This window comes from Thermobia domestica, chromosome 7 (genome assembly GCF_964235325.1).
Source record: "Thermobia domestica chromosome 7, izTheDome1.hap1.1, whole genome shotgun sequence".
Lineage (NCBI taxonomy): Eukaryota > Metazoa > Arthropoda > Insecta > Zygentoma > Lepismatidae > Thermobia > Thermobia domestica.
Window position 1 is genome coordinate 111,663,445 of NC_137460.1, and position 144,179 is coordinate 111,807,623.

General features: G+C 35.4%; 3 protein-coding genes across 6 annotated transcripts in view; 2 read left to right on the forward strand and 1 right to left on the reverse strand.

The window, feature by feature from the left end:
* Window positions 1-894: 894 nt before the first annotated feature.
* LOC145690347 (DNA replication complex GINS protein PSF1-like) lies at window positions 895-29,850 on the reverse strand. The gene is made up of 6 exons (XM_081765155.1): window positions 29,693-29,850; window positions 19,754-19,818; window positions 13,976-14,071; window positions 9,869-9,959; window positions 7,167-7,283; window positions 895-2,273 (listed from the first exon to the last, which is right to left on the reverse strand). Exons 1-6 carry the CDS (start codon window positions 29,762-29,764, stop codon window positions 2,130-2,132), a joined length of 585 nt encoding a protein of 194 aa, XP_081621281.1. The 5' UTR covers window positions 29,765-29,850; the 3' UTR covers window positions 895-2,129.
* Window positions 29,851-29,857: 7 nt separating this feature from the next.
* Window positions 29,858-79,239, forward strand: mRpL4 (mitochondrial ribosomal protein L4). Of its 2 annotated transcripts, none has more exons than XM_081765154.1 (7): window positions 29,858-30,352; window positions 43,622-43,670; window positions 46,710-46,939; window positions 60,548-60,772; window positions 69,196-69,305; window positions 74,141-74,214; window positions 78,990-79,239. In XM_081765154.1, the coding sequence occupies exons 1-7, from the start codon at window positions 30,299-30,301 to the stop codon at window positions 79,133-79,135; spliced, it is 888 nt and encodes a 295-aa protein (XP_081621280.1). In that variant the 5' UTR covers window positions 29,858-30,298; the 3' UTR covers window positions 79,136-79,239. The 2 variants fall into 2 exon arrangements, with proteins under 2 accessions (XP_081621280.1, XP_081621279.1); XM_081765153.1 differs by having other exon boundaries at window positions 29,861-30,352; window positions 43,619-43,670.
* Window positions 79,240-97,151: 17,912 nt separating this feature from the next.
* Hyls1 (Hyls1 centriolar and ciliogenesis associated) overlaps window positions 97,152-144,179 on the forward strand; it is a 63,340-nt gene continuing 16,312 nt past the window's right edge. The window contains exons 1-3 of one of the 3 annotated variants that reach the window (XM_081765156.1): window positions 97,152-97,300; window positions 111,734-111,848; window positions 134,939-135,134. In XM_081765156.1, the coding sequence (XP_081621282.1) occupies window positions 97,271-97,300; window positions 111,734-111,848; window positions 134,939-135,134 (341 nt within the window). In that variant the 5' untranslated portion in view covers window positions 97,152-97,270. Of the gene's footprint in view, window positions 97,322-97,514; window positions 97,664-111,733; window positions 111,849-134,938; window positions 135,135-144,179 lie in introns of those variants that run through there. The other 2 variants (XM_081765159.1, XM_081765158.1) reach the window with 2 other exon arrangements.

Genomic DNA, 144,179 nt, shown 5'->3' on the forward strand with positions numbered 1-144,179 from the left:
GTTACCAAACTAAACCCGGGCTTCGTCCGTTTGCATTAAGTAAATTACGCTGAGTCCCGGTCGGCCTAGGATTGAAAGTGTGTTAACGTAGGAAATGGAATTGATTCCAAAAGACTGTTCTTGCGCTCTTACCGCTTTTGCTCTGTGACGATCAACGCTGAAACCGAAAGTGGTTAATTTTTAGATTATAGAGTTAACGGAGCAGATGGAACTTATTGTTGGAATGCTGAATAGATTCCCCAAAACTGCTTGTCGCCATCTCTTATCGCATGTTGTTCCATTGGGATCGGTATTGAAACTGGAATAGCAGCAAATTTCTACAACTTCCGGTTTCAACACAAAGATGCGGGTGAAGATGGTATCTTTTCTTCAGACGTTAGACCGCTTGTCGTTATCTGTTACTATTTTTGTTCTATGGCGATCAACGTTGAAATCGGAAATGATTACTTTCTACTATTTACGGTTTGAATAGAAGATCAACTGACGAGATAGAACCTATTTTCCGGACGCTGAATCAATTCTAAGAAGCTGCTTCTTCTGGTATCTCTTACCTGTTGACAGACGGATTCAATTCTGTAAGACTTCTGATACTTTTGCACAGCATAGTTTGGAAGTCTTAAATAAAAATAATTACATACGCGTAATTTAAATCACAACTAACACTAACATTCGAGTGTGAAATTATCGTCAGAAGATTTTTATTAAAGTATCCGCTATGCAGAACCTAAAATGAACAGATTCTGTTTCATTTCAATAGTTAATATTGTTGAAAATTTATTTGTAAGGTCTATTTCAATTCAGTTTTCTCATTTATTGTTTAGAATGCAGATGAGAGAAAGAATAAATGCAAGGAAACTTATATATAAATTAAAAATACGAATAATAGCAAAAATAAACAGTTGAAACAAATAATATTTGGACTGAAACCATATTACAATTAAATTTTCCTAAACAACGACTATATACAATTGAAAATATGCTCTTTTTTATTATCCAAATTTTTTTTTATTTCCTTCTTTTGGGGTTTGTCCAACGGAAGATTAGCGCCTACTATTGGAACTGAAGCTTTATGGCCTTTAACTAGAAGTGTAGCATTTAATTCAATACAAGTTCCTGTATTAAATACAACAAACTCTTTTAGGATCACGTTTAGTCGCATGCGGTACACTGCAAGTAGGATTCTTTTTTTTTTTAAGTGTTGACTATACTTTATGTATTCTTAAATATACATGGAAAACATTATTCAGGCTTGTATTCCTGTTAAGCGGAATTAAAAATTATATAAACAAAAAGTTTAACATTGTAACAAAATTAATGAATTTACATAATTTGAAATATACCTACATTTGAAACTATTTTCCGCAAGAAAGAGCTGATTTTGAAGTATCTATTAGCTGCTTTGAAGGTAAAATTGTGAGTGTGGCGTAATAGGTGAACGGTTAAAAATGTAGAGCTGATGATGGCGTGGTTAAAACAGAAAATGACGTAATGTAAGAAAAGTGAGTATCTATTTTTAAAAAGCGTTTTTAAAATTAGTTGAACTCAAAAGTTTACATGTAGAACAATGTTATTACTTAAAGATAGTTGAAATTTTATGTCCGCAAAACTCTAAAACTGAAAAAAAAAAAAAAAAAAAAAAGCACACACACAGGTTACAGCAGCATCAGTTGTTGGTAATTTCAACTTATTAAAATAAAGGTACAATCTTGTTAAAAAAAAAAAAAAAAATGTAGGCCACCTCTCCCTAGTTTAGAGAGCGATATTTTAGCAACTATACGTAGGAAATTTTCATATTTTACTTCTAAATAAAATTTCAATTAAATAAAATCGCTTTAATTCTAACCTATAGGGTAACCAGTTGTTTTTAACACGATTGTACATCATATTTACCAACTACAGGAGAGGAATATATTGATAAATGGATAATGACAAATGTAAGCAGACTCAATGCAAGAGAGAAGAAAAAAATCACGGAAACACTAAAAACTTGCAATGCCTACCACACTTAAGATTATCCCTTGCAAAATTGTGATACGTAAAAAGTTTATAAAATATAAAAATATAAAATTATGCACTGGATGTAGATATCGTTTCTTAAAGATCTTAATAAATCAGTTCAATCTTTCTATTCACGTCACAATGTGTTCCAATATTCCTTGTCGAATGAGAGGTTCACACTGAGAGCGAGGTAATAAGTGTTGACTATTTTTCTTTAGTAATATCACTTCTCCATCCTCCAGTTCAAACTTTCCATAGTCAACAAGACATCGCACCTGAAACAGAAATAATGTAATATAAGTGTAATAAGTTAGAGAATGCACTTGACAAATGTAGCATTTTACATATGCTAATTATTATGAAAATAAAAATCCTTACGCAACACATCACTATGTAATGCGCCCCTCTTTTATACCTGCGCCGCATTACATGATAGTATATTTTGGATGGTAGCAATTTGCATTCTTGTCTGTATCCGATGGTTTAAATTTAAATCAAGATAATTTTTCGAATCGAAAAAAAATGTTTTAAGAATATAGAGTATATAAAATGGAAGAATCAACCCTGCGAATTATTTTATGGATTTAATATTATTGTGACGAGGGTTTGGAAAGTGCAAAACAATTGTGCTAAATTTTAATTAACTTTCCAATAAATGTTGAGAATTATTTTACAGTAAGTCTTGAATAAAATATAATGGATTTCTGAAGCTATTATTTAGCCAGGGGATTCTATCCCCTCTCCAAATTCTACACACCATCACGTCTAAACTTTCGACATGAATTATGAGTAGTTATATTACAAAATAAAATGTCTCATCAAAATTTTCTGTGGTGCTGTATAATTTGTAGACTTAAAACAGATGGTGTTTGTAGCAAATCGTAGTAGTAGTGATCTTTCTTGCTGCTTAATTTGTATAGATTCAATGATATATTAATATGGTGTCATAAGATGTTATATTGAAGTTGGTTACAGACTGAAGATTCTGAAAAAGCTCACTAAAAATACGTTAATTGTATTTAAAAAAAAGTTAAAAATGTAGATATTATTATATAAATAAATAAATACATAAATGAAAATAAATATATAACAAAGATAATTAAGTTAATATGAAAGTTGCCTATACGTGCACAGGATATGATAAAGTAAACTTCGTATAATTGATGTACGTGAGCGTAGGAACGTCAGATAGTACCATTCAATGTTTGAACGAGAAAATAGAAATGAAATGAATTACTGCAAGATATGCACACGCAAGACACTAAAGCGAGCTACATATACTTAAATAAATATAAAACGAGCTACATACAAACAGAACTACAGTTATAATCATAGTACATGCAAGCACGCGCAAACTACTACTAAATTACTTAACAAATTTCAATGGTATGGAATTATTCATGATGTGAGTATTACTGAGTTTACTTTTCATTTTCACAATATAGATTTCAACACGAACCAGTTCAATTTGATTACGTTCTGGAACATTTAAATACATTTGCCAGACGTTATGAATTTTAGATTCCCGGTACGTAACATCCATCTCTACCACGAACCTATAATTTTCCTCGGATAAAGAAGGGAAACATCGGCGATTCCGTTACTGGGCCACAGGCTCAGGTCTTCTCGTAGAAGATTCTGCGCCTTTATTATCTTATGATAACGCCTAACTCATTGGAAGTCAGATACTGTTTTGTGTTATCTGTCTTGTTGAAGTAGTAAAGGATCCTGAAACGACATCCGTAAAATCAACCACGGCAAGATAACACTGGAATAGTTAATGACGTCTAGGCATGGAGGGCGTTAGTGAGAGTTAGCGCATTACAACTATCCGAATCAATTTCGAAGCAGTTTCGACTGTGCCTTCCGTATTTTTCGGTCAGCCAATCTCCGTGCTTATACATCCCTATATATGTAGTATCAGCATCTCCCCTACATGTTGATCTTTTCACTTCTATTTATAAAATAAACAGAACCTTGTTTCTGATCTGTAACACACATATAGGATTAAATATTGCGGTCCCAGTTCGTTTAAAATTACTTTAGTATCCATCAAAACTTACCACGATAATTATTTCAATAAATTAAACTATTTTTATTCCTTTTAAACTTTGTATTTCCTTAATACTTATCATTCACTTCGCAGAAATTAAAAATACACTTCAATCAACTATGGCTTCCTCACTTATTAAATCTTAACAGCATAAATAAAACAAGTTTAAACAAGTTGGTCACAAGCTTTGTTATGATAAGGTACCGGACTATTGTCCTTGTTGTCCTATAACTAAATATATATAAACGTTATCGTTGCAGGTCGCATCACGGAAAAACGGCTGAACCACTTGAAATAAATTTTTGAACATAGTACATACTTTGAACTGACTTTTATCATGTCACCTTGACTAATATGGGTATTCTAATGAAGGTACAGGGAAAGTTTCAAAATTTATGCCAAAAATCTCACGAGCCTATCAAGTTAGTAAGATGTGACTCGATACATAATCTCCTCATTAAAAAATAAGCGAAAATATGTGTCAGCGTTTTCAAAAATTCCGCTTCTAAACAGAGGGATTTTATATTCTAATTTTCCACTTTTTAATCATAAAATAGCGAATATGAAGAACAGTTGAACAGTTTAAAATTATTTTTGGACGTAGTTAGTCATGACTTTGGTCAAGCTTTTATCACCTCATTGTCATTCAAATTCAAATGCTACGGGGGAGGAAGCAAGTTCAAATATCTATCTATCTATCTATCTATCTATCTATCTATCTATCTATCTATCTATCTATCTATCTATATATATATATATATATATATATATAGATAGATAGATAGATAGATAGATATAGATATATATATTCCAAATATTTTTCATGAACTTATTCTTTTTGTGGGAAGAATGGGCACTTCAGCTAGTACATACGTAATACACAATGGAAATTAAATAATACAAATTAGACCTAAAAATACAGATATTCACCTTTTACATGTCATTAATTTTATGGATACAAGGCGAGTGTCTATTTTTTAGTTACAGATATGTATTCTATAGCACCCATTAGCAAATAAAAATTATATATACGCAAAAAAAAAAAAAAAAAAAAGTTTCGTTGTTATAATTCTCTGAATCTGTGGTACTTATAACTACCGCGGACCCAACATTCAGGAATAATTTAACATAGTCAATAGAAATAGAAGGGACGCAGAGGGATGTGAATACTACACAAAGATTTACCGATTGAAAAACACGGAAGGGACCATGAAACTGTGTCGGAACAGATTAACGTCACTGACGTATTAGGTAAGTTAGTCTTTATTCTAGCAAGATATATAAATGCAAATTACCAGATTAATATGGCGTTGGACCATCTTTTGCTCTTAGAAAAACTTTGATGTGAAGTGGGATAGTAACACAGAGGTTGCGAATGGTAGCCAAGTAGAATATTACATCGTTTCGTATGCAGCGATGAGAGGATGAAGGTGGATATTTACACCAGATTCGTATCTCCAAATTCGAACCACAGATGTTCAATTATGTTCGGGTCCGTGGATTGAATGGATCAAGGAAAGTGTTCAACTTCACCTCGATGTTATTCAAACCACATCGCAACAGCTGCAGCTGTCTGAATGGGCGCAGTATCATCCTGGAATATAGCGCCATTGCTTGGATACATCTGGTTTTCAGATTGCACATAGTCTCCTAAAATGGGGACCAATAAGTGTCTGTAGAGGACCCACTAAAAATAGAGGGTATTGAGGCCCACTACCGCAGCCCCATGTTTCACGGTTGGGCAAATATAGTGCAGATCATACGCTTCTTTGGGCGTTCGCTACACACAAATACGGCATGTTGTTTGAAATCACTCATGCGACCATATCACACGGTTCCTGTTATCAACGGTCCATATTACACATTTGCAGCAGTATTGACGTTGTGCTAAAGCGTTATGGCCCCTTATCAGTGGTTTCGCTCATGCAATCCGACCTCATATGTCCGTATTATGTAACTCGCGCCTGACTCATTGTCGATACAGATTGTGAGAGGTGTTGTTTGAGTTCCTCCATCGCTTGTACCCCAGTCGCACAACGGTTCAGCATAACAATCTGCGTCACTGAGGGTCCTCTTCGCCGATATGGTTTTGTCGAGTTTTGTAGGTCATGATCACCTTGGAAACTGTCCCTCGCTACATACCTAATAGATTTGCCACATTCATCACGCTCGCACAACATAACCGAGCGCCAATAATTTGCCTTCTTCAGAAACCAGAGAGGTCACCATTTTACACTATCATCGCCTGCTCAGTTCACTGCACACTCCAAAAATGAAAAAAAATTAAATCTTTGTTTTACGTCCCACGGTTATGCCAGTTAGGCTAAAGGAGACGGTGATGATGAGAAATGAATGAAGTGGTGGAATGAAGAAAGTGGGAGGAAACGGGAGAACCCCGAGAAAACCCACGAGCACGGTGTTTGTCCACCACACAGTCCACACGGCGCGAGCTGGGATGGAACCAGAGACCCCAAGGACCGACGGTGAACGCTCTACCCCTGAGCCACCGCGCCCCCTGCACACTCCAGTTCTACTACTGCTCCTCACGAAGTACGGAGTTTGTCTTGTCACACCACTACCAACAGCCTGGCGCTGGGTCGCCGCCTGACTGTTGCCTACCCAGACATCTGACGTGTTTCGAACTTCGTGTGTTTCGATTAAAAATGAAATGAAATCTTTCAGTTTAATGTCCTTCGATTATGCCTGTTAGGCTACGGGAGATGGAAGATTAAAGCAAGTGAATGATTATGAAATAATTAGTGGAATGGTAATGTGAGAGGAAGTGGGAGTACGGACGGACAAGATGTTGTCTACCACAAACTTACTTGATCGGGGATCGAATTAGAGACCCCACGTACCAGTGGTAAGCGCTCTACCACTGAGCCACTGTGCCTCCTTTTCTTTAATAAGTATGCAAATCACTCAACAAAAATCTTACACTGGTTGGTTAACATTATAGGAATTTAGATTTTCATTCAGTTAACAATCACATCAGTATGAAAGTTATATTCGGTTTCTCATTACTATAGTTACATAGCCTTTTTCAATGATAATTATGATAATAACATAAAGATTATTTTTATTTCTGAAGAAAAGTTAGTATTGATATACCTACCTCAACGTACAAAGACTTTGGAGGTTTTGTATCTTGAGTAAGATCCAAGCCATAATTGTCACCAATTGATCTCATATACGTTGCAAGAGCTTTGCTGTAACTGTTGAACCACTGAACCTAAAAGCGCACCATAGAATTTACTAAGTATATTTACATACGAAATTCAAGTGTTAACATACTTGTGTTTGAATTAGCAGAACTTAATTATTACTATAAATTCTTGTTAACTTTAAATAACTATATTTTTTTAAATAAATAAATAAAAACCTTCCAGCAGCAGGAAACAAGTAGTGTTTTATTTTATCTATGCGGAAGTTTGATCGATGGATAGTGAAAAGGTTAAAACAACGTGCTCTTATTATGGCATTTATTGTTATGACAATAACGACATACTTAAATTTAAATCTTTCTTCTTCTACTTCTTAAAGACCTAAAATATGCATGCATTCCTTACATCTTGCTCGGAACATCTGAAGACACTTGTTGCTACATAAAAGATATGATGTACACACACGAAATTCTTTGTCCATCTTGTAATTTAAAAGTGATAGGGTGGGTTTAAAATTTGATAATATTTTCTTTTTCGATTTTATGTGCAATGAAAATTCTTGGTATGTATTTGCATGTAAGATCACAAACAGCAAACACTCAATAAACAATCCTGAACAGCAAATCAGTCAGTAAACTAATGATACTGAAATTACTTGAAGCATTTAAACCCTCAAGGGGTATTTGCTATGTAATACGAATTTGTAAATAGAAACAGAACGAACTAACTTATCACTGTCCTGCAGAGTTCAATTTTCATATATAATGTATAGTTTGAATCCGTTAGAATTATTTCTATTTCCCGGCCCATCATAGATGACGTTTATTAATACCAACGTCGGCATATTTCATGTCTGGAATGACAAGATAGTTACTGACACGAATGACTCTGGAAGAAAGGCCATTCTGGTTCTTTTCTTCTAATGTTTATGTTGTTATTTAGTGCACAATAATACTGAAGCATTGTACAAATTATAAAATAGTGACTTAAAATTATTTTGTTATTTTAAATAACTGGTAGATATAGTCGACAGTTGCGTAAATAGAAACATTTGGAAACGTAATTTAAGTTAGTTCGATGGAATATAAAGATATTAGTTATTTGGTGAAAGAAAGTAATATAAAGATGAATATGCATCTCGATCCCTGAATCAGGATCAAGGATAACTCCGTTACTAATCCTTCGAGCTAATGTCAGCTTAATCTAGCGTATCAGGAATTATGACAGTAATCATGTATTGTACATATGCGTAATTAACTGCACCAGCATCAAAAGTTACTGCCGTCAATATGTTAAATAGGTCAACTGATGTACCCTCTTTTGACAATAACAGTCAGCTATATAATTTGTCATAAAGTATACTTCGAATATTGTCAGATATGCTGTGCACGAGAAATGAATATAAGAAATTCTGTAATTTTTAAATAACTTGAATCATTAATATTTGCACTATGAAGCAAATTCTGTAATTTTTAAATAACTTGAATCATTAATATTTGCACTATGAAGCAACTAATAAGTAAATGTATTATGTGATTGCTCTCCTGTTGAATTTGCATTGCTGGTACGATCGTTTTCGTGTTGATTTGATTACTTGACGAAAACAATATTGAATATTAGATGTCATGTGCAACAGAAGTTCTACGTACATGATTCACTGAATTTAAGGATGTATTTCTCATAATTACATAGTCGATCTAATAAAGAATTCGAATGGTTTTCTCAGTAATTTAGTATTACTATCTCTTCTATGGGCGCTTGCCTGAAACCGTCTTTATCAGGGTGTCTACTAAAATTCCAAAATGAAATTTCGTGACTTTTTCTTTACCAAATCATAAAATTTTCTAACATTTTCAAGAGCGAATTTGGGTGCGAATTAAGTCGAATTTTCATCCATGTGATAGAAACGTACTTTGTTTGCGATTTGGTAGCGTCTATACCCGACCATAGATATTTTTGGTGGTGAATTTTGACGTTTTATAGAACAAAATTTTCTAATCTGTACTTACATTTGTACAGTTTTAAAAAAATCGTGACCCAAAAGTTAAATTTCGTGACTTTTTCGTGACTTTCATGACCGTTTTCTGATTTAGTGAATTATTCGTGACTTTCGTAACCGATAGACACCCTGTTTATCCTTAAGCTCAGGGGGTAAAAGTGTGGGGGAACGCAGGTCCCCCACCTTCAAAAATATGTACGGCGTCTCCTGTTGCTAAAAAAAAAAAAGAAAAAAAAGAAAAATACAATGAGCAAAGATAGGCAGGGGGACGACGTGACGTCATTTCGCTACCTACCGTCCCCAATCTTTTTAGATCTACTTTTACCCCTGCTTAAGCTGACATCTGCCGAGTGTGTGTTTGGTGATCGGCCTATGAGATGACATTTATAAGCTAGCGCCCTACATCCATGAAAGTATAGCGAAGATGTGTCTCAAGTTCAGCTTGACGTAACAGATGGAACACAAAAATATTTTACAATGTATTTTATATAGGAGCAACTTTTTCACATAACCCGAGAAAAAGGAGAAGAATATCTAGAGAATGTACACAGAATTTATGTGTTTTGAATGTTTTAAGGTATGGGAATTTTTTCTGTACACAGTACATATACATCCCATTCAATTAGAATTTATGGAAAGTAATACTCTTCATACCTCAGGTTCGCAAAGATTGCTTTTGATCTCTGGCGGTAAAATACTTCCGAACTCCCATCTCATCTGTCGAATTCTTAGAAGGCGATTATACCTAAGAAATACAAAAAATAATAAAAATGTAAATTTAAGTTGTCAATATTTATATTCAGCAATGCACCGGGATATTCAATTGCATAACAAAAATGATATTACTCTCATTTATTGAGCTTAAACCCAGAGATATTCCATTGTGCTTTTACCTACAAAAACAAGCACTCAAGCTCAAGTAGATAATTTAAAAGATACCTAAGTCGCAGCAAATGAAAGAATGCCTTAGCAAAAACACTTAAAACCTGGCTACTTGTTGCAATAAGGATTGAGGTACTGAGATCTAAATGTTCATTTGCGCTATTATCTAGAAAGGCATTCAAATTTAAACAGATTATTTTAAAGATATGCAGGGTGGCCTATTTTAACCTTTTCACGGAAATATCTCGAAAACGGTTGAACATAAATGAACTGAACAAAAACTCAAATAGGAAATACCATGGGGCAAATCGAATGATGTCGCGGTGTCCCCTAGGGCCACTCTTCAATAGGGCACGGGGCCCAACTTTAAAATTTTAAATGGAAACATGGGGCGAGTGACACCTCGTTCGATAGATTTTAAACTAAAAAGCAATGTGGTAAAAGATCTTTCATATCGGTCACCGTATTCAAAATGGACGCCAAGATATGTTACCTGTATCAGATAAACGTCCAGTACCACTAATACGAAAACGGTTGAACATAAATGAACCAAACAAAAACTCAAATAGGAAAGCCATGGGGCAAATCGAATTATGCTGTCGCGGTGCCTCCCACGGTCGCCTTTCATGGGGGTCCAGGCCCAACTTAGAAATTTTAAACGAAAATATGGGTCAAGTGATACCTTGTTCGATAGATCTTCGTACACTAAACAGCGTTGTAGCAAAATATTGTTAACATGGGTCATCGTTTTCAAAATGGCCACCAAGACATGGTGCATATATCAGATAAAACGTCCAGTGCCACTCATATGAAAACGGTTGGAGATAAATGAACAGGATAAAATTCGTATAGGAAATCACAGAGGGCATTTATCATTCCACGCCTCGAGAATAATCCAATGGAGAAAAAGATTATTAAAGTATAATTGACATAATGCTAAAGAGGAAATCTAATTCTTAAAATATTATCTTTCCGATTTCTATCCGTAAGTGAGTGAAGCGGGAATGAATGGTAAAATCTCAAATGAGAACCCCACTTTCACTTGCAATAGGTATGGTTTGTCTGAAACACTTAGGTGTACAAGTGACTGGTACTGTAATGAACCAATATTGTGCAGACGACTTTTGAGCAAAAGTAGCGTTTGTACACATTGTTCTAAAATTGGTTTCGCATTTCAGTTGATTCATTTTTGCACAAATCATTGCCTGCAATCAAAATGGAAGTTACCATTTAACAAGAATTTTATCTACTTTTTTCCATTACAGACATTTATCTGTTATAAAAACACATTTAAGATAATTTTTGTTGTGTAGGTACAATTTGTAAAAACTAAGGTTCTCATTTGGAATTTCACCCTTCCTTCCCGTTCCGCTTCACCCACTTCGGGAGGACGTTGGAACGATGATTTTCTAGGAATTAGATTTCTTCCTTTGTAATCTGGCACTTTTACTCTAATCATCTTTTCCTCTGTTGCAACATTTTCGAGCCGTGGAATGATAAATATCCTCTGTGATTTCCTATAGGAGTTTCATTCTGTTCATCAGTTATTATCTTCAACCGTTTTCATATTAGTGGTACTGGACATTTTATCTGATACAGGCACCATGTCTTGGCGGCTATTTAGAAAACGGTGACCCATATGAACAATCTTTCGCCACAACGCTGTTTAGTGTATGAAGTTCTATCGAACGAGGTATCACTTGACCCATATTTTCGTTAAAAATTTCTAAGTTGGCCCTGGCCCCCCATGAAAGGCAGTCCTGGGGGGCAGGGGGCCTTGTAGAGCGGCCCTGGGGAAACCGCAACATAACCATTCGATTTGCCCCATGGTATTTCCTATTTGAATTTTTGTTCAGTTCATTTATGTTCAACCGTTTTCGAGATATTTCCGTGGTAAGATTAAAATGGGCCACCCTGTATAAATCATCGCAAATAGAAGAACATCTTACGAAAAAGGCTTAAAAGCTGACTATACGTTGCAATAAGGATTAAGGTACTAAAGCCGAAAACATATACACTTACGCATGTTCATAGTTACGAAATATCGCATTAGATTTGGTGCCTACCTCAAAAATCTAGTAACAATTACATCCTGAATAGTTTCATTTTCATACAAATCTCAGTTGCTCGTCATGGTCTGCGTTGTATTATTCAACTGATTTACACAAGTAGAAGAGTAATAGTTTACATCATGATGCATTGATATCACTATACAGGGCGGCATGGTTTAAACCAGCTGTTAAAAAAAAAAAAAAAAAAAAAAAAAAAAAAAAAAAAAAGAACGAAAAATGCTTTAAATCGTGTGAACTTCATGGTGACGTCTCCACATATGAAACAATCTGCATTACGTTTATGTACTTTTCACCTTTTAATCAAGGGGTCCGTGTTCAATTTTCGGTCGACCACAACCCATCTTGCAAATGTAAACCAAGTAGCGATTCGAGGTGTTACTTTAAGCGAAAGTCTTCTCCGTAGTAACCTTGGTATTTCATAAGGATGTTAAGCCTAAACATACGAAACGAAACCAATTATATATTTCTACTTGCCTGAATGCCTGTTGTTTTATAAAGAAGCCAAGGTTGCTTAAATACATTGATAGAAATTGGCAAAAATTAACAACTGTTTACGCAGCTTCCAACATGAGCTTAGATTTGACTTTGTTTTAATTTTATTGAATGATATCTACATACCAAATTTGTAATTTAATACCTCAGTTTTAGCGTAGTGATTGTGATACGTTGACCTTAAAATTTTATATACAAATACATTTAAAGTAACAGGATTTTCCCAATGGCTAAGGCGGGAGTTTCCCGATTTATATATAATTGTATAATGTTTTCACTTGTGTAACTGTTTATCTTTGTCCTTCTGAAATGACTCTTGACAATTATATTAACAACTAGGCGTATGTAAAGATCAGTACAACGTATTTTTATCAGGAGTCCTTCGTGAGTGAGTTGGCAATCGCATTTGTGACCAATTAATCCCGGTTTCGTGTCGAAATGGACAATTTTTCTTGGATGAAGCCGAGAAGCGGTTTGGATTCCGCTTTAAGCTTATGTGACCCCTTCCAGCATAACCTTGTTGTTGCATAATAACACCAAGGCGAAACAAACTAATTTCTGTCTATATCTAATATAAATACATAGAGTAAATTATTATTTAAAAAAAAATGGTTTAAACAAAAAAAAAAAAAAAAAGGGTTTAAACCAAAGAAACTGGTTTTTTGGTTTTTTCAATAAAAACCATGGTTTTTGCCAACCCTACAGGGTGGCCCAAAAGCAGGTATACACCCCTGCATTGATCAAATATAACATTCTAGCTTATGGGTTTATTTGCCACGGCTGTTCCGAGCTTAAGATATAAGTAAAAAGGCTTTAAGAACAAATAATATAGAAACTAAGTCTATCTGATGGATAACAATAAAAAATATATATAAAAAGCAATGAGTTGATCAGTACCGGGCTGTATATCTACTTTTGGTATTTATACCGGGCTGTATTTATAAGTAGTCCTTCTAGCACCGCCCGAAGGGATACCAGGTCAATTAGTTCGTTAAATTTTATATTGCTGTAAGCCTTTACATACAGAGATTTTTATCTTGAAGAGAGGAGTTTCTTCATCTCTTACCTCTGACTAATTTCAACAATGTACGACAATATATTATATAAAGAAAAGAAAATGATGAAATACTTACTAGTTATGTTAAACACACCATTACTGTACACATTTAGAAAGATATTCAATAATGGAACAGAAACATTTACTTATCATAATTTTTTGATAACCTTCAAAAACTTATTTCTATCGAAATTATTACTACAAACATTCCAATTTTGACAAGTATATGATGAATTACTAAAGTACTTCATTACTTACAAATATGCTAGCAAGCACCTCTTGTTCCTTTCCAAAGCAGTGTGCCGCAACTGCACACCGGCAAAGTAACTCTGATCTCCAGAAATTGTTGCATTTCTGCAAAAGCACAAACATCGAATTGACTTAAAATATCGTAACAGATTTCTAATAGAAAACATTTTTTAACAAATCCAATCTACGGCAATGGTTAAGTAGTGATACGTTGTTGTAATTATAAATAATAATAATTATCTAGGGAGTACGTAACGAAGAGGTTCGCGCCAGAAAATAGCATTTCTTTTCTTTCAGGGAAAGACAAATACAAAAGTAAATGAGAAAAGGGCATCTTCATACCATGGTATTTTGTACCTGCTGACCCGAAATCACACTAGGCATTAAATCCAAAAATGGATAAATTTTACATAGCAGAGCAAGTAATATCGATGTGCTACAGTGTGCATGCATATATTTGTGTGAGTTTAAGGCGGTGTGAACAACGTATGCAAGTGTCGGCGTGTATACCTATACACATATTGAGTTTCTTTAATTAAAAGAAAATTAATTGCTAGCACCTTTTTACGAAACCATGCATATATATATTTCGTAATTATCGTATTTACGTAAGTTTTACCTAGATTAAAAGTGGTTCATAGATGCAAGATATGTATTATACACGTTCTTCACGTACTTGTATAGAAAAAAAAATCAACGAAAATCGAAGTGTTAAAAACAAAATAATTTCTTTGAAGAGTTTTTGACAACGCTGTCGATCTGACTAAAAGTTCAAACAACAGAATATTGTTTATCAGACCTTCAGTCTACAAATACCAAAACAATTGTTGATTTTCATAAAATACAACTACATTTTTTTTTTTTCATTTACTGCTAAATGATACAAAAGCCTAAGTTGAGTATTCACAAAATGGTTTCTGTTTGAATTTTAAGCTTCATTGACTTTACTTACTACATATGAAGCATGAGGAACATGGGTAATATAATTGTGAATCAATGACCAGTAAACCTTTAAACAAAATTATAACTAATTTTTATACGACAATTTTCGTACGTATGGAATTATGCTAAAAATAATCAGGGACTTTTCTTAATATGTTACTTACCAAAATAAATAAATAAATAAATAAATAAAAATAAAAAAATAAATAAAATAAAAAACTTAATTTCTCAGGAACTCAGCATTTTAAGACACTTTTGACATAATTTATTTTCTTATTTACAGGTCAGAAATTCATTCTTGATTTGTTTTTCTTATGAATTTTTTAAAAGACCCTATGTACAGATGTGATGTATCTACATTATTATCTACATGTATAATGAATAAAATAGAATTAATTTTTACCTTTCCAGCATACTTTATTGTAATTTTAACCTTAAAATGCATTTTGATGCCAACTGGCATCATAATGAATCAATAACAATAATAATGATATTCTTAAAATATGTATATTAGCGAATATCGCACGCCAATGCTAGTGGCACCAATGGAGTTAAGCTTTCTACCACACAGTTTTCGTCTAGTGGCATAGGTCGGACAGAGAGTGTCAGAGAGCGTCAGAAAGCATATAGAAAGAACAAAACATGCACGTTTGTTACTTGTAAATTTTTCACAAAACCTTTCTTTGTTCTCTTAACATTAAAATAATAATAATAATAATAATAATAATCATTGTTTCACAATCTTCCGTATCACATGGTTTCTACTGATATTGACACTAAACTCTGTTTTCACTAATGTAATACAAACATGACATCTATCCTGTAATTTGACACCCCAGAAGTAAAAACATAAAAAAAAAATATGTTATTGGGTATTATTTACATTTATCTACGTAATGCATAAAGAAAAAAGAAGAAAAATAATTTCAACACGACCAAAATTAATTCTTGCAATAAAGGGTTAAGTCAATATTTAGGCATCACCAATTTTTGATGCCCTCCTCTGGACTAAAGAAGATAGAAGATACTAACCAAGTTGCTGCGTGGAATTATATTACCAATTTCTTCTTAATTTCAATTTTGACTTGAACCTTAACTGCTGTTACAGCAACATAAAAACTTTAACTCTTGAGACTTATATCGCAGTAAACATGTGGATACATTAACGCATATAGGCTTGTATAAATTGAATTGACACTGAAACTGGGATAAATCAAAATTTGCACTAAAATACAAATTTTGAGCAAAGCAACGTTTATTATAACGTTTATCATGTGCTCAGTAATTTGTATTTAGTGCAAGTTATTCAATATAGCAAAGCTAGTATGAATCAGTTAGTTATCAAAATTTGGTTAAACCCATTTTCCATAAGGTTATTATGCAGGATCGTTTTGCATATTTCCGACTTCATGTCTTTTATATGAATTTTAAAGACTGTTCTATGTTAATGTACTCATAGCTGTCAGAATCAATTTTTTTTAAAATTAATAGTTTTATATATAATTTACAAAATATTTTTCGTATTACCAATTCTTATGTAATCAGTGGAAATTACCAGTGGTTGTACAAAAATCCTTGTCCAGACTTAATTTTGCTTCATTAAAATTAAAAACGAAATCTTTAGGTTTTACGTCCCACGGTTATGCCGGTTAGGCTAAAGGAGATGGTGATGATGAGAAATGAATGAAATGGTGGAATGAATAAAGTGGGAGGAAACGGGAGAACCCCGAGAAAACCCCACGAGCACGGTGTTTGTCCACCACAAAGTCCATACGGCGCAAGCTGGGATCGAACCAGGGACCCCAAGCACCGGAGGTGAACGCTCTACCACTGAGCCACCGCGCCCCCTTCATTAAAATTAAGGAGTATACGAGTATAAAATATATGAACTGTTTCAGTTTGCTACAAAACGTACAGCTACACCTATACAGATTAATTACCTTATTTTATAGTATCTTATACGTGAATCAAATTTGCTGGATTTTCGATAAGATAGCAGAAATCATCACCACCTGCTACTACTAATAGGTCATAAGCTGGGAACCGAGAAGCTTCCATGCATGCACTACTGTTTTCTTTACGCATTTTTTTTTTAAATCATCTCTCTCCATCCATCAAAAGTAGTCTCTTTCACTCCATCCTTCCTTTTCCTGCCATCGCACTTTCTATCACGTTTTTCGAGGTATAGTTCCTGTTCATCCAATGCTTCTCTTTATAATTACATCCAAACCTGTTTTCTTCTTCCCTACACTTTCTCATACATTGATTTCTATCCAGCTATTTTTTCATGGTTTTGTTTCTTTTTTGTAGTGTACATGTTTCTGCCCATAGAGTATAATACTACACATGAAACAACTTATAGTCTTTTCTTTTAACTTTTAATTTCAAGGCCCCACATAATATTCTTTTCTTCTTTCTACATGGTAGCAAGAACTAATCGAAAATTCAATAGATTTGATTCGCACACAGAAAAAAAAAAAAAAAAAAAAAAAAAAAAAGCATATGAACCACATGAGCTCACTTAAGAAACCATATGAACCCAACGGTAAGTCAGTACAGAAAAGGAAGTGGTAGAGGCGTTGTCTTTCTCCAACATTATTAAATATTTACTTAGAAAAAATAGTATACGAAACGTATGCATAGAGAGACGTACATCGGTACGAGGTAGAAGAAGAGTTGCGTATATTCGCCTTGCAGATGATTAGGCAACTATAGCGGAGTTTGAAAAGGAAATTAACAGAATATTTGAAAATCTATGCAAAAGTTTTTGAGAGGTTGACCACAGTTTAATGAAGACGTCAGCACCAAACCTATTTGTCTCCATCACGATATGGCCAATGGAGGACACAAGATCATGAGACGAATATTCGGACCCAAGAGAAATGGGAATGGGGAATGGTGGAAACTTCATAACGAGGAACTACATAATTTATACGATTTACCAAACATTGTTAGGATCATCAAGTCTAGGAGGCTCAGGTGAGCAGGTCATGTAGCCAAGATGGAAGAAAGTAGAAACGCTTTCAAAGTCTTAACTGGAAAACCAATCGGAAAACGACCATTAGGAAAACCTAGGCGCAGATGGGAGGACAATATTAAGATGGATCTCGCAGAAATAGGAATACAAAGTAGAAACTGGATTCAGTTGGCTAAGGATAGAAGTCAATGAAGAGCTTTTGTGAACGCGGCATTGAACCTCCGGGTTCCATAGGTCATAGAATTAGTTCGAAAAGAATGTATATAAAATGAAAGTCACTATGCTACTGACTTCGTACCTTTTGAACCACCCGACCAATCTCGATCAAATTTTGAACAGAGATGAGGTTCGGGCCTCTGATGGTTTTTATCATTTCACTTTGACGGTGCAGCTTAGGGAAGGGGAAAGGGGGAGATGTATAAAATATATAAAAATGAAAGTGACTATGTTTGTGACTTAATAACTCTTGAACCACACAACTGATCTTGATCAAATTTTCAACATAGATGAGGTTTGGGCCTGGAATCATTTTTATCATTTCACTTTGACGGCACAATTTAGGAGAGGGGCGGATATTTAAAAATGATCGAAAATGGCCTATATTAGTGTCAAATCCATAGTTTTCGGGGTCGCTGAGACGAACAGTAATACTTCCGATGCCGTTTAAATCCAAATTCAGCCCTTTATGTCCAAACGTATTCTCCCCGTGCGAAGAACGAGTATTCTGATATATATATATATATATATATATTAAAACATAAGTCATAAAAAAATTAAAATAATAAAGAACAAAATATATAACACGAAAATAACTTAAAAGAATAAGCAAAATAGCAATCTAAAAAGAGAAATCTTAGAGAAAGTTTACTATTACGATCATAAAAATAAAAGAAGAATAAAAGTGAACATATTGTGAATAAACACCGCATTATCTTAAGAAAAAGTGAGAAGAATGCTGGAGTGTGAAGCTGGACGATAGCAAATGTTGCAACGATGACTGGAAGGGTGACAAAGTGCGAACTATAAAAGCTAGAGGTAAAATATTAAATATATGAATAGTTACTGGCAATAGTTACGATTTGAGATGTGAACGGGATATTAAGGGAAGGATAACAATGGGAATATTTAGAAAGAAGTAAAGATGATTCCATAAATAAAATAAGTAGCAGTGTTAGAATACCCCAAGTGAAGAGTATGGCGTGATATTTTTTAAATTAATATTGAAAACGGAAGTGGTCGAGAAATTAAAATTAAATGAAATGAAATCTTTGAATTTTACATCCCACGGTTATGCCGGCTAGGCTAAAGGAGACGGTAATAATGAGAAATGAATGAAATGGTGGAATGAAGAAAGTAGGAGAAAACAGGAGAACTCCGAGGAAACCCACGCACACAGTGTTTGTTCACTACAAAGTTCACTTGGTGCCAGCTGGGATCGAACCACGAACCCCATGCAGAAGAGGTGAATACTCTACCACTAAGCCACTGCGGCTCATAGAAAAATTTAAATGGAGGTGCAATAGGTATTTTTGTGATGCTTACTTGAATACAGAAGAAAGCTTTTCGGTGTATATTGCGGTTTTTACTCTACAGCAATCAACGTTAAAACCGGAATTGGTTGATTCATATCAGTTCCGGTTTGAATATCACCTCATCAAGGAACCCGATACCTAAATTTTGATCCTCTAGATCCTAGCCAAAGTTGGTGGTGATCCATCAAGTGGTACATTAAATAACGGAGATGAAGAAAGACTCTCCCATAACGCCGATATGCACAAAAATGAGCTGAATGAAATTTTGAATGAATAAATTCATTATTAAATTAGCAATTTCGGCATAACAACGACGACTTAAAATAAAGTACTTACACATCCTTCTGGTTCTGTTCAAATAATGCCTTCATTTCATCCAAGACCTGCCGCACCAAATCCTCCTGGAAAATAAACAATCAAACATTTAATTGAAGTTCTGCTGGAAACAATACATCCATTACTCATACTCTTGAAATTATTTTATAGCTAGTTTTACATCAGTTTAAATTTCGTTAGGTACTTATTAATTGATACGATGGGGATGCAGATCTAATAACAGTAAATAAACACCATAATTTAAAATATCCAAAAGTCTCCGTACAGTTTCGAGTCACTCCTCATCTCTTCCGCAGCTCATCTACAGAAGAACTAGCTGCTAGATAAAATACAAGATATGTGAAATTCCTTGCTTGTTCATCCCGTAAAATAAAACTGAAAGAATGTCTGAAGTTCCATTTCCTTCTCTTCCTAACACATCCTTGGTGTATATTGTAATATCCCATGTGATGTTGTAAACAAACAATTCTACATGTCAGTGTTTACAAACACCACCACGTGGTTCGGCAAGAAGACTTCACACCAGAGGGACCTACAATCACTTGCAGACGACGGCTTCTAGCCCTTCCCTCGGAGCAGCAGCGCGACCGCCACCCAAGGAACGCTATAAACTGGACGGACAAAGGCAATTCAGTACCAGTTTTCTAGTGACCCTCCTCTAGTCTGCTTCGGGACTACGTCTATCCTTTCTCTTGGCTTAGCCTGCTCGGGGCTCTGACTGGGAATCCCAACCTCAGCCGCTTAGCCTGCTTCGGGGCTCTGTTGGCCAGTTAACCTACCCACTGCTTGCTTTGGAGCTTTGGGCACCTTATTCCACTCCGCTTAGCCTGCACGGGGCTCTGCAGAGATTCTGTCTGTGACCTTACGGTGACCACCTATAATTAACTTTTGATATTAGAGAGATTAATTTGTACAGTATTTTGTGAAAATACTTTTATAGAGAAATTTTATAATAAAATTGGTAGTGAGAGATCGATTCCGGACACTCTCTTTATTAACGCTCTACCTATACCTATATGGGACAAAGTTTTACATGGTAGAGGCTTTGACCGGCTTACTATCGATCTGAATACTCCCCTACCAGACAGTATTTTTATTAACTTGACAGTGAACTCTTTTTTAAGGTATGTGATTTTCTTAAGTGTACAATTAGTGAAATTAGTAACTCGTATTTGAGTTTATTTTAGTGCATGCCTGATACTAGAACAGGAAAGAACACTTTTCCGGAGGACGGTGCAAATATGGAGCAGAATTTGCGTCCTTCTTTTAATATACCGCACCTCACTAAATATTCGGGACACGTTACGGAGGATCCCGATAGATTCTTTATGCTTTTTGACCATCTTGCGTTATTATATTCTTGAAATGCTGAGAAAAAAAAGAACTGTTACCAATGTATTTACAAGACATGGCGCTCGATTTAGTACGAACAATTAAAGGATAAATTAGTTGACTTAGTAGACCAAAATTACCGGCATATCCGGCGGAATTTGAAATTTTTCAAGTCCAACAAGGTGAAAACGAGCCAATAGATGGGTATTTTCTCAGAAAATTGAGGGTCATTAGACAAGTTGTGCCTCAGGCAACTGAAGAACAGAAAATAAATTATTTATCACTAGGGCTAAAGAAAAACTTTTCGCAAAAGATTGCGTTAGAAACATTTACAACTGTTCAGGCCTTACAAACACATTTACATAATCTGGAAAACGCAAATGATCTAATGAAGAAGCGTGATTACGTGGAGTTACGACAGGCAATATATTCACTGTGATCATAATTCACCAGTCAGCAATTTAAGTTCATCAGCAATCACTGGCGCTTCCTTCCCTGTGCATCAACAACAACTGACTTATCCATTATGTAACCCAACACCTAATTGCAATCACTACCAACAACCGAACCCAGTCTTTTCTACACCTTCAGCACCACAGCTACAGGGTGCATCACAAAATCAGTTACCTCCAAATCCTCCCTTCCACGTTGCCAATCAGAATCCCCCTCCCGAATCCTCCGCGCCTAGCACATCTAGTAATTCTAGTGCAAATAATTCCTTAGACTTCACTAAATTAGCAAATCAAATGGCTGAACTATCTCTTCTTGTAGCTCAAAATGCTATAGAGAACTCGCAATTTAGGAGAGATGGTCGTAACAATTATAAGTCGAAAAATGCAAATAATGGTAATCAAAATCGGCAGAAAAACGGAAAGAACAACAACAATAATAATAATAATAATAATAATAATAATAATAATAATAATAATAATAATAATAATAATCCTAGGTCACAAACCGTCACAGTGTGCTAAAAAGAAAAAGGTCATTCTTCCAGCACATGTTATAAGAATACTAAGCAGGGAAACGTCTAGAGGGGCCCCAGGACCACTCAAGAACATGTTTTGAGGGCTGAAAGTCAGGAATTTAATGAACAACAAAAACTTGCAAGTACATCACTTTATACGGTGGCTCCGTTATCAGATAGGAGAGAGAGAATTAAAATGCTAAATCAGGAAAATAAATTATTAATTAATGTAACAATTAATAAAGAAAAATATCGTGTAATCATTGACACTGGCAGTTTATTGAGTCTATGGCCTAAAAATTGGCTTCCTCCAAATACAAAATTGATTCCTTTTAGCACTAATCTACGAGGAATTGAGAATTCCGTCGTACATTTATGCTATATAGCTTTGATTAAGTTCAGGATTGGCTCAAGAAATTTTTCTCATTATTTTCGAATTTTAAAGCATGGAGATTTTTTTTGCCTTTATTTGGTGAAGATATTTTAAATCGTTTATAGGCCAAAATTGACTTGCAAAATAACATTCTATAGGTATATAAGAAAGCACGGCCTCCGCCGTATCCAATTGAAGTTGACACTCAAGAAAAATTATCTGCTAGCGCTATGCATACAATAAAGCAGTACAAATCGGCTGACGTACTTACTACTCGGAAAGTTACTATACCAGCTAGGTCACATTTCTTTTTACAAATTAATGTTAAGAAGCGGCAAATGGGTAATAATAATATATATATTTTTTTATCTCCCCACTAGAAAACTTGCTGGACAAATACGGACTACAAACGTTGCCTACCAAAGTACCTAAGAATAATTTCCCGCTATTAATATCAAATCCGACTAATAGGCAGGTAACGTTAGTAAAAAAACACCCCAATTGCATATGTTGAAGAGAATATTCAAGAAGTGGATTTACAGGGTGATTGCCAAAAAGATGAACAAAATGAGGAAACATTTTTTCGAACTGAACAAGAAATTCAGAATAGGCTAGAGGAGACCAAGTCACTTTTTGATGTTAAGTTATTCGACATCAATCCAAATTTAACAAATCAACAGAAAAAGGCTGTACATGATCTACTTTTTAGATACAGAGATGTCTTTTCTTATACACCAACCGACATTGGCTACTTTCGTGGTTATGTACATAAGATAAGGTTAGATAAAGGAGCCTCTTTCCACCAGAGGTCACCACCCATTCCATTGGCAGTAAGACCGCAAATTGATTTGCAAATTAAACAACTTTTAGAGGCCAATATTATTAAAGAGATTAGTGACAGTTCCTATTCCTCGCCACTTCTCATAGTGAAGAAGCGAAATACTTCAGAGTTCCGCCTAGTTTTGAATCTACAGGCTTGCAATAAATTTACACAATATTTGAGCAATCCATTCCAGTCCACAGAAGAAATTTTACATGTACTTAGAGCAGGGCCATGCTGGGATACTAATGAGGGCGGTGGACAAGTCTACTAAAAGGGCGCCCCTACAAACGGGAATATACATACATACATATATATATGTAGAGAGAGAGAGAGAGAGAGACTTTGAAAGAAAGTATGGGTGCCATTTTATATCAAAATCATCACCAAATTTGTTTTAGAATTAACGTAAATAGCTAACCTCGAATCGAAATCCTCTTTACTAGAGAAAACTTTTTAGTTCTTGTAATAAAATTTCTTCAAATAAAAAGAAGCTAAATGTATCAACAACTTAATATAGCTCTATGGCCTATGGACGCAGGAGGTTCAGTGCCACGTTTACAAAAGATCTACATTGATTTCTATCCTTAGCCAACTGGACCCAGTTTCTACTTTATATTCCAATCTCAGCGAGTTTACATATATCAATTTTAATATTGACCTTCCATCTGCGCCTCAGTCATCCTAATTTGATTTCCTATTTGGATTTCCAATTACAACTTTGAAAGCGTTTCTAATTTCTTCCATTCTGGCTACATAACCTGCCCATTTGAGCCTCCTAGATTTGATGACCATAACACTGTTTGGTAAACGGTATAAAATTATGCAGTTCCTCCTTATGAAGTTTCCGCCTTTCCCCATTCCTCTTGGAGTTCGAATATTGGTTTAAGAATCTGTTTTCAAATACTTTCAGTCTACGATTTTCCCTCAGAGTCAGTTACTATGTTTCGCAACCATACAGCACAACAGGCATGATTATCGTTTTATATTTTGAGCTACAAATTCCTCAACAAAATTAGCGACAACAAAAGATTTTTAACTGAATAATAACACGAAATCCCTACTTCTAGTTAACATAAATTTTTTTAGTGATTATGGTTTTGGTCTGTTAATAATGATCCTAGATATTTGAATGTATCCACTTTGTCGAAAGAAAATATTATTTGGTATTTTAACGCATCCGTAAAATGCAGTAAATGCATCCCGACAAACTTCCATTTACTTAGTTTTCTCTGCATTTACTTTTAAGCTTATATCACTGCAAGCGTTAATTAAGATTTCTGCATTCCTTTCTATTGATCTATCATTCCTGTTAAATTTACATCATCAGCATACGCCATAACCTGGCAAATACAATTCAGCTCTAGCACCTGATTGTCATCTTTGATTTTCATTATAGTGTTCTCCTGAATAATGGCGACAACGCATCTCCTTGTTTCAGGTCATTCTCAACGTGAAAGCTCGTGAACAAGAATTTCTCTCCTCAAACCTTACTTTGGGATTCATTTAAACATATCTTAATTAATCTACCTTTTTCGGTGTTGAAAATTCTGTAAGCATGTTGTACAATGTTTCCATCCTACCCGGGTCTAAAGTCAATAATTGATGTGCCAGAATATTGTATTCTCATTTCTTTTCAAGTATTACTCGAATGGTAAATATCTGGTCGATAGTTGATCGATTTTACCTACATCCGCTCTGATAATCTCCAATAATTTCATCTGCGTATGGAGTCAATCATGCTAATAGAATGTTTAAGAGAATTTATTGGATGTTGACAGAAGAGAAATGCCTCAATAAGTATTAAATCTGTTTTGTTGCTTTTCTTCTGAACTGGAACAATGATTTATTCTTTTCACTCTTGTGGTAATTCCTCCTTGTTCCAGATAAGGAGAATGAGTTTGTGTATCTTGCTCCACATTTTTCCCCTCCAGCTAAAATTAACTCAACCAGAATTTCGTCTGCACCCGGGGATGTATGTTTCTTTAATTTTTTTGAATTTTTTCTTTAATTTCTGTCTAGTTAGGTTCTGGAATATACGGTTATGCTGTATGCATTTCACTTTCTCCACGCGCATTAGTTTTTGGCTATGTGTTAAGCAAATCATCAAAGAAATCTTTAAATTTATTTAAGATGCTATCCTGATCAGTGAGAACTGTTTCGTAGCTTTCTTTAATATATAAGCACGAGATTGATAGCCTTTCTTAAGTTCGTTGATGCATTTATACATGTCCCGGATGTTTTTGTTTTCACTATTCACAACACTGGCAACCGAATTGCAACGCATGTAAAAATCATCATATTGATACAAATCAACTTTCTGAACTTTATCAAAGCTTTACCACACAGTTTCTGATGTAACGCGAACGTATTTTATTTTCTATAGTCCCGAACCGATTTTGGGTCCAGAGTTGGAAACCCTGTAACTCGAAAACGAAGCGGAATTCGACTCATGTTTATAGGAACTTTTCTACTGGATTTGATGCCAGGATTCATCTCTCAAAATTTTCATACTTCCTTTCCAATCGCCTTGTGTATAGGACCTAAATGCCCATAGGAAATATTTACATTGCAAATACAAAAATCGAAATTTCAATAATTAATTGCGAAAGTTAGGGGCTGCAGCCGCATGAACGGTTAACGGATATTAAATACTTAGTACTTCTCCAATACATGTAAAAAATTCAGTATTTTAAAAGGTAGAGTTTTTGAGAAAATGGCGTCCAAACATGGCGTCTTAATGAAATTTTCAGCTTTTCATCATGCTATAACGTTGGATGTAATAATCAGAAACGTAAGTCCTTTACATTTTCAAGAGACCTTATGGAGTAGATTTCGATGCTTGAAGCAGATGGTTGATATTGCTCGTGAGGACAGAGAAAAAAATGTTTGAAGTTAGCAAAAATTTCACCAAAGTTGGCAACATTGAGAGTGAATTGTGCGATTTCTATTGGACCAATCGACGAATTTTGGCCCTCCACCGAAACATACAACTTTATACTCTTCCTGCTATTGTGATTATGTTACTAAGTACACTCGTTTCTCAACAACAAAACTTTTAATTTGACATGTTTTTCAGTTTTTCGAGCAATCCGGGAGGAGGGCAGCCATTTTGGAAGGCTGGATATCGAAGGAAAAATTTTTTTCAGCAAAAAGAAAAAGTATGGGTCTAATAATATTGCATGTAGATCCCATATAAAAAAAAATTAAATAAAATCTGAGACTATGATGGGGACCAATTGTGGTTTGCCTGGACGATTTGAAATGGAATCGGTCTAGCCCACATTCCACAACATATCTTCGGTATGATATTAATTACTCGTCCGCACTGATGAACCACTCGCCTCGGGCGAGTGGTTATTTGCATCCCTGATTTAATGCTACGAGAAATTCACATTTAATGAATATAAGTATGCCCCATAAAATAGGTACGGTAGTACGATATCTAGACATATCTTCACTGCTTACGTATTGGTGTTCTAAAACACCATGATATACTACAAGTAATATGCACAAATATATAGATCTCTTAACGCTCTGACACTTCTATGCTTGCGCATTATGAGTTGAGCTGATTTTGAGTTTAATGTCCCTTTCAGCAGCGAGGCTACATAAGGCGAAACCTACTGATTAACGGGTATCCGAACATGAGCTCCTGCCGGGAATCAAACCCGGGTCGCCCACGCTGAAAGCGAGTAGGATAACCGCTTAGCCACGAAGGAGCTACATTGCGCATGATAAGTTTACATACTGTCTTACATACTTTTCACTCACTTTGTATACTGTGATTAATGGCTAGCTTATGTACGAGTCCGTGCTTAACAGGTTAAACTTGAATGAATTTTACAGATCTCACAGGTAAGGGGTTAAGTTTAGAGTTGCCCTCCGTTTTTTATAAAAATTAGGAAAACTTACAGGAAAAATGAGGTAAGAAATAATGATTTGGGGTTCTTATGTGATGTTTAGATGTGTAAGTTTGGTAGTAAATATATGTTTAATATGAGAAAAGTTATGTAGAAGTGGGTACTATTTGCAACACGCGGAAAGTTTCGGTGATTCAGCAGCATAGTAGTAGTATAGGACGGCGAATCGGTGCGTTGAATAAGATATTTCTGCATTGTGTCTTATAGAATTATATAAGAATAACGCAGATAGTCTATTAAAGCTTTATGAGAACCACAGATTACTGAATCTAAGTAAAAATTGAAGCCTCTATGAGAACTGGGTCTAGTCACTGTTCTAGTCTGACTAAAGTCTTACCAGCTAACCTAACTTAAACTAACCAAACCTAACCTAAACTAATCTAACCTATTCTAAACTAACATAACCTAACAATGTTTAATGTTTTAATTGCTTTATTGTAGATTTGAAACTGGAGGGGTAATTTTAAACTTAAGTCCAGGTAAGAATACAAATTACTGTATTTCGATTATTTACACAATGGTCTGTTAAAAGATTGCGCGAGTTAATTCTGGCTAAGCGGTTAGCGTACGCACCTTTGGCGTGAGAGAACTTGGTTCGTTTCACGGCGGGAGCTCATGTGGTTCGGATTCCACGTTAATCAGTAGGTCCACGTATCGGCAAGGTTCTAGATTGCTGGTCCCCTTTCCCATTGAGCGGCAATAAAGACAGAAAACAACGTGCCCTGCGAGGCTCTAACCTGCCTTCACTCGCTCACGCTCACTCGGCAATACTGTGTCAATTAAATGTATATACTTCAATACAGAAAGAAACCAACCCAGCTTCTAACCTACATGGGGGACCAGTAATCTAGAACCTCCCCCCACGTTTCATATAGCCTTGCCACTAAACGGGACAAATTCAAAATCATCTCGACTCAAAATATTACAAATATGTTCTGTAAATTTTATAAATGCGTGGATCCGTAAAATAAGTTGGCACCTGTACATATATATTATAGATATATATTACACTAGTCTACATCAAATTTGCTGACTGGATGCTACCAGCAGTTCTTTAATAATTCGAGTGTGCTTAATCCAAAAATGAAATCCGGTTTTGTCTATCATGTATGCTTTAGAACCATTAATCGTAACGTAGTTCTAAAAGATGTCATAAGATAGCAGCTACACTACCAAACATTGAAAATGCTCTTTGAGAAGATAAATTTTGAGAATGATAGATGGCTTGCGTGTGGGGACCTCAAGATAATTTCAGTGTTACTGGGCCAACAAGCAGGGTTTACGAAATATCCTTGCTTTATTTGTTTATGGGACAGCCATGCAAGGAATGAACACTGGTTACGAAGATTGTGGCCTGCCAGAGTAGACTTTGAAGTGGGAGAGAAAAACATTCAGAACGAACCGCTTGTTGACCTAAGAAAGTGTTACTGCCTCCACTACACATAAAGCTGGGATTAATGAAACAGTATGTAAAAACTTTGAATCAGGATGGTTATTGCCTCAAATACATTTGCTCGAAATTTCCTGCATTGACACAGGAGAGTGTGAAAGCTGGTATTGTTGACGGCCCCCTAGATAGGGTGGCTAATGAAAGATAAAGAGTTCTTACAAACCATGAACCCCACAGAAAGAGATACATGGGATGCTTTTTGTGCCGTTGTTACAAATTTTCTTGGAAACTTTAAAGCGGACGACTACGAGGAACTTGTTGACAATTTGTTGGCCACATTTCAGAAGTTAGGACTAAATATGAGTGTGAACCTTCACTTCCTACACAGCCATCTAGATTATTTCCCTTCCTATCTTGGTGCCCTTAGTGAAGAAGAGGGTGAACGTTTTCACTTGGATATCAAAACCATGGAGAACTGGTACCGGGGAAGGTGGAACGAAAACATGATGGCGGACTATTGCTAGTGCTTGCAGGGTGACGTTCCGGAGGCTACTTACTCCAGAAAATCAGAAGAAACGAAGACTTTGGCTAAGTAGGTAAGCACGTTGGGTTATTTTGTTGTGTGCATTTATCAGCTTGAGGTCGTAAATGAAATTAAAAAATGTATTTGACTTGCTTAACTTTCTATCAAGTCTGAATTCATTACCGCTACTGACAAATAGGTTCGTAAAACTACTCCGTATGTAATATTCTGAAACCGTAAACATCATGTTGCACATCACATCGTATACTATATATATATATATATATATATATATATATATATATATATATATATATATAATGTGTCGGTGGGTGTCAGTAACTTTATCGTAACTTGTTCTCTATTTATAGTAATATTAAGGCAATAGTACAATATTTAATGTAAGTTTCTTACTAAGATATATGGAACAAATAAGAAACTTCTGTCAGTGTAAGTATGATCCGATTGTGTAAAATTCTGACGTGATAGGCAAAACCTAAGTACACCACTGGAATCAGCGACTTCGATTTTTTTAAAAAAACATGTCAAATATCTGTCAGCAGAAAAAAAAAACATATGTAGACCAGTGTTATTATTATTATTATACTTACATTGAATCCAGGCATACTATCTGGTGATCTTTCTAGTTCTTTTATTAATTCCAATGCCTTTTCACAAAACATCGCTTGTTATTGTGCTTTGTTCTTACCGCAATCAAATTCACGGATTCCCAGCTGAACGCAAACACGCACTTCAACTGTTGACCAGAATTGTTGATCTAGCCTGTCACTAAGTTTTAAGCATTAAGAATTTTTAAATATTTTTGCTGTTGAATGAAATATATATATATATTTTTGGTACAATATCACGAATTTAACATTGAAAAAATTACCGTGTTTATTACCCAAGATAAGATCTGATATTTTAAAGGAAACATTATTATTAAATTTCTAGTGAGTCTGCAAAGCAAGAGGTTTATAAGAAGTTTGAAAAGAAAAGAATAGCAGATCGCGAATGCAAACCTGATTGGAACAATTACTATAAAATAGTGATATTCATGTGAATATCGTAATATATATATCTATATGTAGTGAAGTAAGATATTCAATAAGAATTATCGATCGAGCATGAGTCAGTTCGAAAAATATTCAGAGATCATGAGTTACTGAAAGATTATTACGTACTTGGAATATTTCTCCTGATTACAGGTTGGCACGATGATTCGGACTGTCGCATTAGTGAAGAATGCAAGAATTTCGTCTAATATTCTGGTTGGTATTTGTGTTTATGTTTACAATATTTTAAATATTTTGTCGAGTATATATATTTAATTACCCGGTGGGAGTATGTTTAGTACAAGGGGTCCAGAAGGACGTAAAAAAAAAAAATACAGGAGAAATGATGCTAGTACTTAGACGTTAGATAACGTAACCAAATCTAACCTAACCTAACGAACTAACGTAAACTTACCTAATATTATAGAAATAAGCGAAATTCTATATTTTTTTTGAAAATTATGCGGGACCCGTACATTAATTTAACAAACTAACCTAACCTACTCTAAACTAACCGAATGTGACCAGAAATTACCAAAATTGTAACATTTTTTAGAGAAGAGATGAACCCCTTCTGCTAAACAAGGCCTTCAATTAATTTAATTTAATCTAATATTTATATCCTAGCAATAAATAATATAACTGTCTAATCTTCCGCAGATGGTCACCCCGGCTTACATCCACATTAACGTGTTTTGAATATTATATTACTATTTATTTATTTATTGTTATTTTGATATACCTTACCAAGAATTACTCCGCTTTCATTTTCGTCGTTCACTCTCAACTGTTACAGTAATCTCAAATATGTCTTTTACTTCCATGATTTCATTTCTCTTCACAAGATACATATTCATATGTATTTTATTACTGCGCAAAATTAGCACCATTGAACTGTGAAGTGTTGCAAGATATGCACAGAAATAACAAATACAACGAATCCTTACCTTCTCATGTTTTCAAACAGTACTATAAACAACACCCTTCTACGGCATTATGTAAATAAAATTTTAGATGGTTATTTTGGTGCGGCGGAAGCCCCTATCAAATACATGTCCGTGGGACGCAGAAAGTTAGAAGACTCATACTTCTTTCCTATAGTAGGGTGCTAGAGAAGTGAATACTTGTTTTCAGGAAATATGAACTTAGCTGGGAATACACTTTTACTCCCTTAGAATGTGTTTCTTACGGAAGGATGGTTGCAGATTGACTTTAGGAGAGACTGAGTACCACTACAGCGTGTGGACATATAGCATAAAAACTACAGTGTATAAAAGGCGAATTAACTTTAAATCTTTTATGGACGATATCATGCACAGTCGAATGCGGGATTCGCAGTTATGTACCCACACGCCTTGTCGATTTGCGTGGACTCGAACCGTCTCCACTTCTTCTTCATCCACGGTTTTTCCCCAATGGTGTATCTTCCTCAACACAGAGCCAACTTCCAGCAATTGTTTTTGCCATCTAACAATGCAATGATTATCCGATGTCTTGCCCATATTGCTGTCCGTGCACGGTTACAAGGGACTTGAATTCTGCGAACCAAAACCATTTCATTTTCTGACGAACAGTAAAGCAGCCATTTTGCTCACGAGTAATGTGCATGTGTTGCGTTCAGTTGTCTGCTGGGCATTACATTTTTCTTTCATTTAACCGGAAATCAAAACCGTACGATTCCATAACATTGGTTCTCGAGTTATTCAAATTTCTTACTGGTATATTTTCATCCGAAAATACAGCATTTTGATTACATATACGATCCTATTGTAAAAGTATATAACACATTTCTTCCGTGGGTTTTATAATTTTATTACACCATAAAATGGGATAACACCCAAAATTTTGCCCTATTTCACCACATTTGATCCAGACGCTATTTCCCTCTTATTAGCTTCCGCTCTACATTTCTCAATTTCCCTCCATTACTAAAATATTCATGACCTAGGTTAGTTAATAAGGCAGTGAGTTTGAAAATCTGCTATATTAGGCTTTATTGGCTAATTAGCTAATATCTCATCAGTACGCGACCTCATATAGTTCAGAGTTTAACTACGTTTTTCTCCCTAATTAATCACTGTACACTGGAGTCCTTTTTACGTTTTTTGATGCTGCTCTCATTCTGACATTTTGTCTGATTTTGTTCCTTTCTCTGTAAATTTTGTATTTCGGACAGCCATCTGCGGCAGTTAACCCATTTAACTTCCCTACCCTCAGGAAAGTTACCGTATGTGCCTTTGCACTTGCAAGGTAGAATTCTAATAACTCAGGCGAAATAAATATGCTAGACTGTGAAATATTGCTAAGTTTGAGGTGTTTATTCCTTTAAAACCTGTCAGCTTTGCAATATCATAATATACTTATAAATAGGGTAGGTAAGGATTAGTTTATTTTATTTAGTACACAGGTTTGGCTAGGCGGGGCTTATCAGAACTTAACTCAAATCTGACGTTAATAAACCCACAGCAGTGCTTTGAGTTCAAGAATCATTTTGTGGCTTCTTTTATATGAGATTCCGTTTATCGCTAGCAATTCAAATAAAAATTGATAAGAATTGATTCCTATAATATATTGTGAACAAATCTAAAAGAATTGCCCTTCATCTAAATCTTCTGTTTACCGTGTTATGGAAATTTCTGTATGGAATCCAGAACGTATGTCTATCTTCTCAAAATTTCTTGATCTCCATTAATTACAATCACTTCGCAGAAAGGTAGATGAAGGTTTACAGTGGAAATTCATACATAAATCCATTGCATTTATACTTGTTTTTCATTAAAATCGATTGTTTGTACCTTCAATCAATCATTTTTGGATTGTTGATTTGCATTCTTCAGTGCAGATTTACTTCAGGTGAGCTTGTCGTTTATCATAAAAATTATTGTGCAAAAGAAACTAACTTGTGATAGCTTGCCACTAAAGAGCACAAATGCTACCTAAACAAGCCAGAGCAAAAACACAATAGAGGGATCCGCAGGAAGGAGGCGCGTCGGCGACGGTAGGTATTCGCATATACGAGGGTAACGGAAAAGCACTATATATGGCATAGAACTATTTACTTTTACGTGTTGGTATTAAGTATTTGTACCTTATTATGGACGTTAGAAGTAAGATCCCCTTATGTTTTCGCTACTTACACATTGGTATTCTAAAATAACACATTATTCACGTGTACAAATATGTGGATTTTAACTCTGGGATTTTAATGGTTGCGTATCATAAGTAAGTAAACTGCCTTCAAGTAGTTCACTTAATTTTACTTTGAAAACTGTTCTTAATGGCTACCTCATGGAAGAATCTGTGCTTAACAGGTTAGACTTTCATTAATGTATTACCACGTTCCAGTGGAGAAAAGGGACGATATCCATAAAAATTTATTTTTTCTTTTATTCAAAAACTTTTAATAAGGGGGGCTTGGTGGCTCAGTGGTGGAGCGTTCACCTGCGGTGCATGGGGTCACTGGTTCGATCCCAGCTCGCGTTGTGTGGACTTTGTGGTGAACAAATACCGTGCTCGTGGGTTTTCTTGGGCTTCTCTTGTTTCCACCCACCTTCTTCATTTCACTCATCTCTCATCATCACCGTCTCCTTTAGCCTAATCGGCATAAACATGGGATGTAAAACTGAAAGATTTCATTTCATTTCAAAAACTTTTAAAACAGAGGCATTAAAACGTTAGTGGAAAATAGAAAGGAGTAACTTCATACAAAGCAAAAACAATAACTGTTCTTAACACGGAAGAGAATTCTTCGCAAAACTATTAACAGCCACTGTACAGAAACCTAACAGACTTCGTGTGACGTCACAGTCAAAAGAAACAGAAGAAATAAGTTCTTTGATGGAAATACATCTAAGCGTCATCATTACAAGACGGAAGGAAAGCAGAGACCAACTTTAGAAATAACAAAAATAATATCTTGGCCAAAGTGGAATAGGATACAGGCTATGACGTAGTTGGGTCAAAGTTTGGACAGCACGATTCTCGAACCCAAGATCTTCGATACTTTATACTACCATTGTAATAACTTTGTAATTAGCTCAGAAAAGAACAGTAATTTACTACAATAAAAGGTATCGGAAGTTCCAATTAATTTGCTTTTATTTAAATGACTATTTGGTAACAATGAATACCTGTAGTATAAATAATCTTACTAGTGTGTTAAATCGTAACAACTTCAAACGAATCATAACATTTCTAATATTTCAATTATTTCTAAACTATGTTCTAAATGTATTTAAAATGACTAAGATCATTTCTAAACATTCCTAAATGTCAAAATGTATGTAGAAGTATTTCAAGTAAGATCACAACAAATATTGATTATTTACACACTGGCTTATTAAAATATCAGATTTCTTCTTTAAACTGTACAAATGTATGTTGTCCTATTGTAAATCGTTACCGAAAGGTAATCTAGGACTATATATACAATTATAGGATACACTTTAGAAAATGCTGACGCTCAGCTGGAGGCTTGACTAAGTTTCGTAATGTAAATACAAATGGTGATATATACATTAGGATGGAGCGAAAAAATTTTTTTTTCGAAATGCGAATTTGGATAGGGGGCAAAAGTTGCATCATATCATAATACTTTACCATATAAAATTTCAGCTCTCTGAAATAATTTTTAGCCGGGGCGCAAGGGCCCTTAAGTTTGCGATTTTGTAAATCAATTTCCATTTACCATGTAACTATTTGGCAGATCTTCGCTGGAAGCAGACTGTAAGTTTTAGTGTAGATAGGGTGCAAAAGATGCATCCTGTATCAGTAGATAACAACAATAACTTTTAATTCACTAAAATTATTTTTAGCCGGGGCGCAATGGCTCTGAAATTTGGGAATAATTAGACGAAAAGTGATCAACTATAAGCAGTTTGCTAGTTTATCATAAAGAAGTTTTTTTGCTATTTAGTAACAGTCTTTTTCTGGTAAAATGAACTTGTTGGCAGTACTAAGTCATTAGTATAATAGTTTGGTGGGTGGAGATAAGAGGATACAGAACGAAATCAGGGCGCGCGCTCGTGCAGGTGCTAAAGTCTTGTGCGACTGTTTGGCAGTTTGACGATTGTTATTAGTGTGTTGTACCTGTGCTCGGGGTACGTGTCTGGTTAGCGGCCGTGTTGCTACGTTAGTGATTTGATTAGTTTTGCGCTTTTGTAGTTACTGATGGATTTATTATCTACCACTGTATTACAGCCTAACATCTGGTGTTTTTGTTTTGTGCTATAAAGAAGAAAGATGGTAAAATCAACCAGGTAGAATATGTCAAGAGCACAAGAGATGTTTCGTAGTGCCAAAGGTCGCGACAGGAGAACGCTTCCAACTTACGAAGACGTTATGGCATGTTATTTATTTACGCGTGAGCACCTGAAAGGGGCGGAAATAAAGAACCAGCAGAGAATTTGGTTTCCACGAAGGTAGCAGAAAATGTGGAAGACATTTGGTAACGTGTTTCAATTCCTGTTGTTTCGCTCGGCTGTGTATCAATAGTGATCAACAGTTACCACAGGAAACTGAAAATATTTTTAAAATTGGCAGTAAGAGGGAGCATGAAATAAGAGATAAATTACAAGAATTGAAGAAACAGGGCAATAAACCATTTGATATAGCAGCTTGCAAGTGTTTAGATTTGACGGTGTGTCGTTGCACAGGACACTCAAAATGCCTGAATCGGAGAGAGTGTTTTATCAGACCAAAGGATAAGTAGAGAAATGGTAATCGGTGGTATTGATGTTACTTGGACAAAGAAAAGAGAAGAAAAGAAAGCCAAAAAGCAACTAGCGGTAAAACTTTCAACCAAAACAGTACCAGTTACATTATTGAATCTTTAGACTCCTCGTCATCTTTGGAAACAAAAAACGAAGGCAACAAAGAACACGCTAAAGCTGGAGGAGATCCTGATTTTAGTTGGAAGTATCCTTTAAAGACAAGAAAGCAATCACAGATTAGATGCATAGAAGTGAGAAAATTCCTCCCAACATTAGCAAAAGTAAAGGAGAAAACCGGCGTGACTGGAAGAAAAATTGCAGCTATTGCTACTGAAGCTTTGGAAGATTTTAATATTGTAAGTCCAGAGCAGCTGCAAAACATAATTGATAGAAATAAAATACAAAGAGAGGTTGCGAAAAATCGTAAAAGTGTAAGAACTGAAGTGACTGTTAATAAAGATAAACCTTGTACCATCTATTTTGATGGGAAGAAAGACCAAACACTCGCAATGTCCGGCTCCGGAAGTCATAGAGATATGAAGAGAAAAGAACATTATTGTGTCCTTGAAGAATCGGGTAATAAATTTCTCAGCCATGCTTCTTTGAGCGTTTCAGCATTAGCAAAGAATACTGCTAGTTCCATCTGCCGGGAATTACAAGAAAATAATGTGGACCTATGAAATATGGTAGCTATCGGCTGCGATGGTACTAATACTAATCTTGGGACACAAGGATGATGATGATTAGAGTACTCGAAAACCATTTAGGGAGGTCCTTGCAGTGATGCATACGTTTATTGCACATCATTGAACTACTACTTCATCATTTACTGAAAGAAATCGATGATGTGACTACTGGTACTTTGTCTGGTCCTATTGAATTGTGAGACGAATTCAGTGTGCAGATTCGGAAAGATTTCTTCTGAACTTCCTACATACCTAAACGTGCGTCATCTCAGTTATGATCAAAGATATTTGTATGAAATATGTCAATCTGTCGTAAGAGGAGGCTGTGATAAAAACCTAGTAGATAAGAAATCTAAAAACTTGCGCATACTCGCTGGTTAATAATGGCTTGTAGACTTTCGCGTCTATATATTTCAATGCCAAATTCTTCAGAGAAGCTCTAAACTCTCGTTAAATTCGTAGTAAAAGTATATGTACCAGTGTGGTTCAGCATAAAACTGGAACCTCTTGCCAAATACGGAGCTAAACATTAGTTTTTGACCATAAGACTTTCGAGATGTTTACAAGAACCATACAAGACTTTTGTCAATAAAGTAATTTCCAGAGATGCATTCTATGCGAATTCTGAAAATATTCTTATTGCCATGATTGGTGACTAGCCTCAGATCAGCTACGCGAATCCTTGCTAACGATAAAATCCTCCAATCCAGAAAACAATGTAAACGTGGAGCTCGTTCCTTCCAAGTGCCAGTGTTAAGCTTCGAGGCTAGTAATTACACAGAAATGATAAACTAAAATGGGTGTAACAACAGAACCGCCAATACTGACTCATATCACAGATGACAAATTGCGAAAATTTGACCTTGAGAAAGTACAAATATTGATATCCCTGAGTTTCCATGTTATACGCAAGCAGTGGAAAGATTAGTGAAAATACTTAGTGAAGGTTCTTCGTCAGTATGTGAGCCAGGAGAGATTTCCTTATTCGTTCCAAATTTGACTTAAGAAAATACATGACTACTTTTCGGATAAAGTCGCAGTATTTTGCTTGAAGACGTGAATGAAATTTATGAAACATTCAATCTAATACTGGTGGGTAAGTGGGATGGAACTCGACGGTAGCCACCTCCATGTGGTGAGTTCTGGGTTGATGTAGCCTGTAACATAGAATATGAACTTCGATAGCTTTAGAAATCTACCTGGACACGACAACAAATCATAATACCTTCAAATTACAGTCTCCTTCAAGCGAAGAGCTGCCTAATAATTATACAAATGAACAATAAACGTGTATTTATTTACAAAACCTATCAACTTAAAGCCCATTGCACTCCTCCTAAAGACTATTTTAGAGAATTGAAATTTCCGGTGGTAAAGTGCTACAATATGGTGCAACTTTTGCCCTATATCCGAATTCGGATTTTAAAAAATAAAAATTTCAGCTCTTTTCACTCATTTATAAACTCTATCAAACTTAAGGCCCATTGCGCCCCGGCTAAAAATTATTTTAGAGAATTGAAATTTTGCATGGTAAAGTACTACGATATGATGCAACTTTTGCCCCCTATCCAAAATCGAATTTCGAAAAAAATTTTTTTTGGTCTCTTTTCACTCCACCCTAATATACGTATATATATATATATATATATATATATATATATATATAGGATTGCCAGATTCAGTAAACGAAAAACCGAGACACGAATCTCAAGCAATATACATGGTGTTTGAAAAAAAAAAAACATACCGACAACCTTTGGGAGGTGATTCCTGACACCAGGATAAGACAAAAAGTATAAACCAACCTGGATACACAAATGCTTCATCTCGGAGTTACAGGTTGCCGAAAACACACACACATACACACACACACACACACACACACACACACACACATATATATATATATATATATATATATATATATATATATATATATATATATATATATATATATATATATATATAACTAAAAGTTCATAGCTCCAAAACTATGGGACCTACCGTAGTCGGGTCAAGACTTCACTTAGGAACTAATATATGCGCATTCCAAAAGTACATGTTTCAGAATTCTAAGGTATTCACGCAACAACTTGGCTTCGGGCATATAATTTGAAGTACTCACCAACTACCTCTATAAAAATTGTTGCAAAAGTATCGCAAGATTCTGAAACTTGAATATTTGGATAGGGCACGTACTAGTTCCTAAGTGAAGTCTTGCCCCGATTACGGTGGTTCCACAGTTTTGTAGCTATGAACCTTTAAAGTTCATGTTTTCGGCAGCCAATATCTCCGAAAGTAAGCATTTGTGCACCTAGGTTAGTGTATACTTTTTGTCTTCTTTTGGTGTCAGGAATTACCTCCCATACGTTGTCGTTGTTGTTTTGAAACACCCTGTATAAGGTAAGGGTTCCTACTCATTTGGTCATAATTAATTACCTGTCTTTCCCACAATTTTCTACCGGATTTCTTCCCACCAATCACAATTTTCTACTTCATTCTAGGGGAGCGCGGTGGCTCAGTGGTAGAGCGTTCACCTCCGGTGTTTGGGGTCCCTGGTTCGATCCCAGCTCGCGCCGTGTGGACTTTGTGGTGTACAAACACCGTGCTCGTGTGTTTTCTCGGGGTTCTCCTAAATTTAGCGTTTCCTCCCACTTTCTTCATTCCACCATTTCACTCATCTCTCATTATCACTGTTCTCCTTTAGCCTAACCGGCATAACCGTGGGACGTTAAACTTAAAGATTTCATTTCATTTTCTAGTTCATTCTACACACAGTTAACACAAATGGAGCCCCACAATGGATGTGTAAAGAATGTGAAAATGCACACATTATGTCTGACGTCCCTTATTCCGAACTCCAATTTCTTCTGTTTAACAGGTCCTAAATATTGTGCAAATTACGACACACCCTCCCATTTATGATTGAAGAGATACTTTTTTCTTTGTTGTATCATCACCTGAGTCAGAAACACTATTCTAAAAGAAATAGAAATTTAGCAACAAAAAATACATTTACGCTAAATTTAGGACATAAACAAAAAGGAAATATCTTTAAAGATTTACGCAGGCTGTCCAAACGTTTGGCAGAAAAGAAATCCAATATCAAAATTAAACATACCATTATATGTTTAACTGCTACTTCTCGTGCTAGACTAAGTTGTTATGGAATTTTAACCCGAAAAATACTGAAAATTTGATTTCACTATAGACCAACAAAGACAACTTCACTCTACACCCACTGGACTGGATAAAACGCTTGATTGCAAAATTGTTCGTCCGAAGACGGCAGACACGATGAAATAGTTTAAACGCGGTTAACATGCAGCGACAACTGAAGGCAGTACCACCATTGTCGATTAAAATTTCAACACTGAAGCATTCCTACGTTGCTGATTGAAGTATACAATAACTAGTAGATAGTCATCCGGGGGAAAACGTTCTTTTCCAATGAAAGTGATATTCAAGAAATTATTGCCATAATAAATGTTCCCTCTTGAATATTTTTAATTTTCTTTTGTCCCCCTGGAAGCTAAATAACCAATAGAACGAAAGAATGGATGTGATTTCCAAACTTGAAGTTGTTTGTTTAGTAAAATTAATTGGATACACAAATATTCTGAAAACCTTTCGTTTTTAAGTGAGACATATTAGCTCTTTCAGATTGATTATTTTCCAATCTTAAGAACGAAAACCGGGACAAAAGGCGTCCCGAAAGCCTTCTTCAGGACAGTCAATTCTTTCATTGAAAACCGGGACGTCTGACAACCCTATATATATATATATATATATATATATATATATATATATATATATATATACACATAGTAAACTCGCTGTTGACCGATCACCACGGGCTCTCGTGGTATTTTGGGTGGTACTCGTGGGAGCTTGCACCAGAATACATTTAGGGCAGTACGAATACAATTGTTGCATATAATTACTGTAAGTACGTTGTATTCCTTGAAGAGATCGAAATTACATGTTATATATTTCGTAGTAAAGATTTAGCTTAGACTGCATAGGAGTAATGGCTATAAGTACAGTTTTCTTTGCCTAAATCGTTTTATGCTGCTTAAACTCTTATTCAGCTTTATAATATGCTTGCATGAATGGATTTATATTGTGATCATGTTTAAGTGTAGGAGCCTGGACGCGAAGGCAGTTGAATAGTACAAAAGATTAGGGTGGAAGGTACTAGGTCAAGCTATTTACAGTTACTGTTACTTATAATACAGTATGTTCGGTTACATATGGGTTGTTTATTACACATCGTATTAAGTAATAACATAGAGTATGTTTACAAGTTATTGCTTTTGTAAAGTGCGTTTATCTATTTCCTTTTACGATTACCAATCATCATTTTCATGATGTGAAAGGATTTCAACAAAAGAATTGTCGTACATCATAAAAGTCATATAAACTTTAGATATGGACTTTGTTTTATCTTTCGTTGAAATTTACTTACGACATTTGACATTGACAACTCTCCTGTTTATGCTGTGTGTACAGTGTAACCCTATTCTACTTTACACATTTCAGAGGTATTGTACGAAGAAATGCGCATTCTGTCGTGTAGTGTGTATACTGTTCTTACCTTTTCTTCAAAGTGATGAATGCACGTTTCATCTCCAGTAATGATTCGCCTTCGTTAGCATAACAATCGAGAAGGTGCTGACAGATTATCACACGGTTTCGCTTATGCTCCGAGTTTTCTTTCGGAACCCATCTCGCACAGACTTCGAGAAAGTTGAGCCTATTATGCATGATGCCATTCACAGAACCATGACTAATCTGCATATTGGTTTCCATTTCATCAACAGTCACTAGTTTTATTCAGAATCAAAGCACGGACTTGTTCAATAATGTCATCAGTTGTTACTGTAGCTGGACGCCCTGCTCTTTCCTCATCCTTTACACTCGTTGAACCACTTCTGAACTGTTAAGACCTTTGGTAAACACTTCGCTGTGGCAAGACATTAATTCCGTATTGTGCTGAAAATTTTCTATGGATTTCCGCTCCGGGTACACCTTCAGACCACAAAAAAGAAAGAAAAAAAAAAAAAAAAAGATGCAGAACGCTGTTCTTTGTTGCACACAGAGAGTGGCGCGACTATCTTTGCTTCGTAACATCGCAAAGCGGACTGATGTGATAACGCTGCAACCTACGGTGACACCTAGCGTCTGGTGAGCCAACCTGAAAAGAAATTATATATATATATATATATATATATATATATATATATATGCAGTTATTTATTGACTTACTCTCGTAAGTGATTTCTCCTCAGTCAATGGGAATAATAATAGATAGATTTTTTGCTCTGGATATCAAATATACCTTATTGTAGATGGTGTTGGATGACCATGGAGTGGTTCTTTTTCTGATACTTGAAGTTCGAACTCTGATTGTTAACTCTTAGAGCTTCCTCCGTATCTTCACCGTAGGTTCTGGGTCTTTGCTGAGTGCTTTTTCTTGCCTCATTGCTCGGTGTATGATTGGTTTTTGTTTTGACTGAGAATCTAGCCTTCTATAGAAGTTCTTGTTTGTGTGGCCCAATTGTGTTTTCTAAAATTGTCATTATTATTATTATTATTATTATTATTATTATTATTATTATTATTATTATTATTATTATTATTATTATTATTATTATTATTATTATTATTTTGTTACAAATTGTAGATAAGGTTAATGGCATTTACTGGAAAACGTTTAATGTTTAACTTCTGACATAAACAATGAGAATTCCTTGCCTTGTTTTAAATAATAATTTAAAGAAATTGTTATTGTACACAATATATCACAGGGTGTGTATTGTAATAAGGACAAAAACAAGACTATTTTTTACTTCTGGGAAAATCCACTGTTTATCGTTTGCTCTGTTTGTTGCCAGAAATGGATTTTTAAGAAAGAACTATGTTTGCTTCTTGGAAATAAAACAGTTAATTATGAAATAAATATTGGTATTCCTTTAATTTTTAAAGTTTTGCTTCAATTGCAGAATTAACCCTTAATTGTTATGGATAATAATTAATGATTTTTGTTATTCATTTTCCATGGTTTCATCACGGTAAATCTCACCGTAAATGTTTCAGCAAAGAGTTACTGTCTTCTTTAACACGGTTCTTTCTAGAAATTTATGTTGCTAGAAAAGACGTTCACGGTGAGATTTACATTCTGAGTGTTTTTTGTAAGTACAACTTAGTGTTTAATATTACTAAGTATTTGATATTACTATAAGTACAAGTTAGTATTTAATATTACATCCTATCAAAATATTAAGTGAAATACAGTATACTTATTTAACTGCATATTTAGACCGGCATTTAGGGTCAAAATGCTCCTGTAAATAGATCGGTTGATCTCTATGTAAAAGCGTTGCGAAATGAAAGGAAAATTTTCCGCGAAATGGTTATTCTACGTTTAAAGTCAAAATATTAAGCCAAGTTGATTGTTATCCTGGTTATCCGTGCCTTAGGCTATATGACTATCATCGTTTTTTGTACAGGTAAAAGGTTAAAACTTGGGTTTTGTATGATTTCCAGGGAAGAGCATCGAAAGTGTTAAAGTGATTCAGATCCCACTTCAAACATTTTGGCTTTTGTCCAATATAACCTCGCTGAAACAAATTTTTTCAATCTAAAAGGAAAAATCAGGGAGTTTTATTTTTAGGTGATTTCAGAGTCGAGTTGAAGAGATATGATCGAAATTTAGACAAGAGGGTTCAGGTAACAAAATTATAAATCATCCAGATTAGCTATAATATATAAATAGAAAGAAGATAAATTTATTTGATTGTGATTGTGTTCTACGATAGTCGGATGTTTGATGCGCTTAGCCATTAGCGATCTATTCTGTAATATTTTAAATTGTTTTCGCTGCCATTCAATTAAAGACATCGCTGTCATTCGTTGTTTAATACACAGAATTTTCGTTTCGCAGCAGGTTTTTAATATATTTTTATTGATTGTTTCTTCTTGCACTGATTTCAAAAAGATGTACATTTTAAATCAAACTATCGATATCGTACAAAATTACAGAAATAATGCAATTCAAGTTTGAACATTTTATTTTCTTTCAGAAGCAGTTTCTAAGTACAGCAGCAGTAAGTGATGCTTCGGATCTTGTCCCAAGTATGTATATTTGAAGTTTATTATTATTATAGTATAATTTATTATAACCCTTTAAAAGGCAACTTTCTGTAGAAAATTGTATATAAGACTTACATTAATAAGGGGGCGGCTGTGGCTGAGTAGAGCGTTCACCTTTGATGTATAAGATTTCTGATTCGACCCCAGCTTGCGCCAGGTGGGTTTTGTGGTAGATAGCTACTACTGTGTGCGTTGGATTTCCTGGGCTCTCGTACTTTCTTCATTGTATCATTTTGTACACTAGCATCATCATCGTCGTCTCTCTTAGCCTCAGTGCATCCTCATGGAACGTAGAACTAAAATGTTCAACTTTCTTTATATTAATAGGGTAAAAGAAAAAAAAAAAAGTGTTTCTAGATACTTCCTGGCAGACTTCAAAACAAATCTGAGAATTCATATACTATTGTAATGAAACTATGACATGAGTTAAAAAAAAAAAAAAAAAAAGTTAGCTCAACTGTTTTCAAAAAGAAATATATCAAACAAGATTTTTTTAACATTGTTTTCTAGTGATAAAAAAATATATGTGTATTTAAGTTAAAACTACAAAAGAATTTTGAATAAACAGTTACACTTATTTTGGACTAATGAGGTTCTCCGGCAGTCACGTAACAAGAAGTAATTAAGAGAACAAACAAGGCTGTTATGGAGAACCTCAGGGTCAGGCTGACGAAATTTATACAATATAAAAAGGTAAGGGAGAGGTCCAAGGTTCATCTCAGCAACCAACCACAATCTGCATAACATGGGTGGAATATCAGCATTCATAACGTAAGTTGTATTTTTCATTTGTATCAACTCGCTGTCATTTATATAAGGTTCCAAGCTGGACGAATGGTCTTCTGCGAGAGAGCATAAGCTAAATTTGTATTTTTTATCTTTAATTCATGTAAAATAAAGTCTTGCTTGTTAAAAAAGAAAATTATTAATCTGTTAATTAAAATCTAACAGGCAAGAGATCCCTAACTACCTCATTATTTAAACACTATATATCGACGATTGCTCTGTTACTACTCCACAAAAACTGGGAAACGATTTCTAATATTCTAAGTTAGGTTGATTTACAAGTAGTCATACATAAAGAACACATATTATTCAAAGTGAAATTAATATTAACTTTGCAGTGTTCAATGCAATAGAAATTTACGAAATTATACAATATATTAGTAGAACGGGTCTCGTAACTATTTTTTCCATATGTGAAGTAGAATTTACAAGAAACATCAAAGTTTGGTTATGGTAGTTCTTTGTCTCAGTATTGGCTAGTTTAGTAACTAATCATTTTCTATATTATTATTATTATTATTATTATTATTATTATTATTATTAAGTGGATGAATTTAAATTCATCAAATATTTCATGTGTTAGATGATGGAATAGTGATACGTAAAAGTTATAAATAATTAATTTCTTTTCTCTTTGAAGACTGTATTCAGAACAGAATTAGAAAATGTTCGTCCCTTAAATTAGTTACACTTAACCATCGATGGAAGGAAGGAGAAATTTGTCATTACGGTCTGCAGAAAACTAACATACAGCAATTTCATGTTTATTTATTTATTTGACTATTTATTTATATATAAACAATCAAATGGGTGGATCAACTTCTTCATTAGAGTGTACAGAGCTGATTTAGAAAGCAAGATCAGCATTTTAAACCTTCACGAAAACTTTCCAGTATGTAGTAGATAACGTGGGATTATCAAAAATGTTACGTTGCTCGTGAATGCAATTAATATTCAAGTTAGGTTCATGTATGTGGGGGATATGAGCCTCGATTCCATTGTTTTTGACCATAAACTGTACCCAAGTTTTATTAAGAAAATAAAACATTTCCATATTTGAAGTAGATGAAATATTAATCCTCTTGTACTGCTATCTGAAAATCCGTTTTCCAATTTGGATGTATGGATAGGGGAAATATTCCTCCTTGAAATCTTATCATTTAAAAAAAAAAAAAAAAAAAAAAAAAAAAAAAAACTATTTTTGAAACAAGAGAAACAAAAGAGAAGATTCGTACAGAATTCTTGCCCATACGGCTGGCTCTCTACGATGTTTTTAATTAGTGAAGGTTCTCTAGTATTCCCATCAGAAAGTCATTTATTTTGGACAGAGGAGAAGAGAATTACAAGTCAGCTTACTGTTATATGTGGCGATTCAGTAGGCCATTGAATTATGACAAAGGCATTTTATGGGGAAGGGATTTTCTATCTATTGTACTGTATCTCTGTAAATCTGCAAATTGTACAGGGAAATGGGACACTTGAAAGTGGCAACACTGCCAAACTTAAGCACATGGTGGCGCTAGTTGCCATGCCGTCTACATCACAGAGATCTGCTATTTAGTTTACCATGAGTCGTTGGCCAGTGCACGTGCGTGTTCAGGTATTACTGTATTTTTGAAGTAAACTAAATTTTTGACCATTGCCAGAGGTCCATATTATTATTTCTTTCTCTCAATCGTTAGTAGTGTTATGATGGACGGACCTATGAATTAACGTGAGGTCTTAGTTAATGATAAGATTTGTATGAGAGTTTTGGAGCCCTCAATAGGACTAAGACACACACACACACAAGTAACAAAAGTATCCACGCAAACTTTTCACCTTCGAAGGAAGATCGTACATATATCAGGATGAACTAACGATTTGAATGCAATAAATTGTAATAATCAGTTCAATATTTACATCGTATATTTATACTACAATTAACATTGTGAAAATTCTTAAATTACTACAACCTACTGCTGAATAAAAATCTCTTTAGTTCTCCACAACCACTTGTCTTGAAATTCGACATATTAGATTTTGTCTGAAATCCTCCGTCGTTTTATGTTACTGAGACCCTATTGGCATTTTATACTATCTTGTAGCAAACTTTATGGTTTTAAATATAACGAAAGATAAGAACATGTTCCATGTAAAATTCAATGTTAGTGTCCTATGTTAGAGCAAATATATCACGTATAACAAGCTGTGCGTATATTAGTCTTTCAAACAATCGTTTTCTTCCTTTTCTAGCACAGGAAAAATCGGAAGTTAAGAAGCGAGATGTTCCTATAATTTTATCTCGAACTTTGCCGTATCTGACAAATTACCAGAAACCTAGACAAGTATGGGTGGAGAACCTAGATACTCTAGAAGAACAGAAGCTGGGCTTTGTGGATTTACATCCAGCCATTTTTGCTGCGATGCCAAGATTAGACATAATTCACCATAATGTTGTATGGCAACAAAAATATAAGTTTGTTGTAAGTATAACACTTATTGTTAATTAATTCTTATGTTTGTATTTGCTGAACATGAGTACTAAAGTAATTACAAGGTTGGTGTGAGTGAAAAGTCCGCGAGAGGATATGTAAATTTCAGTGTACATGTTAAGAAAGTATTTTACGTTACATCGTCAGTGCGTCATTTCGAAAAGACCACGAGAAAAAAAAATCGAAAACTACAATATCTGGTTAATGAAATTAGTCAGCATCTTCAACCACATGCTTTTGTCATCGCTTAGCCACCGATTGGATTTTCAGACATAAGAAGTCTGGACTCAGCAATGTGAAGAAATCCGCGATCGCACATTGCACTCCATCATTAGGAAAGTCTTCCGTTGCAGGAAGTGGTAGTTAGTAAAAGAGATATCTGTAAAATATAGTTGGTGAGGAAGGGTTTCACACTGCAGTTCATGAAGAGCCAGTACCGTCCTTTTCGCTGTTTCGTAACTTTAAAATAAATAGTGTTTTGCTATTTCTTTTAATGTATATATAGTGATTAAATGATAAATGGTGAAAGAAAGTTACGTTTTGATTGATCATTAATTAAAAGATTTATAATCATTGTTATCGGAGAATTTTTGTGTTTGTTGATTCATTTCTGATTTAGCTAGTATAAAGAAGACAACTAAGAGTTACACATTTTGGATAAATATTAGTATTTCATTAATGATATGAAAGACAACATGAAGCTTTAAATGAAAACTCAAATTAATTAAGAAGTATGAAATTGTTAGCGGAAGACCTCCGTATTTTCTGAACTTCTTGTTTCACGTTTTAACATAACAACATAAAAGGTGTAACTTACAGGATAAAGAATGCTGGTCCTTGCGTGTGATAATGATTATGCTCACTTCCAATCTGTAGGTGCTTTCGACGTCTTTTAGACTAACTGGATGGCAAAACCAATTGATTCAGTGCGACCAAAGTGACCAGTGTCCAAAGAGAACCGAATCACCAGAATTGCCACTGTTTATTTTGAAGACAGTTTATCAGTTTATATTTTCACCTGTGTGTTTTTCCGTTTTCATTTCCTGTTTCAATACTTTCACTCTTGTATGTTTTAAATCTCTGTCTTTCTAGGAAGTGAGTTTATCTATTTTTCCTTTAGATACTAACTATTACTTTTACAACAAATATTACGAATTTATAAAATTTAATATACATAAGTTTGAATATATATATATATATATATATATATATATATATATATATATAACAGCGTGATATGTGGTCGAGCATTCGTGCAGCATGAACAAACCATCTCTATTGACTATTGCTGGATGTCTATGGACAACTTTGCGGTGTATTTCATGGAGTTCAGCCCTTGTAATGGTCTGCATTGTTGGTTTCATCTTTTCAGAGAATGACATGATTGATCACTCCCATCATAGATTACCATACCAGCAAAACACCTGTGGGTGGAAAAATATTTAGGAAACTGACCTGGACGTTGATCACGGTTCAACCATTGTTGTAGCAACTTACAAGGAGTGAAAAAGTGGCCTGACTTGACCGCGACTCGAACCCGGGATCTCCAGCATACTGTGCCGATGCGTTAACCACTACGCCACCCAGTCCGCTTCCCAGAACAGCCAAACACTCTCCCACTCCTGCAGTCGGTGCTTTCTACTCAATGGCTTGTACCACAGCCTAAGCTGCTGTGCTTGGACAATCCAGTGTCCATATACTGAGAACACCTTTAACGGTTTGAAACGACCGATTTATTTTACACACCACAATCCCCTGTAGGTGCGAATTAAACAACTCACAAAAAGTGAAAAAATGGCTCGACTGCACCGACTTCAGGAGGGAGAGAGTGTTTAGCTGTTTTGGGAGGCGGACTGGGTGGCCTAGTGGTTAACGCATCGGTACGGTATGCTGGAGATTCCGGGTTGGAGTCCCGGTCCAGTCAAGCTACTTTTTCACTCTTCGTAAGTTGTTTAATTCGCACCTACAGAGGATTGTGGTGTGTAAAATAAACCGGTTGTTTCCTCCTTCCATTAATATATATTGTCGTAGCAAATTCGTTTTTCATCTGAAGTGGCAATCCAATGCAGAAAATTTTCCCAGGTGTTCTTTACACTCAGAAAACTAGACATACGGCGTTTTTATTATTGACTGGTGTCAGCTCATGTTGGTATCCTTGATAGCAACATTTTCAGCTTACTGATTGCAGGAAGCCGCCGATGGCGGCACTTTATTCGCCATTCCTAGCCCAAATGCACTATTAATGTTTTTCGTAGCTTGTTATGCAAAATGTACCGATTTGAACTTGTGAAATAAATACTAATTGTGTTCTCCATGGAGCACTTTCATGCGACCCTGTTCAGCAAGGTACACTGCCTCCTGACTGTCTGGGTACCCCTGTCTGTGATATTAGGTGTCTGACCCTATTTCATCTCTTTGTTGTTTTGGTGAGATGAGATCCCACCAGACGTCAAATTGGTCATTTCATTCGCACCAAACTGATGCGATGGATTTACTTCCGCATATGAAAACGTTCCTTGAGAAGTTATCTCTATGTAGCCGTGTTAAGGTGATACATGTTTCGTGGCAGTTGTTATTAAGTTAATTGTGTGTAGGTTCCAGTTTGGTGTTTAGGTTACTCATTTATTTGACAAACTTATTTATGTATTCCAAATACAGCCTGCGAAGCTAATGTATATTGGGAGAATCAACAACCAAGTTGATTAACAACAATGGGAAATTCAGTCGGCCAGGGCTTACTTTTCAAGGTATTATCTCATTCGCGTGGTAGAACTGAGGAAAACCCATGAAGGAATCCCTTGAGAAAGTATGTAACTTCGGTTTATTTATTGAAGTGAGAGAATGTGTAAACTTTAGTGTACATGTTAAGAAAATATCTGACGTAACATCGAATATGTAGTATTATATTAACATTAAATACAGCGTGTAAGAAGTAAGACTATGTAGGAAGAAAATGAAGGAATTTTATTATATATAATGATCTTATCTTAAAATCTAAATTTTTGTACAAATAGTAATAAAACAAGCATTTTAGAGATTTGTTGAAGTGCAAATGGCAATAAAGTATAAGAAAGAGATAAAGAACAGATAGAATGTCACATATCATGGAAGACAAGGCAGCTTCCAAGCTAGAAAATAAGAAAGCCAAAAGAGCTGTGGCAGTAGCAAAAGCAAAGGCCATAGACGATGCTTATGCAGAGCTGGAAAAGAAAGGTGAATACAGACGAATAATGTGTGTAGCCAAAGCAAGAGATAGAGTATCCAAGGACATCACATCAATCAAGCAGATAAAAGACGACAAGGGTAAATTGCTGCAGGTTTAGAAATTGATCCAGGACAGGGGAGAAACTATTTTAAGGTACTAAGTGAGGAGAACCAGAGAGAAATGTATGAGGATGGGATGGCAACAGAAAGAGAGGTTGAAGAAATAAGCAGGATAGAATTGGAAAACGCAGTTAGGAAAATGAAAAACAAGAAATCAGTGAGTGCTGATCAAATACTGGTAGAGGTTTGAAAAAGCCTTGCTAAAAAAGGAATAGATATCTTATAGAATCTTACGAAAAAATTGTGGAAGCAGAAGAAGATAACGGATGAGTGGAGGGAAAGTATATTATCAGCAATTTATAAAGGTAAAGATGATGCGCAAGACCGTGGAAATTACAAGGGAATTAAATTGATGTCTCATACTATGGAAATATGAGAAAGGTTAGTTGAAGAAAGGATACGACAAGAGGAGACTTGGAGAGGATCAGTTTTGTTTCATGTTAGGAAGAGTAACAACTAATGTGATCTTCGCGCTGAGGCAGTTGGTGGAACAATATAAGAAAATACAAGCAGAGTTGTACCTCGTTTTCATAAATTTGGAAAAGGTATAGGACAGAATGGCCAAATAAGAACTATAGCAATGCATGAAAGAGGAGTAGATTTTTGAAAAATGTGTATAGCTAGTAAGGGACATGTACGAAGGAGCAGAGATCCAAGTGAAAAATAGTGTGAATATGGCCTGAAGGTTTCTCTGTGGAAGTTGGTCTACATCAGGAATCCGTTCTCAGCCCGTATTTGCTCAATTTAATAATGGATGTGTTGGCGATGAATGTAAAAAGTAGAGCACCATGTAGTATGTTGTTCGCGGATGATGATGTTATATGCAATGCATCCAAAGAAAAGGCAGGAAAGAAACTGGAAGAATGAAGAAGAGTGCTTGAAGAGAGAGGCATCAGAATAGATAGAACAAACACAGACTATATTGTTATTTACCGCTTGTATGCGTGTCATAACAAGTGTATGAACAACTTTACAAGTTGTATGTTAATTATTTTTTAATGGTTATCTTTTGTGTTCAGTTTATTGTCTGTCATTTTGATTTCCAATTGCTTGTTTTTGTTTATCATTTTCGTTTTTCATTTGTTTATTTTCCGTTTTCGTCGTTATTAATGATTTGTCAACAACTCTAAGGCAATAAATAGCACCAAGTGCTAAGTGAGGACGGTGGATTCTTCCAGACTGTTCCAGAACAATCAAATATCGGTGAGATTGTTCCTTTATTTTATTTATTAAGTGTTTGCACCAACTGATATTATTAATATTCAATTGTATTCGTTCTTTAAATGTGTTTACATTATGATAAGTATTATGTTAATGGAATAATTCAAAATTCTCAATGAGATTGAAATAGAGTCCACGAATCCACTCTCCAATTTCATAATCATATAATGGATACGGAACAAATTAGTAATACTAAATCAGATAATATAAATTTACAGACGGTCAATTCGATGTCATCTTCAGAAAGTGGCATCCAAACTCCAGTTGATAATGTAACAGGAACTATTAAAGATCCCAACACCATCACGCAAATAGTTAAAACAAAATACTTATCGCATCATCTAGCTCCATATTTTCTATTTGTCAAATCATCCACAGAAGAACTTGCGAAAAAGCATATAATGTCAGTCAGTAGGAAACTGTTTCTTGCGGAAATCCCATTTATAGAAAACGTTAAAATAGGAAGAAACCTATTATGAGCGTGTGGCCCCCCTCACTCCCATTCCATTTTAATTTTTCCCAGTTACTCTTGTCTGAAGTGGAATAAGGCTCCATGGATTATACGTTGACGCAAACTTTATGGTACGGTTTTATCTTTCTCAACGAGTTTGCAACGCTGTGCTGTGGTGATTTGCATTTCCTGTGGAAGGTGGACAGGGAAGTAAAACGGCAGAAACACTATAAAGAAATAGTTCGACAAGCTCTAGCATCATCTATGTTTATATTTATCATTTCTAGTATTTTGATTATATAACTTTCGTAGCGTATAAAAGTGACATACGACGATATGAATATTGTCTGTGAAATGGTGCCTTACAATAATTAGCGTGGTTAGCATCAAGCGTAAGAACACAAACGCCTAATGCAAAACGCGCGAACTCTACTCTGTGCGGCCATGAATGATTGTATGATCTAAGAAGTGTAGTCAGTGCTACAAAATCGTTTTATTTAACGAATCATCTTTTGAAATCTTTATAGGTTAATAGTACACAAGTGAAGAACAATGATTGCATTAACGTGAATGTGAAATTTTGATAGAATTATGGATCGTATTCCAGAGAAACGTCAATCATTCGAAATCGCTTGCAAACACGCCGTAAAACTTAAGAATGTGTAACTTTTCATCAAGAAAGAATTTTTAAGTCTTGTAATCATGTTTCCCTTCAATCACGGTAATATTGTATGAATTACTGGTAAGCACAGTTATGTCTGAAGTACTATTAGCTCAGTCAATATTAAGTGGATTGTTACGAATTTCTTGATGAGCCAAGGTGAGTTCTGATAACTGGGAGAAAGCCAGAAACTACCAGATAAGGGAGAAGGCGAGATCAGAAGGAATTAACTTCAATCCCTCCTTTTATTTTCATTTTAATCCCCTGTTGGTGAAGTGAAGTGAAAATAGTGAATTAACGTGTGTTAGATGGTCATGCGCAACCAAGCCGGCAATTCATAATGAAAAATCTATTATCTCTATTGAAAATTCATTTCTCATTATTTTTTTTATTTTTTATTAACATCGATAATGGGCTATAAGTATTCAATACGTACAAAGAAAGTCATTACTAGAATTTTATTGAAAAGGGTGCGTGTGTAAGTAATTTGATATGTGAATTGTTTTAATCAAATAAATTTCATTATATGTATTTCCTTGTTGTCTATTGTTGTTTCAGCATGAATCGCTACCATACGAATTGCTATCAAGATTGTGGGTATTACGTCCAGGTACTAGCGTTGGTTTTGTAAATGTTATGAGGCGTACCGAAGACAGTGGGTACGCGCAAGCGCAACTTTGATCTTAGTCCGTATTGGTTCGTGATCCAATTGGAGGTTTGCATGTCTTTTATTCTAGTGATTATTAATAACGGAGACAATTGCGTGTTACTTCTACCCACTATAAGAAAAGGCGTACCGGACAAGATACGAACCCAGAAGGGTGATAAAAATGACTTCCAAAATAGGGACAAACAGGAATCAAACCCCTTCCGGTCATAAGAATGGCTTTCCCTCACAGGGACAAACGAGAATCGAACCCAATCATGTCATAAGAATGGCATTCTCGAACAAATCAACCCTTTCGGTCATACTATTAAAAATTAAATTCAAATCGGGAGAAGAAGCTAACAAATCCTTGAACACCCAATTCTTCTTCAAAATAAATGGGAAGCATATATACCCCATCATTTAATCTATACTACCGGAATAGTATATGGAATCGAAACAGAAATAACAATGACTAATCTTTTAAATGACATAAAATGCGATTTTCCTGGTACCTCTGCTCGAAGAATACAGCGAAAAAACGAAAAATGAAATCCAACCAACTTCTACGGTAATATTAACTTTTGATTCTCAGCATCTCCCAACAGATATTAAACGAACTGTACGTACATATATACCTGCCATACGACAGTGCATTTTGGGTTGCAACAAATTCGGCCATAGAAAGCATAATTGTCGCTTAAATAAAGTGTTATGTGTAAAATATGGATCAACACATCCAGCAAACACATGTACAAACCCACTTCATTGCATCAATTATGGAGGGAAGCACTCAGGGAACTATCCACAGTGCCCAGAAAGAATTAGACAAGGTAAACTGATGGAACTCGTAGTTAGGGAAAAAATATCATTTAATGGAACTAATGCCATTTTCAAAAAACTTACTAGTGCTACAAACAAATCATATCCTGGTATTGGTTCATAGAGTTATAATTTAATCTCTGAGAATAACTTATCTACTACTCAGCACAAATCTTACGTGGAAGCACTTAATTATAATATGCCACCATTGTTAAAACATTATCCTTCATTAATGAATCATGTGCCTCCTTTGGGTCATTCTATGAAAGATACACCAGGCTCACCACCGGAAAAAAGACGTAGAGGTCACCTGGAAATTTTTCCCATGGAAATGACCTAATGATTCTACACCTCGAGAAAACAACAAAAACAATAAATATGCCCAATCATCACCATCTTTTGAATTTACCCCCAAAGTCAAGCAATACTCAATGAAATATTAATCGGCACAAAATAATAATAAAACTCAAAATAAAGAAGACTCAAATTCATTCTAAAGAAAAACCTACTTGTCTCAACATGATTCTCAAAATAGAATTGAATCTCTAAATTTAAATCCGAAGGGATCACCTAATATGTTTTCTCCAACTTCTATAAACCAATCAGATTGGAAACATACAACACAAAATCAAGATCAATGGATGGATACTGCTTCATCTTCTAATTCGAATCTAAATACACACAATGAACAAAAATCTCGAGAAGCTATTAGAAAACTTATTTCTTAATTTATCACGTCATGTGTGGGAAACTACTCAAAAACACAATTTGAATCGATGTTGAATAGCTTATATTCATTATTAAAATTATAAAGTATAATTTTATATAGCCAGTTGTACAAAGGAAAGACTTACCATTATGCAATGGAATTCACAAAGCATATATGGAAAATTGCAATATCTCAAAACATTAGTTTCTATTTTCTGGCCAGATGTTATATTAATACAAGAAACTTGATGCATTCCAAAAATTACCTTGAAACTTAAAAGATATCAATGTGTTAATCTGATTCGTCATGATGCTCATGAAGGAATCGCCATTTGTGTCAAAAATAATTTGAGTTTCAAAGCTTTTCATATTAATTTACAATATACACATCCGCATATCCAATTAATTGGCATTAAAATCTGGAGCTTAAAAACACTTAACATTTATATTCCTCCCAAAATGCATGTGGATCACACTTTCTGGCGATAATTATTCTCTAAAAATGATATCGGTTACATAGGCGAAGATTCTAATATTCATTCAGAATTATGGGGCTCAAATAGAACTGATTCTGCAGGTCGGAGCTTTCTTAAGGAACTCTTAGACTCCTCGTACCTGTACCTTAATGATGGCTCTCCTACACGAATACCAAATAGTACATTAAGTGCTCCAGATCTCACACTAACGAAAAGCGATCACGTAGAAACAGAATGGAAAACATATTTTCGTACTTGCTCAAACGATCATTTCCCCAATATTTTTAAAACACACTTCATATTATCTGGAAACAATTATAATTATATCAAAGATTTTACCTTTGAGTCAAAATTACAACATGTGTACACAAAAATTCCATGGGCAGAATATCAAAATATAATACAAAATCGAATTACTCAGTATAATAACTCTTCTAAAATTTTTAAACTGAGTAAAACCACGGTTTCATCTTTAAATAAAGAAATTAAATATACTGAATCAGATTTTAGATATTCATCTGCTTGCCAACACCGTAGACCTATATGGTGGAATACACTTTGTCAAAAACATGTGAATAATACTATTCATGCCTTTAAAATTTTTATATGGATACGCACACACAAAACTTTTTATAACTATGAACAACAACGAGCTAAACGCTTAAGGTGGCAAGAGTTCTGCAATACTGTATCAGATCGTACTCCGACCTATAAAATCGGGAATTTTTGGAAAAAACTTCAACAATAGCATTTCACACACAACACACAAATTCATTTATACAATCTAGAACGGATACCTTGCACTATCAATACTGATCACAGATTACTATCGCAGTTTTTATTAAATAATCCGAATATAGAACTTGACAAAAATTTTACAATGTCTAAATTAGAAACATTACTTAAATATATACATAAAAATACTACACCGGGCATGAATGGAATTAGTTATTTACAGCATTAAAAAACCACAGGTCTGCAGATGTTGCTGAATTTTTATAATCATATTTGGAATACAGGTCAAATACCATTAAACGGGAAAAAAAAGTTCTAATATTACCTATTCCAAAAAATAATAAAGATCCAAATACGTTAAATAACTTTCGATCAATAGCCCTTATTATCCTGTTCATATAAATTTTTCGAAAATTTAATATTAAACAGACTAAATTGTTTTTTAGAGACAAATTTTCTCATTTCATATTACTGGTCTTAAAAAAAATCAACTTGTGATGCATTAACGTTTTTATTACTAGATATTTATAAAGCATTCATCACAAGAGGAGCCCTTTTGGTTACTTCATTTAACATAAAAGGAGCTTATGATCATGTGATATTAGACATTCTAGTGTAGAAAATGTTTAAACTCCAAATTCCTGGAAAGATGATTAGAATTATACATAACACTTTAATAAACAGACAAGTGTGTATAAAAGTGAAAAACTCATATTCTACACCACGCGTAACATCTTTAGGCTTATTGCAAGGAAGTAAATTAAGCCCGATTTTATTTAACATATATGTAGCTGATTTAATAACTTCACCATGGGAAAATAGTACCATTACCTCTTTCATCTATGATCTACTAATAAGTTCTTGTACAACTCATATTAAACGTCTAATACCATGTATGGAGCATAACTTACGTATTATCAATATATGGATGAACAACAAGGCATCAGAACTTAAATGGAACAAAACAAAATTTATTATCTTTACTAGAAAAAGAAATTTACAAAAGTATCAGTTGCAATATCATAATAATAAATTAAAATCTATCAAATATCTTGGATTAATATTAGATCGTAAGTTAAATTGGAAAGCACAAATACAATTTCGTACTCAAGAAAATATAAAATACATTAATTTATTTAAATGTCTTTCTTCCAAAAGATGGGACATTAATCCGTTTACTTTAGTATCAATATTACATCAAGGCTGTATATCGAAAATGTCATATGGTAGTATATTCTATAACAAATCCGGCCAATACTACAACTAGTTAAAACAATCAATATATAATCTATCTAAAATATTTTTTTCTCAACCATCTTTCTGTCCAAACAAGGCTTTATTAAAGGAATCAGACTATACACCCTTACCAATACTATTCTCCAAATTGGCCTCTAAATTTTTAATAAAAGCGTTCGGCAAATTTAACTCTCCAATTCTTCTCAAACTCCAACAGATAGAACTGCTTCTAAAATAAAAGAACGCTCCTTATACCCGTAACTGTCCTTGGATAGTCCAGGCATTCTTCAATTTTAAATCACTAAAGACAGCGATACATAAAGTTCCATCGCTTCCATATTTTGTCTGGAACTATAAGGTTAATTTGATATAAATAGAAGTGATGAAACCTGTATACATACCAGTTACAAAAGAAGAGCTCGAACAAAAACGTTATCAATATTTGTGGAAGGACTTTAGGCAACAATTTGATGAAGATGCCATACTTATTCATACAGATGCATCAAAATTTAACAATATCAACGTAGGATCAGCAGTATATATACCGTCTAGAACAACAACGCTTCAATATAAATTACCTATAAAAACCACAATTTTTGAAGGAGAAGCATTTGCCATCCGACAGGCATTATTATATATCAAAAAACAAAATTACTAAATCTTTTATATGTACAGACTCATTAAGTGTGTTAACAGCTTTAAATTCTCTACATTGGAACAATTCTACAACATGGACTCTTCCAAATACCAACCATCTTTATCTTACAATGACGAAGAACAATTATGAAATATATTTCACTTTCATTAAAGCTGATGTCAACATCGAAACGAATAGCAATATTATAGACAACGCAACAAAAACTTCATGTCTTGACGGAAAACCAACGATTATCAAATTATCGCCAAGGAATTATATAATTGTATTAAAGAGTTTCGTAAGGAAGAGTTAATCACCTGGTATAACAAGCAACAATCACTACCTGGAAAATTTTACTACACATTTTTACTTCCCTGCAAGACCAAATGAAAAAATATATATATTTAAACCTGGATTAATCGGGAAATCATAATTTATTACCAACTTATTTTTGAAACAACGCTAACACCTATAAAATTATTCCAAATACGTAAAAAACCTACGTATCATTGCTGGTGCGATAAAGGAATAGGAACACTTAATCATATTATTTTTGAATGTGAATTGTTTCAACCTCTACGCTTACAGTTATTAACACAGTTACATAAACACCTAGGATATGCACCATTTTCTTATATATTGGCATCCAACAACTGGCCATCAATTAAAGCTTTTATACATTTAACATAAAAAAAAATATTCTTTCTTTTTTGCATTTCTAGCACATACTGATGGATACCTGGTGCGCCTATTGAACACTATTAATAGTGCAGAAGACAAGACAGAAGATCAAGAATTAGTATACATCGCTGTAAATGTGAATTTCAATTTAAAATAATTATACGTATAACAATTATATATGTAATTTTAGAAAACCAGTAAGGCATGAATTAATCTGATAATCGTCTGTTTCCTACATATTTATTCGATACGATATGACTTAACATCAGCATGAAGTTCTAAATAGTACCGGACCCAAACGGGTCCTTGTCTATCTTCCTCGACTCGATGTCTTGTCTTTAACAGTAGTTATGTAATAATCTAAAATACGCAAAATTCAACAAAATTCCAGTAAAATTGAACAAGATTGATTTTAACCCTAACTCTGGTATCATTTTAGTTTAAACGTAGGCTACGCCAAGCTTTTATGCCAATGTTCTTTTGTTGCGGTCCGTAGTTTGTGGACACATCTCTATATTAATCTATGGAGAAAAGAAGAAATACATATGATATGAATAAACGTAATTATGCAAAATAAGCAGTTAAAATGAGATAATGTTGTATTAAGTAAGAATTATATAATAGAAACATAAGAAGTAATTAATAAAGTAAATGATAAAATTGAATTATAATATATGGAGATAAGTTATAATACCTAAAGTTATGTATTACATGGAGGTGCTCACAATCTATTTCCCCGAAGGCTCATAAAAGTAAATCAATTGAAGCTAATTATATGGCGTTTTAACATACCTAACCTAACATCCAACCTAACCTAGTGGAAAGTCTTAGCTAGCTATGAAGAAAGAACTACTTACTTATGTATACTTGAAGACCAGGAACCTGGTCTGTATACCGGAGTTATGGTGTACGTCAATGTAATTAATACTGACCTTTGTTTTGTGAATAATAATCTTTTGACTTTAAATCAGAAATATTTTGATCTGTGTTATTGTGTATTTAATCTTTGAACTGTTTTCTTTCATTCTGTAACCATATGATATTCTGAACATTATTCATTTGCGTTGTGTGTGTCGATTTGCCTGAAACACTGTAAATTTTACCGTATTTATTTGTTATTCGGCTCGGGGTAACAACGTCTGTGGCAAGAACTTGGAGCTCGTTATGCGTAGCTCAATTCATTAACTTTCCAGAATACTATTCTGGTGGCGACCTAGGTATAGTTGTCTGTGTCGCCTCGCGTTTGTCCTACAGGCTACAACCTTCGGATCACGTGGGGACCCATAATAATCAACTATTGACATTGGGCCAAAGTTTCCAACCATCATAGGACGAGGACGAGGACTGTTCGTCGCGACGAGCTGCAGACGTCATGGAGATATTGAATTGTCGTCATGGTGAAGAAAGTAGTGAGATATTACAATATGGCACTCAACAAAGAAGGCGGGAACTCCCTACGTGGAGAAAGGCGACTACCTATCTCAAAATTGAAGTATTTTGAATCGTACCTCGACCAGAATGAAGGATTAAATATAGAAACCCAACACAGAATACAATCTGGCTGGGTGAACTGGAGAAAGATGAGCGGGGTGCTGTGTGACAAAAATGCAAGTTCTGGGTTAAAAGGCCATATAAAATGGTAATAAGACCAGCCATAATCTAGAGTAATGATACATGGGCAGGGAAATTTTTATAAGAAAGTTCTAAGTCACATGTATTATTTTTGAACACTTTTGTTACGGATAAAAATGTCATAGATTCCATTGAAATCGAACCAAGAACAGTTACATAAAAGGGGAATGCGAAACTATTCTTTTGGTAGCCCACCTTAGTTAAATAGAAAATGAACAAATCACTTGGCTCTAAATTTGAACAAAGACAAGGGCATCGCTCAGCAAAAATTAGTGCCTTTTTAACAAATTTATTTTTCATGTTTTTTGTTTTGTTTTGAAAACGCTATTTTGAATCGCAACTAATATTATTCTGTTTTGTCTTTTATAGTGTTACGCCCATACCAAAGTTCGTTCAGAAGTCCGAGGAGGCGGAAGGAAGCCATGGCCGCAGAAGGGATTAGGCAAGGCTCGTCATGGAAGTATTCGTTCTCCTCTTTGGAAAGGTGGAGGAGTAGCTCATGGACCCCGGTCACCAACACCACATTTTTTTATGTTGCCTTTCTATTATCGTGTGAATGGCCTTACATCAACTCTTTCCGTCAAGTTGGCACAGGTACTATATATTGAAACTATCAATGCTTCCAAATATAAAGGATCTATTTTCTTTGTGTATGCATTTATAGGTTTTTTCAAGTAAGAGACAGCTAGTGTTTGTTTGGTGGTTATTCGGTATTTATCTTCTAGTGAAGCGTTTCTTAAATATCTTCACCCTTATAACCACTTTAAATGCAATTTCGAATCAGGAAATTGTTTGCAGAAAATTATTTATTGAATTTTGAGGGCGCTTCAATTCAAAGGTGATTTCTAATTTCTCATGAGCATACAGATCCTTACGCGTACATGTATTATATTTCACCAAAGACATGCGTCTACTATTATATGTGCTGCACAAAGATCATAATACTGTGCGAGTAACTTGTTAAACCTGGGAGTGGATGTTGTGATTAGATGTTTTATAAATAAAAGCGTAAGACGAGTGAAATTTACAGAAAACATCTAGCACGTTATGATAATGGTACTCTTAAAAGCAGAAAAATATTTGATTCGTGCAAATGGTTTAATGACGGTCGTTATTATTACATGACATTCCTGGCCGAAGTGGATCAGAGCTCACTTCAGAAGTTTCTGTAAACATCCTAAAAATAGGATAATGTTCTTGAAAGTTGATACAGGGTGTTTCAAACCAACACCGACAACGTTTGGCAGGTGATTCCTGACACCAAGTTAAGATAAAAAGTATAGACCAACCTGGGTGCACAAATGCTTCCTTTCAGAGTTGTTAAAGGTTGCCGAAAACATGCAAAAATAAACTTCAGAGGTCCATAGCTCCAAAACTATGAAATCTAGCGTAGTCGGGTCAAGACTTCACTTAGGAACTAGTATGTGCCCTATCCAGATATCTATGTTTCAGAATCCTTCGGTAGTTTCACAACAATTTGTATAGAGGTAGTTGGTGAGTATTTCAAATTATATGCCCGTAGAAAAACTCCCTGTATAAAAATTGTCGCGTGGGTATTTTTGGATAGGGCCTATATTAGTTCCTAAATGAAGTCTTGACCCGACTATGGTAGATCCCATAGTTTTGGAGCTATGGACCTATAAATTTCATTTTTTCATGTTTTCGGCAGCAATTAACTCTGAAAGGAAGCATTTGTGCATCCAGGTTGGTTTATACTTTTTGCCTTGTCTTGGTGTGAGGAATCACCTCCCAAACGTTGTTGATGTTGTTTTGAAACAACCTGTATAAATTATCCCAAGTTAAAATTAGATGCATCATTGGATCAATATAGTCATAGATGTTTCAGTTAACTCATTTGAAAGAATTTTGTACCCTGTAATAAACAATATTGTCATAGGAGAAAAGAGTTGAGTTGAGTTGATTCTGAGTTTAACGTCCCGTTCAGCAGCGAGGTTATATGAGACGTGGACCTACTGATTAACGTGGAATCCGAACCACATGAGCTCCCGCCGGGAATCGACCCCGTAGGAGGAAAGAAAAGTGACTTTCATCATTGATAATGATTTATCCTGTTTATTTCGGAGAGTGCAAAATATGATTAATTAAAAATTAATTGGTCATTTAAAAAAAAAAAGTTATCTATCTTATATATGCTCTCATTCTTTGTGTAGTAGAGCTCAAATAAAAATTTAAAGCATGAGAAGAAATTTTAGAAGGAACTCGACCGAGGTGTATACAGTGGTGGCAGAAGAAATAGAAACACCTTACGAAAGTTCATTTTTTAAGACCAAAATTTAATGGACAGGGTTTAGGGTTAGGGATATTATCAGTACGTCGTTGGTTCACTACTATTGAAAATGAACTTCATTTCAGATTTTACTTTTCAAAACAACACAAATTGGTTTGTTGCCATAAACAACTGGCAAACAAAATAACATTTGAATATAAATATGCGCATCACTAAAGAAAATGACTAAATATTTACATAGTATTTTGATTTCTTAACATGTTAACATTAGTATTTAGTAGCATGAACTTTATTTTTCATAATTGTCATGCAACGTTTGTTCATAGAGTCGATTAATTTCTCACACGTTGCTTTTGGAATAAAGTTGCAAGCTTTCTTCACTTCCTCCATAATACATATTTGTGAATTTTTCCCTGTGGTATAGTCGCCTTAATGATTTTCCATAAGCTGTAGTATATTTCGGGTTAAATTCGTTTTTGATAGGCCTTCGAACAGTTGTCTTGCAGTCGGACCTAAACGAATTGATCTTTGTTTCGTCATCCCACAACACATTCCGCCATTGATTTTCCTTAGCTTCTCCGACCACGTCGGATGCCCTGTCACGAACGCCTTATAATCTCGAATGTTCTTCGTAGATAGCAATGACACTTTCGTTGAAGCTCTAACACGTTAATTAGTATCTAACAGTCGTTGGCGTATTGTTGTTCTGCTGATTGGTGCATTTGCCACGGCATGCAGTTCGGAGGACATCGCGAAAGAGTCGGTTTTGCTTGTGCAGACCAACAAACGATCAAATGCAACCCTTGTTTTTCGCGGTCTACCCCTTCTATCAGTCGTGCAAGCATATTGTAGAGCTGATTGATCATCCTGTCAATTTTGCAGTAGATCCCATTATTTGCATTCCTGGCTAGTGTTGTGAAGGCCTGGAAAAATCCGGGAATTTTGAGTTTAAAAAAAAGACAGTCTTTTACGGTTTTCCCCGAGCCTGGAAAAAAAAAACGGAAAATTGGGATAAATTGAAATGTTCGAATATTTTACTATATTATGTTTTTAAAATGAAAACTATTTTATATTTAATAGTTTAGAGTGAAGATAATTGAGTACTTATGTTTCTTGTATTAGAATAGGGAAATTTTGTGTCAACAAATATATGTGGACCACTCATCCAAACACTTTAAAGTTATCATTGTGATAGAATACAGTTGTGGCTACAAAAGAAACTAAAATATAATCCTAGTTAGCTTAATTAATATAGACGCATTTAAATTATCTTAAAGAATCTTATGAAGTTCCCGCTTAGTGGCAGGGAAGTGTTTAAATAACGGAACCAGAATCAATTTAGTTAATGTGTTAAATCAAACATATATTTTATAGTGATATCTTTCTTGTGCTATGTAAAATTTCCGGAAATTTTGAACCCATTAGAAAAAATAATTTGTACGTAAATATTGACAAAAACCGGAAAATATAATTTGAAAACTGTTTCTTCGTCTGATGTTAAGAGGCTTTCTATTTCAAATGTGCCCCTGCTGGCCCTGCTGTCAAAAGAGGAGGGACAAATTGCTGTGGCCAAGTTCTGTCAGTAGTTGGATGCGGACAGAGTTCTTTCCCCAAAGTAAAGGGAAAGTTTCCTCCGACTTGAGACCGAAGAATGTTTCACGTTTTTCCGAGGGCACACTTGAAACAGAAGGACTCTAATCTTATTTGCTGTAACATGTCTGCAGCATATATACAATGTATTTCGCTAACCGAAAAATACTTAAAGCAACAGATTTTAATTTTACTTTTGAGTTGAGTTGATTTTGAGTTTAACGTCCCTTTCTGGAGCGAGGCTATACGAGATGGGGCCTACTGATTAACGTGGAATCCGTACCACATAAGGTCCCGCCGGGAATCGAAACCGTGCCTCCCACGACAAAGGCGCGTATGCTAACCGCTTGTCCACGAAGGATCTCTAATTTTACTTTTTAGTTTTCTGATTTCTGGTCAAATCCCTCTTTATTATTTGTATATTTTTCGAATAATTCAAAAAGAGAGATGATCTTGTTTTCACATACACTCATACACCGCACAAGTGAGTATATTTGAGTATCGAGAAATATATTAAAGAGTTGAATATGTGAAACTTTCATTCGTTATTATTACAAACTAGCAGAATACCCGTTCTTCGTACGGGGAGAATACGTTTCATTTTAGACATAAAGGGCACCAAAATTGTCATCAATCAACTAATGGATCCCCCAAGACTTGAATTCGACACTAATATTGGTCATTTTCAATTATCTTTACATGTCACCATCCCTCTTTAGGAGTACTAATGGGACTGAATTTGGATTTAAACGGCATCGGCTGTTCATCTCAGCGATCCCGAAAACTATGTATTCGACACTAATAACGGCCATTTTCGATTATTTATATATATATATATATATATATATATATATATATATATATATCCCCTTCCCCTCCCCCAAGTTGCGGGGCTCGATTTGCATTTAAATAGCCGGAAGTATCACTTCAGCGACCCCGAAAACTATGGATTCAACACTAATATCGGTCACTTTCAGTAATTTTATATATCTATCCCTCCTCCAAGTTGCGAGGATGAATTTAGATTTAAACGGCATCGGAAGTGTCATTGTTCATCTCAGCGACCCCGAAAATTATGGATTCGACACTAGTATCGGTCATTTTTGATATATTCCCCTCCCCCTCATTCAAGTTGCACCTTCAAAGAGAAATGATTAAAAAAAAAAATCCCGAACCTCATCTATGTTGAAAATTTTATCGGGAATGGTTCAAGAGTTATTAAGCTACAAACATAGTCACTTTCATTTTGATATATATAGATAATTTGTCGCAGTAGAAAATAGATGTTTGTTTACATACGGGATTTTGTACACAAAGTTTAAATAAAAGTCTATATTAGGATATTAAATAACAGTGATTATATGTTTTAGTGCACGAGTATTAGTGGAATTTGCCTACTGCTCTTTCTGTTAAGAAGTAATTTGGTTAAAATTAACAAAACTTCACCAGATCAAAGAACATATTAAGAACTCAGTTTCATTCAAGAGGCCTATTTGTTACAAGAGAAACGCTTCATGATGGTAGGCTTGTATGTATCTGTAAAAGTTCTGTTGTTAATGCAGTTCCTCAAATAAACAACTAAAACGCATATAACGGAAATAAGTGCAGACTATTAATTTTCAAGAATAATTGCAACAGTTTTATTTTTGAGTGCTTTCTTTCTTGAAAAAAATATTCGCAATATTGAAATTTCTGAACTTACATTTTTCACGCGTTAGGAAAAAAAAAGGTTCCATTACTAGTAAAATTAATCTAATACAAAGATTTTTATTTTTTCCGGAAAGAAACCGTGGAAAACGGTTTTATACCAACGGGTTCAAAATTTCCGGAAATTTTACAGCACTATTTCTGACAGTGTTTTTAATTAACTTCATTTTGTCTTTGCTACAATGGCGCGATCTACCCCTGTTTGATTACAACACACGTAACTGTATACTAAAAGCTTACGTAATACTACTAGATCTTTCGTTGAGAACAAATCACACAACGCACCTATGTCCTAAACTGTGTGGAGAGTACGGTGGCCCAGTAGTAGAGCGCTTACCTCGCGTGTATGGGGTTCCTGGTTCGATCCCCGGCCAGATAAGTCTGTGGTGCACAACATCGTGTCCGTGGGTTTTCTCGGGGCACTTCCGTTTCTTCCCACTTTCTCATCTACCAGTTCTTCCATCGTCATTCACTTGTCTTAATCATCCGTCTCCGTTAGCCCAAAGGGCATAATAGTTGGATGTTAAAACTGAATGATTTCATTTTCATTTTATCTTGAACTGTGGAAACTTCCCGTTTGTGTTAGTTTCATCAGCCAAACTCGCGCATACCTACTCACGTTCGTATCTGTCTGACACTAAAGTCGTACTAACGGGCAACTATGTTTACAAATGCTTCCAGATAGACAGTTTCACCTACCGAATGTCTTTTTTCGCAACCACCTGATTAAATGTAGTTTAAAAATAATAATAATAAAAGGAATGAATGTCGTTTCTATTTTGTCTGTCACCACTGTATATATACTGTACTGGGTGAACCAGACTCATCTAAACAGGTTTAGATCATTAATAACAAATCAGTTAACAACACGCCAGAAAATACATAGATGACACCATCATATGATATGCTGGAAACGAGGCCAATACTCTGCTTACTTAGTACGCATTAGTGCATGTAACTTTTTAAATGATTTTAAAAAGATTTTATTTCTATATTCTGACCATTCTTCTATATGCATCACTCCTATGGTTTTACAGTATGAAAAGGACACATCTGGTAGTAATTTTGCTTACATTAGAATGTTTATTGAACCTTGCCTTGCCTTTCAACCTTTCGGTCGCAGCCGGAATAATCAAGTCGACTATAACATTAAAATGTTAAAATGTAATAATTGTTTAAAGTATAATAGTTTCAATAAGTACATTTTACACTGTAACTGAAGTGGCCTGGACAGAGATCCGAATAACCTATTCCAAGTTGCAGTGCATAAACTAGTAAATTATTCTAACTAAAGACTGTTGGTTGCGTCAGATATATATATAAATTATTCTAGGTAGTATAAAGATCATACCAAAATGAAAAAATATCTAAAAATAAAATTGTTTGATAATGTAAAATATGAAAGAAATGTGAGTTTTAAACTCGTGTACTCATCTGGCGGCTATCTTTGTTTATTTGAAATTAATATATATCTGACATATAGAAACATAGCAACCACTTTTCATTGTTAACCAAATAGATAATAAATGATAATTGAGACATTAATGGCAAGTAGAATGTATGTTTGTTTACATTTTTACGTCTACATGAGGCTACATGAGATGTGGATTTATAGTTTTAACCGAACAGCATATACTTCCACCTGGACTCATACTCAGAACTTCCTGCCAAAGACGACAATATTAGTAATTTAATCATCAAGAAATTCAAATCATTGATGATACTCAAAAATTATTATTATGAATAAAATAACTGTAGTTCTCAATTAAATTGTCAGCTGTTAATGCATATCATTTAGGTATTTCGTTTAAAATAGTCTGATGAACTAATATACATGGTGTTTCCAAACAACACCGACAACGTTTGAGATGTGATTCCTGACACTAAGATAAGAGAAAAAGTATAGACCTACCTGGGTACACAAATGCTTTCTTTCGGAGTTATAGGCTGTCGAAAACATGAAAAAATGAACTTCAAAGATCCATAGCTCTAATACTATGAGGCCTACTGTAGTCGGGTCAAGACTTCACTTAGGAACTAGTATGTGCCCTCTCCAATTATCCGTGTTTCAGAATCCTGCGGTACTTCTGCAACAATTTTTATAGAGTTACTTGGTGAGTACTTCAAATTATATGCCCGTAGCCAAACACTCTCTACAAAAATTGTTGCGTGAGTGCTTTAGGATTCTGAAACATATATTTTTGGATAGTGCACATATTTTTAATCGTAAACTGAAAATACGGTTGCAAACAGAATACTATTTAGTTTTCCTCATTTTATAGGACTTCTATGTTGACAGCAATTTAACATTCATGCCCTTGGTGTACGTGGTCTCGGCTTGATTCTCGATAGGGAGCATAAAATTTTCATTGCAATCCAGCATTGTAAGAATGTTAGGAAACTACTTGAATTTTTAAGATGAAACGAACTACAGTAATAGAAATCATACTTGCAGTTTACAAATGATAGTGTTGGCAATCCATGCGCCCACCACACATCAGTCATTTGACAATGAACCCTTTCTCCGCTTATAGCAGTGGCAGAACTGAAGAGGATAGTTTTACATTATATTTTTCTCGAAAATTATTATTGTACATTTCATTAAGCTGGTCACTATATGACACACACAATTTCCTAGTTTCATGGTTCATTTGGTTACATTGAGTTTATATTGGGATAGTGATACATGGACATACAATTGAAGATGGAATCTGAACCACCGTAAGGCGTTCAAATTTAAGACTCTCGCACAGTACCCGTGACGTCGTGCATCAAAGGTGCGCGCGCTAGCCACTAGACGAGCGGAGAGGGCTAGAAAGTGGAAGATAATAAAATATAGTGTTCATTATGATTCAAGGATAATATATAGAAATCAATGCTGTTGATTATAAATCGTTCCTTAGCAAATAGAATTTCATATTGTATGTAAAGTATTAAGCTCATTGGAGGAAATTCATAAGTTCAAAGGAATGATTAGTAACATTTTATGACAAACCTGTTCTTGATTGTTGCTTTAGTTGAACAATACTCAGATTTATAAGTATTAATGTTCATTACTACTTGTCAATATTTATCAATTTCATGTCTTATAATCTTTTCTAAGTTCAGGACTTACTCGCAGTATCTTGCTTGGTTAGGACATGCTACAGAGGGGGAATAGCACTGAAATGGCAGGTTATTGATCGTAAAATGATATTGAAGAAGTGGATTTCAGTAAATATCAGTATTTTGAATTGTAGATACAAATTATTTACTGTCTGAAATGGTCCTGAATCTTTGGAACATAAAATACAGCAGTTACCTTTCAAGTCATGAGTCAAGTCAGTAGTTAGTTAATTAATGAACGTAGAGAGGATTGTGAAACCCATTCACTAATACAATAATATTCCTCCATTTTATGCCCTACGATTACTATGAATACCATTTTTCTTACGTGGTTAAACAAATTATTTAGAACTTACTTTGTTTTCAGGATGATTTGCACGTAGTAGATTCGTTGGATATTCCGACAGATGACCCGAAATACATCGAAGATTTAATAGAAGAGCGTGCTTGGGGAATGTCTACCTTGTTTGTAGATGAGTAAGTGTATTGTTGATTATACTGTTTGTCAATAATCAAAAATGATGTAGATTTTTTTTTTTTTTTTTTTTTTTTTAACCCTTGGACGCAGATCACATATTTTGTCATAGTTTACAGAACATGGACTTTTTTTGTCCCGTAAACTTTTGCAGTGTATTTAATAGAATTTGTAACTAATATGTGCTATTTTCTGAAATGTTTTTACATTATGGTACTAAAAAATATTTGAAAAATAAGTAAGATATTTTAATTCCACACCATAAGAGAGCTGAAAGTAGTAGCTCATTTATGTAGTGTCTGCATAGAGTAATAAGAACATCAACCACGTAATTACTATTCATAAACTGTAATTCCGTCATTGTTGAATGATAATTCTAGTGTTGTTTTTGTTTACTTTCAAACACTTAACACAAACATCATTAGTTCTTTAAAATTTTGCAGTGTTTGCACACAAGTGTTTCCGAAACTTTTCATACAGTGCAGAACTCCCTATTGTTATCAGTATTTCAAAAATATATCCAGGAAAAACTTACACAAGGTTTTCTTATAATAAATGGCTTCACTTAATGCAATATCAAGAGTTCCTAAGGTAACGAGAACGTTATAAAGTCTCAAAGAAAATTAGTTTCTCAGTATTATTGCTCTTAAACTTATTTGAAGAATTCAATGCAATTCTTATAATAAATGTAAAAGTGTCATCTCTTGAACACCTTTACAATTAAAATATTACAATAATAGTCAATAAATTACAGTCACGTTATTTGTTGTTGTATTGAATCAAAGAAATTCATTGTGTTTATTGATTACTGTCTATAATTTCCAGTATGCAGTAATAATAATAATAAAGAATAATTAAAAGATCGGGCTCAAAAGTAACCCATGTTATGGAAAATACGTGTTAACATGGAATATGCTGAAATTTAAGAATAAATACAGCCTTACAAATACAGTCGGGTATTTTTTATACAAAATAAAGTCCAATCGAAGATATCAGAAGATAGCAAGTATATCAGAGCAGTGAAGAAGATAGATGTAAATACATAAGCGCTGGGTCATTTCTGACTTACGTTCTGCATCCAAGGGTTAATGTATGCCATTATGAAATCATATGCTAGGGTTAGTAGTTTCCTTGTACTTTTAAAAGTCGTATATTTAGATATAGTGTTAGAAAATCCAACTTACAAGATGTAAATAAAATTAAGGTATAGAAAGAAAACTTGAATTTCTTTATGCCCGCTCACAGAGCAGATTTGAAACATTTGACTTTCCTTCATGGTATGAATGGTTCAAGTTAAAATTTCATTGCAGCAAGCTCATTTTCGTGAAGTTCTAGTTCAAGTACATAGTGAATACAGTTATTTATTTATTTGCTTATTTATTTATTCGGGCGATTGTGAGGTTAGAACCTTTGATCTCTAGTTTTTGATATATATATATATATATATATATATATATATATATATATATATATATATATATATATATATATATATATATATATATATAATGAAAGTTACATGAGGTAGTAATTTTTTGTAGAATAAATGCCTCAGATAATACCAAGAAATTTTCAGTAATTACTAAAATTAGCGTGACTTAAATTAGAATCCGCATTGATTCATTTGATATTTTATAACAACAGGTAGAGAGGGCAATTTATATTAAATAAAATCATTGTGTTTGTAGTGTTAGAAAGTATTGAAAAATGGCTTTCTTTTCTGTCAAAAGGTGTACTCGTACTTTGTCTTTAAACTCTGGTGCAGTACAGTCAAATCAGAAAGAGTCTATTCATCGAAGACCATTAAGGGTTGTGTGTAACAAAGATTGTTACTAGTTTCAGTGGCACAGATTTAAGATTGGTTACGGTATCTTGATTGTATAAAATATCTGTTTCATCTAAACTGTTCCAAGAATTAATAATTTTGTTTGGTGAATTTGCTAAACTTTACTTGACCGTCATACAAACGATTATGAAAAAAAACTTCTGTATGTTTCTCTGTGTGTTCCTTATGAACGAAATGTGGGAATTCCCAACTCTATCTCCGAGAAATTAGTTGTTTCTCATTATGAGGAGCCTCCATGAGAAGCAATCACTTTTAATAATAATAATAATAATAATAATAATAATAATAATAATAATAATAATAATAATATATATATATATATATATATATATATATATATATATATATATATATATATATATATATATATACAGTGAAACCTGTCTTTAGCGGAATCGAGCGGGACTTGCAAAAATTTCCGTTAGAGTCAGGTTTCCGCTTAGTGGAGGTAGAACTTTTTTCCTTTATTTTCTTTTTTTTTAAATACATGCTTATAAAGGGGCATACTGAGAAAATATATTGCTGTACGTACATTGTTCGAATACAGTACTTCTTTCTTCTACGAATAAATACACACACACAAAAAAAATAAAAATAAAATGAATACAAAATATATGCTATGCACACGTTTTCTTTATTTTTCTAATAGCCAAGCAGGATTTTCTGTGTACATTGCTGCTTGGCTGCTTGACCTTCCGCATACAGTTTAGCCTGAGAAATTAGACTAAGTGAATCAGAATCATTTTTTCGTAAGGCAAATTTTTGCAGTTCCTTTAAACTTCTGAGAGAATCTTGATATGTATTTATTCTACACTCTTCTTGGAACTCGGTATTGTATTCATCTTCTTCCTCTATCTCGTTTTCCTCTTTCCGACATTCCGTATGATTGTTGATTAAGTTGCGGGGATTAAGGACAATTTGTGGGGGTGAATATGAGTAGTGGTTGGGGAAGATCAACATTGTTCAGAAATATTTAACAAAAGAACGAACATTTTATCGCAGACAGTGTAATGTATATGTCTCACAGAATGTCTAAACATCTTCTAAACGCTGTAGTCCGGAACTCAGAATTTTCCGTTAAATGTTTATTTTTCTTTCCGTTGTCCGCGTAACACAGTTTCCGCTTAATGAAGGGAGTTTTACACGTTTTGTTCTCCAAATTTCATGGGACCGTGAAATATTTCCGTTTAAGACAGTTTTCCGTTTAATAAAGGGTCCGTTGAAGACAGGTTTTACTGTATATATATATATATATATATATATATATATATATATATATATATATATATATATATATATATATATATATATATATATATATATATATATATATATATATATATATATATATATATATTTTAAATTTCTGGATCTCAGATTTACATTCCGAAAACTCAAATTTCATTCCCGATTAGCACTCGCTCCGAAAAATCAGGGTCATTTGTCTCACGATCCAACAATTCACAAGAAATCGCCAAAAAAGATTGTTCTTGTTCTCATCCGATAAAGTCTGTGGGACCAGTTTCACACAATTTTTCCTCATTGTATAATCGTCGTAAATGATGCGGTAAACATCTAGTTACGGAAAGCCTATCTCTACTACGATTAACCTTACACTCAAATATCGATCCTTGTCCGGAACAGTGATCACTTGAGTCGTTTTACCATTAGATCTATAAGTTCAAACCTGGTACCACCAGATTGCGAAGCACGAACTCTAGTCGTTTACCTTTCCTTGTATGCTTACTAGTTGCCCCGCCCGAGTCTTCGGCTCACTCAAAGTGTCTGCTGACCTGGAAAACCTTGAATTAGCTTGGAATTTACTTTTGAAACCTGGGAAAAGCCTGGAATTTAATCAAAAACCTGGAATTTCTTCAGTTACCATTTTCACAGCATATATCTATCTAGTGTTCTTACAGGCTTATGTTTTGTGAGTACGTGGATGGCGACCATGGCGTATCTGCACTGAGTCTGTCATTGCTTCCACTTACTTGTGATAGGTTTCTTTTTTTTTTTTTTTTCATTTCTTTACTCTTTCCTGTGGTAGAGTTCGCATAGGACACAGGTGGAATTTCTATCCTTTTTGATAATTCGAAGCATGCTTTTTATTACACGCATACATCCTATGTAGTATAGGAAGCCTTTCCCTCATTTTCTCACTTGTATTTATGATTTGTCAGTTTGATTTATGATTTTTTTAAACAAAAGAGACACTGACCAAAGCTTAAAACCCACTTTATTTTAAATTATAATTTGTAACTGTTTCGGATATCTAGCATATCCTTCTTCAGACACTATCGAAATTAATGAATATACAGACATATATATAAATGTTGGACATATAAATCCAAAGCCATGAATAGTCTTACTATTGATTTATGATGTGTTGTATGAGTTAATTTTGTAAAAACAAAGTAAACTAGGCATTATCCATCCAAAAAAAAAATAAATAAATAAATAGTAACATGTAACAATATCAATTACGTATGTTTAGAATTTAAATTAATATTTTTTAGAACTTCCTCATGTAGTAAAACAAGATGTAAAAATGTTACTGCTACCAAGGGATGTGAGGCGCATGGCAGTTAAAGGTGAGAACTCTGCTTTCCTTTGTTAGTTACACACAGTTTTCTCAATTGACCTTCGGGTAGGGTTTATTAATAATAACAACCTGTATTTGTTTAAAACAATACAGTCCTGGAAGAAACCTGGAATTTAAAAACAAGCATTTAGTAGATACCCTGTCACTATACTCAATGGGCTAAAATCGTGCTTAATTAAAAGCTTTAATTGTTTACATTTAACAAATGTATTTATTTATGTTTTTGAGTTTGCCCACCAACCATCCCAGACTCCTTACCATACCTATGTAATTGTTCAAGTACTTCGTTGTGTAGCCAAGCGATAGCGCAGGTAGCGACCTTTATTATAACTGTTTATTATTAGGATACTAAGTATATAACGATGTAATATGTTCCCTTTCTTTTTCAGCACTGACATTATGCCAAGAAATATAACAGCAGCGACGGATACAATAGGGCATATAAATTTAATGCCCGTTTATGGTATGTTTTTTTTTTTTTTTTTTTTTTTTTTTTTAATTTAATAAATATACTGGTGAAAACACATTTTCGAACATCCGGTATACATATTCTTATCGGAATGAAATTCACACCACATTATGCCTGTTTGTTGAGAGGGTATACTGTTGTTAGGTTGAATCTCCCAGCAAGATAGCTACCTTAGTGGGTGGACTGATCGTAGTTCGTGTATAGGACATGCTGCCAGTAGTTCAGCGGTTGTCTGTCTACACAGCGAGTTAGTTCTGTGATTGAATCACGATCTGTTTGCAATGCCAGGACTACGACAGCAAACTCCTATTGTGCAATTACTGAATTTGACCGTAAAGGTGGGGGGGGGGTCTCAAAGCTGACATGACCCGTGTACAATTCCGCAACATACTGTGGAGCTGCGTGACATAAGGAACGTTGGAGCTGCTCTAACGGATAGAATGGCGACCGCTAGTACAATTAGTCACCGTGTTTCTCTTCGTTTCCATCTCCCCCGTGGCTATATGGTTAGCATAATCATCTTCGGCGCGAGAGTTCCAAGTTCGATTCCCGGTGGGAGCTCGTGTGGTTTGGATACCACGTTAAGCTGTAGGTCCAAGTCTCATAAAACCTCAGTGCTAAAAGAAAGGCTAAATTCAAATCCAATCAACGCTTCATCTCTCCATAGGCACATGAATACTTTAACAGTCGATTATTGGAGGCAGGTCTACGTTCCCGCGCAGGGGTGCCCATCTCTCCAAGGACTTGGGTTCAACTTCCCGAAAATTTAACATTTGCCTCCCCTCAATTGTATCTTCTCTCCCCACTACATTTACTATTCTCCAGTGTCATTGTACTATTTTCAGTGAAAAATTCCCCTTTACAATATTCTTGTGGCTGTAACCTAGGTCCTACCTGTGGACATCCCTGATCCCTTGTTCCTCTTGCAAAATTATCTCTAACAGTGCTCATCACTGACAAGTCTTCAATTGTACTGACATACTTGAGTGATGAAAGTAGTTTCTTTCTTGGACACAGTGACGGCCGTGTCCGTGGACTTAGAGGTGAGCGGGAAAATTAAGTTAGATTTGCACTCGCCATTCAGAACCCACACCTGTCATTCGTATGTGGCAATAAGGTCGCCTCTGGTCTTCTTTCAGAAGAGTATAACTAGAGCGTCCTACATTCGTGATGTCCTTAATCTAGTCCTACCTTATTGGACCCTGTGCGAAACCTCGTAATCCAGCAGAGTAATGGATGTCTTTATACCGCCAGAGTAGCCTAGTGCCTTCTACACTTGCAATGTTTGTTGGAACACTTTCCATGGTCAGTCCCATGATAATATCGGCAGAAACCGATATTAGAGAACATGCACATTTTTCATAAACGAAAACTCATTCAATCGCCAGTAATTCCTGTAGTATAAATGAAAACGGAAAATAAATTCTATGGCTTTTAATGATTGACAGTAAAATGAGAACAATAAGCTGAAAAATTAAATTAAATACAGTTGGACATAAACTGATTCTTCCTATAAAAAGAGTATCTGAATGAAGGAAAAATAAATACCCCTTCTAGAGATTGGAAAGCTCAATTATCATTGGATAATTACAGCTTAAGAGCCTGTTTTAATTTGTCAAACATAAATTGGCAGTTGAAAGCCAGACTAAACTTCAGATAGAATAACTATCGTATGAACAGAAATTCTAAGTGTAGAACATGCATCTTAGAAAATCTGTTCATTACAAAACTCTCTAATCTTATTTGTTAATTAATAAATACACTACTCAAATTAATAGCTATTATGCAACTTCACTAGTATACTAAATATGATCTTATCTTAATACTACTGATGTCTAAATTTCACATAAGATATAGACTTTCGTGCATCGAGCTAAATTAGACTAAATTTCAGTATAGATAATTAAATTATTAAAGCATTGTTTAAAACAATTCAGAATGAACAGTTTCCTAATCTTGAATATCTTTCTCTGAGATCCCTTAAATAAACTTCAGTGGTAGACCTGACCTTTATTCTCAGCAAATTCTTCCCCATGAATAATACCAGACACTCTTAACTAATAATAATAAAAAAAAGGGATATTCTGAATCCTTACCTCTTCGACAGTTAATCTGATATGCTTCAAGTGTCGTCAATTAATCAGAAAATCTCAAATTTAATAAGCCAATAACGAACAATTTAATCAGTCACACATGGTTTGACGTTAAACATTTACGTCCTCTGATGAATAAAAGTGTGAAAACTTCAAAACTTCGCATATCATTACCGATTGGGGATCTGCTGATCGGGTCTAGGCCAAAACCCCCACAGTTCGTGCATTTGGGAGATTTGTCCGTTTGTGTAGAAGTTATGACCGATTGTGTGGGCGTTTTGACATTTCTTGAGTGTGGGGGTTTTGGCTGTGGGAGTTTTGACCTGTTCCCTGCTGATCTTCGAATCGAATATAGAACATGATGAGATGGCATTTGACCGTCAACCGGCCTCCAACAGCGACCATCAGCCATCTACGCCAAGATCTACATCGAGCATTAGATACCATACCCCATACATATCAGGATCTATCCGAACAGCTACTTCTGCGTCCGCTGGAGATGGTTAACATGTGCTAGTAAGATGAGTACTATATATTTCCCATGTTCGGGATGGTATTTGATTTAATAGGATGCATTTTCAGTACTCATTAAAAAATATTTACGGTCTCGGCTCTGGTGCGAGTGGTCCCAGGTTCGATTTCCGGTGAGACACTCGGTCAAAAAATGTAAAACTTTTCTCAGACTAGCCATCAGGCTTCCCTTCTTCCCCATTCCTTTCTTCCTCCCCAATTTTCCGAGTGGTGTGATCACCGAGGGACGTCATCCCTTATACGTGACGGGCTAAACATGACTGTAGATGCCGAAAGCTCAAAAATCTAATCCTAAAAATGCTTACTCTCAAAGCAACCAAGATTATCTGAAAGTGAACGTTTGGGTAAAAATTTGTTGTCTTCTTCAGCACATATCTTTTCAGAGAACTTGACGAAATACCATGGACGGAATGAAGAGCTATGTTTCAATCCTCAGCGTACGTACTTTTTCTTAAAAATTCATTACGTTCCTAGTTTAACGGAATATTGTGATTAAAAAGATAATTTTGGAGGAATGTAAAAAAGAGATTCAAATTAGTGCAGTGTTAACGCTTTTCTTCGACCAATTTCGGTATTAGTGGAGTGAAATGAAACAGGTGAAAGAAGTAGGACTGGGAAGCAGTGTTTCTTTAATTAGTATTAATCATCTACTTAAGATACCGGTTAGTGCTTATCAAGAAAGCATTTCGGTTCAAGGAAAAGTTTATTGAGGACTACTAGAAGAAAGAACGGAAATGCTACTGGGAAGAAAATAATCAAGGGAATACAGTTCCACAATCAACGTTAATTTTCTAGAAAGAGATGTACTGAAAAAGGCAATAAGTTGTTTGCCACAATGTTTACTTTTAGGTAATTTTAGGTGCTTCTGGTCAAGTAGATTTTAGTAAATATATTTGGGATATTTTACAGATTCCATGTTGAAATCCCTCCTTCTTGTGTACCAGCTTTGAGCCAAGTCCGTGAATTCCGCCTGGATGTTCTTGAATGAGTTTGCAACGGTGTTAACTAACTAAATAAATAGTTTGATGTTACTATTTCGCATTTCATGATTCTGTTATGTAGCTTAATGTAAACAACCTGAATTGAGTACGGAGAAAGTAATTTAGGTAAAGAATGGTATCTGAAAGTAAATAATTTTTATATATTGGGAGTTGTCAAATGTTCTCCAGGAAGTTGTTCTGTTGTTTGCAAATGGCAGCTATACTTACAAAATTATTTAGGTCTTTAGGGATTTTCTTCTTCCAATTCATCAATGAGAACCATTTTAGTATTTAAGTTTATTTCATGTGTTATTCTTAGTGTATTCTGAGTGCAATAAAATTTATTAACCTGAAGTGAATATTACGCCGATGCCTTGTAGTATGTTATTTTTTAAGCGTGCTAACACATCACTCTAATTACAAACTATATTAGCATTATTTGTTTGGAATAATTATCAGTCAGTTTTGTGTGTGTGTTTTTCTTTCTTTCTTTCTTTCTTCAGATCTCACATTTTATTCTTGTGAAAAATGGGTGGTTGTGGATTTGCATACACCTCTTGGCCTGAAGGTGGGAATCGAAATATTGCTTTGAAGCAGGACGGAATAACACAATCTAGCGGCTTAGACTATACTTTCATACCCTTCCCCCCCAAAAAAGTAATGTAGTTTCAAATATATTTTTACTTACTAGATTTTTAAATGCTCACTAACTTTGTTATTGTTATCCTTTCCGTTAAAATTTTATATTTTGTTATCCTTCTCGTTAAAATTTTATATTTTGATCGAGCTACAGTTTGATCTCGAAAAGCATAATCTGTAATGCAACAAGGCCCATATAGGGAATTTCTGGCACAATAAATAAATTTACTCTCTAATATATAAGGCGGCGGGACAGAGCGAAATATACCTTCCCGATTTCCAACCTATACAACCTAGGCGCTAGTTCGATCCTGCTATGAAATGACTTTATTCTTCGTCGTTGAGACACCCACGTAAGTACTTAACACTAAACTTTTAGTATGTGTTCCATAGGTTTCTTTCATACTATATGTTGTACTACATCTTTTACATTTTTCTTTTAATTTGTCATGGAAATGTTACATTTTGTCTCCTCTTTTAAGTAGAATAAGTATGGCACCCTAAGGATTTCTCTCGTTTATTTTAGGTCTGAACGTATACAGCATGTTGAAGCACGAGACCCTTGTCTTAACTTTAGCTGCCGTTAATCGCATAGAAGAGAAATTGCTGTATCATCTGCATAGAAATGATTTTCGAACGCCAACACAGAAGTTCCGTACATCGCAAATGTAGTTTCTCTGTTACGATGAAATTAGATATAGTAGTATTGTAATCTTAATTTCATCTGTATCTTTTTGTAATGTGTAAATAAGTAAATAAGAGTTTGTATATAAAAAGTTATTTTTATTGATATAAATATGCTGTGTGTTCTCTTTCTTATATCTTTTTGTGTGTCTGGGAGAGAGAGAGAGAGAGAGAGAGAGAGAGAGAGGGGAGGGCACGGAGACTACGATTGGGTCTGCTTGTAAGTTAAACGCGTCAATGAATTTTTCACACTTATTTCAACTATACAGCATTTTTCCCTATTACTTTGTTTTTGGTGACATCCAAGATGTTTTTTAATAAAGAATTTAAATGTTAAATGGTAGCTAAAAGTGTAAAATCCAAAATAATTGGAGTACTAGAATGATTTACGAGGTAACCAAAAATGTTCTTGCTGTTTTCGGCGTCCCATTAATCATGCGCTCACAGAGAGAAAACGAAATGACACACGTGCCTGTCAAGCGATCGGGAGCTTGTCTGAGCATCGACTCTCAGTAATACAGGCACATTGCGCACACACACGGCAGTCATAATTCGTCCAGCGTCGAAGAGAAATGGAGGTCTCGAAGCAGCTTCTTCGGATGTGTTTGTTGTATGACTTTAAAAGTGGGCCTGTCAGCTGCCGGATCAAGTCGCCGCATATGCCAGGCATTTGGGCTGAATGCCATGAACAAACGCACTGCCAGGCATTGGTTCCCGAAATTCCGAACAAGAGATGTGAGCCTTTTGGATGAACCTCACAGTGGACGACCACATGTGTTGGATGACAAGGCCCTGAAAGCAGTCATTGAGAACAGTGGTCTGACTTGTGATGAACTTGCAGAAAGGTTCCATGTTTCCGCTGAAACAGTCAGACTGCACCTATGTGAGATAGGGAAGCTATGCAAGTTAAACAAGTGAGTACGCGACATTGTCGGCAGTCAACAAGTAATAATGAGTGACAACCTGTTTGTCCTTGCTCACTCGGCATCTAAACACACCCATCTTTGACTGCTTGCTCACTGGTGACAAAAAGTGGGTCTTCGATAACAGTCCTAAGCGTAACATACATTGGTTGTCGCCTCGTGACCCTGTTTCTTACACCGCAAGACCACCTCTGCACCCACGAAAAGTTATGATCTCTGTTCGATGGAACTGTCGGCAAGTGGTGCATTACGAGCTCCTTCTATCACTGCTGACCTCTACTCTCAGCAGTTGCAAAGGATGCACCGTGCATTGCGGCAGAAAGAACCAGCATTGGTGAATCGCAAGGGTGTACTGTTCGTGCACGAAAGTACCAAGTCACGTGTGACAAAGAGAACCCGGGAGACCCTTCAGCAGCTTGGCTGGGAGACACTATTATGCACCATATTCACTGGATCTTGCACCAACAAATTATCACCTATTTCATTCCTTTGACAACCACCTCTAAAGATACGTACCTTCCACTTTATTGCTCTTTGCTTGTCACTATTGTACAACGGCAAGTACTTTTTTGGTTACCTTGTATATTTCATTGTATTTTGAATTGAACACATCAATAACGAAGATATTTATGGCAAACACGCATATAAGAAATAAGCAAAAGTATAAAATAGAATTTAAGCTTGCAAGTAATAGTTATTTAGTTTTGGAAATATAAATTTCTCAAAGAATTGTACGACGTGTGACACACACACAAAAGTACTGATCACATATTTCATAAATCGTAGCCGTTGGGGTAAATTGGTTAAGTGTTTTGTGAAACATCAATTTCCCGTCCATCTGTATGAAGTTTGGACTCATTCGGCCTTGACAGTTAAGAGTTAGGTCATTCCGTGAACACGTGTTCGAATATGACTAGTTTGAAAGTGAAACAAAGGATGAACATCACAACTTGAAAAATCACCAACTAAAACAGTCCAATTTCTGGTCAAAGCATACGGTGATACTTTTGTGTCCAGACTACAAGTTTTTCAGTGCCATCAACGTTTCTCGCAGGTGTGCGTGTGTGTGTGTGGCGGGCGGGGGGAGGTTGAAGACAATGATAGTTCAGACAACCCCTGGTCTTCGGTTACGGACATAAACATCAACAGAGTACGCGAGTTGATTAGAAGTGTTCTAAGACTGAATATACTTGCAGTAGCTGAACTAGTAAACTTGGACAGCTAATCTGTTCGGCGGGTTATCAAACATGAGGAAAATCTGTCAAGGCTATACCAAAAAAAATCTCTCGTAGGAAGAAAAACGAGTATCATCAAGAATTGTGTACGGATATGTTGGGACGTATCGAACACGAACCAGACTTGTTGGATTTTTTGGACTGGCTGTGCACTAATCCAGTTCTATTAATAAGACATAAAATAGCCTATAAGTTATGAAAAAATTCTCCTTTCCCTTGAACTGGTGCTAAATGAATCGTAACGCATTTCCTTTTCGATTAATCTGCATAATTAGCCATTTATTATTAAAAGAAACTATTAACTAAAATCACTTAATATCACACGCCTTGGATAAACGATGGTGCTTAATTCCCTCATGTTTCAAGTATTTTTACCTGAGGTAGTAGCTCTTTTCCTTCTCAGATTTAAGCTTCTATTTAATCTGATTAACAACAACTTGTATCTCCTAGATACATCTTATGACAAAAGAATCACTATGTCCGATTACTCTGCCAGCCAAAGTTACCTTAGAAGTCAGTCATTTCCTCAATGGAATCTGTAATCCTCTTCAACGAAACAAATTTTTACCTACAGATATGTCCCGGAGACAGCGGGAATCCATTCATTGGAAATGCCTGCTTTCCCTAGATAGAAAAAAGCACGCGTGTCAAGCTCAAATGTTTAAGTCAATGTTGCTTGTGTTCTTAGATATTCATTGAATTGTATGTATTAATAAAACAAAACTGACGAAAGCACTAAATATATTAATAACACCTTTGTAACAGCTTCGGCATTGTAACGTCGCCTTCATCAGACACATTATGGAAGATCAATCCGAGAACAACGTAAACAAAAAGGTCACGCTCACTCTTCCCACAGCCAATCAAGTTTTTCTTTTCACTTCTTACGTCCACCTGTCCAAAACATGTTGTTACATACTTTCCTCAATTATTTGCACTTCTATTATGAATTTTGGACACCTATCCGTGTAACAATGTTGTTTACATTTTTGGTTGTTTCGTTCTAACTCTTTGTGTTCTATTTCATCCAGCACTGCATTCCATAACTCATTAATCATAAGCACGCGTGTCCAATTCATCAACACATCCTTGTCGTTTTTCTTAATCCATTGAGCTTCTTTTCACTTCCGTATCACGTATCTTTCTTCTCTCTATGGCCCTTCAGTTCTTTCCCAATCTGTTTTATGACTTCTTTCTGTAACGTAAATATATAATGCATTGCTTTTTCTTCTTAATCTGACGTCGTCTTTATGTTGTGTTATTTTTCCAATCTTTTTCCTGTTTCACCAATGTATTTCATACTACAATCTTTACAACTAATTCTATATACTACTCTGTCCTCTTCTGCTGTCATCTATTTGGTCTAGGAATTAATTCGTGCGGGTGGACAAGAGATGGCGCAACGAACGGAGCGTCCCACAGTTCCGTGTATCCACACATATGTTGCAAACCCCTGTCATCGCGTATCGTTCGTAGTATAGGGCAGTGGATTAAAGCGTCAACAACATCAGTTTGTAGTTGAGTGAACATGGCGCAATTTGTGCCTGATAAAGTGTTTTTGCGGGGTGTCCTGCTGCATTACTTTAACATGCAGAAAAGTGCGACTGAAAGTCATCGTATTTTGGTGGAAGTGTATGGTGACCATGCTCTAGCTGAGCGAACGTGTCAGAAGTGGTTTGCACGGTTTAGAAGTGGTGATTTCGGCTTGGCAGACCAAGAGCGAGCTGGACAGCCAAAAAAATTTCAAGACGAAGAATTGACAGCATTGCTCGAGCAGGATTCGTGTCAAACGCAGGAACAACTTGCAGCAGCATTAGGCGTTGATCAAACAACAGTCTCCAAACGCTTGAAAGCCATGGGAATGATTCAAAAGATGTCACATTGGGTTCCACATGAATTGAAAGACAGAGACGTTGAAAGACGAAAAACCATTTGCGAACTGCTGCTTCAACGACAGAGCAGAAAGGGGTTTCTGCATCGAATTATTACGGGTGATGAGAAGTGGATCCATTACGAGAACCCTAAACGAAAAAAGGCCTGGGTGAAACCAGGTGAACCAGGTCCATCACAACCAAAACGAGATATTCACTGTGCAAAGGTTATGCTGTGCATATGGTGGGATATGAAAGGTGTGGTGTACTATGAGCTGCTGCAACCGGGTGAAACTATGAATGGAGAACGTTATCGACGACAATTAATGCGTTTGAAGTAAGCTCTGGCCAGAACACGACCAGAATGGGAGAACAGACATGATAAACTTATTGTTCAACATGATAACGCTCGCCCACATGTCGCAAAACCGGTCAAAACCTATTTAGAAAATGTCGGATGGGAAGTTTTACCCCACCCGCCGTATTCACCAGACGTTGCTCCTTCGGACTACTACTTGTTCGATTGCATGAACAACGATTTGATTGGACAGCGGTTTACTTCTTCAGAAGATAACGAAACATGGGTCTCTGACTGGATCGCTTCCAAGGATGAGGACTTCTTTCGCCACGGAATCCGTACATTGCCTGACAGATGGGCGAAAGTGGTGGCTAGCGATGGACAATATTTTTCTTAAGGTATTTATGTATTTTGTGTTTGTATTACAGCTTCAATGTGTGCGTACCAACCGCACGAATTAACTCCTAGACCAAATATTTTTTTTTCTCTCTACAATTAAGTCTAAAATTCTCTTCCCTACTTTTCTAAGTTTAAAATCCTCTTCCCTACTTTTCTATATGTTTTGTGTCCTTTCCTCAACAACGTCTTAAGAACCTCTGTCTTATCGCCTAACATCGCAATTCCGAACCATCTTCTTATTCCTTCCTCTTTTACTTTCCTTTCATCCTGTCTCTTCTCTTTTTCTGAAATATTCTCTTCTATGTCCATTTCCTATTAGTAATCTCTGAAGTATTTTCGTGTCCTCCTCCCTGCTTCTGTCGTCACTAGCTATCTTTTCTGCCCTTGCATGTTCCTTATAAAGTCTCTTTTTGTCCCTACACACGTCAGACTTCTTATGACAGTATATTCCTGTGAGTATTCTTTCCTGTATCATCTTGTCCTGAACTTTCTACCGACTTATATCCATAAAATTTATTTTTTCTCCTCATCCTCTTCCATTTCTAACTTTATTCCTTTTTCTTCGTCCTTAATTCTCTTAATAAATTTTAAATTTCTGTAATTGCCTTCTAGTTATCTTTCCACATTCCCATGAAATCGTCTACATATCTACAAAACATTGACAAGATTTTGTCCTCATCCTCCTTTTGCTTTTTGTTCCTATTTATGCATTACTATTTCTGCGAATACCGGACTCTATCTCGATCCTATGCTTAGTTCTCCTTTTATTTTCACCTATGATACACGCATTATTTTCCCACATCAACTTTAAGGCTTTTAGAACTCTATCTTTGTCCACTTTTCCGCTGATTGGTCTTCCATGTCTAATAAAGGCCGATGTTACATTGCCGAAACTCTTGCACAAGTGTTATTAATATATTTAATGCTTTGGTAAGTTTTGTTTTATTAATACATGTTGAATATTTCCAAAGGTATAATGAACAATGTAAAAAATGGAATTGTGATGTTGAAGTGGATTCCTAGTTGGAACAATATTCAATCAACGATACTACATTGAGGTTTTGATCAACCTTCGCGAAAAAGTGAGGCGAAAGATGCCTCAACTGAAAAAAATGATGGATTCTGCACCAGAACAACCTACCAGTGCAACTTTTGGGGTGTAAAAGGATGACTCTCATGGAACAACTACTTTCTTGCCGGATCGGGCACCATATGACTCTATTCCCAAGGGTAGTGTGACCTCAAGGGAATACATTTTACCTCAGTTGAAAAAGTTAAGTAGAAAATTGAAGATTTCGTACGTAAACTGAAGAGAAAATGACTTCAGGTATTGTTCCCAAAAGTAGTAGCAGCGAATAAAGAAGTGTGAATGCCGAAAGGGTCCACTTCGAAAATGATGACCATATCAGGCAGCAATACAGTAGTTAAGTACCAGAGTCCAAGAGAGAGAGACAGTGACTGAGTGTGTGTGTGTGTGTGTGTGTGTGGAAGAGAGAGAGAGTGAGTCAATCAGTCAGTTATAAACCAGGTCTACATGTAATAAATGTTTCTGCTTACATGCATAACAGCAGTGTTGATTTAATAAGATTCCCTCAAGTCCGTTCCCTAACTTTAAAAATTTGACGTTAATTTATTTGGTCGCAAGATCAGAACTCTACTGGGTGCGCAAAGCCTCGAACTCACGTTCCAATTAATGATTCTCGTCGCATTATGTCTCATTTCACATATCTCGGTGTGTTAAAGTGATTGAAATCTCAAGCAAACGAACAATTGCATTTTACCTAAAGTGTTGAAATTATCTATTTTTTCTTGTTTGGTATTGAGATTGTATTCTTACAAACTAGGTAGAATAATGTACATCTTGAGATAAATATCGTAAGGAATCAGGAGAAAGTCACACTTGTCCTACTTCTGCTTACGGATAAGAATATAGGGCGTTTAAAGAGAGGTAAGTGATGAGAATTTTAAACAAGACTACTTTATTCTATACAGGAGTTAGTACACGGTTTTAGACATTTCTTCTTGTAATATTTGTTCCTGCTGCCCTATTCATACAGGGAAAACATGTATAGTCAGATTTAAAATTCATTAAGAATGTATCGTTCTTACGATGGTCAAAACACACACACACACACACACACATATATATATATATATATATATATATATATATATATATATCTTATAAATAAAAAAAATGCCAGTAAACATTTCCTCGGAATCACTTATTTTCAGAGTTACAGGCTGCCAAAATCGTCAGAAAATTGACTTTAAATATTTCCAAAACTATTAGCTATTGAGCTGAGGCAATATGTTATTGTTTTAGGATTGTGATGTGCTCTATCCAAACATGCATGATTCAGAATAGTTTTCGTGGCGGCGCAACCGATTCTCCCACAGGAAGTAAGGGATTCCCGAATAATCCGTTAGGATAGTTGGGTCCTATCATGATGTATGGAACAACTTCCCAGAAAGTAACAAAAATTCATTGAGAGACCATCGTGATCAGAATCAAGGTGACAAAGTTTTTTTTTCTGTATCTGCAAGTTTGAAATTGGAGAAAAAATATCGGACAACATCCATATGACGAAATTTGTGATTTTGTGAAACAGAAGAAGGAAAGGTTCCGAACTGCGAGGATCACATCAGGCAGTTGTCGAATTAACGAATCTACATTAAATGGACCAGAACCGTAAACTTATGAAGAATAGAGAGAAATGGCTGGCGATATTGTTGGTACAGATGACAAGAGAAAATGAGATGATTAATGGAGCCTGTATCGAGACCACAGTTACAAAGTGGAGTAGTACGTTTTCGGAGAAAATATAAGCATTGGGGAGTATGCAGAATGTGAAGTTTGTTACGGAGCAGAAAATGGAGATAAAGGGAGAGGGAGAGAAAGTATGTTGAATGAACCAAGATGGAGAGCGGAGAGAACAAGGATGGTGCCAGTACCACCGTGCCTTTGTACATGAGGCATTATAAGCAGTCCAGCGCTGATAATGAAGTGTAGTAAGTCGTGGGAAAAAGTCAATAGGCGAGACTGTAAGATCTATGGGAGTGCCGTGCAGGGCTTCGAAATGGGCTGCGGCATCAGCTAGAGAATTCCCGAGGATGTCTACATGACCTTTAGACCAAAGTAAGCAAGTAGTATAGTTGAGGGAAGTCCGACGGTATAGAAGAAGACGAATTTCATAAAGAATCCAGGAGGATTTCGAAGTCCAGGGGGAAGATTGTAGAGATTGTAGGAGAGATTTAGAATCTGTGGCGATACAGATAGATGGATACTGATACTGAAGAGAACGAAGAAGAGTCGCAAACAAGGCATACGCTTCAGCGAGAAAGGTAGTGACATAATGGGGCAATTTAAAGCTGAAACATTGCTGAAGAGAGGAATCGTAAAAGGCTGATCCCAAATGCAAGCCCTGACCAGAATCGTCGCAGTACAAATGCACAGTGTGCTGAGGCAGAGGAGGAATGGATGAGGAGAAACAATGTTGGTAAGAGTCGGGTGTGAAAAGGTGGGCGGGAGGGTATTGGGGAAAAATGATAGGGAAAGATGGGGAAAAACTGATAGTCATGCAAGTAGCAAGAGAGTGTATACGTGCGTTTGATGTGTAACAGATGTGGTGCAAGATCTAGGTAACTGCTGTATATGAAAGGGAGAGATGCAAGATATGGAGAACGTTTGCGGCCTGTATGAAGATGTCAGAGCAGTTAAAGAAAAGCATGTAATAACAAATCTCACATTTGAAAATAATTTCGACTTCAACTAGCTGCGACTACATTTAATTCAAAATTGAATTTCTGGAATACCCAGTATGAGCGTACCTAAACAAAGAAAGGTCGGGGTTCGAACCAAGGATCATTCACGTAGGAGCTCCTTACACTAACCATTCGTCCAAAACACAATTTTTAAAGTCAGGGGAGATTTGTATAAAACGGGGACATGGTGTATCTACATGATTGGCGCTGCTTACAGCGGCAAGGCTATGCATTATTGTTCAAGACAACGATTACACCATTTTGGGCAGGAATAAAAACACCGTACAGTTAGTGTGGATGTGTATTGCTTTGAAGTTTTTGGCGAAATATTTTTCGATGTGTCGCCTTTCTACTATTTGACTTACTCACTCATTACATGTAGAAATAAATTTGGTAAATACACTAATGTATTCATTAGATTTAAGCTATTGTTTACACGTTTCACTTATTGGGTTACATAACCTATGAGTATAAGGAAGCCATGTCTTTCCATGTATGTCACATTCTGCCAAAACGGGGACATAGAAGGTAGTACAAATTTGGGAATATCCCCATTTTAGACATGTAACATCATTACAATTTACTTGTAGTTCGCGTATTACAGCCCGCTTGAGGCTGCGTATTACAGTCCAGCACATACTAACACTAGAAGAAAGTCTTTTTGGCCTGACACTATCCGATTTACGTTCTCTCGCGTTCGAGTGAACTGAAGCGAACTGTATTTCCCACTCGTTTAACAGGGACAAGAAGATTGCTAAAAAACACTGGCTTCACAACAGGTGATTTATGTCTGAGTATTTGGCATTACTTGATCAGACTATTCTGTCAAATATAACTCAATTAGCACAGTAGTAACAAACTTATACTGCCTTAAAAAGTCTCCTGAACAAGGCGAAGTTCATTATGCACCCTGTAACCAGTGTTGGTAAGTTACTTGTAAAAATGTAACGCGTTACAAGTTACTTTACTTTTTCTTAAAATGTAACGCGTTACTAACGCGTTACTTCTCCCAAAAAAGTAACTGTTACTTTACTTCGAAAGTAACGCGTTACTATCGCGTTACTTTTAGGTCCGAAACTTTGAATATGTGAAAAAATCTTATTATTTCAATTTTCCGTACTACTATTACTACCGCTATTATTATTATTATTATTATTATTATTATTATTATTATTATTATTATTATTATTATTATTATTATTATTATTATTATTATTATTATTATTGCACATTCTGGATCGCTTTACGTAAATGCAAGGACAAATTTTTACTTGACAGCTATATGAATATTTTCATATAATGTAACATTGACTAAAATTCCATACAGCATTACTCGTAGGGACGGACTAGGGTGACCAGACATACTGTTTTTCAAAAGAGCTGTCCTGCGTGTTGCGAAGACGCGTAGAAAATCGAGAAATATCCTTCTTTAAAATGTCCTGCGAAATGTCCAGAGTTAATTTATTTGCAACATCTTAATGTTTCATACTTTATTCACAATATTTTGAATCAAAGACACTCTTTTCCTGAATGATGGACCGCTGTTTTTTTAAACACTCCTCAAAAGACTAGGGATGGAGAACAATCAACAAACCATTTTTTACAATACATTGCTGAGAAGGGCTTGTTGAGATATCGGTAAAGTAGGAAAAGTTTATTTTTCAACTTATGATAGTGATGATCAAGTTAAGTATCTGTAGAAGTTCCCTTGTGCCGGTCTAAATTTTCTCTCATTTCTTAAAATAACACCACACTTCGATTTTTTTTTTTTTAAAGCCCAACACGAAGTTTCACTGTACGTTCATAAAAATAAACCATTTTGTCATTCATCAAAGCATTTGGAGTTGTGTTGAATTCCTTTAATACTTTTGTTCAGTGTTTCTTCTTTTTAACAAAAACGAACGATTGACTTAAGGTTAACATTAAATGAAATATGGATATGCGTATTACCGACGTAGTAAACTATCATATACTATTAACTTGTGTCCCACTTTTCGTTTGTTAGAATCTGGTCACCCTAGGATGGGCACGAGCGAGTACGAGCGAGTTTTCTTTGAAACTCGATTTGACTAGAAAGATACATCTTTGAGCTCGACCTGAGAACTCGGCTCGAAAAATTTCCTGCAACTCGACTCGAATTCGGGTCGAGTTTCGAGTCGAGTCGAGCCAAATCTGGTGTGTAGTTTCGAGTACTCACTTCAAGTATCTTGCATAGACAATATAGGTTATCAATGATACTACTACTACTACGACTATTACTACTACTACTACTACTACTACTACTACTACTACTACAACTGTTATAATAATAATAATAATAATAATAATAATAATAATAATAATAATAATAATAATAATAATAATAATAATAATAATAATTATTATTATTATTATTATTATTATTATTATTATTATTATTATTATTATTATTATTATTATTATTATTATAACAACACTGTGTTGAAACATGAAAGATAGGCGGTTTGTATTTGAATACTAAAAAACTAGTTGATTGCCAACCTCGGTAGTCATGAAGTCTAGAAGTCAAGGACATTGTTCACGAGCTTCTGAATTTGGGTTGAGGGTCTAGGTTGAGTATTCGGGCTCGAGCCAAACATAGTTAAAAGTTATAGGGCACTAACCAAATATTTTCAAAACTGCTCGGCCCGAGTTTAGAATTGTCAACGACTTGAGCAGCTTGGCTCACAGCTCATTCACTATCGACCCGAACCAAGAAGTGAGCCGACCCAACAGCTCACCCAACCGAGTCGGCTAGAGCCTTTGGCCCAGATGAGCCGAACCGAGCAGATGGTTCATCCGAACCAAGCCATCTCGACCCGATGGTTCACCCCCAAGCGAGCCGGCTCGAGCCATCCTCTCAGTTGAGCCGAGCAGAGCTGAGCTTGTTATAAAAAATCTCATGTGGTCTTGATATCGAGACGAGAAGAGATGCGAGCAGAGTCCCCCTTTCGTGAGTAACACTAAAAGCTTAAATTATTACTGCTTAGCTTAAATTTCTCATGGCTTTCGCTTTCCAGTGTAATCAGGCCAGGATTTCAAAACGAGTTAAAAAGAGCGAACCATTTATCAAACTTAACTCGACGCCAAAAAAACAGTGAATCGACCTCGAGAATATTACCTTTGACTCGACTCAAAACTCGAACCTGAGTCGAGTTTTAGCTCGACTCTTGCCCATCAATATGAATTAGAAAAAATGATTGCTTATTATTATTCTGCTAAAATAATTATATAATAATAACCAACGTCGGATCCGGGGGGTGGTCGGGGCGATTGCCCCCCAGAAAAGGAAACTTTCTTATTTTATATATACAAATATAACCCATTCCAAAGTTTGGAGCCCTTAAAAGTAGAAGTATGACAACCCACCGCTTCCCCCCCAGAAGTTGGTTCTGGATCCGCCCCTGATAATAACAATGTTGTTATGTAAAATTAAAAATACAGAATATAGAGAAACATTATACTACAACTAATAAAATGAGAACACATTAACTGAAGGTGAATGAAAACTTGCCAGTAATTTTAAAATCGATACATGCTTTTTAAAGCTATTTGTTCAAAACTCTATAATCAACGGGACTCTAGGATACGCAAACTAATCTGAAAGAACTCCAATATTACAAACCATCAGCAAACTATTTTTTAGTAATAAAGTAGGCCTGCTCATCAGAATACAGTTTATTCATATTAACCCCCTTACTGTATATCGTTAATTAGGCACCCTAGTTGTTGATAAATATTTCCCGCCGGAGCACCACTTTACTTTTAAATTCTGTCCACTATCATCTTCAGCTTTTAAGAAGAAGTATCTTTCAAATGTTCGAACGGTAAAATATTTTCGTTCTCCATCTTTATAAAAGCAACACCAATCAAAGTAAAATAGACTACCGGTATCATTGCTTTCCTAGTTCACTCACTGAATGTATTGATTTGGAGCTGTCAAAATCTACGAGAAAATCTTTCAGGTGCTTGCAATCAGTACACGTGATTTCCCTGAGGCTGTCCTCATCTTCCAAAAACAGCAAGTGGCACTATGATCTTATGTTTCTTTGATGACTAACTGTTGATCACTGACATCGTTCATTGCTCCATTATGAGAAATTCACTTACAGGAAAGAAACATTTCTTTCCGAAAAATACATTATACAGGGTTTGTATGATAAGTAATGAGACCAGGTCTGGAAACATTGTTTTATTGATCTGATCTGTACAGGGACTTAAAAGCTTTCGAAGTACTCTCCTCTTGCGTCGATGCACTTCTGCAATCGATGTTTCCACGCTGCAAACGCCCCCTGGAAGTCAGCAGCCGGCATGTCCTTTAGAAATGTGGTCACGGCTGCTTGGATGGCTGTGACGTCTGCAAAACGGGTTCCTTTCAAGCGTGGCTTCAGCTTCGGGAAGAGGAAGAAGTCGGCCGGGCTCACATCTGGGCTGTAGGGTGGTTGTGGAAGGACTTCCACCCCAATCCGGGTCAAAAAGGAGGTCACTAAGAAGGCGGTGTGGGCAGGGGCATTGTCGTGATGCAACTTCCACCGGCTAGCGATCGCCGGTCTTTTCCGCTTGACGCTCCTGTGCAGTCTCTCAAGGACTTGTTTGTAGAAGGCGGCGTTGACGGCTTGTCCTTGGGGTACAAACTCCTTGTGGACCACCCCCACATTGTCAAAAAAAACAATCAACATTGTTTTCACCTTTGACTTCGACATTCTGGCCTTCTTGGGGCGCGGGGACGCAGGAGTGTGCCACTCCGCGCTTTGACGTTTCGTTTCAGGGTCGTACTGGAACACCCACGACTCGTCACCTGTTATGACGTCATCTTCAAAGTTAGGGTCACTGTTCATGAGGTTCAACAGTTCCTGACAACAATCAACACGTCGTTGCTTTTGTTCGTCAGTCAACACTCGCGGCACCAGTTTCGCACAGATTTTTCTCATTCCCAATTGTTCCGTCACAATCTTGTGCACTGTTGTGTGGTTCATATCGAGTTCATCAGCAATCAATCTCAACGATAATCGACGGTCTGAGTTCAGGAGATCCCTCACTTTTGCCACAGTTTCGTCCGTAGTCACTGTTGTCGGGCGTCCAGCCCTCTCCAGATCCTCAACGCTTTCCCGGCCGTTCCGGAACGCACTGTGCCAACGAAACACCTGGGCTTTGGATAGGGCTTCCTCTTTGTAGGCCTCCGTGATGAGAGAAAGCGTCTGAGTAGCCGTTTTCCCCAGGCGAACGCAAAATTTGATCGCATAACGCTGTTCGATGGAACCCTCCATGTTTGTTGATTTTCCGCCGTGACAAGAATGTTCACAAGGGCTTTGTCCAAGGCTTGTCCGCGCTCCACTAAGGCTCGGAGCCAACTGACGCGCGGTGCGTTGCTTTGCTCGGACCCCCCCCTACATCCTCCATCACCGACAAACCCGCTCCAGCGACACGCGCGCCGCGGCGCGGCGAGTCTCATTACTTATCATACAGACCTTGTATACATATATTGTAGTTACTCATCCGAAATGTAACGCGAAAAAAGTAACGCAAACTAGGTACGTTACTTAAAAATTTGTAACGCGTTACCGTTACAGTTACTTTGGAAAAATGTAACGCGTTACTAGGAAACGTTACTTAAAAAGTAACGCGTTACAAGTAACGCGTTACTTGCGTTACGTTACTTCCCAAGACTGCCTGTAACTAAGCTATATGAATTACTACATAGTGGCCTTCGTGGCTGAATGAAAAAAAAAAATCATGGTTTGATAGCTAAGAAGTTGGTGCTTCGAAACCCGTCTCGGAAGCTGAATATTTTTAAAATTCTTAATTCCCCAGGTCTTAAGATATTTCTCTCCCTTTGCAATCATCAGATGCTCTAAAAAGAGTTCTCTATCTTAATTCGACAACTGCCTGATGTGATCCTCGCAGTTCGGAACCTTTCCTTCTCTTGTTTCAGAAAAGCAAAAATTTCGTCATAATATGGGTGTTGTCCGATCATTTTTTCGCCAGTTCTAAACTTCATATGTAAACCATCCCTCTCTGTCTCCATATTTGCATCTTTCTCTCTCAATGTTGTCCACTATGAACACACATGACTTGGGATCAATCCTTCGACTCTTGAAACCAAACGTAAGCAGTCTAATAATATGTTATCGTTAAGTCTATAGGTTTGGTCAGGAAGGGGGGGGTTGTTGCTAAAAGCAGCATCGTTTTAGATTTTGTTCATGGGGGGTCTCCGCCGAAATAAGAGTTTTACTTGTGATATAGTTTACGCAAATTCCTTCACATACTTCTGGAACATACCGATAGAGGGTCATAGAATTTTCACAATGGCAAAACTGCAGCTATGACAAGGAGCAATTTACTCCATTGAGCTTTATTACGTTGCTCCACGAAAACTACGGCAAAATAGGAATAAATAAAAGACCCTAAAAAGATACCTGAGCTTCTTTCCGTGCTGGTTTGCGTGATCGCATATAAGATTTGCGATACCAGGAAATAGTGTTTGCATTTCGCACTTCGCAAATTTAGCTAAGACCGTGAGCTCATTCTGTCCCGCTACCCAAAATTTGCGAATCGCAACGAAAATAAGGTCAGTTGTTATTCCATTTATCACAAATAAATACGCAATTCTTACGTTTCGCAATCCGCTACATATTGTGGCTCCCGTTACGCCACTTCAAATTTATTTTTTGTTTCTGATTTTGAGTCCTCGATAATTTAACCGGATTGTGCGATACTGATTAACCATATTCAAAGTACAGGTAGTAGGTAGGCGTTTTTTTTTTTTAGTTACTTATATACCTTTATCACTGTACAAGCCGAATCTAGGCACACTACTCGAAAAAAAAAAAATAATAAAATTCTTTCATGAAATTCCTTCTCATCATTCTCCTGAAACTTTGTGGTGGACGATATGATAATATTCCACTTAACATAAATGAAGCTCAAGGTAGTCACAAAGGTATTTATTGAAAATTAGAATTCTTTTACGACTTGCGTATAAGTTAAGCATACGGAGATATACCGTAAAAGCTAGAGCAAAAAACATAAACACAGAAATTATAACTTAAGGTGTCAGGAGTAGAAACGGGTTAGAAGCCCCGTAGGGGTTCGTTGGGCTCTGTTCCAGACATAAAATGGACAAAATTAAGACTTTCCTAAATTTTTTGGGCCTTTTATAATCTGTGGATCCTTATAGTAAAACTGCACTGTTGTCACAGTAGTACGGCTGCTAAGGGGACGCTTCAATAAGGAACAAGCTCCCTACGACGGTGGTGAAAACATGTGTTTCCAGACAACACGGACATGTACGGCACATGTGCACTATCCATGCATAAGTCGTACACGTGCACACACATGTGCATTTGTGCGGATGATGCACACATACATAACCCGTGCTTGAACCGCACATGTAAATTTGCGTGGATGAAGTACAATACATAACCCGTATATGTACACATGTACTTTTGCGTGGGTTACGCACACGTATATACCTCGTGATTAAGTCGTGTCTGTGCATATGCAGTGGTGCCCACCCCCCCTTATGTCCATGACGCACCCCCCCAATTGTCTATCCGTAGGTGTTCTTCCATGAAAAAAATCTTCTTTTCGATTAATTTTACCCCCCCCATCAAACATATTTATATAGATTTTTAACCCCCCCTCAAAATTTCAATGACGCAGTTTGCGTCATAGCCCCCCCTTGTGGGCACCCCTGGCATATGTGCATTGGCATGGATTAAACACACATTTATACAACCCGTGCCTAACTCGTTATGTGCACATGTGCATTTGCGTGGATGAAGCACACGTACATAATCCATGATTAACTTGTGGATCTGCACATGTGCATTTGCATGATTAAGCACACATTTAAATAACCCGTGCGTAAGCCGTTTTGTGTACATGTACATTTGCATGGATGAAGCACACATTAATATAACCCGTGCCTAAGCCGTTATGTGCACATGTGCATTTGCGTGGATGAAGCACATTTAAACAACCAGCGCTTAAGCCATTGTATGCACATGTGCATTTGCACGGCTACTGCACATGTGTATGACACGTCCATAATACCATGCAAATATATACTTTTACTTTCATTCTCCTAGTATTTAAAACATGAAATATGGTATTTTTAATGAAAGCTCAATATTTTAAAATTAAATTACTTATTCTAAATAAACAATATAAAGCAACTTGCAGTTTTCGAAGGCCTAAATACATTCGAATAAATAAGCTGAATTTGTGATTAAGGTGGATGACTGTAAAAACTCCGTAACATCCGCTGAGCTAAGATATAAGAACAACAGGTAGCAGCACTGTACTGAAGTAACTACTGTCATACAGTTCATAGGTTTACAAAATTATTTTTGTGACTGATTATAGCTGAAAATGTTGAGTTATTTGTTACTGTGCAAACATGTCAAATATATACTACCTAAAGCTTTGATCATTGCAAATAATAAACTCCAAAAGTAAAATTCTCATTGATAATTATTAGTTACTTCTGATATACTTGGAAGGTGATGTGTTTGGTTTAACAGATGGTGTTACAGCGTAAGGCACCAAATATATAAATTGTTTATTTTCGTTGCGCCTCGAAAATGCTTTTACATCACCTCTACACTACGAAGAAATTACCTGTGTCGTACATGTAAATCATATGGGTACTGCGTGTAAGTCACCTATGTGCTACATGTAAATCATATGGGTACTGCGTGTAAATCACCTGTGTCCTACATGTAAATCATCTATATGCTACATGTAAATCACATGTGAGACATGTAAATCGAATACTTGCTACGTGTAAATAACAGGTGTCCTACTTGTAAATCATATGGGTACTGTGTGTAAATCACCTCTGTCCTACATGTAAATCACCTAAGTGCTACATGTAAATCGAATACGTGCTACGTGTAAATAACCTGTGCGGTGTGCATTGCACATGTCCTGCGCACGTAAAGATGTTGAATGAGACCTGTGATGCTTATCTGCATCACATATACAGGCTTGCGTTTATACAGATAATGCACATGTTGTACCCGTTCAATTGTACTATACGGGTACTGTACGCGCATTGTGCTGTCTGGGGTTTTCTCAGTAATACGAGTACCTGTAATTACCGTAATGCTTTCATACTAGTAACGCTATATTCGTAAAATAAAATCAAGTTTTTTGTATATTGTATAGAAGAAAATGATATCTTATACAGTCCTTTTTCATATGCACATTTTTTTAACCAACGTAGTCCTATAGCACTGGGAATGGTTTTACACTTGTAACCCTGCACTTGTACACTTGTAACCCCTTAGTATTTGGATCTGCCACCTGCACACTTTTGTTCCTTTAACTATATTTTTTAATGCAGAGTATTGGATCTTACCTGTAAATTTTGCAAAATGTGGTATGCCTAAACTTGTCCTGTTTCTTAATAACTATTGTTTTATTTTTATTTATAATTGTATTTTACAACACAGTAATATTTTATACCTGCAGTTTGTAACACTGTTCATTAATACTGTTTGCGAAGATTTAAATCTCAATCATCAACATGGGAGGATATGCGTTAGGTATTTAAACTGTTATACTGAAATCTGTCAAGTAAAAAACTATATTTGACAGTAAAAAACTACATGAGAAGAAGTTTGGAATACAAAATTAAGGTAGATTGCTGAGGATTAGATGTAAGTTTCATTTTTTCTTCTTCTGTAATTTCCTATCAGTAATAATTCATTAGAATTATCTCAGAATTAATTAGAACCATTAAGCTGTGGTGCCTTGGTTATTTATGCTACAGACATTGGCTACGCAAGCATTGAAGCTCGAATCCGACTTCATACGGAAATTTTTTTTTCCAAATGTGAAGAGCAACCAAATACTGTGGATTCATTGCAAGACCTACTTGAAAAGCGTTCGTGCAAAGATAAATTAAATTTGAAGTTGCTTCGTAGCTCGTTAATTGGAGTCACTATCTTTATTTGCTGGAAAAAACTGTGTAGGCAATGTCGAATATGTCAAATGAAATGGTAAATACAAGAAATAAATCATAATGAAGAAATACTAATACTCTTTATATGACTTCAGAAAAGTGTTTATTAAAGGATCTACCTTATGTTTTTTACTTGAAAACTTGTAAATATTTTGCAACAGCTGAATATTGTTTTACGTTCTAGGAGGAGCTGTAAATTCACGAATGCACATTTCAACATAGTACAGATTAAGAATTTGGTGCCACTATGTAATAATTATAATGTTTGAACAGGGTTCCTACTGATCAGGAATGTCAGGGAAACGGAAAAAACTGGAAATCAGGGGAATTTTATAAAATGTATTTTCTCTAACAGTAGTAGACCTATACCAATTTGAGCTTAGCCAACCATTAATGATCACAGTAGAGAACGTTGCTCAGATTTATATGGGTGGTAAGTAAAATGTACGTATGATCAATTGATTGTTATTTGTCGCTGTATAATAAATGGGTGCTGGTGTAGTTTTGGCGCACCACATTTTGTAAGATTTACAGGTGAAATTGAATACTTTGTACGAAAAGATATATTCATAAGGAACATATTTCTGCAAGTGACAAAATTTGGTACGAAGTAATACAGCTGACTTTCAGGTTTACAAGTGTAATGTTACTAGTGTTATATCATTACAAGTGCTTTCCGGTGGACAAAATAAGTGAGTGCATATGAAAGATGACTCTATTAGATGTTATTTTCCGCCGGTGGTGTTATTCTGCACAGTGTACGGAAGCTGTATTTTATGTTTACAAGTGGAACTTACTAGTGTAAAAGCATGACAAGTACTATTGAAACTCGCATATTTGCCAGAATCCACTTCTTTTTCACTGACCTAGCTTACGTCTATACCCACCATCGCTGACGCGCCTGCTCCTTTCGGACGCACCCGCGCGGGTCCGCCAGCTTCGCCCTACCCTGACTAGGTTAGATACCGTCGTACTTTTTAGTGGCCACGTAGCACATGTTGGTTTGTGCTTTTGCACTGTAGCTGTTCTGCAATACCTCCGGAAACCGTGTTTATGTGCAAGTCGAAAAAGAATTGTAATATTTCAACATTTATCTCTGGTGCCCCCTTGAATTTTATCTATGCCAAGCGGGATATTTTCATGTCGCTTAGCGGAAATCTTTTAGGAGACAAGTAAATTAGTGACAGTATGACAGTTTTTCAACAATTATTTCTAGTGGTGCGCCAAAACTACACCTGCACGAATAAATGTTCTCATATAAATTTTCACCGCTATTTATTCCTTATTTTTATGTCGTCATCCGACAGCTGTAATGAAAGTGAGGGAAGTTTCTGCCAAAGGTCAGGGAAGTAATTTCTGCAGATCAGTAAGAACCCTGTTGAATAAAATATAACATTCTCCTATCTCATTTTATAGGAGCATACTTATATCCATATAATACGAACTTCTCTGGACACGAGATGCACCCTTATCTACCTTAAAATGTTGTAAGGAGGGTTGAGTTACAAATACAGCACTTGGGCATATGGGTTACAAGCTGCAGTATATAAACCGAATCATTTTAAAAACACCAACTTACGCAAGGTGGCAAATAAAAGCATTTATTCTGTTAACCTCAGGGGCGAATTCGGGAGGGGGGAGCAACCGCCCCAACCCAAGAAGAGGAAACTTTCTTGTTTTATATATATAAATAAAATCCATCCCAGAGTTTGGAGCCCTTAAAAGTAGCATTATGACAGCCTCCCCCCCCCCCCCCCAGAAGTCGGTCCTGAATCGGCCCTTGTTAACCTCGTCACATTTTCAACATTACAATAACTATTTATGAGTAGGTTAGGTTAGTTTACGGTTTAGGTGTTAGTTTCATTCTCTTACTGTAGTACATTGGTTTGGCGCGGTTACGCTTAACCCACTAAAAAGCTTAAGTGATATAGAAGCGAGTCAGGATAGGAGCTCCACAGGGGACCTGCGCATGTGTGCGTTCGTATCTGCATTACCGGTAGTGATGGTATGCTTACAGGCCTTTGTACCGCAGAGTAGGCTCGTACTTTCAAACTTAAAAACATGAAAATTTTGTCTTGTCTCTACTTTAGAAAGTGTTTCTTAAGAAATTTTTGGTGCACATTCACTTTAAGAGGACTTTACCGTTTAGCGTGTAATTATTGTTAGGAAATACACCATAAACAGTGCAGTGTAAAAACCACGAGTGCTATCTATCCGAGTCAGGGCAAGAGCTGAACACAGGCCTGAACTTTAGCTAGCCGGATGGGTCCATATGGATCTGGATCAGCGACGTTCAGGATGCGTGTAAACAAAGATTTCGCTAAAAGCAGTTACGTTAAGTTGTTTTCTTAATATAGTCACTGCGATTACTTCCCTTTGGTGTATTTGAATAAGTACTTTGATAAATAACCTTCTGTGTGCACACTGTTTTTTCTCACACCACCAACACAATGTTCACATTGCTTTCATAATGCAGTAACTGCAATTACATTCCCGCCATTACTATGATATTCACATTTTAAGTATCTAACCGTTTCTCCATTTCTTTGTTTTTATGGTCCTACGTTTATCACACTTTCTGCTTACTTTCAACAATTTGTGCCTCTTAACGAAGCATTGTAACTCCTGTTTCTCACCAACATATGTTGTTATAAAACTGAAAACCGAAATGTTATATCAGTGACATGAAAGTGCCGTCTTTCAATTCACTGCCTCATTACACACTAATGTCTGACGTCTGCATGCCTACACTTAAAGTTGTACTATCAAGACACATCTTTTAAATGTCAAAATGAACAATTAAACTTGTTTTGTTTGTATGAATTTCAGGAAAAATATTCACCATTTTTTAGCTGTAAATTTTACGTTTTTCATATTTCTGGACCTACTCTCTGGCATTTAACCCTACGCATAAGAGAGTATAGTGGAAAAAACACTTTATATAACATAAAATCACTTGCCCTGCACTTGACACAGCTTTGTAACACTTCTATGATCACTTTATGCACTGTCTTCACATAGCACTTCACTTCATCATGGCTTCCTTATGGAGGACTACGTGGAAAGAGCGTACTTTACATTTCGTATTTCTACCTTATTATAGATGTGAGAGGTATGATCCCGATATATTTCGATTAGTTACACAAACCTCTTGTGAAATCAAGTAATTTTTTTTTTTGGTAGATTTTACACATTTATACTCCATAAAATGAAACAGTACGGAGTGTATTTCTTTCAAACGTTATTATTCTTCGGAGCGTTTACATTCTTATCACCTCACACCCCCAAGAGCGGATTTAATTTAGTGGGTTATCAAAATAATAATTATTCAAGTACCGGTACTAGCTTTGTATTATAGGAGATATATTTCATAAGCCACCAGAGCGTATTCTGAGGAAGTAAAGGTAGACAAGTATTGCAGAGATGAATACGGTATTTAAGTCACTTTGATTTAAAATATCTTCGGGAAATGTGCGTAAGTTCCTTAGGTATCATTCTTTCTTTGTGAATTAGTAGATTTTACTCGTAAATTCTCCAAATATTTGCTCTCTTGTACTATATGGTTTACGTGTTCTTTTTCACAGAGGGATTCACGGTTTTGATTCCTTTTAGGATCTTCTATGGTTTGGACCCCTACGCTGAGCTGTAGTTTCTTTTATATACCCTCTTTGCTGAAAGGGAGTCTGAACTCAGGTGAAACCAAAATTAATACTGCCTCTCCAGAGGAAATGGGCTTGGAGCTTACATTGAATTTCACACCAGAAAATGTGTTCGAAGAACATATAAGGGTTGTTTCAAAACAACACCAACAACGTTTGGGAGGTTATTACTGACACCAAGATAAGACAAAAAATATAGACCAACCTGGGTGCACAAATGCTTCCTTTCGGAGTTATAGGCTGCCGAAAACATGAAAAAAATGAACTTTAAAGGTTCATACTCCAAAACTACCGTAGTCGGGTCAAGACTTCACTTAGGAAGTAATATGTGCTCTACACAAAACTCCATGTTTCAGTGTCCTAAGTTCCTCACGCAACAATTTGTATAGAGGGAGTTTGGCTACGGGCATATGATTTGAAGTAGTCATCAACTACCTCTATAAAAATTGTTGCGGAGGTACCACAGAATTCTGTAACATGGATATTTGGATAGCGCACATTCTAGTTCCTAAGTGAAGTCTTGACCCGACTACGGTAGGTCTCAGTGTTAGAGCTACGGACCTTCGAAGTTCAGTTTTTCATGTTTTCGGCAGCCTATAACTCCAAAAGGAAGCATTTGTGGTCCCAGCTTGGTCTATACTTTTTGTCTTATCTTGATGTGAGGAATCAGCTCCCAAACGTTGTTGGTATTGTTTTGAAACACCCTGTATACCTGAGGGTCATTCTATATCACATCTCCCAGGAAAACGTGAAAATGACATTCGCTAATTCAGATTTTCATGCCACTTGGTACTGATATTAGGAACAAGTTAGTAATTCTTGTCAAAGTTCGTGAAATTCTGTAAATATTGTTTACTAGCGCCTGCTTGTGAGTGCAATGTTGTAGGGAAAACGTTATAATTCAGTAAATAATGGGCTTAACGCGTCAAATTTTTACTAGATGCCAAGCAAAGTATAAATTTATAAGGGAAATCTTTTTTTCATCAACCTTGCGCACCTGGAAGGTTTACTATCAAATAAATATTTTTCAATGCATATAAAGTTTGGATTGCGCAGCATGGAGTTAGAAAATTTGTTTTATCACCAAAACAGATAAGAGTTTTCTCTTTTCTTTCTGTTTCATAATGAACCTGAAAGTATGCCCGAATATTCTGTGAAATAAAAATACTTGGTTTTCGAATGCTTACTGTTAAATGGTCTGCTAAAAAATATTTTAAGGCAAAATGTGAAAAACACATATAATTAGAGAATTGTTCAAGAAATTGAGATCGAATTGTGGATATAGGTAAGAGAGATGGAGTGCTACGTGATAGAAGTGTGTGAACATCATGGCGGCCATCTTGAATTTAGTTAGCCCTCTTGTCAAACTCCGTTTAACAAAGTTTTGTTTGTTGTGTCCAAAATGGTGTGCGTTGTAGATGTCTTCCATAACTGACGCTGTATGTGTATGCAGAATTCATCAAAGCATGTGGCGTCTGCTTCAGGCTTGTAGTATAGAAGAGGCCTATAGAAATCTCGTTCGTTCCTTAGTGTGCTCTACAGAGAATTGAGGCTGCACTGCTTTTAATGCCCATAAAATACAAATTTGAAAAATTGTTACAAAAGTTTGATGAGTGGAACTGTAACGGTGAAATCATCTAGAGAGCATGAACATTTAAAAAAAGAACACAGAGTGATTCCGTTTCAAATCGTCCAGGGTGGTCCACTCGATTGTCTCAGATTTTAAAATGAGAAACTACATACAAAAATTATTAAACCTTTATTCTTTCTTTTTGCTGAAAAAAATTTCTCCTTCGATATACAGCCTGGTTGCCCTCCTCTCGGATTACTTCAAAAACTGAAAAGCATGCCAAATTAAAAGTTTCATTGTGCAGAAACAAGTGTACTTAGTAACATAATCGCAATAGTAGGAAGAATATAAAGTAATGTGTTTCGGTGGAGGGGCAAAATTCGTCTGTTCAATAGGAATTGCTCAATTCACTTGCAATATTGCCAACTTTGAAAATTTTGCCAACTTCAAACATTTTTGTTTCGGTTCTCGCGAGTCATAGCAACCATCTGCTTCTAGTATCGAAATCTACTCGATGAGGTCTCTTAAAAATGTAAAGAACGGAGGTGTTTGATTATTACATCCGACGTTATAGTATGATGAAAAGCTGAAAATTTCATTAAGACCCCATTTTCTTAAGAAAGAAAAAAAAATTGAAAATCTGAATTTTTTTTACAACTATTGAAGAAGTACATAAGTATTTAATATCCGTTAACTGTTCATGCGGCTGTAACCTCTATCGTTCGCAATTAATTACTAAAATTTCGATTTTTGTACTTGGAATGTAAATATTTCCTATGGGCATTTAGGTTCTGTACACAAGGCGATTTGAAAGACAGTATGAGGATTTAGAGAGTTGAATCCTGACATCAAATCAAGAAGAAAAGTTCCTATTTACATGAGTCGAATTCCACTTCGTTTTCAGGTTACAGGGTCTCCAATTCGGAACCCAAAATCGGCTCGGGACAATGGAAAATAAAATATATATTTCATGTTAAATCTGAAACTATGCGTTAAAGGTATTATGAGATTCAGAAAGTTGATTTGTATCAATATGATTATTTTTATGTGGGTAAAGGCGATGCAGTTCGGTGTTGCCAACTGGGTAGAACTTTTATTTCTTTCCAAATGACACTACGTGGATTTTATTTGATACCGGTATTTGGTATTCATTAATGATTGTAAACATCACATGAAGCACAATTTCCCCCACATCACCACAGTTTTCAAAACTTACATGTCTTTCATTAAAAGGTTTTATCTCGTGCGTTATTGATAGTTTGCAACATTCGGTGTGAATTTCACTTGATGTTTACCGTTATTAGTAAAACCAAGATGTTGAATAAAAACTACGTCTGTGTAAGTTGTAATAATAATATATTTTATTATTATTATTGCAGAATCTCGTAACTACGCATCAGGTTCGAACTTGTTCAAGAAGAGAAGTGATATCTGCTCGGCAAGTTGAAACGTGTTCAAGAAGTTGTGCTGCAACCATGAAACAGTTCGTTACGTGATTCGGTGTCGTGAGCATCGTCCTAGTGTTCTCTGGAAGCATGATAATTGGTTTCGCTGGTTATATGAAATTGTAGTGTTCTAATTACATTGTTTCTGTGATTAACAATGGAGAAGTCCTATTACAGTAAGGACCGTATTAAATGTATTAATTATGCTACAAGGCATAAGAGGATTATGTACAGAAAGAATTCTCGACAAGAATTTTATCTTGCGGAAAATATTTGAATTGCGTACAGCGTATTTATCCAAACGTAGCATTAGGGGAAGATGATTATTTGTTTAAAGGTTGGTTTGAATATTTACCTTGAAGAACATGAATGTGTGTGTGTGTGTGTGTGATATTGATGACCACGGAAGAAAATGTAAAGATGAAATTATGCACCAGCAAGACGAAAAATTTGTTCCTCTGAATGTAGATTTGGAAACCTTTAACCAGAAAGTTAACATACTAAACATGAATGTGTCGCCATTAAAACAGGAGTCCTCGGTGAAACCTAGACTATGTCGAAGGATTCATCTCTCAGAATCTTCATGCTGCCTTTCAAATCGACTTGTGTACAGGCCACAAATAATCATCCTCCCCTAATAATACGTTTGGGCAGATACGCTGTACACAATCCATATATTTTACCGCAAGGTAAAATTTTTGTCGAGAATTTTTTCTGTACATAATCCTCTTATGCCTTTTAGTATAATCAATACGTTTAATACGGTCATTACTATAATAGGACTTCTCCATTGTTATTCACACAAACTCTGTAATTAGTGCACTACAATGTCATATAACAATAATAATTTTCATTGTTGCAGCAGAACGTCTTGAACATGTTCGAACTTGATGGGTGAGGTTCTGTAATGATAAAGAATTATTTTCTTCTTCTTCTTCTTCTTCTTCTTCTTATTATTATTATTATTATTATTATTATTATTATTATTATTATTATTCTGCACCTGCAAGGCAAAAAGGAATAAGTCAAAAATCGCATATTTTTTTTTATTTGACAATTTGAAATATATGGTTTGGCTCTATGTACTGTAAAAAAAAATGGCAATCGTAGGATAACAAATAAGGGAGATATAAGCATTCTCTCGTTTTCAATAAGTCAGTATCATTCAAAGATCTACACAGTGAAAGGGAATAAGTCGACTTATTCCCTTTCGCCAAATGCATTTCTATCTGAAACGATACCAAAATATGTTATTCTTAAAGTAATAAGTCATTAGAGTTTTCAGTTCTTATGGTTACTTTTGTCGGCAAAGTGAACAATGTAACATAATACTATTTGACAAGGTGGAAAAAGGGAAGCGGCTAACTGGTGGAAACTTTAATCTAGCGTATTTTTTTATACAATCAAAGAGCGGTAAAATTGTGCGTTAAATATTTTCAAAGCGGTTGGTGCCACTTTTATTTAATCATTATCGTGAAAAAATTTGTCGGCAACAGTCGCTACTTGTTGCTCATACTTAGATGTTTTAGTTTTCCAGTTAAAGGCTTATACGCTCAGTTTATATGATTTGAACTTGATCTGGAGTAATGACAATGGAAGAAAATTTTGTGTGCAGCACTTTAGATGAATTATCTGATTCCAGTATCAGTGATTTAATTTCGGACTCTGGTTCCAGTTATCACCCGGAAGAAAGTGATGGCGCTTCGGATTCTAGTTCTTATCAAAAAAACATCGATGGAAGAAAACTTTTTTTTCAACAAAATAATTATAGTGTTAGACTAAGAAACGTATACCTTTCTCCCAACCCGTTTTGGACTCGCAAAGCAAACACAGCAAGAGTAAAAAGCTTAGTGTCAACTCAGAATACGAGGATACGGAAAACATCGATACTTTATTTAGTAAACGGAAAAGAGATGAAGATTTACCTAGTAGTAAGCAGTCTAACGATCGGCAAGTAAAGAAGCGAAGAATGTTGAAAAAGGAAGCAAAAGAAAAGAAGAATTTAGGACAGCAGTACATTTCGACTAGTGGAACTATAGTCCCTGAAAAGAAGAGGATAGCTCTTTTTCCCGTGTCGTTCCGGATGCTACAAGAAATTTTCAGAAGAGGAACTCGAGACCATTTTTTCAAGACTTTTGGAAGCTCGGAGACCACAATTTACAAACTCAGTTTATTGGCAATCTAATATCCATATCAGAAAAAAACAAAGCTCAAGACCTCGAAAAGAAAATCCACGAAATCGTAATGTGACTTGCAAATATTTCTTAACTCATCCTGGTGGCAATAAAGTTCAAGTGTGCAAAGGCTGCTTCAGTAAAACCTTTTCCATTGTTATCAAGTACTTGAATGTTGTTGTAAACAAAAAGAAGAAATCAGCATCAGGAATATTATCTCCCAGTAGAAGAGGTTCCACTACTCCATCGAATAAAATATCTGAGGAAAGTTTATTGTTTCTTCGTGAACATTTTAACAAACTATTTGCATGTGAGTCGCATTATGGACGACAAAGAAGTAGCAAGAAATACCTACCTAGCTATTTAAACAAGCAAATTATATATGAAATGTATAAATCTGAGTGTCCTGAAAGCATAAAACCTGTCAGCTACACATTTTATCTCAATTTTATACGTAAAGAATTTTCATTTCTTTCAATTAAAAGACCAAGAATTGATACGTGCAGGGTTTGTGACACACTTAACGTGAAACTAAAATTTTGTTCCTCAAGTGAGACTGACGATATTCAAAGGCAGCTATCTGATCATCAACTTAAAACTGAATATGCTTATGACATGAAGAGGAGTGACAAGGAGAAGTGCAAGAGAAGTGGAGGAGAATCAGTTGTCCTTACATTCGACTTACGGCAATGCTTACCGACGCCAAATTTACATACAAGTGTGTCATTTTACAAAAGACTTTCATGAACATACAATTTAACTGTTCATTCACTTAATGATGACAAAGCAACTTGTTACATGTGGCACGAAGGTATAGGAGGACAAGGGTCTAATCAGATTGCATCGTGTATGAGTATATAATGAATTTGCCTGAGTCAGTGAAACGCCTTACTACGTATTCTGACACGTGTGGTGGCCAGAATTGAAATATCAATTTTGTGGCAATGTGTACCTTCGCTCTCAAACAAAAGAAAACCTTACAGAGAATAGATCATAAATTTTTGGAGCCTGGACATACTCATCTAGAGTGTGATGCTAATCATGCCCGAATTGAGAAATCTAAAAAGAGTTCTAATATTCAAATTCGTGTCCCACAGGAATACTATATGATGGTTAGAATGGCTCGAGGAAAGAGACCATTCACAGTTGTGGAAATGGATACCACAAAATTTCTTTCATTCTCAGATCTGCTAAAGTCATCGCTTGTCCACAGACATCACAACGCTTTAGGAGATAAAGTAAAATGGCTAGAAATAAGATGGCTGAAATACGAGAGAGAATTTGGTATAGTCTACTACAAAACAAGTCTTCGAGATGATGATACATTTCTCACAATGGACCTTCGTCGACGAGGAAACACTGGCGAAAATGCAACGGTTTGTCCAACCTACTCAGGTCCTAATCCAATAAATCCTGAAAAGAAGAAAGATCTTCTGTCTTTGTTACCCCTAATTGATCCAATATATCATGGATTCTATACATCTTTGGTGTCGTCTCCAACTGTAAGATTCACAGACCCTGAGATTATTCAGTCAGAAGAAGAAGAAAAACTGTAAATGATTGAAATGGACTTAATATCTAAAAATGTAAAGATTCAAAATTAGAGTAGTTTCTTTTCAAGTAAATCTGCTCTATCATGTTTCAAAGTTATTTAAAATGTTAATTTTGTTCATGTAAAATTATGTAATTTTATAAAAACATTGTCACAATAGATGTAGAAAGCTTAACAAGTAAAGAAAACTGAAGTTGAAATTAAAAAGTAATAAAATGCTATAATTTGTACAACAGGTTATATTCTTACGGTGACTTATACCATCCCGTCTCCCTTAGTAACTAATAACTTAAAAAAAAAAAAAATGGAAAAAGGTAATAAGTCTTATTTTTGGTTATTGTAAAAGGCTGTTACTGTAAATATAAGAGAAAAACATATCTGCAGCATTGTATAAGACCAAGTATGTTATTTTATAACTTTCACATTTATATCATTAATATAAAAATAAATATAGACGACTGAACTTTTAAAAAATCTTTAAACCTCTCTCCTGAAAAGTAGCGATTTTGACTTCTTCCCTTTCGCCTTGCAGGTGTATTATTATTATTACAACTTACACAGACGTAGTTTTTATTCGACGTCTTGGTTTTACCTATAATCGTAAACATCAAGTGAAATTCACACTCAATGTCGCAAACTATCAATAACGCACGAGTTAAAACCTTTTAATGTAATACGTGTAAGTTTTCGAAAACTGGTGATGTGGGGAAAATTGTGCTTCATGTGATGTTTACAATCATTAATGAATACCAAATACCGGTATCAAATAAAATCCACGTAGTGTCATTTGGAAAGAAATAAAAGTTCTACCCAGTTGGCAACACTGCCAACCGAATGCATCACCCTTACCTACATTAAAATCATCATTGATACAAATCAACTTTCTGAATCTCATCATAACTTCAACGCATAGTTTCTGATTTAACGCGAAGTATATATTTTATTTTCGATTGTCCCGAGTCGATCTTTTTTTAGGGCAAATAGTTGTTTTATATTGTCAGTTATTAATGAAATGTGAACAAAATCGTCCCAATCGTTTTTGAAAGAAAGAAGAAAAAAAAGAAGTCCGAAATAAACTCAGCCCCAAAAACTAAACTACCTCTCGTAGCTTTTTCATGGCAAAGAAGTTTTGCCATATTCTCAGGTTAGTATTGAAATATTTATTTATGAAATATGAACAAAATTGCTTGAGCCGCTTTTTAAGAAAATCGTCCGAAAAAACTCACTCTCAAGATTAATCCCTCGTACTTTTTTTTTTTTTTTTTTTTTTTTTTTTAATAGGGAAAATGAATTTTGCCATAGTGTCAGGTTATTAATGGAATATTTATTTATGACATAGAACAAATTTAGAAACAAATGACATAGAATATTTATTTATGACATAGCGAGTCATTTTTGAGAAAATTGTCAAAAAAAAAAAAAAAGTAATCTAACCTTTTTCGGGATCTTATGATACAATTTGTAACATACGGGTGTTTTATGGTACATTGCGTTGTAACTCTCCTATTTGAGCTTTTTCGTCAGTTTTTTTCAAGTCCAGAGGCATTGTAGAACACGTTATGTATGGTTTCACACCTTCCTGCGTCGAGACATAGGAGGTGATGACGTCATAATTTTAAACAATATATTTTCTTTTGTTAGGTCTATGTTAATTATTTTTTGGTGGATTTCTTTTTGCACCTAGAAGACTGGAATTTTGCACAAACTTTCAGTCCACCGAGTGGTATTTATAAGATTTTTTTCAGATTTCTGCGTTAGCAGAAGGGGGGTCCAGAGGGGCAAAAAGGTTTAAAAAGGATTTTTTTTTTTTAACCAAAAAATCCCTTTTTAAAAATATTTTTACGCCTCAGATACATGATGGAGACACGGAAATAGTATCGTCTGAAAGGCAGTTTTATTCTGAAGAGAATGATGGGCGAACCATGATCCTAGGATAAATAGGGGTGTCTCAGGGAATTTTTACGAAATATCCTTCTGTATGCGGGAATATGGGGTATTGTCGGTATATATTTTTTATTTTAAAACAGGGCTGTCCAGAGGGGCAAAAAGTTGAAAAAGGGATATTTTAACCAAAAAATCCCTTTCTTCGGGATTTTCCCGCCTCAGATACCTGATGGAGACATGTGAATGGTACCGTCTGAAAGGCAATTCTATTCTGAAGAGAATGATTGGCGGATTATGATCCTAGGATAAATAGGGATGTCTCAGGAAATTTTTTACCTGAGGTCTTTTGCGGTAATCTGGGGCATTGTGGGGATTCTTGATAAAATTTCTCCCGCTCTTAATATTCAATATAAAAGCTTGAAATTCGGTACACACATTCAGTCTACCGAGTAGTATTTATAAGATTTTTATGAGATCTCTACGTTAACACAGGGCCGTTCCAGAGGGGCCCAAAGTGACAAAAAAAATCCTTTGATCTCAGTTTTTCCCTCTCCTGGTATATGGTATGGGCATATAAATGGTACCATTTGAAAGCCTGCTCTATTCTGAAGAGAATGAGGTATAAACCATGATCCTAGGATAAACAGTAACGATGCAGTAACTGCTTGACTGAAAGTCTTAAAAATACCCAAAAAACGCAAGATCCCGAAAGGGCTAATCCTTACCGATTTTCCAAGAGAAATGGCATACTGTATGATGCGGTTGGTTTAGAAAAGATCGCTTTTTATTTAAACTTTTAAGTAAACTATCGTTCTCTTCAGGAGTAGGAAGAAATTTTGGAAAGAAAAAACCTGTGGAAATTGAATAAAACTTTAAAATTTCATTAAGTAAATTGAACGGTTTTTGTCACGATCACCATACTTTCTTCTCTCGAAAATAAAAAGCGACTCAGGCGTTTCCGGCCTAGATTCTGGGATAAAATATAGATTATCACTTATGCATTATACTAACTTTTCAACAAACTCCCCTAGATATTTTCCAATTGGATTATGGCAAAAGACCGACACAAAATTTCATATAATTACATGAAAAATAAATGAACTATTTCAGTTTTACGTCCTACGATTTTGCCATGTAGACTAAAGGAAACTGTGATGATAAGAATAAACGAAATGATGGAAGGAATAAATTGTGAGAAAATGGAAGAACCCTGAAAAATCCTACGCTCACGATGTTTATCTTCTACAAAGCCCATTTAGCGCGAACTGGGATCGAATGAGAAACCACACGCACAGGAGGTGAGCTCTATCACTGAGCCAACACTTCCCCTGCTATTTAACTTGTTCTAAAACAACATTATGATTATTATTATGTAGTTCGGTAGAGCTCCGTTTGATATTGTTAGGACAATGAATTCAGCTATAAATTCTGTATTCTTATATTGCTACTAATTTTGCAGAAATTTTAATTTAGATCAACGATTGTGAAACTGTGGTCCTTCAGATCTGCCGTTGTATTCCTTTTAAATTGATCATTCAAAAAAGGCGGAAAAAATAAGATTTAGGTGAATTATTTATCACTTCTGACTAATTTTTTGTTTTTATATCGTTTCTATCTCACTACTGGCCTCGGCTCGGCTTTAACTCTGCGAGACAAAGTTGCTAGAATGTACCTTGTTGTGCAACATTGAAATACAAAAGATGTCATTTTTTCTTGGCTTTTCATTTTGTAGTAAATGCGTTTATCTTAAATTCTTTTATAGAACTCGCGAAGAGTTCTGTTTTTTCTTTTAGTATTTATTTTCATACGTATATATTTTCCAGAAAGTCCCGCTTTTGAAGATGACATGGTTTCCGAGTCCAGAGGAAGTGCGAGCCCAATTGAACCAAATGGGTTACACAAAAATTTCTGATGAGAAATTCACTGAATTTATGAAAGGTAAGGAAATGATACAAAATTATAAACTAATTGACGTTTTAAATCCACGTGGAAATATGTATTGAAGACAATGTACTCACAGTTCAATTAAGGTAACCGAGAGAGGAACCAATCATAGTTGTCATGGTGGTAGTTACAAATGGAGATTTTCTGTAGAAATGAACATTACAATGTTTCCACTTTGTAACGTATGTTCAGAAGTGGTTTTCAACTGAGTTGGAGGGAGACTGCAGACGTCTCAGCGTAATACTCATGATGTGGCAGCGGGACAATACTACTTCAAATGTCACTTTTTTTTTTCTTATTTTGCTCCAAGTATAAAAATTCTTTAACAGTCAAGGACTTTCACGAGTTTTATTTCTCCGTCCAGAGATGGAGTTAGCATCGCAGTCGGTCTTGCCTCCGCTCGCAAAAACGTGTGTGAAAATGTTTGTTGTTTAATTCGATGTTGCCATCTCAATAATGAAAAAGTGCTAAATACAGTCAAATCAGTTGACAAATAATGAACATAAAGAACATAATTGTTTTATATATACACAATTCTTTTGTATATTTATACGTGTATGTTTGTGTGTATTGGTAAAATAAGTCATAGTTTTCGTCTAATAATAAGAAAACAGTCTATAACATGTCATGAAATCTCAAACACCCTCCAATCGCCCCTTTTTGTTTCAAGCCTCGTTTAGAAAGGAAAACGCCTGTGGGGGCGTTAAGAAATTGTTAAGAACCAGTGACCGAAATAATGAAAATATTTTCAAGATTCTCATCATCATTCGGACCCCTTGAAGTCTCAGAAAAAGGAAAAAAAAGTATTGAAAGTTTGTGATAAATGGGAATTTCTTGTTTTATCTTCATTCTTGTACATTTTCAGAATACGAAATACCAGTAAATTAAATACATTTAATAAATACCTGCAGAGAAAAGGAGGAAATGAAATGATTACTTGTTCAGTATTGCTTGGTACATAATGTGTTTCTATGGAGTATCTGATACGTTTTATTATTATTATTATTATTATTATTATTATTATTATTATTATTATTATTATTATTATTTCTCTGTGCACGAAAACGCGTACTAATGAGCGCAATATCGCACTAATACACTTATGTTATTTTTATTTTTGTAAGTAACCCTTTAACTTCTTCCTTCTGTTCCCAATATTTATATATTTTTAACCCATCAAGTCTTTTCTTCTGTTACGAAATAAAATACTAAAGTATTTAAAAACAGATTTTGTTCAATTTAGAGATGGAAATTGTACAGTAATGTGGCTGTCCGCAGATGTACATCCAAACCCGATTACCGTACGGAAAAGTGCGATCATTTTAAATCTTGAGCTCTTATTCCTCAATATAGTTTTAAAAACTATTACTGTTTGTAATAAAACAGTAATACTACTTTTTAAAGAAGGAAAACGTTCCGTTTAGCTGATTTTGAGAAAACAAGAAAACACTACTCAGCCGAGTAACGAAGTTTACAGGGTGTCTACTGACCTGGAAAACCTTGAAAACCTGGAATTAGCCTGGAATTTACTTTTAGACCTGGAAAACCTGGAAATAGCCTGGAATTGAACGAGGAACCTGGAAATTTAAAATCGTTTTTAAAATATTGTTTTTGGGATTGGTATGGAATAAGTATATTTTTGTAAAATGCAAGAAAATTATATACTACAGCATAAGTCAAAAGCCAATAATAACTTATTCAGTGGGGATGTAGTTGAGAAAGACAGACAGACGTGAGCAGAGTGCAGGCGGTGAATGTTTTTGGAAAGTATGTTGAGGGTACAAGAAGAGACAATAAGATTTTATTTGTTCCGCATGGTCGTTGTGAATAACAGTGACTACAAAAAGAGCTAAATTAGTCCCCGATGAGATTAAGGTAATTGAAAAAGTTAAATTTCATGATCTATTAAGGTTGTGTCCTACACTGAGGGGATACTGGCATACAAGCCAGAAGCTTTCTCTGTAGTTGCTGCTTATTTGCATACTATGAATCAAGCTTATTTGCCACTTTGGGAAGACATTGGTTTACATGTTTCTGTAGCAAGAGTAGTAGACAGGTCTGGAACAACATTCCGCTTATACTTCTGTGTCGAAGATATTTAACAGGAGTCCAAGCCCACGGATGTCGCAGTGAACACCATTCCCGGTGGCCGAAAGGTGTATCATCGGAAAAAAGTAAAATTGCCCACATCTTAACGGAATCACTTTTTGTATTTAGGTTAACATTTTACTAGTCTTGCAATAAATCCTGTTACACAGTAAAAATTTAAAATTTTATTTTTCAGCCATTAAAATGGGGAAAAGTAAAACTAAATTCCAGGACTCGTGGAGAGGCCAGTGGAAATGGGTTATTAGGTCCAACGATCCATTTAAAGCAGGTTGTAAACTCTGCAGAACTGATTTTGACATTTCAAGTATGGGAGCTGGATCATTGAAATCTCATGAAAAAGGAAAGAAACATCAAATAGCTGTGAAAGCTCTTAATGCATAATATTCGATCGTAAAGTTCTCAAGCAATATTAACAAGGAGCCTTCCTGTACAAAAAAATTCTACAGCGTCTTCCAGTTCAGTGACTGGCACATCATCTACTCTAGTTGTTCAGGAGAAAAATGAAAGCCCAGCAAAAACTAGTGGTGTAATAAAGAGTTATCTTATCAAAGATCAAGTGACGAAAGCAGAAATAATCTGGACATTACACAAAATTACAAGTCATGCATCGGCCAGAAGCCAAGCGAGTGCAACGGATTTGTTTCCTTTAATGTTTCCTGAATGTAAAGTGGCTAAAAATATTCAGTTACACCAAGACAAAATAGGATATGTCATCACTTTTGGATTGGGCCCATATTTCCAACAGACGTTATTCGCGAATTACAAAATAGTGAATTTTTTTGCAGTATCGTTCGACGAAAGCCTAAACACTATCGCACAGAAAAATAAAATGGACTTAGTAGTTCGTTTCTGGTACAGTGACGAAAATAAAGTTTTAACACGTTATTTAACATCAGTATTCCTCGAACATGTTACTGCCCAGGATTTGTTAAGTGCATTTATAAATACTTTCAAGGACAAGGGTCTCGATTTTCGTGTTACTTCAGGTTTCTCTTGATGGCCCCAACGTTAATTTGAAATTTCTGAGTGATTTGAAGGCCTATCTGAGTGAAGAAAATGGTGAAGGTCCACAGCTTTAGGAGACAGGAACGTGCTCTTCACATATTGTTAATGGGGCTTTTAAGACTGTGCATACCAAAGCTGGTTGGAATGTAACAGAGTTTTTGAGAGCGTTGTTCTATTTATTCAAGGACTTCCTTCAAGAAGAGCAGATTTCATGGCAGCATCTGGAACAGCAGTTTTCCCTCTTAAATTTTGTTCTATTAGTTGGGTGGAGAATTCTAAAGTTATCAACCGTGCCATAACTATGATTCCTGCCTTAAAAGTTTATGTTGATTCAGTGAAAACACAATCTCCCTGGAAACATTTGTCGAGAAAGAGCAAATAACACGCATAAATGCTGATATGGTGAAACGGGAATATTTAAAATTTTGTTCAGACCAAGACACAGCACGAAAACTATCAAATTTCATTTACTAAAATGACAGATTACGTTTTTCTCCATGATCTGTTAAGTAAAGAAGATGTCTCCAATGCGTTTAAAACATTCATGCATAAGATATGTGTACTTTTTCATACCAACACAGCAGTGGAAAGGAGTTAACAAAGAGTGCATTGTTGAAAATTTCCAAGAGGAGTGCTTGATTGCCCAAAGAAGTGTGTTGGATGCTGTGCGTGTTGCTGGTGCCATACGTAATATGAATATCACAGAGTATGATCCAGTATGTGAGGAATGCATCAAGCAGAAGAAATGAATATCTGAAAGACCGCGGTGAAAATGAAGACAGGGAAGCTCGAGAAAAGAAAGATATTAAGATGAAAATAAAAGAGTTGGAATTAAAGAAGAAAATAATAACTGACGTCGAAACAGTAGATACGTTGGAAGAACAGGTGAAAAAGTTAAAAGGGATGTTGAACTCCGGAAGTTAAATGTCAAAAACTGTTCACTGTGAATGTTGTTTTCTATATTTGTTCATATAATGTGCGTGGTTCCATAACATTTTCAGTTTTTTAAACTTTCATGTTACAATACATTTTTAAATAAAATATAACTGATGGCCAGTCCCCATCCAAGAAGAATCTGCAGTAACGTTTAACAATATGGACTACTTTGCGTTAAGAATTTGTATTATATATGATCATTTTCCTTTTACTTCTAAACTAATACTAGTTTGACAAAAATGGCGGGAAAATAGCTTACTCACCGCAGTCCTACCAGTACTAGGTATAAAATACCACAAGAGTACTTTAAAGGGGAGTGCTTGTAGTAAAATACTCTTGTGGTATTTTATCCCATAACTTAGCGGTGAGTAAGCTATTTTCCCGCCATTTTTGTCATTGTTCATCAACACTCACGTGCTACTACTATAATATTAGTTTATTTAAAGTAATGTTTTTGACGGAAATTTACTCTTATATAGGGTGAACCTTAACTAAACCGATAAACTTCGGGAGGTGATTCCCGAGCCCGAAACAAGAAAAAAAAAAATCTTAAACTGCGCTAAACTTTTCTCCACTGCACATAGTTTTGGAGCTACAAGGTGCCGAAAGTGTGGGAAAATGAACTTCGGAGGCCTATATTTCCAGACCTATCCAACGTAGAGAGTACAGCTTAATATTTCTTTAAGAAAGTCCTATCTGTTCTGAACATATGATTTCCTTTGTGAGATTTTAAGCAGCACTCTCTACTTTGGATAATTTTGGAAATACAAGCGTCAGAAGTTCATTTTTCCACACTTTCGGCACCTTTTAGCTCGGAAACTATGCCCCCTGGAGAAGAGTTAAAGAGGATTTTATTTTTTCTTGTTTGGGTGCCGAGAATCATTTCCCGAAGTTTGTCGGTTTAATTAAGGTTCACTCCTGTATAGTATTCCTACATTAGGATATTTAAAACTATGCACATTTTTCTCAACCGGCTTTCTGGTAGGGGATATTTAAATTAAACATTTTCTTGTGTAAAATGTTTTGAGAACCTACATTTCAGTCAGTTTTTTCTTTTCTTCTTGTCACTTAAAGAAACTATCACTTGCCATATGCATTCTCTAATTATAACCAGTTTTTGTTAAGAACTATATAAAATTGCATTAACTTATACGTGTTACAATAAATGACATTCTACTGAATAGACCTGGAAAAAAAGGAAAAATAAACCTTGAAAACCTTGATAAAACCTGGAATTTGAAATTGAACATTTAGTAGACACCCTGGTTTAAAATGTCGGGGGAAACCTATTTTATTACGCTTCCCTAACACATAGAAAAAGGGAGTAAGGCATATGTTTACATCTCCTGTGACTGCAATATTACATAGCATTATTTATTCTTTTATTCATGTTTACTTATACATTATGTTTGGAGGGTTCATTTCACATATACGGTACAAAGAAAATTTATATAGTAACTACTTTATGTACAAAAAGATTCTACCGAAGGCGGACCGCAGTCAGTCAGCGCCGACAAAAGAAATAAATAATATACTTATTTTCTTTGTTTGTAATATTGCCTCCATTTTGTTTTATTGAGGGCTGCAAAATGAATCTTAGGTACCTTTGACGCCCCTCAAACTCTATCAGAATTGAGGGAGGGGCACCCCTCTTGGTCTTTCATCTTGTTACGCCACTTATTCTGCTAGACAAAATATTTTCTATTTATGTCACTGAATACTTGTCAGAATCATTTTATTGAATAGTTTATTTCCCAAAAGTATATGCCACACATAGGCGTAAATTGCGCCCCCACAAGCCTTGCGGCCCAGGGGGCACATAACCAAGGGCTATGGGGACTCTGAGGCTTCAAGTTACGCTACTGTTTCCACATATATTATAACGTTTAAAATATTGTGGAATGTTTTTAGCTGAATCTAATATAATATCTTATAAATCAGAAAACAATCTTAACAAATCATGAAACTGTTATTCAAAAGAGTACAGTAATGTTAAATATGCCTATATAAAATTTTGTTTATATTATTTATTACGAAAAACCGAATTCAGATATAGTCTTCACCAGAGACGTACGCCGGAATTTATTTCGGGAGGGGTCGAAAGCTTTTGGGCGGGTTTAAATACAATTTGAGGCTAAATTATAGGGTGACTGCACCAGTAAATGACCAGTTAAGAATTTGAAGTTACAAATTTATTTGTAGACGTTCGAATGAAGCAAATAGACGTAAGTTAATGGTACAAACATACTAGTTGAAATGTCTTTTAACATATTATGGCGCTTCAAAATTGATATATGTACTATAAGTGGAAAATAAATTGATATTTTTATTTGAAGGTGAAAAACACTAGTAAATGACCGTCAAGCTTCAGTTAATGACTACACTAGAACCAGTAAATGACCGCTGGCAAATTCAAGAGGAAAATAATACCTACTAATAATTGAAAGAAACCTAAAAGACAAAATTAATGGAGTATTAGGACTACTTGTACTTTATCATTTCGGGAACACTGTAGTAAAGTCCATACAGTCCTTTGGTACAAGAAATTTGAGGAACAGCAATACGTTCCTTTATGTCGCAATGCTTGTACCATATTTGATCTCCTTTCTCAGGCCATTTCCATTTATTATCTTCATATTTATGCATTACTCTAACTTCTGACTCATCTTCGTACTTGCGAATCACTATACCTGGGAAATATTCACCATCATAACACACTATTACATAATCACCCACATTGTGTGTAACACAGTGTTCATTATTTTCATTATTGTGAGTATGAAATAAAGACATTTCTTGAGCTAGGTCAATGTCGTCAGAATCTGATGCTAAAGACATCTGATCAGAGTGTCTCTGTTTCACTTTCCTCTGAAGGTATTTTCTTCTTCCTGGGACGCTTCTTCATCTCTTTCTTCTTACAAGTTGATTTTCTATTCCTTTCCTCTTTCTCCTGGGCCTTCAGATCATGATATTCTTTCCATTTCTTGGATGTTACTGCAAATGGGAATGTGCCATATCCTCTTTTCTTATTCTGATTTCTTGAATTTACGTCCTTCGGCCAGCGTAAATGAGTTTTCCAAACGTCTTCTGGTGTGCTTCCTCGAGGACCAGCAGAACTATAGGCATTTATTACCTCAGTATTCTTTGTATTTGATGAACTTGGAAAGATGAACTGGTTAGGTCTTTCATCAGGTACTGAAATATTGTCAGAGCACGTCGTAGAAAGTTCATGTATTCTTTCGTGAACTATGGAATCTTCTTGTGATGCACCAGTTTGTTGACAGGTAATCAAGTTGTTAACAAGAGAATTACGTTTTTCAGGAACAGTTTTATCTTTGATTCTTACCCAAAGATCGTGTAGAGGCTTCATGTCATCACGGACCACTGTCGACAACCGGAAAGTCTCAATAACTTCGACTGGCAACTCATTTTCTATAACTTTAAGAGCAACTGTATAATCCTCAGCGGTCAATAGATTACCACTTGTGATTTCATCTCCCACTTCCATACCTGCTGTTTGTATTTCTTCTTGCCTATTGGAGATACACTTAGAATAGTCGACTGCACTGGGATTATAAGGATAGAGTCCACACACTGCAAATGCCTTATGAATTACCTCTTTTTTTATCGCTGCTTGATAAGCACTATGGAATAGTGGTGCAAAATTTACCTTTGTCACAGGACGCGTGGTGTCTTGTTTGTAATGCCGCACTACTTTCCTCCATTCAACTTTAAGAGGCCGAAAAATTGCTACATCACAGGGCTGAATTATGTGTGTTGCATTGGGCAACAGGCAAAATAGAAAAATGCGCCTTTCTATACAAAACTTGTAAAGCTCTTCGTTAATATGAGATTTGTGTCCATCGAGAAATAAGAGGACTGGAAATTTAATATTGTTCTTAACCAGCCAAGGATGAAACACATTTGCTACATATTCATAAAACGTAGCAGCTGTCATCCAACCAGACTCACTACGACCAACGGAAACGGTATCTGGAATTGATTCTACTATATCACGTGGAATTCGTTGATAAGGATACACGATCAGCGGATCGACAGATTTGCCATCTGCAGAAAAGTTGCACAAAACTGTTATGCATTGTTTTTCGGGACCTGGTGCAATTTCATAAAAGTTATTGTACTGTTTTGGTCCAAGAACTTTGCCTGTTTTAGGACAGGTGCGAATACCTGTTTCATCCGCGTTAAATATGCGGCTGCCATCTTCCAAGAGATCTAATGCATTTTCTTCCCGTAAGTACACTTCTAATTCACTAAACCATTGTCGGATACGTTCTTCTGTGACTTGTGCCCGGGCCTGTGATATTATTTCCGCGTTTCGTTTGGTGATGTTTGGGTGTCTTTTCAGGAACAGTTCCATCCATTTCTTGCCTGGCCTGTCGTTAACAAATGGATTTGATCGTTGTGTCTCCTTCATGACTTTCTGAACTGCATCCTTCACTTCGTCAGTATGCATAGGGAAGCCTAACTTTGCTTTGCCTAAAATCCAGTTTTCAAGACGATTTTCTTCATCCACTGTCAGTGTTGTCTGGGGACCCATTTTTCGTTCCATTGGGGCTTTTCCATGTAGTTTGTTTATTAGCGTTCCCTTCGGTATATTGTGCACTTTTGCTGCTTTGTTTGCACTTAGTCTTCCGCTTCTAACATCATCTATTGCTGAACACAAATCATCTTGGGAATACTTGAATCTTTCATATTTTCTTTTGGAACTTTTCTTTTCGTCTCTGGTGCAAATTTCCATCATGAATAGCTATTTGCTTGATTCCTGAAATGTAAAAGAAAAATTCTTGTTAGTGAACTTGTACTGGCGTAATATTTTCATATTTAAAAAGGCATCTTAATAAGAAAATGAACCAGCAGTGGTGTTAAGCACGTAATTAATTTAGTGAAAGGAACAGAATAGTCTCTTAAATATGTTAGTTGCCATAAGGAAATTTACTTGTCTTAAAACTTTAGGCTTATCTAGAATGCATTAATCCCCCCCCCCCCTTAATTGTAGGGATTGATCATGTCGTACTCCTGTCGAGACTGCATTTCGTTTCTTGTTTCAACACATTACAGTATTACATTAAGTGCTTGCATCATGATTATTCTTTAATTTTTCTCTGACAATTTTTTCAATGCATTCTTAGACTAAGGACGTAGTTATTTAATAAACAAAAGAACACATCTCAATTATAGTCGATTAGAACAGTAGCTTCAAGATAACTTTAAGATACAATTGAAGGGCTGCCTAAAGAAACATTTGATAGCCTATACATTTCCGAATATTTTTAGAAGAATGGGATATGGAGTGATATAATAATTACACTACAAAATAATAATAATAATCTAAGACTCCTTATAAATGTTCAATAACAAGTATTAACATTGTAATGGTTTCTAGCCAGCACTTCAATTAAAACTACCTGTAAACTACAAATAGTGATACTTAAGAAACACTGCAGTTCTTCAAAGAGTGCACATTAAAATCTAGTGAATGACCGGTAGTATCTAGTGAATGACCACAGCCCGGTCATACCTGGATCAACTTTCAGTACAAGGTAAATTGCAACGTCTTGTACGTGATACATGTTTGGTCGATAATTTTGTGCCTATGACATAGGAAAATCGCACATTTTAACTTAACACCAGTGAATGACCTCTATGGTCATTCACTAGTGAACGTGAACATATTTGAAACTAGTAAATGACCACCACCCCTATGTGATGTTTAAGCGGCATGCAGAACAAAAACTCAACGTATTTTTCTACATTATTCTTTTAATATGTTACTGGAAGCATTGTATGCATGCAAAGTTTTCTTACAGTCCTTATCTTTTACAAAATAGGAACTATGTAGGGTATTCTTACCTTATTGCCAATGTAAGCGTTTTTGCGTCTTCCACTGTAGTCGTACGAGTGCTATCCAAGTTGCCATCTTGAATTCTCTGTCACGTGTCACTGACAAACAAATCACAGTCTAGATACAAAACAAAACACTACAGATACATGGAAGCTCATTTCCTATTGGCCCACTTTATTCTAACTCTTATTGTGGGCATTATTTTATGACACAGGTCATTCACTGGTGACGGTCATTTATTGGTGCAGTCACCCTATTAAACTTTGTAAATTTGCCCCTAAAATTAGACAATTTACAAAAATGTCGGGATATTGGGGGGCCCGGACCCACTCCCTGCGTTCGTCCCTTGTCTTCACAATCCTGATGTGATGTGATGTGAAATTGGTCATCTCAAAATTTTATCTTGTAGAACATGTTATGCTCTCCTGGTCTGTAGTTTGAATACATGTATCCATGTATCAAGTTCGGATACATGAGAACTTATTTGATTTGATGGGAATTTAATCACTATATATTAAGCACTTATCCAGGTTTTTCTTTTCACGGGGGGAGGGGGGTGACAAGGGGAAGTCTCGTAAGCACGTAATCCTAATGTTTTAAAATATCAATTTGTTTTCAAAATAATAATAGTAATATAATGTAACAGTTCTATTCTTGCTTAAACTTTTCCTTACTTTTCATTAAAAGAACCAGTTTAGTTTGAATGAACTGTATTGTGGCACAAAGAAAGTCAAATATTTCCGAGAGATATGTAACTAAGGAAACTGTCTGCGATAGCATATAACAAGAATAACAAGAAAACACTGAGTGTATAGTTCTATTACATTTAAAGTTGTAAACAGAACAGAAACGAAATTTTAATCCTATTTAAAAGTGTTCTTTTTTTTTTTTTTATTCCACGAAGGGGCAATGGCATCACGGTATGTTCTTGAACTTAAAAGAAGACGACAACACATTGCCCAAAATTTTGACAGACTCGAAGTAATTTGAAACAAAAGAATCTCAAAAACGTAAAAGTATGTTTATTAAAAACGTGCTTCAGTTTCGGAGGGGACATGAGCCCCCAGGTCCCCCATGGATACGTGCCTGCTATAGAATATATGCTTGCTGTGATGGAAGCTTCACGTTGATCTGTGTCAATAGTTTGAATGGTTGTTGCCATAATTCATCGTTGGATACAGAGAAAAATGCATAGCCTTTCATATCATCCTTAAAGATAAAGTATCTGTATTTCCTAATATCTGTATTTGCCTCAGAGACGTACGCAGGAATTTATTTTGGGAGGGGTCCAAACCATTTCGGGAGGTCCGAATACAACCCCAGACAGGGATAACTTTCCCCCTCTCTTACGTGTGTGATGGCTGGGTGCGTATATAAGTGAAATTCATCTGCCCTGGGAAAAATATTCAATTCGCACACTGACCCGTCCAGTTATCCAAATTTTATATAACGTAGTGAAGAATATTTTTTTTGCGAAATAAAGTAATGTTTATTTTGCGAAATAAAGTATTGAGGAATCTACTTACATAGTCGTCAACAGGCCCGCAACTACGGCGAGGGTTAGGGAGCCTGGTTCCTTCCTCATTTTTTTTAGCCCCTCAAACCACAATGCATCCGTATGATATTGATACAGAGACCTAGAATTGTTACGATTGCCCCCCTAGCATATTTATGTCCCCCAAACTTCAGTGGCTGGTTGCGGGCCTGGTCAACAAGGTTTTCACAGGTATTACGTAATTTAAACAAATTTGTATAATGCAAAATAAATTTACTACTAAATCATGCTCAATTTTAAAATAAGCCAACATCATTTAGTTACAAGAGCATAAAATGTTGCATTAGCCGTTACCCAGCTTTATCAAACTTGGTTCTCTTCTGTTCGAACTCACAATGAAAGTTTGCACAAGATATTTCACACGAATTTGATCTTATACGGGTGTACGTATGCACATGATACCTAGGTAGAATCCAACAGCGTTCAGGCGCCTTGCGAAATTCATTTATTAGAAAAAAACTAAAGTTAGGAAATGCTAGTGTGAACATTACATGGATCTATATTTTCTTCCTTCTGCACTTCCAGGAAAAGGGAGATGCAGATATTACACATGAGTATACGGTAATTTATAAAATATTGTATTGTCACCAGACATATGTGAGTGAAAAATTAAAAAAAAAAAAAAAAAAGTTATAGATCTAGATAGTATAGAAGTGCCCATGTGGACAGGCAACAAAGAACGAAAGTGATTTTTTAAAAAACCAGGGCCTAGGAATTTTATCCACATACCATTTCACTTGATCATATTTCCCTCAAAAATTATTCATGTAATTATCTTTCAATTATTTCTGAAAGGGTTTTGACCTCGCTTTCAAAGGGTAAATTTGTCCTAGATTGATTCCAATATTTTTTCTGTAATCTTTCCCAAAGATCACAAACTGATATCTGTACTATGTTATTTTGCGAAAATGGTAAGCTGACAAGTGACAACTACCCTTTCCAGGAATTCGCAGAATGAAAAGAAAGAAAAAAAGAAAGAGGGAGAGAGATGAGAAAAGGTTTGAGTTGTACCGCTGTTTATTAGTCACCTGATTGGAACAACTTCAGCGAGGCAGAGAACTAAACTTGCCGCTCGACTCGGGCGGAAAGGAAAAACTAAGATTTATTCATCACTTTCAGTAAGGTTGAGTCATAGTAGCGAATGAACGTTAGGCTACAATTTGGTTTTCCCCAAATCATTAATCCCTTCATAAACATTGAAGACCTTTTTCCTGTTTTCGTCAAAATACTACGAATTTTCTCACACTAGTGACACTTGTAGTACATTCTTTATTTTAACCACATGAACTCATTTTATTTACAGATACTTTATCAAAATGAGATAGTAGATTTTGTCACTCGCTATAGGTTAACATATACAATACATCTAATTTTAAACGCACACGCACAATATGATGCTGTCTGATTAGTTTGTGTGCATGTGTCTGGATAAATATAGAATAATAATAATAAAAAAAAGACTAACGGATTCAAGTTTCTCTTCAATGATAGTGAACATAGTCTTGCTCATGCATGGAATATCTAAAATGCTGAGGAATTGTTCTAGGTGAGAGTAACCACTTCCAATAGATACCGTGGCCCAAACTGCTGACGTATTAACAGTTGACACTTTCGTTTTTGAGTCCAATTTCTCAGTAGAATGGCTAACTTCCCGGTTGCATGCTCGACATTTGAAGTACAAATAACTAACAAGTCCTAGTCGCCGTTCTTTTATAAAGTCCAATTTACCGCCAGTGCATATTCTTCTACGGTTATCTTGAAGTGTTAATACCCATTGAAGAAAATGTTCCAAGTTAACAATTCGATAGCCGCTTGGGACGCCATTTCGTGTCACATTTCCACGCTGTCTCAAATATGAAAGTTTCAGAATCAAGGCTGCAAAGAAGAAACAAGTGAGTATCGTTCCACAGTGTGAAACTACGGTAGACTTCCAAACTATACAAATTACATAGTAAAACTGGAAATAGTAGAGACCGGAAGTAGTTGATTTCTACCACTTCCGGTTTAAATAGAAGATTCTTGAAGGAGATTGTACCTATTCTTGGAACGATGAATCGATTCTCAGAAACCTCTTGTCGATACCTCTTACCGTTTTTGAGTTATGACAAATACTGTTGAAACCGGAAGTGGCCGATTTGTATAGCTTCCGTTTAACTTAAGATTGGTGAAGGAGATAGGACATATTCTTAGGATGCTGAATCGATTTCTGAAAACTGCTTGTCGATAACTCTTACAGTTTTGTCAATGAAAATCAGTATTGAAACCGGAAGTAGTAGTGAATTTCTACCACTTCCGGTTTTAGTGGAAATACAGAAGTCGAAGTGTTTTGTTTCCTTCACGCCTTGAATCGATTTCTGAGAACCGATTGACGCTAGCTATTATCGTTTCTGGGTTATGACTATTACTGTTGAAACAGGAAGTGGTAAAAATCGATCACTTCCGGTTTAAGTAGGAGGTTGTTGAAGGAGATGGAATCTGTTCATGGGATGCTGAATCGATTCCCGAAAACCACTTGTCGATAGATGTTACCGCTTTAATTGTATGACAATAAACTGAAACCGGAAGTAATAGTGAATATGTACCACTTTCGGTTCTAGTAGAAATGCAGAAGTGGAAGTGGTTTGCTTCCTTGAGACCCTGAATCAATTTCCGAAAACCGTTTGTCGATAGCTGTTACGGTACCGTTTTATGAGTTATGAGTTAAAACCGCAAATTGCCGATTTCTACCACTTCTGGTAAGTAGGAGGTTTCTGAAGGAGATGGAATCTATTCTTAGGATGCTGGAACGAGCGCTTGTCGATAGCTCTTACCGTTTTTGCTGTGATACCTGTTGACAGACAGATAGATAGACAGACGGACGGACACAGCCGTTCTAAAGAACTTCAATTTCTAATGCACAGCATAGAGGCATCATTGTGATACAATGATAGCTACGTGATATATATATAGAGACGTGCAGATAAACGGGGGTCGGAATGGGTTCATACACACCCCTCCCAGAAAATTCTGAGCAAATGAAAAAAAAATACTCCTATAGAAAAATAAATAGCAAATTCCACATTTTAGAAGTTGGAAAAGTCGGATCTCACTGAGAAATGATTTTTTTTCTATCATACCACTTTTGTGATGCAATTATCATCAGAGCTGGTAATTGCGCGTCAAAAGTTTTTTTTTTTTTTTTTTTTTTTTTTTTTTTTGCGAATCACGTTTTTGGACGTTCAAAATGCTCAGCAATTACATTTTTTTAGTTTCTACCAGGAACGTAGCCAGAGTTCTGATTTGGGTGGGGGGCATATATACTAAACTAGTAGTATAAATAGCAAACTAGTATTTATATACTAGTTTAAATATTTGGAAGGCAAGTCAAGATTTGGACCCCGTGCTCCCCCTGAGTGTAGGACAAAATCCAAGCTAAATTCTGGTAAGACGGAGAAAATCCAAGCGGATAAAATCCAAGGAACAGTATCATGTGCGTAGCTGTGGTATGCGCCTGTGAACACCCTAATTAAATTGTGTGTTTGTTTCTTTCTTCAATTGTCATGCATTCTAAAGTTTTATCTGTAATTTTTCAATTTATTGAAATAACATTTCATTTACTTTTAAAGAACTGAAAATCTAATAAAATATGAAAGATTGACACAGTAAGAGTGCAGATGCAGATTATTCATAAAATATTCTGGCTACTGCTAGGACATGCCCAGGTGGGTCCAATTTAGGGTGATCAGAAATATTTTGACTGAAAAGAGTATATTCACATAAATAACCAGAAAATAAAAGCATTGACTTGCTAAATCAGAGATAACAAATAACAGCACAGCAGCCCAGTCTTAAAAAGAGTACACTTACGTAATTCTATTCTATTCATTGAGAATTAAAGTAGAAATAAAATTGAAAAGATATAATTTAGATAAAAAAATTACTTTTCTACCCTCAAAGTATTTACATCAGTTACACTTTTGAAAATAACCAATAATATATGCATTTTCATTTAGTTGGTCTAGACACATTTTCACATTTCGATTTTCTAGATAACACTTTTACATTATTTAATTCACACACAGTATTACATTATTAAAAACACACACTTCACTAGCATTCAAACATAATAAATGGTGGATGGCAACGAGTAAAAATATACTCAGCATTCTACCATTACCATATTCACATTTTGATCCTGATAGATACATCTATATTTCACTTATTTAGAATATATAGGCGAAACACGAGAATACAAAAAGAAAACTCAGCATTCTACAACTACCGTACATATTTCACATATTGATCATTTCTGACGAAAATTTGATCAGTATATCAAAATTATTTGTTTCAAAACACTGTGTATAATACTTTTACATACTTTCATATGGATGTGATAAGTAATTAAAGCTCATCTGCACTCTTACTGTGACAATCTTACATGTTCTATTGGATTTTCAGTTCTTTAAAAGTAAATGAGATGTTATTTCAATAAATTGAAGAATTACAGATAAAACTTTAGAATGCATGACAATTGAAGAAAGAAAAAAAAAAACATACAATTTAATTAGTGTGTTCACAGGCACATATCACAGCTACGCACATTATACTGTTCCTTGGATTTTATCCGCTTGGATTTTGTCCGCCTTGCCAGAATTTAGCTTGGATTTTGTCCGCGCCCCGCTCCCCCTAGCTACATCCTTGGTTTCTACACAACATTTTTCCGCTAGAAAGTACCCAAGTGATTTAAATAGCTGCATAAATTGCTTGCTATAGTACAACATGTAAATAAATTTTAGAAAAAAAAACATTCAAGTCATAGCCTACGATGCGGGGGCTTGCGAATATAATTCCTGATGTGAACACTTGGTCGACGTTGAAAAAAAAAAAATGGTGGATCAAGACGACTAAAACTATAAACCAGATAAGAGGGTAGAGACGCATGCTAATATGGAAAATACACTCATTTGTAGCTACAATATATGAAATGCACTACTTTTCGTAGTGACTCTGGCGTTTTTACCATGCCTTGAAAGAAAGAAAGCGACCCGCGGCTGAGTCAATACTTAGGAACAATTTTGGCAGAACAAGAATGAGGAAAACCAGTCCGGCAGGAGGGGGAGTAGAAATGACATGCCAATTCCAATGTGAAAACCCTCTGTGCAGCACAAATGAAAAAAAAAAAAAAAAAAAAAGTCTTATCAGACCCCCTCGTTTGCTTGCTTGCTTGCTTCTCAATTCTTGGAATTCTAATCCGAAGCTAGTCAGTCACGTGATGTGCAAAGCAGAGAAATTCTTGGTTCATCTGCATGTCCCACCGTACCGTTTGCGAGATAGGATGTACTCATAACTGATAGATGAGACTTATTATTATTATTATTATTATTATTATTATTATTATTATTATTATTATTATTATTATTATTATTATTATTATTCAAACTAATGAAACAAGGGGCGGGACAACTTCACACTTACCCGTCCGATTTTGAGATTTTTCTCCTCAAATTGTTAGTTTAGGTTAGTTGCTAAAATTATTATTTTCGAAAGAGTTCTTTTATACTAGAAATAAATTAGGGAGAGGAGGGATAGTGTGAAGTTGTCCACCCATGAGCAATATCCATATAGTTATACTGCATTATATAACTAGTTGCTCGTCAGTTTACGCAGTTCTGAAGCTGCCTATCTCAGTTTTGCAAAAGTAAATATTTTATTTGACAAATATGTTTGAGGACCAAGTGGCATGTAATTATAATCGTACTTCTTCTCTTTAATCAACATCATATTGGTATACATCGCTCTTTGTCATGATATGTATCATCATCATAATTAATTCCACATAATCTCTAGTCCATTAAATTATTATTATATTGTGCTAAAGATCGAACAAAATGACACGCACAAATTTTATACGTACCATGGAATATTTCAGAACGAAAATGATTCTCACATGTGAATATTACTATATTATTTAATCGTCAACATTATTTATATCTTGCTTACTGTCCGATCCTAATTGACAAATATTATACCTACGTAAACCAAGATTTCGAAGATAGACCCCCCCTGGTATGGCTTACGGTTCACGGGTATCCTTGCGAGCCACTGTTCTTAGCACTCTAAATTATTGAAATAACTTATAGTACACTGGTACCCTTATTTGGTTCGCAGTGAGAGAGTATTAAATGTAGTACAATATTCCGTCCCAGTCTAAATAGTGAGTCAATATATTACAGATTGTATATAGAAACTGGTAGGTACTGAGAACAGATGCTAAACAACGAAAACAAAACATAATTAAAAACCAGAGACAAAAATAATGTAAATATACATTAAATAATAAGTAAAACGAATATAAAGAGTTATCTACTAACATACTCCAGTAACACGAAGCTTATATATATCAGCTTGAATCTTGAATCTTCAGCGGTTTCTTGTTCTTGATAACATGGAGAAGAATCATCAACAGAAACAACAATTTCAGTTTTGCGACGTTTAGCGGCGGATCGAGCAGATTTTGAGCGCTTATTTCGTTTTCTGGTTTTTGATAAAGGTCGTTTACGAGCCATTATGTATTTGCAGTATATCAGCTCACGCCTGATTGGTAACACCTTCAACTCGTTAGCTACACTGCGAAATAGGTGATAGTAGGACCTTGTAGTTGTAGAACATTCCGTCGAAAATGCGAGTGGCGCTAGCGTACAGATGTTCCTTTTAAAATTTTAACACTTTGCGCATTTATTCTCGAAATACATAAAGTACGTTGGTAATACATGATGAAGTATAATATCGAGAGGAAGAAGACATTTCAGTGTTTAGAACGATATATAAATGTTGAAGATCGCTGGCCTCTTTCGACAAATATAAGTAATCAAAAAGCGGATTTGCGCTGTGGTGTGCAGTTTAGTTGCATTTTTTCATTCTAATATCTAGTTCTTAAGATAATTAAAAACAAATCAAGCTTCAAGAAAAATTTAATACCATTTCATTCTAATCAATAATAATCAGGGAACAACATATTCAAGTTTCGGAACGAAATTTTTATTAATTATTGCACTAAATTGGAACAAATTTTAATTAATTATTAATTAATTATATAAGCGCATATTGATTATATCAACATAAAATTAATCATTACTACTATTAAATATATTGCTATAATGTTATATACACAGATCATTTCGATAAATTGCGTTCTTTAGTAATTCTGAGTAGAGTGCCAACGCCCTTAATATCTTTATTATTATTATTATTATTATTATTATTATTATTATTATTATTATTTCCTAATAGTTAGCACTCGCCACTTCGGTTCGTGTACTTCCTGCCTACCTGACGTCAATAGATGGTCCCAGTGTGCAGGCAATTTTCAGATTTAAAAGTATTCTTGTGATTTCATTGTAACTTAAATGCTGCATCACTTCAATTTAATTTTTTGAAAATAGAATAAGGGCTGTAACCAGGACCGACCGTAGATAATTTGCCGCCCAGTGCAATGGCATCATTTGTCGACCCTCTTTCACCAGAAAGAACGAATTTTAAAAGTCACGATGTTTAAGTATGCTACCCCATCATGAATAACGAAGGGAAGGAAAAGAACACTCGCACTCAGAAAGTCCTAAGCACTACAATCTCGTTGTGCCTGCTTTCTTACATTTAAATAATAATATATTATGTTAGTAAAAGATAAAGCAAACACACCTGCAGATGAAACATGGCATTTTTTAATAAAATTCAATATCGAGCTTCAATCTTAATATATCAGTCTGCAACTCCAATGCAGCTAGCTCGTTTATCTTTATTTCTTGAAAAATAATAATAATAAAAAAAAAAAAACTTGTTTCTACCTGCAATGATAAGGAACTTGTTTGTGACAAAGACAAGACTAGTTTTGATATCAAAACTAACTGAATTGAACAGATGTTCGCTACTGTTAGAGAATTGAGTTCTTGTGTTTGACAACAATCAAGTAATTCATGCTGGGATTTGTTTGAACATTTGCTTTAGCACTGTCCATGTGACAAACTAATGCGACCTAAATATATATTTTGCCTCCCCGTGCAAATGCACGTGTTGCACATATGGTAGAGCCGGCCTTGGCTGTAATTTAACAATATTTAGTTTTAATTGCAACTTAAATACTGCATCACTTCAATTTTATTATTTGAAAATAGAACAAGATCTGTAATCATACTTACTATCCATTTCATAAAGATAGGCCCCTGACTTCGTGGTGCTGCCGTGACGTTGTCAAAATTTATATTACATTGTCGTACCTCGTTAGAATTGTTGTCTTTTCAATACTTAAGACATACAAATTTTCTTTGTACTATGTAGTGAGAAAAAAATAAAAATTAATGAAAAAGTGCGTATTTTTTCGTAGATCAATGTTTATAGGACTATATCTCAGAAAAGAGATCACGTGAAATAATTTCCTGTGTACAATATGTAGATGCATCCATTAACTGTAAGTTGTGAAAAGTTCAATTTTCTTCACTTGATACTTTTTGTGTAATTAAAATAAATATACGACGTTCTGACCTCCTTTACCATGGTAGGTAGAGAAACGTACAAAACACTGTTCGAAAATTTGGAAGTCTAGTGTTCCAAGTATTTGAAACTATTAACAAAAAAGGTTTGGTTGGTAGAGTATTTATTTTTTAAAAAAAACAAATTTTACTTCAATATATTCTCTGCGTTAGGCGGTGAGCCATGTAGCAGCCCAATCTTTAAATTCCCTGCGCTTATATGAAAATACAGCATACAGTAAGTGGAAGTGCGGCACCGCTGTCGTACAGTGTTGTCGCGTTCAGGAAGCCTGTAGCGCGAAGCCTACTTCATAAGAATGTAATAGGAAAAAGTATTTATTATAACCTTTCACAACATCATAAAAATAATAATAATGCATTACACATCTCAATGTAATCGAAATAAAACGTTGAAGTAAAACATCCAAAAACTCATTTCTTAATCTATTTACTTCATTCACTTTCGGAATGGGTTTGTTGACTCATCGCTGCTCCTGCTATCTTCCTGAACACTTATTAACAATGGCTCCATTTCTACCTCAAGATCTATCAGTATACACACTTTCCAGCTTACGAACACGGTTAAAAAGAAATTTAGCCTTGGCAATCACGTGTTCACCCAAGTTCTGCGATCAATTCCCCTGCCGAATGTACAGTAACACAGAATGGGTCCTTTGTTTTCTTTCAACGAAAGAAAACAATGCAATGAGTAGCTGACGAGGGCTGTATTTGCGTCTAATCACGTCGCACTGATTACGTCTTCAACACTTCCCTTCGGTTCGTAGGCGTCAAAAACTTATACACGCACTCACACCATATAGGTTCATTGCAATGAGACGGACGAATGGTCATTTATATTTTCCTGAGTATATCTCGTGCTTTTTGATTAATATATATATATATATATAATATGGATATTCGTTTACGAGCGGCGGTATTACAAAAAGAAGAGGCAAAATTTTTAGCGATAATGAAATTGCAGAACTGATGAATGACTCCGACTCAGACGGTTATGAGTTAGTAATGAATAGTAATGACATTGATTATTCTGTGCTCAGTGATGTATTCGGGAGTGAACAAGATAGTAACTCTGTTTCAAGTGAACTTGAGGCTGCGCCGGGAAAGAGAGAATAAAACGTGTCGTTCCTATTCAAAGACAGATTCTGATAGCTTGGAGCGATAAAATCCAAGTAAACGCGAAACCCCTGTTTAGTGGTGTACTGGGAATTGATCAAAATGCTGGGCTATCTACAGAGTATTCCGCATATAAAGTGTTTTTACCGATGAAGTTTTATAGTTAAAAAAAAAAAAAAAAGTTGAGTTGATTTTGAGTTGAACGTCCTGTTCAGCAGTGAGGCTATATGAGACGTGGACCTACTGATAAACGTGGAATCCAAATTACAATTACGTAGCATCCGCAAGGTGAAAGGAAGTTTTTAATAAATATTAGCGTTTATTGCAGGGATGCAAATAACCACTCGCCCGGGGCGTGTGGTTCATCGGTGTGAGCAAGTATTTAATATCATACGGAAGTTAAGTAAATTATTTTTATTATGTGATGTGGGCTAGTAACTTTTTTCTTGGGCGAGTAAACTTTTGTTGCTTATTTGCATCCCTGGTTTATTGCCTGATATATAAAGTTGGACTTTGCGTGGGAAAGTGCTTCGAAATGTACAACACTAAAGAGAAGTACTGGGACTCCTAGATCTGAAAACAGACTTTCTGTGAAGTGTAAACTCAATATTACATATCAACTAAGGTTGTATCGTATAATAAAGTTTGTGCTTGTATGTGTTTCTGTACAAGTGTATTTTATACTGCGTGCAGTAAGTTAAAAACTGACAAAAAGCAACAAATTTTCGAGGACCATCACATGCAAATCGAAACAAAATAAGAGTTCGCTTTTCTAATTTTGAACATTTGGCACATTTACTGTATATCCTGTTAATTTCTAAGAAATTAGTTTAAAATCTGTGGAGACATACAATTTTAAAAATATCTCTAAAAAGTGCCGAACATTGTACGTGACAAGTTTAAATACCCGTCCGTCTGAGAGTGTATACGCGCCAGGAAAATATGGCAACGTAGCACTCCGTATAAACTGCGATAGTGAAGGGCGCAAAGCAGAGAAAATCATAATGTCATATCTGTCATTATTTATCTTTTAAAATAAATCGAAACAGTTTGGTTGAAAAAGGTACTTTAAGATCTTTCTAAAAGTTTTTTCAGATTGTTAATACACCGCGGCAATTCAGAGATAATGATGTCTCACTTTTTACTGAATAAAAAGAAAATTACTACGTGTTGAGTAATGAAATTTTCAGAACTTACAGGTAATATATGCATCTGTATATCGTGCACAGGAAATTATTTCATGTTATCTCCTTTCCGAGATATAGTCCTATAAACATTGATTTACCCAAAAAAAAAAAAGTACGAAAAAATACGCACTTTTTCATTAATTTCTATTTTTTTCTCACTACACAGTACAAAGAAAATTTGTGTGTCTTAAGTATTGAAAAGACAACATTCCAACAATTCCAACGAAATACGACAATGTAATATAAGTTTTGACTGGACGTCACGGCAGCACCGCCAAGTCAGGGGCCTATCTTTATGAAATGGATAATAGATTTGAGCACTAATACTTGTGTATTTCTACAGTTATGTATTGTGACGATTTAATTCAACTTAAACTGTATTGTTTCAATTTTTAATTATTTGAAAATTCATAATGGTGATACTGAATATGAACGTGCTTTGGTATTTATTTTTAAGACAGGGTGGTAACCATATTTAGATTTAAGAATTAATATTTATGTAACTGCAGATTAGTTAATAACAGCGGGGCACACTTAAAAAAAGTCAGATATAAACAATTAAAACTTTCCATTAAGGACGATTTTAATTTATAGTGTATAGCAAGCCGAAGACTTGCGGGTAATAACTATTTTATATAGGAATAAGAATAATCCTCAATCGGGAATGCTGAAGAATTTTAAATATAATGTTTTAAGTATAAATATAATAAAAAAGTTAATGATGATATAATTATGAATTTACAGAATCTAGAAGGCTGTGATCTTATACTACATTTTTTTTCTTTCTTAAGATCTAAAGAAGCTTATAAAATATGAACAAAGGACAGGTGGCATATACTGTCGTTGTACTCTACAGTCGGACAATTCTTCGAGTGAAACTCCGGTGCCTTCAACGGTGACTACTCCATCATCGGCAGATGAAAGCAGTTCACCTTCAATACGTCTTAAGAAAGGCTACGTTAGGCGAAGTTTGAATGTAGATGCTGGGTGAGTAGCTCGAAAGAATTTTTTTTTTTTTTTTTTTTTTTTTTTTTTTTTTTTTTTTTGTAGTATGAAGTATAATGATGCGTTAAATACACAGAAAGGAAAGCGAGGAAATAGGCAATGGTATGCATACTTGAGAACCTTCGAACTAAGTTTTCTCTTCTAGAATCAGTTATTAAAAATTGAAGTACCACAAAGCTCCGAAAACTCGTTACATTTCAGCCGAACTGCTTAAGGCAGATGGCTGTACTTAATTGAAGAAATTTATGGTTTATCTACTTAATACGAGGAAAATTAAAATTGTTCAGCAAGTTCTGAGTTCCACGAGAATGTAACTCTCCATAAATGAAACCACTTCTCTATGAAATCTCTCCGCATAGTGACATATTTTTTCCATCTTAAGACTAAAAATTCCCCTCATTGTAAATATCGTTTAGCTTATTAGAAAAAGGTGTTCACAAGTTATGCTTCACTGTCATTATAAAAATGCTTTCCGCAAAGTTCGTCTTTCAATTTTCCAAACAAAGGAGAGTAAGGGGGATGCCAGTGACTCGAGTCCCAAATTAAGCACAGTCCGGGTGGACAATTCACACTTTGAGGCAATGCATTGTGATCCTGCAGGAGAACTCAACTTAGTATTTCTTTTCTCTTTTACTTGTGTTTTAAGGCATCTTGACCAAGAGATTAGTGCAGTATTTTCCTATAATGGTGCGTCCATTTTTCAGGAAATCGATCAACAGGATTCTCCTGGCATTCCTAAAAATAGAGAAAGAGCTTGCCATCAGATAAAATGACTTTGAACTTCTTGCTTGGCGGCGATTCTCGATGTTTCCATTCCTTGCTTGCTTGCTTTCTCTTTGGGCCATAATAATGAACTCATGTTTCATAACCAGTCACAGTTCGATGGAAAAAGGCTTCTAAAAAGATTGTCTACATATATGCTTGTCTGTTGGTGAGCGTCTGCAACATTCTGGGAACCAACATGCTGAGAATTTCGGTAGCCGTAATTGGTCATGAAAGATGCTGTGAATAGGAGCACTGATTCTCAGCATGTGATGTCTTTCATCATAATTTTCTCAAACTACGTTTCCCGATTGGGAGTTCACAGTGGCTTAGTGGTAGAGCACTAACTTGTGGTGTAAGGGTTTCCTGGTTTGATTCCAACCTATGCGATTTATGTTGAACACATCGTGTCCATTTTTTTAAAAGGTTCTTCCGTTTACATCCACATTCTCATCTTTCAAATTATTTTATAACCATTCATTTTCATTCATCCTCCGTCTTTTTTAACTTGAAAAGAGGTAACCATGGAACTTTAAAGGTGATTTAAAGGGACAAGTTTTGGCGATAGATATCACTACAGTCTTCGTATATCTCTAATGTATTTTTTACCTTTCACGAAAATTTACAATTTCTCTTACAAATTTCAACCTACAGACTTCAAATTTTTAGAGAAGGAACTTCATGACCTATCGGAGGCAACAATCCGTGCCGATTTTTTATTTAGAATATTCTTCATTGTTGAATCAATTCCATTTTTAAAGATTTGGATATTCATTCCAACAATCAAGCCATTTCAACAATGAAGAAAATTCTAAATAAAAAATCGGCATGGATTGTTGCCTTCGATAGGTTATGAAGTTTCTTCTCTAAAAATTTAAAGTCTGTAGGTTGAAATTTGTAAGAGAAACCTTGAATTTTCGTAAAAGGTGAAAAATACACTAGAAATGCGAAGACTGTAGTGACATCTATCGACAAAACTTGTCTCTTTAAACTAACCTTAAACTGGAAATTTCGTTTCTTTTTACGTTTTCACATTATGAGTTTTTTTTCTTTCTTTCTTTCTTTAACTTTCTTGAAATTGACTCTAGAAATTACTTTCATCCAAATTACTGTCTACTTTTTGATGTTTTTGTTTATTTACCTATTAACAGGGTTGGCAAAAAACCATGGTTTTTATTGAAAAAAAAAAAAACAAAAAAACAGGTTTTTTTTGGTTTAAACCAGCTTTTTTTTTTTTTTTTAAATAATTTGGTCTATGTATTTGTATCACATATGGACAGAAATAAGTTCGTTTCGCCTTGATGTTATTATGCAACAACCGGGTTATGTTGGAAGGTGTTACATAACGCTTAAAGCGGAATCCAACCGCTTCTCGGCTTACATCCGAGGGAAATTGTCCTTCATTTGGACTCGAAACCGGGATTAATTGGCCAGAACTGCGATACGTCTGCCGACTCACTCACGAAGGACTCCTGATAAAAAAATACGTTGTACTGATCTTTACATACTTGTTAATATAACTGTCAAGAGTCATTTCAGAAGGACAAAAAGATAAATAATTGAACAAGTGAAACCATTATACAGATTTACATATGGACAATTTCAAAATACTGTAGAGTACAGAAGAACTAATTTAGTCCAAGTTAGTTCACTACAACTTCTATTAGTCCAAGTTAAAAAAATACAGCGACTTAATTGGCGTATCAGTACGAAAAGTGAATAAAGATACGAATTATTTGAGTCTACTTTGGCTCTGACCCATTTATACATAAATTGATATCAAAGATACTTCTGATTTCAATAAATCCTCTCGTGCGGTTTGTATGACTCCCTCCCCTCCTCCCCAAAAAAGTACGGCATTTTGATGTATTTTATCAATAGTAAACATTATTAGAACGAAACAATATTTAGAATTTTTCTTTGATTGCAACTGCATAGTAATAATAATAAACTATAAAAAATCACATAAGAAACATTCATAAACTTATACAAAAAAACAAAAGTTGCTTTTATAGTATAATCCCTTTGAGTAGTGAATGGGGAATTTAGGTCTGAATATAATACGAATAATATGCGAGAGTGAAACGTGATAACCCGCAAATGTGTATCTTTCAAGATTTTACGAACACACACTTTTACGAACATTTTTCGCTTTTTAGTTTAAACCAGCCAACCCTGCCTATTAAAGCATTTTTTTTTTTTTTTTTTTTTATTTATTGTACAGTGTCTTAGTTCCCGTAACATAAAGGAATAGGTACTTTATTTAGAACTGGGAGCCCAAGGTGTCGGAAGAATTTGGCACAGCGATTCATATTTTTTTTTTAAGAAAAACTATATTTCGTGTTTGTAATAAGTGCTAAAACTGGGAATGAGAAAGCTTTCTGACCCTTTCAGAACTGAAAATAATCTAAAGCAAGGAAACGCTTTATATACCAGTTACTTTTTATTTCATTTTAGAGTATGCGATTGGAAAGATAGATCAAAAATAACAGCAAAGGACTACATTGAACAGTTTCAATCATTTTGTATGTACTGACCATGTTAACTTTCGAAAGGTATGAGTTTAGTACGAAGAAACGCAATATAGTTTTCAGTTAGGAGTATGGAAGTCTCTTCATGAAATCAATGTAGAGAAAGCGAAATGCGAGGCCACGGGTTGAAAACATAATCAACGAAAATAATGAAAGTATAATAAGCGATAATAACGATGTAAATAAATATTTATACGCAGTTTATTGAATAAGAACGAAGTAAATAAGGGATAGTTTGGTTGCTTGTATTGGAGTTTAGCAACCGTTTGAGCAGCGAGGCTATATGAGACTTGGGCCTACAGTTTAAGGTGGAATCCGAACCATTGTAATCCGTTAAAATTTATAGGTTCTCCAATCGGTAACTAAACCCGGGTCCTCGTGCGCAAAGGCGCGCGCACTAACCACTAGGCTAATGAGGAGACTATTCTGCCGCCCAAAGTCAACTGTATCTGCAGATTTGGTTGAAATTTAGTTAAAAGCAGTGAAATCAGTATCAGACAATGAGGTATTAACTGACAAGAGCAGAAAAGTATATCTATAGCTTTGGTGACGTTATCCCAGGTTTAAGCTTACCATATCCGTAACTGCGATTTTAGCTGAACTGAAGATCGTGACGAGCCTAAGGCCATAGATGCCGGTAATGCCGAGAAGTATATATAAACAAAATAGAAAATGTTTGCCGGCGACGTGGAGTTACGTTTTCCTATGTTTTCTTTTCAAGTATATATATATATATATATATATATATATATATATATATATATATATATATATATATATATATATGGGTGATTCCACGAAAAAGGGAAATTTTCACTTGGAAAATTTTTGTTCCGTTGAAGGTCGCCTATTTCGAAAAAAATTTCAGATGCACTTACTACTACTAAGTACATGTTAATTAGGTGTTCAGCAGCGCTGAATCGTTATTGGTGTAGTAAATAAAAAATAAACTTTTCAGCACCCACGGAGTTGAGACCATAGGACACGGAGTTGAGATTAGTTAACACGGAGTTGAAAATTGCTGTGGAGTTGAGAAACGTGATACATCTGGGTGATAAGCTTTGGTTTATAAGTGATTAATCTTATAATTTACATAAAAATTAAAATAATTTTCCAATAATTTTTGTAAGTTAGAATTATTCTCCTTATGTTATTAAAATTCTAACAAACTAGAAGACACGTATCATAATTTGTTATACAAAAATACTCCAGAAAATATTGCAAACATATGAAAATATATCTAATGAAGGTTCCAAAGTGACGTACAATAAGGAAAAAAGAAATACACATACACATCAAATATTGAAAAATTACTGCGCTTTCAATATGTTGACTATCGTATGGAGAGGATAGACGTTTTACATAAGCTTAAGAAACAAATGAAGTAGTCACTAAACCTGTCTATTGTCTACTTCATTTGTTTTCTGAGCTTATGTAAACCGTCTGTCTTCTCTGTGTGATCAAGTCAACACGTCGAAAGTTCAATACTTTTTCAACATTTGGTAAGTGTATTTGTATATTTGGTATATATACAAGGTGTTTCAAAACAATACACACATCGTTTGGGAACTGATTCCTGACACCAAGGTAAGACAAAAAGTATAGACAACCTGGGTGCACAAATGCTTCCTTTCGGAGTTATAGGCTGCAGGAAAAAAAAAAAAAAAAAAAAGAACTTTAAAGGTCCATAGCTCCAAAACTATGAGACCTGCCGTAGTCGGGTCACGACTTCACTTAGGAACTAATATGTGCACTATCCAAAAATATGTTTCAGAATCCTGAGGTACTCACGAAGCAATTTTTATAGAGGGAGTTTGGCTATGGGCATATAATCTGAAGTACTCACCAACTACTTCTATAAAAGTTATTGTGGAAGTACCGCAGGATTCTAAAACATGGATATTTGGATAGCGCACATACTAATTCCTAAGTGAAGTCTTGACCCGACTACGGTAGGTCCCATAGTTTTAAAGTTCATTTTTTCATGTTTTCGGCAGCCTATAACTCCGAAAGGAAGCATTTGTGCACCCAGATTGGTCTATACTTTTGTCTTATCTTGGTGTTAGGAATCACCTCCCAAGCGTTGTCGGTGTTGTTTAAAACACCCTGTATAATGAACACTAAATGATAGTGTAAGGCACTCATCATTTCTCAGTTTTCTTTGGATAATTCGATCTTCTTTGTTAAGTTGCCCACATTTTCCACTCCAATGAAGGAAATGTCTTGAGGAAACAGGGAAGGGCTGTTCTAATCTACACAAATGTCAACTGCCAACGCTTTTTGAACGTCAGGTTTAGTGGACCAGGAGAAATTCCTCCCGATCCGCGTCATAAAATTGACTGTCCGTACATTGCCCTCAGACTCTTCGACAATCCCTGAAAAGAAAACAATTAGCTGATCATAAGATAAAATTTAGTAACTCCTTGTAATCAGAAGTTTTGGCCAAATAATAATAGAAGCGAGAGTTTTTAGTGGTTTTACCAGTTAAAAAATAATTTGAATTTTACGGGGCTACCACTCATCAAAGTATATAACTGCAACTCAGTCTTCAGTTTTTGGTGGATTATCATCTGTTAAACCAACTTCACAAGAAATGTTTACATCTGAAGAAATTGTTGCCACTGATGGTGGAGAATAGTAGTTAAGTTGCCCGAGATGGAAATGAATGCAGATATCTCCTGCTAGATACATAAAACACGAAAAAGAGCAGAAATTAATTACTTGTGGTATTGTGTTACACCATGTTACTTGATGTTCCCAAAAACGTTTCGTGGAGAGGAAGCTGCTGTTCGACAGATGAAATTTCTTCCTTTGAAATAGTGTATATCTTGACATCTCTGCAATGTTTTCTCATTTGTTCAATTAATGTCCACATCATATCCTTGAGCAATAAGGAATTCTGCGGTTCTTTCAAGAGTGGCCCCGACCCCCATCGGGAGCACCTTTCCCATGTCCAGTTTCGGAATATTTCCATGTAATATCCTTGCATTTTATAACTGATGTTGACATATAAGTAGCAAATTTTTCAGCAACTTGTGCGGATTTTTTCCTTTCGTAATGTTCTCTTGATGATGGTCGCCACCTTTTTATCTTTATTCTTTGCTCTCTTTCGGATAATGAGAATATGCCTTTTATTTTTCCTTCTTCCTTCCTCTTTCTCCACCTTTCTTGTTCTCCTCTTGAACTCTCCATACTTAATAGGATCATTCCTGATTACCAACCGACGTTTCTTTTCGGCGTCCCTCTTTCTTTCTAGCTTTTCCTTTTCACTTAATCGTTTTCTTGGCATTTTAATCTATGAAAAAAAAAAAAAACTTGTAACAAATATTACTTCCTATAGACTATTACACAAGAAACCTTTAGAAATATAAGAAATTCATTGATATTGAAAGATTTTGATGAACAGTTTTTTTTTCTTTGTTAAACGCCTGCGTACCAAATTGAACGTACCGAATGTATTTTTTTCGGAATTTTTAATAAACTTCTATTGAGACTCATATGTGACAAATAATGAGTTGGAGAAAGTCACGAATTAGTTAAGAAGAAATAATCCAATATCAATCAATCAAGAGAGGAAATAAACCAATATCAATTAATATACGCACCTGCTTTCCATGCACAAAAATATTTTTCTTATTGCTTCTTTAAAAGCTTTTTGTTGGTGCGCATACTTATAGATTGAGACGTCAATAGGTTAAAAACAGACACCATCCATCTCGACTTGACTGAAGTTTTACCTCAGGCTACCTGACAGCTTCAAATCTGAACTTCCGCAAAACATTCCTTAAATGGGCTAGGACCCACCGGCCTTTGAGTGTGAATGACACGTGGTCACCGTGTCGGCTCCTACGGCCGTTGTGATGGTCTGCGCGATCAGGTTTCAGTACATCTCTACTCAAATGAGTTTTTCAATTGCCTCACTGTGCGAAGTAAGCACCATTAATTTTTCAGCTTCCACCAGGAAACAAACCCAGAACCACGCACGAAAGGCGAGCGTACTAATCACTAGACCATAAACGAGCTTTATTTCTATCAATATGTTGAAAGAACAAATATTTGGAAGAGCATGAGCATAACAACACTATAGGATTATCAACTCTGTGAACTTGTCTCAACACCGTGGATTCCTTAGTTTTCAGATGGACATGGAGTTGAGAAAATCGAATATAATTTATCTTTACCGGCCCACTTTTTAACCAGTACATGTGAGTAATTGTGTACGAATTTTCTACGTTAAGTCGTAGGTTTCTCAAGGGAAAGTGGGTATATAGCATACAAATACATTCAGTAATAAATACCATGGTGTTGAGTATCAATTAATATACGCACCTCCTTTCCACACACAAAAATATTTTTCCTATAGCTTTTAACACATGCACACAACTTTTTCTGTTCTTCAGTCAAACATGTCTGCCTTGTCTTCTTGTGGATGTTGGCAATGTGGACGACCATGCTGTCTGTTGAGAGCAATGACAATTTTTTCTCATGCCATGGAGTTGAGACGAAATAGAGGTGACAGAAACTAAGCATAGTCAAGCTTTCGAAACTAATCGTTATAAAGATTTACTTTCCATAAAACCGAAACCCTGAAGTGTTCTCTTCCATTTAATTACCATTAAATGATATTTAATTTGCGACTTCAGTTGTAATTTATTGATTAAAATCAGTCAACTGTAGTCTGTGACAGCCCACGGTGTTGAGAAATCTGGGTAATAATTAATTTTTTACGTATGTTTCGTGTTATATTTGCAAACTGTTATACATGGCATACCTACTTTGTGACGGTTACTACCAAACAAAATAAAAATGAGGTGATTCTTTCACGTAGTAGTTTGAAGAAATGCCCGTGACAGAAAATTTCCCTTTTTCGTGGAATCACCCATATATATATATATATTATTTTCCTTCCTATTTCAAGTATTAACAACCAGGTGAAATATCCGTTTTTAGCATGAAAAGAATACCGTAGATTTAAGGCAAATATATGGAAGTTATATTTTAATTCCCTTAGGATGCGTATTTGAGTAGAAAAGATAGATAACCAATTAAAAAAAAAAAAAAAAAAAATTTCAACCGATGTGGCCGTTGTTCTTTGCGAAAAATCAACCCCTCACACCTTTAGAATTCGAATTTCAGTCCAGATATATAGCTAATAGTAAATACCAAGGTCATTTCAAATTATGTCTAAAAATACATTTTAAACTGTTCGACGACGTTCTTACTTTCGCCTTTTATGAATACAAAATCCAAGTGCTAACTTCGTACAAAAATTCATTTCAAACGGTTCATCCGTTTTCCGTGATGATGAGACAGACAACATTGATTTGAATATGGAGGAAAATAATATAGAAGCGGAATTTTTTAAAACACTAGGACACGTGTCCAGTCATTTTTAATGAAGAGTTTATATACCAAGTTTAATTTTCCTAACTTAAGAAGCTTCTGAGATACACTATTGTAATATCATCTACATATAACAACGGTCCACATGCTCAACCACAACAATAGCCAGCAGACGACGAATGTCATCGTTCAATATGTGACCCAAACAGGACTACGTCATCACCTCCAATAAGGATCAACGAAGATTCATCAGGCTTTGATATAAAAGACGCCGCAGTACCTTCAAAGGTATCAGTTTCACCAGATTGATCACGTCTGTCTTTCTGTTGGCTGCGTCTGGGTCCAGAGATCTACCACAATCTCGTGGCTGCGTGTGGACCCTGAGAATTCC

Coding starts and splice junctions, on each gene's coding strand:
- LOC145690347 (XM_081765155.1), bottom strand. CDS start 29,764: ATGTTTTGTGAAAAGGCATTGGAATTAATAAAAGAACTAGAAAGATCA. Junction 7,284..9,868: donor GCAATCTTTGCGAACCTGAG/GTATGAAGAGTA, acceptor GTGCGCTTTTAG/GTTCAGTGGTTCAACAGTTA. Junction 2,274..7,166: donor CAAAGTCTTTGTACGTTGAG/GTAGGTATATCA, acceptor TTTCTGTTTCAG/GTGCGATGTCTTGTTGACTA.
- mRpL4 (XM_081765153.1), top strand. CDS start 30,299: ATGATTCGGACTGTCGCATTAGTGAAGAATGCAAGAATTTCGTCTAAT. Junction 43,671..46,709: donor TGCTTCGGATCTTGTCCCAA/GTATGTATATTT, acceptor TTCCTTTTCTAG/CACAGGAAAAATCGGAAGTT. Junction 46,940..60,547: donor AACAAAAATATAAGTTTGTT/GTAAGTATAACA, acceptor TGTCTTTTATAG/TGTTACGCCCATACCAAAGT.